Source organism: Callorhinchus milii, unplaced genomic scaffold (assembly GCF_018977255.1).
Source record: "Callorhinchus milii isolate IMCB2004 unplaced genomic scaffold, IMCB_Cmil_1.0 Scaffold4, whole genome shotgun sequence".
NCBI lineage: Eukaryota > Metazoa > Chordata > Chondrichthyes > Chimaeriformes > Callorhinchidae > Callorhinchus > Callorhinchus milii.
The window spans coordinates 1108182-1252360 of NW_024704745.1; the positions used below are offsets into that span (position 1 = coordinate 1108182).

At 45.6% G+C, this 144179-nt stretch overlaps 2 protein-coding genes and 1 long non-coding RNA gene across 5 annotated transcripts; 2 read left to right on the top strand and 1 right to left on the bottom strand.

The window, feature by feature from the left end:
• Positions 1-20829: 20829 nt before the first annotated feature.
• LOC103186754 lies at positions 20830-24444 on the top strand. The gene is made up of 4 exons (XR_488811.1): positions 20830-20951; positions 21984-22018; positions 23256-23394; positions 24382-24444. It is a non-coding gene; the product is annotated as an uncharacterized LOC103186754 (long non-coding RNA).
• Positions 24445-28671: 4227 nt separating this feature from the next.
• LOC103186752 (chloride intracellular channel protein 4) lies at positions 28672-73045 on the bottom strand. Of its 2 annotated transcripts, none has more exons than XM_007905962.2 (6): positions 72638-73045; positions 36426-36535; positions 35866-35991; positions 34277-34383; positions 31733-31914; positions 28672-29068 (listed from the first exon to the last, which is right to left on the bottom strand). In XM_007905962.2, exons 1-6 carry the CDS (start codon positions 72986-72988, stop codon positions 28907-28909), a joined length of 1038 nt encoding a protein of 345 aa, XP_007904153.1. In that variant the 5' UTR covers positions 72989-73045; the 3' UTR covers positions 28672-28906. The 2 variants fall into 2 exon arrangements, with proteins under 2 accessions (XP_007904153.1, XP_007904154.1); XM_007905963.2 differs by lacking the exon at positions 72638-73045 and adding an exon at positions 37874-37936.
• An 11661-nt stretch (positions 73046-84706) lies between these two features.
• LOC103186751 (calcipressin-1) lies at positions 84707-121534 on the top strand. Of its 2 annotated transcripts, none has more exons than XM_042334443.1 (4): positions 84707-85027; positions 119061-119234; positions 120242-120413; positions 121210-121534. In XM_042334443.1, the coding sequence occupies exons 1-4, from the start codon at positions 84752-84754 to the stop codon at positions 121389-121391; spliced, it is 804 nt and encodes a 267-aa protein (XP_042190377.1). In that variant the 5' UTR covers positions 84707-84751; the 3' UTR covers positions 121392-121534. The 2 variants fall into 2 exon arrangements, with proteins under 2 accessions (XP_042190377.1, XP_007904152.1); XM_007905961.2 differs by lacking the exon at positions 84707-85027 and adding an exon at positions 112778-113249.
• The last annotated feature ends 22645 nt before the right edge of the window (positions 121535-144179 follow it).

Below are 144179 nucleotides of genomic sequence, written 5' to 3' on the forward strand. Positions count from 1 at the left end.
ATTGATCACTTTAATAATCATAAACATAATAATAATCCTTGCTCTATCAACTGAGCCAGGCTGACAGCTCGTCCACATCATCCCTGTGAAGCATTCAGAGATGTTTATACTATGGGAAAGGTAATAATCTTGCATTTTTTAGATATAGCGCTTTATTACATTTTCGAGATGTCTCAAAATGCTTTACACAATATATTATAAAGTGAATTGACTGTGTATTTTGTGGGCGAAACGCGGCAGCCAATCGCACACAGCAGCGTCTCACAAACAGCCGTGGATTGAAGTGACCAAATTAAAATGCAAGACCATGAGGTGCATTAATGTTTTACCTCATTACCGCTTTACACACCAACACTAAATTACATTCATACAACGTTGAACGCTGGAGATGTTCTCCGAACCTTTTCAAATCACTTCATTCACTCCTGTAGCTCAGTGGTTAGAGCGCTCACCTCGCAAGCGAGAGGGTTCGAATCCCGGGCAGGGAGAAACGTTGGGTAAGTTTCCTTACTCCACACACACACACTGTTTCTCTAACAGTAACAACAACAACATTACATTTGCACAGTGCCTTTCACATCGGGAGGACGTCCCAAGGCACTGGACAATCAGTGTTTCGGACCCGAGCTGAGGGTCGAGGTGGGGAAGGGGGGAGGGCTGGGGGGGGGAGCGGGGAGATGGAAAGCACGGTCGAAGAGGAGGGTCTTGAGATGGGTCTTGAAGGAGGCGGGGAGGGGACAAGATGGAGGGTCTGCGGGATGGAGTTCCAGAGGGTGGGGGCAGAGAGGCTGAAGGCCCGCCTGTCAATAGTAGGGCAAGCGAGGCGTGGGACGTGAAGCAGGCCAGAGCCCGCTGAGTGGAGGGATGGTAGGGGGGTTAGGAGGTCGCAGAGGTAGGGGGGAGCGAGGCCATGGAGGGCTTTGAAGGTGAGGACCAGGATCCTGAACTGTATTCTCTGCGTGATGGGAAGCCAGTGGAGTTGGGCGAGGATGGGGGTCGTGGAGCCTGGTGCGGGAGAGGACATGGGCTGCAGAGTTCCGGTGTATGATGATGATTATTATTATTATGATGAGGGTTTTGGCGATCTGCGGTGTGAGACAGCGGCGGAGCTGGGCGATGTTGTGAAGGTGGGGGAAGGTAGAGCGGATCATAATAATAGTAACAACATTGGCACGGATGTGGGGTAGAAAGGATAGTTGAGGGCCAAAAAGACACCGAGGTTCCAGACAGGTTTAAGGTGGAGTGTGCATCCAGGATGGTGATGCTGTCAGCGCGATGGGACCAATCAGGAGAGCCTCGGTCTTGTTGGTTTTCAACTGAAGAAAGTTAGCTCTCAGTAGGAATTAAGTAGGAACCCGGTTGTTAGTCGATTGACGGATCGGTTTTCCAGGGGTTATAATTCCTTAAAAAAAATTGGTCACGCAATCCACGACTGTTTGTGGGACGCTGCTGTGTGCAATTGGCTGCCGCGTTTCACCCACAAAATATACAGACAATTCACTTTACAGTATATTCCGTGAAGCGCTTTGAGACGTCTCGAAGATGCGATAAGGCGCTGGGGATCAAAAAAATGCAAGGATTATTACCTTTCCCAAAGGATGAACATCTCTAAACGCTTCACAGAGATGATGTGGATGAGGTGTCAGCCTGGCTCTGTCGGTAGAGCCTTTGGCTTCTTGTCAGAGGTTGTGAGCTCCATCGCTGACACTCCAGTGCAATTCTTGGGGGCCAAAGGCTGCATTGTCAGAGGTGGAGTCCATCAGATGATGCCTTAACCTGAATCTACCTGCTCAAGTGGATGTTAAAGGTCCCGGGGCATCAGTCAAAAAGAAAAGGGAGATTGGCTGCCGCCTCAGCGACAAAGACCACACTGAAATGTGCAGTAAATGTGAAATGCTTTTCCCCCGATATAAAAGACGTAATAATATCATCACTATCTATAAGCACGGAGCCACAGTTAAAAAGATATGTTTTGAGAGAGATTTGAAGGCAGGGAGAGATGGCGAACCATGTCAATGTGATTATCCTAAAGTCATTTTTACTTCTTTTAAAAAAAATCGCTTAAAAGTACACGGTTGCAAGTTTCAAAAGCTCAAACGTTTTAAAGGGTTATGAAATGCAGAGTTTCATTCCATATCTAGTTCACATATGCTCTGCATTCGAAGCTGCCATAATCCAAATCTAATCGAATAACCTACAATTACTCTTCAGCATCACTTGGAGGCTCTTTTGTGGTTTTCACAAACAATCCACATTAAGTTCCTGGTCACTATCCATTGGCGCATCGCTTTTCCGGGAATAATAATACCTTTAAAAAAATAAATGGGTCACTTCAATCCATTCCTGTTTGTGGGACGCTGCTGTGCACAGTTGGCTGCCGCGTTTCACCCACAAAATATACAGACAATTTATTTCATTACAGTATATTCGGTGAAGCGCATTGATACGTCTCGAAAGCTCTACATCAAATGCCAAGATTATTATTATTATTATTATTACATTTGTTTGCTTCTATAGGACTGGAAGAAATGAAGGAACAAGACTTGTGTCTCCATATACTCTCCCTCTCGCAAGTGCTTTCGTTCTGAAGAGGTTGAAAGAATTTCTATGTAATGCCAGAGCAAAATTTCATTTCCTGAGCTATCAAATGAGAGGCGGATGCGAGTTATAAAACATCGCACAGACACATCTGCAAACAATGAAGGCACATCATAATATACATTTGCACGCAGTTGAAACGAGGTTGCTTGGTGCAAGAGCACACAAGACCTCGAAGGATTTAAAAAGGACTAATAAAGGGTGCCGATTCCACGGAACAAATTTCAAATCTGTGGTTTGATATCATACTAATAATTTCAATAATAATTCTTACATTTGATACAATAATAATAATAATCCATTGCGCACAGGAGTGTCCCACAAACAGTCGTGGAATGAGTGACTAATTTTTTTGGGGGGAAGGAATTATTAACCCTAGAAAAGCGATAAATCGACTAATAACTGGGTTCCTACTTACTGCTGGGTAAACAAAGACGCGTGGGGTAAGGAAACTTGCCCAACATTTTGCCCTGCCCGGGAATCAAACCCAGGTCTCTCACTTGCGAGGCGAGTGCTCTAACCACTGAGCTAAAGAACTCCACGTCTTATATAATTCCATAGCCTTGTCACATCTTCGAGACATCTCAAAGTGCTTCACAGAATATAACGCAAAGTGTAATTTGCAGGCAAAATTATGAAGATATGTTGTTTAATTGTCCTTGTTTGACCGAACTTGATGACAGCAAGTCAACCCTGGGTTACAACATGAGATCCGACAGCTAAAATAACTCGTGGCCTCAGCCTTCAAGCCATTGTCGCAAAATGTCACCTCAGGAAGCAGTTTGAAAAACTCTTCAATTCCGTCTTATTTCGGAAGCCTGTTACTATTTTTTACCAATCTCAAAAGGACTTGCGGGGGATTCCTGATTGACAATAACTTGAAGCTATCGCAACAGTGCTGGGTAGCCGCAGTGAGTAAGGCAAACCAGATGCTGGGCTGCATTAAAAGGGCAATATTGAGTCAAAACGGTGGAGTAATCCTGCCACTTTATACATCGCTGGAGCGATCGCACTTGGAATAATACTGTGTGCAGTTCTGGTCATCGCAACATAAAACAGGATATTGCAGTGATTGAGAGGATACAGAGGAGGGCAACCAAAATGATTGAGGGGATGGAGGGACTGGACTACGAGCAGCGATTAGATAAACTGGGCATGTTCACACTAGAGAAGAGAAGGTCGAGGGTGATATGACTGGGGTCTTTAAGATTCTGAAGGGATCTCATAATGTAGACCACGATAAGCTGTTTTATCTTGTACTGAACAGTAGAGAACCAGAGGACACGGCCTGAGACTGATGGGGGGTAAACTCAGAACAAACCTAGGGAAACACTATTTCAGTGAGCAAGCAGTAAACATATGGAACAGGCTCCCGAGGGGGGACGGTGAAAGGAGGAAATGTTGATTCTTTCAAGAACAAATTAGATAGATTTTTGCTAGAAAATAATATCTCAGGATAATACAGAGTATAGTTTGGGAGACATGTCAAGCGACTGCCAGGATGGTGGAACGATATACCTTGGTCTTCTTTCACCAGCAAATTCTTAAGTTCTAACTGCAGAAAAGCAGTTTCCAAATTAAGACCAAGATGGTCTCAAGGCTAAAGAGGAGAGAGATTTCAGGGGTTACTGGACATCACCTTCAAGCCATAAACCACGTCTTGAGTTCTACAAGATTTTTTTTGGCCAGCCAGGTGTCAGACACGTTAGGAAACCCATCACCGTTGCTTCAGAGTCTCCAAACCAAGTTGAGAATTCCATGCCTCCCACCTACACACGGAAATCCCAGAGATAGATTGTTGTAATGGAACATGCTCTCTCTCTTTCTCTCTCTCTCTCTCTCTCTCTCTCTCTCTCTCCCTGGAAAGATGTATCCTGCTTACCTAATTCTAGAAAGTATTAGGCGCAGATTGCAAGAGCCAAGGCTTGTGGAGACCTCAGAATGTGGGTTGGAGGTAACTGCTAGAGGCTAACCAATTAAAGCAAGAAAATGTGCAACTCGAAGGAGGTGAAAGTGCACAGAAAGGACAAGAAAAAAAATCTTATACAAGCTGTGAACAATCCTCTTAATTCCACTTAATTAATTTACTGAAGGAAAATTATGAAACGTTTCTCCCCTAAAAGTTACCGAGTAAAACTCACTGGGTCGATTTGCACTGGGGAGAAATGTGAACTGTTTCCCTCCACCCCATTCTTCCAGCCTCTTCACCTTTATCTTTAAAGAGTGAGCCGGGGGGAGTTAAAAAAAATCTTTGCATATCCATCTTGGAGTCCTGTAGCTCAGTGGTTAGAGCACTCGCCTCGCAAGCGAGAGACCTGGGTTTGGTCAACAAAATATACAGTCAAATCACTTTCCAGTATATCCGTTGAAACATCTCGAAGACTTGATAAGGCTATATCAAATGCCAGGATTATTATTATTTATTATAAACAAATCTCTATGATCGTAGGTTCAGTTAATATCCCCTCCCCTTCAAATTAATCCTCAGGATACAATACTTTGCAACATTTATCTTCTTGAAAGGCATTATATGAATAGAATTTATTGGTTGTTGCAAGCCAATATTCCTGTGAGTAGTCTGGTGCTGTATATAATAATAATAATAATAATAATAATAATAATAATAATAATAATAATAATAATAATAATAATAATAATAATAATAATAATAATAATAATAATAATAATAATTACAATAATTCTTGCATTTATTATAGCACCTTTTCATGTAATTGAGACATCTCAAAGCACTTCACAGAATATACTGTAAAATTAAGTATTTATATTTTATATTTTGTATATTTTGTGGGTGAAACTCGGCAGTCAATTGCGCACAGTGACATCCCACAAACAGTCGTGGAATGAGTGACCAATTTATTATTTTTGTTCCATAGGTTTACTACTCGCTCACTGAATGAAGTAGTGTTTTTGTTGATTTGTTCTGAATTTACCCCCTTCAATCGTAGGCTATCAGAAGGAAATAATAATAATAATCTTTGCATTTGATATAGAACTTTATCGTGTCTTTGAGACATCCCAGAGCGCTTCACAGGATATACTGTAAAGTGAACTGACTGTATTTTGTGGACGAAACATGACAGTCAAAAATCTATTATATATATAAATACAGGATGACCAAAAAGTTGTGATAACTAACCTATTATCTAAATGTATATATATCTATATATCATCATTTCTTTAAGACTTATTAAACATTGTAATGGCATAACAAATTTGCGTCACCCTGTATGTATATATTATATATCTATATTACAATACACATACCATCTGCCATGACATGAATTTTAAACATGTTTGTGCATTCAAAGACGGTTGCTCTTGTGACAGAGTTAAACGAACGAGCCACTTCGTCGACAGACACTAGGCAAACGTCTTCACTTCAAAGAGGAGTGATGCTGGCCCTTTAAACCACATCCCCTATTAAAAATTCTGAAAACAGTCACAGAGAGAGAGAGAGAGAAAAACTTTCAAAGCCCCTTCGCAGCAGCTCTTTGTTTACACACTCTCAAACAATTACTCCCTCCGTAAGCTGTGCCAGACAAACACATCACAGGGATAAAGGAGAATGTGCTTCCTGTTTGACAGAGACAATTTGCTCTGGCTTGAGTTCACCGCAGAAATGAGATCATGATTGACAGGCGAGGGGCAGTGAGCTTCACAAGAATTCAAAAAAAAAGCCATTGCGTGCAATTCGATTTGGAAGACTTTCCATACTAATACAATACAGTACTTTGAAACACCAGATAGATTTCGAGCACGGTTTTGTTGCGGGATCGCTGGGGTTTTTTCCGGGGAGTTTACGAACGAACTGGAACGATATAACCTTTTCGAGGGTTAGCTGGAGCTCCGGAGCGTTTCGGGAATGTTTCCGCGGGAATTTATTTTCACGATGAACGTGATTTCATCGACCGGCATGATGATAACCCTTGCATTTGATACGGCGGCTTATCACGTCATGGAGACGCCTTAAAGCGCTTGACGGAATATACTGTAAAGTGAATTAATTGGCTGCGTCTTTAGTGGACGAAACGCTGCAGCCAATTGCGTGTAGCTTTGTTCCTCAAGCAGTCGTGGATTGAAGACCAAACTTTTTTGGAGGGTTTGGGTGGTTTTATTACCCACGGAAAGCGATCCGCCAATCGACTAAAAAAATGTGTTCCTACTTACTGCTAGGCAAACAGAGGCGTGCATGTGTGCATGCGTGTGTGTGTGTGGAGTAAGGAAACTTGTCCAAGGTTTTGTCCCATACGGGAATCGAACTGGGTCCTCTCACTTGCGAGACAAGACAAGACTCACTAACAAATCCCCCCAAAATTAAAAGACAGTGAATAAGACACAACTGAAACAAAGAAAGCTGATCATTTGCTTTGTGGATGACCTAAAACTATATGGTAAAAATAGTAAAGAGTTAGAACAACTGAAAATAGTACAAATGTTTGGGGATGATGTCAAAATGGAGTTTGGACTAAATAAATGTGGCAAAGCAGCCTTTATTGATGTGAAACTGGAAAAAAAAATGAAAACATTCAACTAAACCAAAATACAACAATAAAAACAAATACATTAAATGAAGTGTATAAATGCTTGGAGTAGATGAAAGTGATGCAATATGTCATAAAGGCATGACATTGAAAGTTGTTTCCAATAATATAAGTACTTTTGGTTCTTAAAACAGAGTTAAATGCCAGAAATAAAATATTTGCCATTCAGGCAATTGCAAAACAGTAATAAGTCTGTGAAGCACTTTGAAACGTCTCGAAGACATGATAAGGAATGATATCAAATGCCAAGGATTATTATTATTAATATTAATGTACAGCTTTGGTATTATCAATTAGATGATCAAAGATCTGAAAAATGTTGATAGAAAAACGCAAAAACTGACCATTCATTGCCAACATGATATAAGATGATACTTCAATAAAAATTCTTGCATTTGATTTAGCGCCTTATCATGTCTTTGAGACATCTCAAAGCGCTTCACAGAATATACTGTAAAGTGAATTGACTGTATGTTTCGTGGGCAAAACACCCATTAAATAAACAAGATGATATTTTTATATAATTATTTTGATGCAACTATAATAGTACAATAACAACCAACAACAATAAAATTAAAATTTGGTTTGCTCCAGGTCCCCCGACCCACCCGCCCCACCATTGGCAGGAGAGCCTTCAGCCACTCTGCCCCCAACCTCTGGATTTCCATCCCCCAGTCACCGCTTCTCCCCTACTTAGCCTCCTTCAAGTCCCACCTCAAGACCCTCCTCTTCGACCATGCCATCGGCCATCCCCCTTCCCCTCCCCTCCCTTCTCCCCCCAGATCCCAGCTCGGGTCTGAAATGCTGTTCTCTGTCCAGCGCCTTAGGACATCCTCCCGACGTGAAAGATGCTATACAGATGTCATCTTGTTGTTGTTGTCGTCGTTGTAAAGCTCCTTTCATGTCGGGATGACTTCCAAAGGCACTGGACAAACAGAGTTTCGAACCCGAGATGGGGGTCAGGATCGGGGAGAGTGGAGGGCAGGGAGGGGAAGGAGAGATCGAAAGCACGGTCGAAGAGTAGGGTCTTGAGATGGGCCTTGAAGGAGGCAAAGGAGGGGGTGAGGTGGAGGGACTGCGGGATGGAGTTCCAGAGGGTGAGGGCAGAGTGGTGGAAGGCCCGCCCGCCAATAGGAACGCCGTGGACTGGAAGAGGTCATTTGGACGAACCTTGAAATTTAAAAAATACAAATCGAATTAAAAACTAATATCATAATCTTGGAACTAATCCGTCTTCACAGCCCTCAATTGAAATCTTCGCCAAAAGGCTCAGACTCTCTTGAAATTGCTGACGTAGTCTGCCTTTGCGGGGGAGTCTGTTCCATATGTTTACCGCTCGCTCTGTACAGAACAATCTTATCTTGCCTTCCCTCTTATGATTGTTTTCTTTGGGGGGAGCGTTTGCTCAGCCGGGTGTCTGATACTCACGGAAACCTATCACCGTTGCTTCAGAGTCTCCAAACCAAGCTGAGAATGCCACACAATCCACCTACACATGGAAATCCCAGAGATAGATTGAGGCGGGGGGGACATGAAGCAGGCCAGAGCCCCCTGAGCGGAGGAAGCGAGCTGGATGGTAGGGGGTTAAGAGGTCGCAGAGGTAGGTGGGGTACAAGACTGTGGAGGGTCTTTTATTTTAATAATAAAACATACTAATTGAAGATTAGGCCTGATTGAAATTGAAGCATCTCACAAATCAGTAATCGTAGGTTTAGCCGAATTTTATCAGAACAATCCCAGTATCAGAATGATCGAATCAAAATCTAGCAAACTGATAGAAAAACAAGAAAAACAGAAAAAGACTTTTTCCATCATTAAATAATAATAATGATCATTATTAGATAATTATAACAATAACAATAAACATTGTTAAATAATAATAATCCGGTCACTCAATCCACGACTGTTTGTGGGACGCTGCTGTGCACAATTGGCTGCTGTGTTTCACCCACAAAATACACAGTCACTACACTTTGTCTGTCAATTCACTTTGTCTGTCCTATCTGTATATATTTGTGAGCCCCAACTTATTGTGATGTTATTTCTCAATGTTACTTTTGTTGGTTGATGTTCATACCAGTTGGGTCTTTTCATCAATATCAAAGTGTTTACAAATGGCCCAGTGAATATATTTGATAATGATAATAATGCTTGCATTTGATATAGCGCCTTATCACATCTTCGAGACGTCACAAAGTGTTTCACAGAATACACTGTAAAGTGAATTGACTACATTTTGTGGGTGAAACAGAGCAGACAATTGCGCACAGCAACGACCCACAAACAGTCATGGATTGAGTGACCAAATTAATATTACTTTTTTNGAAGGGATTATTACCCTACCAAAAAGCATAGAGTAATAATTGACTAAGAACTGGCTCCTACTTACTGCTGGGTAAACAGGGGCGTGTGTGCGGAGTAAGGAAACTTGCCCAACATTTCGCCCTGCCCGGGAATCGAACCCGGGTCCTCTCACTTGTGAGACGAATGCTCTAACCACTGAGCTACAGGACTCCACGACTTAGTGGCTTGGAGGTGGGTATCCAACCAACAGGCTGGGAACAATCATTATCCAAACTCTCCCTCTCTCTCTCTCTCTTTGTCTCTTTCTCTCTCTCTCTCTCTCTCTCTCCCTGTTGCTCTCTGTCTGTTTCTCTCGCTCTTGTCCCCTGAGAAGCGCCAATTTGCCAATCCAGCCAAGGTCAGTACCGTGTAGAGAGGGGGTCAGAACTCATAAAGGGTCAGAATTCCTTCAGTCATTAGAAAGCAGGAACGCCGCGGACTGGAAGAGGTCATTTGGACGAACCTCGAAGTTTAAAAAATACAAATCGAATTAAAAACTAATATAATAATCTTGGAACTAATCCGTCTTCACAGCCCTCAATTGAAATCCTCGCCAAAAGGCTCAGACTCTCTCGAAGTTGCTGACGTAGTCTGCCTTTGCGGGGGAGTCTGTTCCATATGTTTACCGCTCGCTCTGTACACAACAATCATATCTTGCCTTCCCTCTTATGATTGTTTTCTTTGGGGGGAGCGTTTGCTCAGCCGGGTGTCTGATACTCGCGGAAACCTATCACCGTTGCTTCAGAGTCTCCAAACCAAGCTGAGAATGCCACACATCCCACCTACACATGGAAATCCCAGAGATAGATTGTTGTAATGAAACCCACACTCTCCCCCTCTCTCCCTCTCTCTCTCTCTCTCCCTGGAGGGACACATCCTGCTTTACCTAATTCCGGAAAGTATTAGGCGCAGGTTGGCAAGAGCCAAGGCTTAGGGGGAGCCCAGAGTGTGCGTTGGAGGTAACTGCTGGAGTCTAACCAGCTAAAACCACATAGCTTACCATTGATATCTCTGTCTGGCCAAGCTTTCCCGCTCCATGTCCAGTTAGGATCACCCTACCCATCAGGGCTTTGGCTGCAGGGTAAACAGGAGCTGAGTGTGAGGATTCCCTGCCACCAGTGACTGGTCGGCCTTTCCAGGTCCTGCCGATGAACCAGGCCGGGCTGTGCTGCCATCAGCAGTGAGCGCGCTGGAATATTGGGGCCCCTCCTGGCTCAGGAACCAGACTAGAGACCGGCACAGAGGGCTGGCGGGGTTCTGACATTCCATGGAGCCAGAGTGACCCCTATTCTGATAATACCAACGGTGACAAGTACTATCGATGTGGTCATTTCAAGTGCTTACAACATACCCAATAAGGAACATAAGAATTTATTGGGTGAAAGAAGACCAAGGTCCATCCAGTTCGCTTTCCACCATCCTGGCAGCTGCTTGCACATTTTGTGTCCCAAACCACGTATAATAATCCTTGTATTTGATATAGCGCTTGTCACGTCTTCAAGATGTCTCAATGCACTTCACAAAATATACTGTAAAGTGAATATTTTGTTGGTGAAATACAGCAACTAAGTGAAATGGACAGGATTATTATCCCCGGAAAAGCAATCTGCCAATCGACTAACAGACTCACTGCTGGTAAACAGAGTAAGGAAACTTGCCTAACGTTTTGTCCTGCCCGGGAAGCGAACCCAGGTCCTTTCGCTCGCGAGGTGAGTTCTCTAACCACTGAGCTACAGGATTTCACTGTGTCCCAAACTATACACTATCAAATAGTATCTATATATACTGTAGAATTCGAAAAGATCAGGAAATATGTTGATCTACAAATTGAATGCAGAGGTAAGTGGCAGAACAAGAGGTGTGATGCGATTGAGAATGTCATGATTGAAACAAGATCAATTTGTTCCACAATCGGCAGCTGCACTTTCAGTCGCTACAACAACAACAATAACATTACGCTTGTATAGCGCCTTTCACGTCGGAAGGACGTCACAAAGGCGTTGGACAGTCAAGGATTTGGGATCTGAGTTGGGGGTTGGGGTCGGGGTCGGGGCATATGGAGGGCAGGGGGGAAGCTTGGAGATCAAACGCACGGTTGAAGAGGAGGGTCTTGAAGAGGCAAGGGAGAGGGCGAGGCAGAGGGACTGGGGGATGGAGGACCAGAAGGTGGGGGCAGATGGCAGAAGGCTCGCCAGTCAATAGTGGGGAGAGCGAGGCGGGGGGGACGTGAAGCAGGCTGGAACCTGCTGAGTGGAGGGAGCGAGCTGGATGGTAGGGGTTATGGTAGAGTCCCAAAACTCTGGAACACTCTTCCCTCAGTCCCTCCAATATGTCCCCTCCTTCCCCATCTGTCGGCCGTGCCTTCGGTCATTTCCCCCCCACACGCCACCACCCCCCCCACCCACCCTTCACCCCCTGGCTCAGCGTCGTGCTCTGCCACTGTCAGGGACTCTACCCTTCAGCCAAGCAATAGGCTGAAGTCGATAGAATTTTGGGTCCCTGGTTGGATGTCAGGACAGAACAGAATTAGGCTCAGTCTCAGCACTCCCTATTGTCAAGCCTGATACACGAAGAACCTTTTAGCTGAGAAACTGCCTCCTCTTCCCTAGTAGATGGAAAAATAAGTGGAGTCCTGTAGCTTAAGTGGTTAGAGCCCTCGCCTCGCGAGAGAGAGGTTCAATTCCCGGGCAGGACCCTTATTCCAACCCACACACACACGTAAGTAGGAACCCAGTTGTTCGATGATTGGCGGATCGCTTTCCCGTAGGTAAAAATCCCTTCAAAAGAATAATAATAATAATTTGGACAGTCAATCCACGACTGTTTGTGGGGCGCTGCGGTGGCAATTTTGGCTGTCGCGTTTCGCCCACAAAATATCTTTAGACAATTCACTTTACAATTCTATGTTGAAGCGCTTTGAGATAGTCTCGAAGTATCGAAATGAAGGATGATTATTATTACAAAAAAAGGAGTCAAATAATTTAGGAGAGTGAGGGGAGAGAGAGAGGAGAACATTGGAAAATATCCACAGCGTTGCAGGATTCAGCTGTAGTTGTTTAAAACAAAACATTGGAATATGGATCCTCTTAGAACTGTGACAGAACATCCAGAGCTCCGGCAGATGTTGTTACAACAAACGAACACAACAGTGCAGAGCAAATCTCAACACCCCGCTTCCCCTCCTACCACCAAAGCCCCCGCAGGTTCAATCACCAACCGTTCTGTAAGCCTGACTCGCTGCCAGATCGAGATGGTTTCGTGACAATCTTATTCAAGTTTTCTGGACGCTGACGGGTGTTGGTGAGCTGAATTCTAAACAGCCTGGCTCGCTCAGTAGCACACTTCGCCTCTGACTCAGGACGGCGTGGGTTCAAAGCGCCCCACGTCAGCACTTCTAACTCCCATTGTCTGGGCTGGCACGCCAATGTCAGTGTATTGGCTGTGGAGTCCTGTAGCTCAGGGGTTAGAGCGATTGCCTCGCAAGCGAGAGGACCTGGGTTCGATTCCCAGGCGGAACCTTACAACAACAATAACAACAACAACAACAAGATTCCATTTATAGAGCGCCTTTCACGTCGAGAGGACGTCCCGAGGCGCTGGACAGTTGGGTCAGGACCCCGGCATTGGGGGGGAAATGGTCAGGGTGAGGGGAGGGAAGGGAGGGAGCGAGGAGGGGTTAGAGAGTCGAGAGTGGAGCTGAAGGCACAGTCAAAGAGAAAGGTCTTGAGACCGGCCTTGAAGGAGGAAAGGGAGGAAGCGGCAAAGGCACTGGGGGATGGAGTTCCAGAGCCTCGGGGCTGAGAAGCTGAAGGCCCGGCCACCGATGGTAGATGGTCGGAGAGGTAGGAGGGAGCGAGGCCGTGAATGGCCTTGTAGGTGAGGATGAGGATCTTGAATTCGATCCTCTGGGGGATGGGAAGCCAGTGGAGGTGAGCGAGGGTGGGAGTGATGTGGTCTTGGTGTCTGGTGCGGGACAGTACACGAGCTGCAAAGTTCTGAATGACCTGCAGTGTGGAGGGAGGTGGCGGGAAGGCCGCGAGGAGAGAATTCCTGTAGTCCAGCCTTGAGGTGATAAATGCGTGGAGCAGAGTTTCAGCAGCGTGAGGGGTGAGGTAGTGCCGTAGTCTGGCGATATTCCGGAGGTGATGGAAGGCGGTGCCGGTTGTGGCGGACATAAGGAAGAAAGGACAGCTCAGGGTCGAACAGAACCCTGAGGTTCCTGACCGGCTTTGAGAGGTGGAGAGTGCAGCCTTGGATGCTGATGCTGTCAGCGCCTGAGGTGCGGAGGCGCTGACGTGAGCCAATCAGGAGGGCCTCAGTTTTACGCACTTTGAGCTGAAGAAAGATGTCTCTTGTCCAGGACTCGATGTCGGACAGACAGCTGTCAGGACATCGGGGGCCGTGGAGTTGAGGGTAGAGGAGGAAAGGTAGAGTTGGGTGTCATCCGCATACATGTGGAAGTTAACCCCATGTCTGCGGATGATGTCACCACAGGGGGAGCATATAGAGGGTGAAGAGGAGGGGACCGAGGACAGAGCCCTGAGGGACACCGCACGAGACAGTGCGGGGGGTGGAGGAAAAGCCATTTGTGGAAACAAAATGAAGACGGTGGGAGAGGTACGACCTAAACCACTCAAGGACAGGGCCTTGAAGGTTGAGGTGGGAGGACAAGCGGTGGAGGAGGATAGTGTGGTCGACCGTATCGAATGCTGCCGATAGGTCGAGGAGGACGAGGAGGCAGAGGGAGCCCTGGTCACAGATGGTCAGGATGTCATTGGTGACCTTGACCAGGGCAGTTTCTGTGCTATGGGCAGCACGGAAACCCGACTGAACCTTAGGTGAGTTTCCTTACTCCACATACACGCACACACACACACACGCATACACACGCACACGCGCACATTGTTTATCTGGCAGTAAGTAGGAATCTGATTAGTGGATCACTTTCTACGGGTCCTGATTGGCTCCCGTCAGCGCCTCAGGCACTGACAGCATCACCATCCATGGTTGTACCCTCCACCTCACTGAGCCAGTGCAGAACCTTGGGATCTTGTTTGACCCTCAGCTATCCTTTCTACCCCACATCCGTACCATGATCCACTCTGCCTTCCCCCACCTCTGCAGTATCGGCCGGCTCCGCCACTGTCTCACACCGCAGCCCCCGAAACCCTTCATTATATCGAGGCTCGACTATGCAAACTCCATGCTTGTCGTCCTCCCCAACTCCTCCCTCCACGGGCTGCAGAACATCCAGAATTCTGCAGCCCGTGCCCTCTCCCGCACCGGGCTCCATGACCCTATCAGCTCCATCCTCGCCTGACTCCACTGGCTTCCCATCACACAGAGGATACAGTTCAAGATCCTGTTCCTCACCTTCAAAGCTTTCCATGGTCTTGCTCCCCCCCTACCTCTGCCAGCTCCTAACACCCATCCTGCCCGCTTACTCCGCTCAGCGGGCTCTGGCCTACTTACTGTCCCTGCCTTGCCCGTCCCACCATCGATGGATGGGCCTTCCACCACTCTACCCCTACCCTCTGGAACTCCATCTCCCAGTCCCTCCGCCTTGCCTTATCCCTTGCCACATTGAAGACCCATCCCAAGACCCTCTTCTTTGACCGTGCTTTCGATCTCCCCACTTCACCCCCTACCCTCCACCTTCCCCGATCCCGACCTCAAGCTCCGGATCCAAAACTTTTGGGACATCCTCCTGAAAGGCACTATACACATGTAATTTTGCCCCTTCAAAAAAATAAATAATAACAATATTATCACTCATCAGTAAATTTTTGTGTGACATTACTGTGAGCATTTTGCCCACAAAACATACAATCAATTCTCTTTACTGTATATCCTGTGAAGCTCTTTAAGACGTCTTGAAGACATGATAAGGCGCTATATCAAATCCAAGGATTATTATTATTATATTATTATTAAGATTTTTTAATGGAGGCTCCTATCAGCAACCAAAACTCACTTAAAAATACCGAAATAGATCACAACAATAATCCTTGCATTTGATAATGGCGCCTATCGAGATGCCTTAAATTCACGGAATATACTGTAAAGTGTAGAGACCGTACATTTGTGGGCGAAACGCGGCAGCCAATGACGCGCAGCAGCGTCCCACAAACTTTGGTTTGCAGCATTGGTCACAGGGGGTAATGTAATCTGAGTTTATTTCAGAAATTGTTTGAAGAAATACTGGAAAACTGCCCTCCATTTACATGTATAGCAGATAAATCCCACACGTGTAAATTGAGAGCATTTTCCAACTGAGCAACAAATGCAATAAAACTCAGTGTCCATGGGAGGGCAGCAAAGGCACCGCTTGTGTTCCCAGTTCCTGAGCTGCGGGTTCCCAAATAATAATAATAATAATCCTTGCATTTGATACAGCGCCTTATCACGTCTTCGAGACGCCTCATAGCCCCTCACAGGATACACTGCAACGTCAACTGACTGTGTATTTTGTGGGCGAAAGGCCAATTGGGCTTTGTTTCATTCTAAATGCAATCATAAATAAAGAATAACATGGGGAAAGATTCACTTCACATTTCAGAAGCTAAGTTGCTCCGAGTTCAAAATTAGGTTGGATATGGGCGCTGGCAAAAATGAATCATCAAACATATTGATTGCCCCATGTGGGCATTAATCTGTATTTTATGATTTTATTTATTACAATTTAATTTTCACATTGTATATTTTGGAGCCAGAGGAGAGATGAATGATATAACTACACAAGAAGTAATCCCAATATGAGCTTCAACCCTGAAATATTTTGGACACAAATCCCAAATTATTATTATTATAATAATTATTATCCTTGCTTTTGATACAGCGCCTGATCAAATCTTCGAGACGTCTCAAAGCGCTTCACAGGATACACTGCAAAGTTAATTGACTTTTGTGGGAGAAATGTGGCAGCCAATTACACACAGCAGCGTCCCACAAACAGTCGTGGATAGAGTGACCAAATCATAATTTTTTGGGTAAAAAAACCTTTTATAAGTATTATTTTCCCCTTAAAGCATCCGGCCATTGACTAACAACCGGATTCCTACTCACTGCTAGGCAAACTGAGACGTGTGGAGTGCGGAGTAAGGAAACTTGCCCAAAGCTTCGCCCTGCTCCGGAATCGAACCCAGATCCTCTCGCTTGCAAGGCGAGCGCTTCAACCAATACTATACAGGACGAGCCTTGTAAATTGCCACCAGTTGCTCTTTGTAGCCACAGTTGGTTCTTTCAAAAGGGCTTGATGAAACATCAATTGCATTACAAACTGCTCTGTTTCGGAGTGAGGGGAAGTGGGGGAGAGTGGGGGGGGGGGGGGGGAGACAGGAAGCGAGCAGGCTTTGGCTAAATTTAAAAGAGATTTGTGCACGTCATACTTCCAGTGACATTGTCCGTCTGTCACTGTGCCGCTATTGTCTCCACAAGCGGGAATGAGCATCGGTGGTTTGACGAGGCTTCTGAATCACAGCCCCTGATGTCACATTGCCTAGGTGCAAATATTTAATGTCAAGCACAAGCTGTGTCTCCGTCAGCCTGGAATGGGGGTGTTTGAAAAGCTACTAAGCAATACATAATGGGACGTTGCCCTGCGCAAATTGGCTGCCTCCTACAAATGCACACGACACAGTGCTTTACAGTAAAATCCTGCAAAGCCCTCTGAGATAACTGAGCAACGTGATAAGGAGCTGTATCACAGGCAAAGATTATTATTATTATGATGAAAATGGCCTTTCCTGGGTAGGGGGGAAATGTTCCTTTACCCAGCAGTAAGTAGTCGATTGGGAGATCGCTTTTCCGGGAGTCACTCAATCCACGGCTGTTTGTGGGACACTGCTGTGCGCTATTGGCTGCCGCATTTCACCCACAAAATACACAGTCACTGCACTTTCAAGTATATTCTGTGAAGCGCTTTGAAACGTCTCGAATACGTGATAAGGCGCTACACCAAATGAAAGGATTGTTACTACTATTATTATATTCTTTATTTGGCCAAATACTCCAGCGAGCTAACTCCCTCTTGAATCTCTTATAATATAATAATAATCGTTGCATTTGATTGCTGTTGATGCAACCCACTGTTTCATTGAGTCATCCAATTCACATATTCACCTTGTTCTCTGTGTAAAGTAATCTAATCTGAACCTCTTTGCAGTTTAACACTCCCCACTGTTGAAGGTTGTTTGATAATGTTGCAATTATGTTACGTTACGAGATTATTATTATTAGATTGAAACTCATTTGCCTACAAAATATAGTCACTTAATGGTACAGTATATCCCATGAAGTGCTTTCAGAAATCCTCCCGATCGCTCTACCAAATGCAAGGATTATTAATATTATTATTATAAATTAGAATCGCTTAAAACTGGCTTCAAAAGAGACATAATATCGAGGTCTTGGCTGCCTGTCCAGGTATTAACGAAGAAACTTTCTTTCGGAATCCTGGCCAATAATCCTCCAAGTAAACTGGTCATTGACTTGGTGGCTATTTGTGGACGCTGCTCTGCTCCGCTCAGCGGACTCTGGTCTGCTTCATGTCTCCCGCCTCGCTCGCCCCACTATTGGCAGCCGGGCTTCTGCCACTCTGCCCCCACCCACTAGAACTCCATCCCCGAGTCCCTCCGCCTCACCCCTCCCTCGCCTCCTTCAAGACCCATCTCAAGACTCTCCTCTTCGACCGTGCTTTCGATCTCCCTGCTTCTCCCCCACTGTTCTCCACCCTCCTCGATCCCGACCCCCAGTTCGGGTCCGAAACTCTGTCTGTCCAGCGCTTTGGGACGTCCTCCCGCCGTGAAAGGCGCTTTTACAAATATAATATTGTTGTTGTTGTATCAAATGCTCTGGGACCCTACCCCACGGGAAGGGCACTACATAAAAGTTGTTGTTGTTGTAAATCGGGTGAGTTTGTCTTCTCTTTTCGGTCAATGTCACAATGTTCTTACCCAGAGACAAGACTCATCCCAAAGGCAGGGCATGGAAGATCGAAAGTGGAATTGACACGATAAGGTTTCGAAACCCAGCCTGATGGTCTGAATGTTCCTCTCCCCATCTCCCCTCCCGTTCTATATTTGAATTAGCTTTTTGGGGGTCAACCGGGTGTCTGACATACGTGGAAACCCATCACCGTGCTCGATAGTCTCCAAACCAAACCGAGAATTCCACGTACACATGGAAAAATCCCAGAGATAGGTTGTTGGAATGGAATGTGCACTCTCTCTCTCTCTCTCTCTCCCTGGAGGGATTAATCCAGCTTATCTAATTCCAGAAAGTATTAGGCGTAGGTTGGCGAGAGCCAAGGCTTGGGGAAAGCCCAGAGTGTGTGTCGGGGCTAACTGCTGGAGTCTAACCAGCTAAAACCCACCGTTTCGCCCACAAAATACACAGTCACTACATTCTACAGTATGTTCTGTGAAGCGCTTTGAGATGTCTCGAAGACGTGACCAGGCGCTGTATCAAATGCAACGATAATAATTATAATAATAATTTGGAATTTGTGTCCAAAATACTTCAGAGTTCAAGTTCATATTTTATTGAATTGGGATTACTTCTTGTGTAGTTATATCATTCGTCTCTCCTCTGGCTCCAAAATATACAACGTGAAAATTGATTTGTAATAAATAAAATCATAAAATGCAGATTAATGCCCACATGGGGCAATCAATATGTTTGATGATTCATTTTTGCCAGCGCCCATATCCTACCTAATTTTAGGCTTGGAGCAACTTAGCTTCTGAAATGTGAAGTGAATCTTTTATTATTATTATTATTGTCATTATTATTGTTATTATTATTACTATTGCTTAGCCAATTCAGATCTCTCCTACAGACCACCCAGTCCCTTGTCTTCGAGTCCCGTTTAATTCAGATTAGATGCCTTGAGGACCTCCTTTTGAGCTCTCGCTGTTTATTTTTGGTCCCTTCTACGCTTTGCAAGCGTTGACTGAACTGACGTCACTGCAAAAAAATAAAGTTCAAAGCTTCCTTTGTAAATCAAAGATCATCGTTAATATGCAGGCTGTGTGCAGGGTGGAGTGGGGAGATAGACTAGAGCAGATAACTGTAAGGGTTGTGGATGGTAATGATTTTCCCACCCCCTCCAGCCACTGAGACTTTACACCAATGTTTGTCGGATTCCTCTGTTCAAGCAACGATAACGAACGTTTAATGTGTTTGCTCAAGACTAGAAAGGCGATGTGACGTACGCAGGAAGCTGCTTTCCCCCACCACCACCCCCACCTCCGCGCCCCCACCCACCAGCTGCAACCCCTCACTCCCCCCCTTCCCCGTTTTAAAAAAAGGCAGAATTAACACAAAAAGAGAAAGAGAGAAACGGGTCATCAAATGTCAAGGTGCAGATTGGCAAAAAGTCCAAATTGGTTTGAGTTTGTGTGTGTGTGTGCGTGTGCGTGCGTGCGTGTGAGTGTGTGCTTTTTTTAATATATATGTGTGTGCGTGTGTGAATGATGGTGCAAAAAGGTTTAAATACTGGGGAGAGGAGAGGGGGAAGAGACAGGCGCCGAGACTGAGACAGAGAAGCAACGACAAGCCTTGAAGAGAGGCGCTGATTAGTGATTAAGTCAAAGGGGAAGATACCATCCTAAAAAAAATAAAGCCAAGTGTTAGCCGAGATGAGCTGGGGTATTCTAACGAGTTTTCTCATCTTCGCTGCTGTTGCAGCAGTCTGTGGCGCTCAGATTTCTGGGCAAACACAGCTGGGAGAGGGTAAGTGTGTGTGCGCGTGCGTTTGTGTGTGTGTGTGTGTTTGGGGGTGAGGTGTATGAGTGTGTGTGAGTGTGTGTCAGGGCGTGAGGGTTATGTGAGAGTTTGTGTGAGTATGAGGGTGTGTGTGAGTGTGTGAGGATGTGTGAGAGAGTGTGTGAGAGGGTGTATGTGTATATGTTAGAGCGTGTGTGAGAGGGTGTGGGTGTGTATGTGAGGCTGTGTGTGAGGGTGTGAGGGTATGTGTGAGGATGTGTGTGCGCCTATGTTAGAGCGTGTGTGAGAGGGTGTGTATGTGAGGTTGTGTGTGAGAAGGTGTGTGTGTGAGAGGGTGTGAGGAGATAAACCTAGGCTCTTGCTTATTCAAGTGCAACAGGTTTCTATGTGAGCAAAGGTTCTTCCTCACATTATTTATCCCCAAAAACACACTAGTGTGGAGCGACCTAAAGACGGAGAAAAACAACGAGAAAGAAAGGGGTTATTAACCGTGTTTATGTGTGTGTGTGTGTGTTTTAACCCAAAGCAAATGACAAACGACACAAATCAATCCAAATACTGAACGATTCTTTTGGTGACTTTTGCCAGGGGTCTGGGGCGGTTCAGCTGACCAAGTGGATGCAGTCGAACGTGGGAAGATCCTGAAATTCCTGGCCAATTTGGAACAAGCAAGAAAAATCGCTGATGCTGGGATCGGCACTAAAGTAACAAGGGGAAGAGGTAGGTGGTGGACTGGATTTTACTGTGTGCGTACGTGTGTGTGTGTGTTGGGAAGGGAGGTGAGAGGGGAAGAGAGACAGAGAGGAGGGTTTCAGTTCAGGATTAAAGCCACAAGCCTGACTTTAGGTATTATGTTTAATAGTACGTATTAATTATTCATTATTATTAATCATTATTATGAATTGGTTTAATAATCCCTAAAAAAAATTAAGTTGGTCACTTCAATCCACGACTGTTTATGGGACGCTGCTGTGCGCAATTGGTTGACGCATTTCGCCCACAAAATACACAGTCAATTCACATTAATGTATATTCTATGAAGCCCTTTGAAATATCTCAACGATACGATGAGGCTCTACATCAAAGCAAGGATTATTATTATTATTATTCATTTCAATTTTCAATTCGGAATTTTTCACACATGCTTTTGAGTAGACTTGATCTCAGCTCACTCCTTTAATAAATAATAAGGAGAAAACTTCCACTGACTGATTATATATATCTGTGTGAAAACAAAAGATTTGAATAACTCTGCATTTTTTTTGAAACATCAAATGTTAAGCTCAAAAGAAAACCGGAAGAATTGATCAGTCAAAGCAGATAGAATCATAACATCGGAGAATATTACAGCACAGAAGGAGGCCCTTCAGCCCATCGTGTCTGTGTCGGCTCTTTGCAAGCAGTCCCATTCCCCCACTCTTTCCCCACATCCTTGCAATTTTTTCCTCTTCAAGTACCTCTTCAATTCCCGTTTGGCATTGAATCTGTTTCCAGTGTCCTTTTCAGGCAGCTTCATTTCAGACCGTAACAACATTCTGGGTTAAAAATTCTCCTGGTCTCCCCTTTTGCCAATTATCTTAAATCTGTGTCCGCTGGTTACCGACCCACCCGCCCGCCAGAGGAAACAGTTTCTCCCTAATTACACTATTCACAATGTACTGTCAATGCATAACGTAATGGATAATATTTCTCCCTCTGTCTTAATGATCTATGATCAGTGAGGTGAACTGTATGCTTTTAACTGTGTTTCAGACGGGGATAAAATGAGTGAGCGCAGAGGCAGAACGGTAAGATTTATGTTACCGATTTTTATATGCATGAGCAAAGCATTGGTTTGTGTATTGGTTTGAATGCATCAGTTTTAGCCCAGAAACTGAGTTTTTCCCTGTAATGACAGTCCCCAAGTCATCAAGCCCCCAAAAAAATGGTAAATCCGGGCAGATACATCAACATTTTAAACGCAGAATATATAAATTCAAATGTAATGTATAATGTGTCTTCAATGCGTACCCAAAACAACAACATCTTGTGTTTATATAACACCCTTCACATGGGGTAGCATCCCAGAGCGCTTGACAGTGGCGGAGTCTGACCCCGAGCCGGGAGGAGGGGGGGAGGAGTGGTGGGGGGGGCGGTGGCAGGAGGTGAGAGTAAGCACGATTGAAAAGAAAGGTCTTTAGGCGGGATTTGAAGGTGACAAAGGTATGGATGAGGGTTTCGGCTGAGGTACGGGGTGGAAAAAATAAAGAATAGTTTGTCTGATGAGAATGGTCCTCACTTATCACGGACGGCACCAGGTGGCTGTTAAAGGTCCCACTATTCCAAAAGACAAAGGAGTTTATTCCTGTTAACAATTCCCCCCCAAATAAAATTGGTCACTCACGCTATGATCTGTTTTTGGGACACTGCGATGCACAAATTGTCTGTCACATTCAACCATAAAATACCAATATTATTATTATTATTATCACTCCACTTTACAATATTTTCTGTGAAATTCTTTGAGATGTCTCGATGACGTGATAAGGTGCTGGATGAAAAGCAAACATTATTATTATGATTAACATTATTGCTATTATTATTTTTGTTATTATTATTTTGGAGCTACCTGTACTTGTAGCAACCCCAATGGAAATCAATCAATTAATCCAGAACAGACCAGGACTGAACATACAATCTGCTGGTCAATGAGTGCGTCATTGAGTATAATAATAATAATAATCCTTGCATTTGATATAGCGCCTTATCACATCTTTGAGAAGTCTCAAAACGCTTCACAGAATATACTGTAAAGTGAATAGAATATATCTTTTGTGGGCGAAACGCGGCAGCCAATTGCATACAGCAGCGTCCCACAAACAGTCGTGGATTGAGTGACCAAATTATTTATTTTCTATTTATATTTTTAAGCGCTGCTCCATTGAGCCATTGGAGGAGAGCTCGCCCTTTCATTTTTACACCTCGAGTCCTCTTACACTCATTTACCTGCATGCACTATATGTATTGGGTTTGATTGCTGTGCAGGACTTTGCGGAAGGAACTCAAGGTGGATTTCCTCTTGATGAAGATTTTATGAATGATGAAGCGTCACCTGTCAATCCTTTACATGGCAGAGGATCAAGGACACCAACACAACAGGCGGGGAAGAAGTCAAAGAAGCGAGGTATGTTTATTTGGAGTCCTGTGGCTCAGTGGTTAGAGCACTCGCTTTGCAAGTGAGAGATCGGAGTTCAATTCCAGGCAGAGGGCGAAACCTTGGGCAAGTTTCCTTACTCCACACAGAGCCTAATAATAATCCCTCCAAAACCAAAAACAATAATAAATTGGTCATTTTCAATCTTGACTGTTTGTGGGACATTGCTGTGCGCAATTGGCTGCCGCGTTCGCCCACAAATATACAGTCAATTCACTTTACAGTGTGTTCTGTGAAATGCTTTGGGATGTCCTCCCGACTTGAAAAGCGCTATATCAAATGCAAGGATTATTATTATTATAGAGCGCTCACCTCGCAAACGAAAGGACCTGGGTTTGATTCCCAGCAGTGCAAAAAGTTTCCTTACTCCACACGCCTCTGTTTGCCTAGCGTTAAGTAGGAACCCGGTTGTTAGTCGATTGGCAGAACTCTTTTCCAGGGATACTAACCCCTTCAAAAAAAAAATAATAATAACTAGGTCACTTCAATCCACGACTGTTTGTGGGACACTGCTGTGTGCAATTGGCTGCCACGTTTCACCTACAAAATTTACAGTGTATCCTGTGAAGCGCTTTGAGACGTCTCAAAGACGTGGTAAGGCGCTATATCAAATGCAAGGATTATTATTATTTTCCAAAATGTTTATTTTAGCAGCGTTCAAAAGAACAGCAGATTCCCTACACTTCCAAATACAGATCTTTCTCACAACTCAACATTCACGACTCAGCACCTTGGGACGTCCTTCCGACGGGAAAGTCACTTTACAAACGTAATTTTGTATTGTATTGTATTAACAATTGTGCCCAACCAGCTAAAGATTTATGGTTCAGAAATGGTCTCGGGGGATAATAGAGACAAAGAGTGAAAGTGTAGGATCTTATCAGTTCAGCGTTTAACATTTGAAGAAACAATAGTTTAGAACTGAACCGATCTCAAATATTTGTGTTTATATTTCAGCTTGCTTCTGGAAATACTGCATCTAGAGAACACCCCAGATTAACACTGCCCTCTGGACGGACCAGTTTAGGTGACCGAGGAACGTAAACACTTGACAACGAAACCCAAACGTTTCAAGACTTTCAACATTATTCAAATAGAATTAAAACAAATCTATCAGACCACGTTTCTGCCTGGTGTAGAAATTATACGCTAAAAAAAACGGCTAACTGTGTATTTAAATGAAGTCTATCCAAATAAAAGTTGCTCTTTTTTATTAAAAAACAAACAAACAACGAGTTAAAGGATCTGGTTGCCAAAGCACTACATAAGGCAACAAAAAAAAAGTTTTTTTTTATATTTGAATTCCATTTGTAGTTTCCATGGTACAAAATCCTGACATTTACCTTTCAAAGTAAAAAGACTCTCTGGTGAACGTTTCTTCGTGTGTTGTGGAGTTTCGAAGGCGTAGAGATTCCAGATTGCACATTGTACCGAACACAGACCAGTGAAAGTGTGGAAACAATTGATCCATTGAGAATTGCAAGCTTCCCGTAACTATAGATGCCTTTCTGTGTGAGATAAGGTGAAGGGCATATCTTCCTCCATCTGCTGCTGATGACAGCACAGCCCGGCCTGGCTCATCGGCAGGACCCAGAAGAGCCGACTAGTCACTGGGGGCAGGGAATCCTCCCACTCAGCTCCTGTTAACCCTGCAACTCAAGGCCCTAACGGGGAGGGTGGTCCTAGCTGGACAAGCAGCGGGAAAGCTTGGCCAGACAGCGATATCAATCGCCAAGCCACGTGGTTTTAGCTGGTTAGACTCCAGCAGTTACCCCAATGCATATGCTGGGCTCCCCCCAAGCCTTGGCTCTTGCCAACCTGCGCCTAGTACTTTCCGGAATTAGATAAGCAGCATTCATTCCTCCAGGGAGAGAGAGAGAGAGAGTGCGCCTTCCATTCCAACAACCTATCTCTGGGATTTCCACATGTAGGTGGAATGCATAGAATTCTCAGCCAATTGCACACAGCAGTGTCCCACAAATAGGCAGCGATTGAGTGAACAATTTTTTTTTGACGGAATTATTACACCCGGAAAATCAATCCACCAATCGACTAACAACCGGGTTCCTACTTACTGCTGGGTAAACAGAAGTGTGTGTGTGTGGAGTAAGGAAACTTGTCCAAATTTTTGCTCTGCCCGGGAATCGAACCCAAATCTCTCACTTGCTAGGTGAGCGCTCTAACCAATGAGCTACAGGACTGGGTGTGCTCTGAGTTGTCAAAAGTGCCTGGTCCTACCTAGTCCTAATGGGCATTAAAGATCCTATGGCACTATTCAAAAAGAGTACAACAACAACATTTACACAGCGCCTTTCACGTAAGGAGGTCGTTCCAAGGCACTGGACAGTCAGGGATCCGTACTCGAGGTGGTGGTTGGGATCAAGAGGGGTAGGGGGCAGGGGTTAGGGTTAGAAGGGTGACCGAAGGCACGAATGAAGAGGAAGGTATTGAAACGGGTCTTGAAGGAGGCAAGGGAGGGGGCAAGGCGGAGGGACTGTGGGATGGAGTTCCAGAGGGAGGGGGCAGAGAAGCTGAAGGGCTGACCGCCAAGGGTGGGGCAGGCAAGGCGGGGGAAGTCAAACAAGGCGGGTCTCACTGAGCAGAGGGAGCAGACAGGTTGATAAGGGTTACCAGGTCGCAGACGTAGGGGGGAGTGAGGCCATGGAGGGCTTTGAAGGTGAGGACCAGGATCTTGAACTGTATTCTCTGTGTGATGGGAAGCCAGTGGAGGCGAGCGAGGATGGGAGTGATAGGATCGGGAGAGGACACGGGCTACAGAGTTCTGGATGTTCCTGTGGAGGGAGGAGTTGTGGACAATGTCAGTAGGGAGTTTGCATAGTCGAGCCTGAATGTAATGAAGATGTGTACGAGGGTCTCGACGGCCCATGGTGTGAGACAGTGGTGGAGCCGGGCGATGTTGCGGAGGGGGGAAAGGCAGAATGGGTCATGGCACGGATGTGGGGGATGAAGGGCAGTTGAGGGTCAAACAGGAAAATGAGCTTCTGCATTGGCTCCATGAGACGTAGAGGCAAGGTGCTGGATTAATTTCAGAATCCCAATTTAATTGTACAAGTGGAATCCTGTAATGTATTAGAGGTTAGAGCACTCTCACCTCACAAGTGAGAGGACCTGGATTCGATTCCCGGTAAGAAATAAATGTATGGATTATTATCATTGTTTTGTGGTTTGTTAGGAGCATGCAAATCTTAGCCAGGTTGCGATAATACTGTCAACGCGTCTGTGATTGGGAAAATACCTGTTGCCCACTTAATAAGATGCTTGATTATTAAAAATAATATTTGATTATTGAAGGTTGCTCCATGAATCCGATGGTGTGACAGCCCAGGCCTTCAGCCTTTCAAGACTCTCCTCTTCAACAGCGCCTTCAGCCACCCTCCTTCTCCCACCCTGCCTGCCCTCCACTCCTTCTGATCCCAACCCCCTGCTCAGGTCCAAATCGTTGACTGTCCAGGGCCTTGGGACGTCCTCCAGATGTGAAAGGCGCTGTGTAAATGTAATTTGTTGTTGTTGCATCCATGGAGGGAGATGCTATCAGCGCCGGCAAGAGGTGTGGAGGCACTGACGGGAGCCAAGGAGGAGAGTCTTGGTCTTGTCTCGTCCAGGACTTGATGTCCCACTGGCCGTCTGTGACGCAACAGTGGTCCTGGAGTCGGGTTGGGTGTCATCTGCGCCCAATTGTAAGTTGACCCCATATCCGCGGATGATGTCATTAAGAGAGAGTATATAGTTGCTGAAACGGAGGGACAGAGTCCTGAGGAACGCTGCACGAGACGGCACAAGGGCTAGAGGAGAAGTCATCAGTGGAGATAAAGTGGAGACGGTGAGAGAGGTAGGATTTGAACCAGGCAAAGGCAGGTCCATGAAGGTTGAGCTGAGAGGAGAGGCAGTGGAGGAGGATAGAGTAGTCAACAGAGTCGAAGGCACAGAGAGGTCGAGGAGGACAAGGTGGCAGAGAGAGTCCTGGTCGCAGATGGATAGAATGTCGGTAGTGACTTTGACCAGGGCTGTTTCTGTGTTGTGGGCAGTATGGAACCCCGATTGGAGTGGTTCAGAGAGGGAATGGCAGGAGAGGAAAGAACGAACCTGGGACTCGACGACTCATTTCAGGGCCTTGTAGAGGAAAGGGAGGTAGGAGATGGGATGATAGCTGGAGAGTAGGCATGGGTCCAGGCAAGGTTTTTTGAGGATGAGGGTGAAGCATAGCTGTTTTTAGAGGGTGGGAACATTGCCAGTGAATAAGGAGAAGTTGATAATGTCGGTTAAAACAGGCAGGAGATGAGGAGAGGGGTGGGGATGGGTCAAGGGAGCAGGTGGTGGGCTTCATTTTTGTGATGATGGAGGTGAGGGAAGAGGGGCCAACAAGCCCCCAAATGAAACTGGGCACTCACTTCATGGCTGTTTGCAAGACGTTGCTGTGTGCAAATTGACTGCCGTGTCCACCTACAAAATACACAGTCACTACACTTTACAGTAAACCTGATGAAGCTTTTGAGGCATGTGCAAGTGCAAGCGTTATTTATAACAGCAGTTTGATTTCGATTGATAGATCGGAGTAAAATAAATGCTTTAAAATATATAAGATTTAATATATATATTATATACATGCACATCGTTCCTGAGATTCACGTGCTCGGAACATGAAGTAAGAAGATACAATCAAAATCGTTTTATATTGTTAAAAAATGCGGAGAAGAAAAATGAATTAGAATCCTACGTAAAAGTTGAGATCATTGTTAAGATCCAATAGTGAGAATAACGACAAATTACATCTGTAATTTCACCATCCCCCAGAGGATAGAGTTCAAAATCCTCGTCCTCGCTTCCAAGGCCCTTCATGACCTTGTCTCCCTCCTACCTCTGTGACCCGCTAACTCAATATCAACCCGTCCGCTCCCTCTGTTCAGCGGGCTCCAGCCTGCTCCATGTCCCCCGCCCCTCCACCCCAACGGTCGAGCCTTCAGCCTACCTGCCCCCACACTTTGGAACTCCATTCCACATTGCCTCCGCCTCATTCCCTCCTTCAAGGCCCATCTCAAGACCGTCCTCTTCGACCGCGCCTTCGGTCACCCTCCTACCCGCACACCCTCCCCGCCCTCCATCCCTTCCTGATGCCAACCCCCCAGCTCGGGTCCAAATCCCTGACTATCCAGCGCCTTGGGACATCCTCCCAACGTGAAAGGCGGCTGCACAAATGTAATTTGTTGTTGTTGAAAATGTCTAAACGTTACTTTGAAGTCGTTACCGTTACATTCTAAGCTCGAGAGGGGTGGGGGAGAAAACAAAATCAGTCAAAACGATAAAACAATTTTATTCTAAACGCAAGAATGAAAAGAATATTGTCCAAATACCGCAAGAGATTTCGAAAAGTGACGCATCCAACAAAAATAAAGCGCTCTCTCCTTCTTACTCATATCAAGTGTGTATCGTTTCCAGGGTGGGCCTGCTTCACACAGGAATGAACTCATTTCATTCTCTTCGCCACATCCAAATACGCGACCTGAATCTCTCTGTCGGCTGGACATGTGTTGAGAAATTCTTCTCTCTCGTAAGCATTGTTCAGGTACCTCCAGACCCCAGTCATTTCTGCCGGGATCTCAAAATTGCGATATTTCAGCGCTACGAGCTGATGAATGGACAAGAAAAAAGAACGGACGCGTTAATTCGATTGAAACCAGGATGGTAACAGGAATGAGGGAGTTCTGTTATGAGGAGAGGCGCTGGAGAAGCTAGGATTATTCTCTTTGGAGCAGAGAAGGTTAAGGGGGAGATTTAATGGAGGCTTTCAAAATTATGAAGGGATTCGATAGGGTGAACAGGGAAAAACTGTTTCCATTGGCGGGTGGGTGGGTCAGTAACCAGAGGACACAGATCTAAGATAGTTGCCAAAAGAACCAGAGGGGAGATGAGATGAGGAGCTATGCTTTCGCATAGTGAGCTGTTTAGACCTGGAATCCATTGCCTGAAAGGCTGGTGGAAGCCAATTCGATAACAACTTTCCAGAGAGATGTAGATAGATATTTGTGAGGAGGACAAATCTGCAGGGCGATGGGGAGAGAGCAGGGGAGTGGGATTGATGTGGACAGCTCTTTCAAAGAGCCGGTGTGGATAATTCTATGATTCCACAAAGATGTGGGAACAATCACAGACCAAAAAAGGATCATTAAGATCTCACTCTTAGGGCACTTTTTCCAAGGAATTATCACTGGTAAAGACCGAACTCAAAGGGGACACTTTTATCCCACATCCAGAGGCGTTAAAAACAGATTTCTACAGGAATGCTTCAAGTACGCTTTTCATACCTTAGGATGATTAATAACAACAACTTGCATTTATATAGCGCCCTTCATTCATGACGGTGTCTTAGAGGGCTTTAAAATGAAATGAAAGCATGAATCTAATAAGCAATAGTCATACAGTGTCTTTAATTATCAAATAATATTCTGTAAAATTGGCCTAAAATTCTGTTGAATTCTACCTAAACGGAGTCGGCTTGGGTGACGGCTGACAAAATCACTGTGACCTTTAAAATTATTATTTTTATCATTATAACTATTATTGTTATCATAATTATTATTATTATGGAAGGGCAATTTACTGGTGGGGAATTTTGAAACTTTGGCTCGGGAATTCCTAGGGGCAGGTAGGGATTTTCCCCACCACTTTATATGTTAAAAGATGCTCTGCTTTGTTGGGGGACTGATGTGAACTAATGAAGTACTCACCTCAGCCCACCCAGTTTCTAGGGGACATTTACTCACCCACTCCTCCCCCCTGCTCGGGAGTGGTGCTTCACCACTGTCAAGCGCTCTGGGACTCTACCTGGGGTGAGGAGCACTATATAAATGCAAATTGTTGTTGTAGCCCCAACTGATCCTCGTTTGGTACTGAAATTAATGAGGGAAGCCACGGGGGTAACAATTAGCGAAGGAAATGGAAGAGGTGAGAGTGAGATGAATTATTTATCCTTGCATTTGATACAGCGCCTTATCACGTCGTTGAGACGTCTTGAAGCACTTCACAGAATACACTGTAAAGTGAATTGACTGTTTATTTTGTGGGCGAAACGCGGCAGCCAATTCCGCAAAGCAGCGTCCCACAAACAGTCGTGGATTGATTGCCAATTATTATTTATTTATTATTTTTGGGAAGGATTATTCCCCAAAATAAATAAAAGGGTTCCTACTTACTGCTAGGTAAACAGAGACGAGTGCAGTAAGGAAACTTGCCTAAGGTTTTGCCCTCCCCGGGAATCGAACCTGGGTCCTCTTGCCTGTGAGGCAAGTGCTCTAACCACTGGGCAACAGGACTCCTGTCAGATGGAAAAACAGCAGAGGTCTATTTTTGTATGTTGACGACTCACATCAGGGGAAAAAAATGATAAAGTAAGCTATCAAAATGTAAATGCAAGGAATGTATATATTTCGGCCATAAAATACAGTCAATTCAATTTACGGTGTATTCTGCAAAGCGCTTTGAGACATCTCGACACCGTGATGAGTGCTATATCAAATGCAAGAATTATTTATTATTATTATATTATCGAGGATTATCTAAATACTCAAAAGTAGAATGCAAGATATCAGAAAATACTTATATTACACATCATAGAATCATAGAAATATACACCACAGAAGGAGGCCATTCGGCCCATCATGTGAGTGCCGACACATTGAAAAGAGCTTCCAAATCAATCCCATTCCCACGCGCTCTCCCCATAGCCCTGCAAACTTGTCCTCCCCAAATAATTAGCTACATGCTACAGTAACTTTTGGAAATTTCAGGCTCCATCTGATGAATTAAGGGTTAGGGTTGGGTTAGGGTTTGGTCTCTGTTCTCTTGAGTTCAGAAGGTTGAGGGGTGATCTAATTGAGGTTTTCAAAAATAATGAAGAAATTCGATAAGGCAGCCACACAGAAACTATTTTCTCTGGTGTGTGGGGGGAATCCAGAACAAGAGAACGCATCATTTTAAGATTAGCGCTAGGCCATTTAGGAGTGAAATCAGGAGGCAGTTTTTCACCCAAAGGAGATTGGACTTCTGGAACTCTCTCCCCAAAAAGGCTGTGGATTATGGCTGGATTCATATTTTCAAGACAGCGGTGGATAGATATTTGTTAGGTCAGGGTATAAAGGGATATGGGCCAAGGACGGGTTATTGGAGTTGAAGTACAGATCAGCCATGATCTTATAGAATAACAGAAGAGGCTCGAGGGGCTGAATAGCCTTCTCCTGTTTCTATGTCTATGTGGCTATGAATCTATGTACATCAATATTGCAGTCACTCAAACCTTGATAATGTGGAGTTTGGGCAAGAGATTACAATCTGCCAGAGTCAACTCCTCTCCGTCCAGGTATTTTCTCCTGGAAACCACATTGTCCTCTGTGCTATTGGCGTCGATCTCATCGGGTAAAGGGGTGTTGAGGTAGTCGTCCAGCTTCGTTAGGGCTTTCAGCAAGACCTTTTCCAAACCTGTCATCAAAGAACAGTCACTACACCAATTCACAAGCCTGCTTAAAGATAGCTTCTCGGGGATCCCGGTTTGATTCCCGAGCCAGGGCGAAACCTTAGGCAAGTTTCCTTACTCTACACACACACCTCTGTTTATCCAGTAGTAAGTAAGGAGCAACCCGGTTGTTACTAGATTGGGGGATCACTTTTCTGTGGCTAATAATCTCTTCAAATAAATAAATAAATAAATAAATTGGTTGCTCAATCCACGACTGTTTGTGGGCGCTGCTGTGCTCAATTGGCTGCCATGTTTCGCCCACAAAATATACATATAGTCAATTTTTTACAGTATATTCTGTGAAGCGCTTTGAGATGTCTCGAAGACATGATAAGGTGTTATATCAAATGCAAGGATTATTATTATTATTATAAGCAAGTATAGCCACCAGGTGGCAATGTGCCGATCTGTCATATAATTCTCACCGTCTCCTGGACCAGACTTGTTTCAGTGCAACGTGTCCCAAGGCAGAAACACAATCTCAACTCGAACACCTCACTCACACAGACCAACACCAACAAATTATACTTGTATATGGCCTTTCATGTTGGGAGGACAACCCAAGGCACTGGACAGTCAGGAAAATAATAATAATAATAATAATGATGATGATAATAATTTGGTCACTTCAATCCACGTCTGTTTGCTGGGACGCTGCTGTGCGCAATTGGCTGCCGCGTTTCGCCCACAAAATATACAGACAATTCACTTTACAGTATATCCTGTGAAGCGCTTTGAGACGATTCGAAGACGTGATAAGGCGCGATACCAAATGCAAGGATTATTATTATTACTCATAGAGTTTTTTGAGGACATTTCCAGTAAACTAGATAAGGGTGAATCAGTGGATGTGGTCTAGTTGGACTTCCAGAAAGCATTCGATAAGGTGCCGCAGAAAAGGTTAGTCCAAAAGATAGGGGCCCATGGAATTGGGGGGAGCATATTAACGTGGATTGGGGAATGGTTAACGGGTAGGAAACAAAGAGTAGCGATAAACGGGTCCTTTTCAGATTGGTGGGATGTGACTAGTGGAGTGCCACAAGGATCAGTCCCTGGGCCTCAGCTATTTACCACCTACATCAATAATCTAGATGAGGACATCGAAGTTAATATATCTAAATTCACGGATGACACAACACTAGGAGGAAGTGTTAACACAGAGGATGTGATATAAAAAAATGCAGCGCAACATAGATAGGTTAGGTGATTGGGCAGGTAGGTGGCAGATGAAGTATGATGTAGGGAAGTGCGAAGTCATCCACCTCGGTAGCAAAAATAGTAGAGAGGGTTATTTTGTAGAAGAGGAGAGATTGGAATGTGTTAGCGTCCAGAGGGACTTGGGTGTCCTTGTACACCAATCACAGAAAGTTAGTCTGCAGGTGCAGCAGCAATTAGGAAGGCAAACGGTATGTTAGCATTCATTATGAAAGGATTAGAGTATAAGAGTAGGGAAGTCTTGCTGCAACTCTATAGGGCTCTGGTGAGACCACACCTAGAATACTGTGTGCAGTTTTGATCTCCTTATTTAAGGAAGGATGTACTTGCCTTGGAGGGGGATAGTACCAGGGATGAAGGGGATGAGTTACGAGGAATGGCTGACCAATTTGAGTTTATATTCTCTGGAATATAGAAGAATTAGAGAGGATCTTATAGAAACCTATAAGATCATCGAAGGGCATGACAGAGTAGATAGTGGGAGATTGTTTCCCCTGGTTGGAGAAACTAAAACCAGGGGTCACAACCTTAAAATCAGAGGCAGCCCTTTCGCACTGAGTTGAGGAAGAACTTCTTCACTCAAAGGGTGGTGAATGTATGGAACTCACTACCCCAAAGGGCTGTGGACGCTCAGTCCTTGAACATATTCAAGACTGAGATAGATATATTTCTTATTACAAAAGGGATTAAGGGATATGGGGATAAGGAAGGGTCAGGTTATTAGCTGGAGTTAGATTAGATGATCAGCCATGATTGAATGGCGGGGCAGGCTCGAAGGGTCGAATGGCCTACTCCTGCTCCTACACGTTATGTTATGTTATGTTATGTTATGTTATGTTATGTTATGTTATCTTATGTTATCTTATGTTATGTTATGTTATGTTATGTTATGTTATGTTATGGGTGGGGATTAAGAGGGTTGGAGGGCAGGGAAGGTAGGGGATAGGAAGGTGACAGGAGGCACGATCGAAGAGGAGCGTCTTGAAGGAGGTGAGGGAAGGGGCGCGAGGCAAAGGGATTAGCGTTCCAAAGAGTGGGAGCTGAAGGCCACACTGCCATCCACACAAATTATTAATAACCAGCAGAGCCCAGTGTAGCAGATGTACTTACTTTCATTTGTATCTTTCCTCGTGTTCTTAATGTAGGCTGAGAACTTGGCAAACACGTCATTTCCGGCAGAATTGGACTCTGGATATTTGGCAGCAAGCTTTGGGTACCTAGAAAATTCCACAGATTATTACACAATTCCTACAGAACAGCCCGTTACAACAACAACAACTTGCATTTATATAGCGCCCTTCACACGGGCCAGTGTCTCAGAGTGCTTAACAGTAGTGGACCCTGACCCCAAGCCAGGGGGGATTGGAGGTGACCGTAAGCACTGTCAAAGAGGAAGGTCTTCAGTTGGGAACTAAACGAGAGGAAGGGGGAGGAGAGGCAGAGGAATGGCAGGGAGAGAGTTCCAAAGCTTCGGGGCATAGAGGCTGAAAGCGCGGCCACCAATGGGGGAGCGGAGAGCGCGAGGGACAAGCAGGAGGCCAGAGCCAGATGAGCGGAGGCAGCGGGTAGTGGAGTGGGGAGAAAGCAGCTCAGTGAGGTAGGGAGGTGCTAAGGCATGAAGGGATTTGTAGATGAGTGAGAGGATCTTGAAATCGATCCATTCTGTGATAGGGAGCCAGTGGAGCCTGGCTGGTGTGATGGGGGGCACGGAGTTTATACCTTTAGGTAACAATCTTATTGAAGACTCATTGCACCAGAGTTGTGCAACAGGATGGTCAATAAGTATTGATTTGACTTTGATATAAACAATAATAATAACAATAATAATCCTTGCATTTGACATAGAACCTTACCACTTCTTCGCAACGTCTCAAAGCGCTTCACAGAATATACTGTAAAGTGAATTGACTGCATTATCTGTGGGCGAAACGCGGCAGTGAATTGCGCAAATTAGTGTCCCACAAACTAGTGACTTAATTATTATTATTATTTTATATTTTTGGAAGGCATTATTACCCCCGGAAAAGTGATCTGCTAATTGACTAACAACCGAGTTCCTACTTACTGCTGGGTAAACAGAGGCGTGTGGAGTAAGGAAACTTGCCCAACATTTCGCCCTGCCCGGGAATCGAACCCAGGTCCTCTCGTTTGTCCATAACTCTGACCTGACAAAAAATCTCTCCACCTCAGTCTTGAAAATTTGAGTGGATCCAGCAACCTCTTTTGGGTGGAGACAAAATATGATACAATATATTTAATATTTAAATATAAAACAAAATATAATACAATATAAAATAATATATTCAAAAAATAGACTCAAAGATATTGGTCTGGTGGTATAACCGTGCCCTTGTTGGCAACATGGCGATAAATCCTGGCTCAGTGGTAGCGCTCACACTCGCCTCTGAGTCAGAAGGTTGTGGGTTCAAGTCCCCATGTCGGAACTTGGATCACATAGCCTAAGCTGACATCCCAATGGAAAGCTGGGGAGTGAGGTCTGCATTGTCAGAGGTGCCGTCGTTTTGTTGAGATGTTAAACCGAGGTCCCGTCTGCCTGTTCGGTGGATATTAAAATCCCGTGGCACCATTCGAAAGGAGAATGGTACAGATGGAGACGGGCAATGAGGCGGGGGTGGAAAAAAACCTCCGCTGAAACCACGAATGCTAATTCATTTCCCACAGATTAGACCAGAACGGACCGGGGTGGTACCAGTTTCTCCTCCAGATACTCCTCAATCTTGTTGACGTCTGTTTTGACCTCTCCATTGAAGGTTAAAAACGGTGGATTGGTGCCTGGAGCCAGGCTCTGCAAGTCTGCAGGCTTTCTGTAGGGACACAATGAACACACGATTAATTAATAACAACAATAATAATATTCCTCACATTTGATACAACGCCTTATCATGTCTTCAAGACGCCTGAAAGAGCTTCGCAGAATATACCGATTGTGTATTTTGTGGGTGAAACGTGGCAGCCAATTGCATACAGCAGTGTCCCACAAACAGTCGTGGATTGAGTGACCAAATTATTATTATTGTTTATTATTTTTATTTTTTTGAAGGGGTTATAACCTGATCGACTAACAACCAGGTGTTTTGCACTTTCATTTTGGATGTCCTCCCGACACGAAAGATGCTCTACGTTGTATTTTCAAGTTAAAACTAAGTTGTGCTTTAAAAATTACAATGGAGGGAATACAATTGGAATACAATGGATGCTAAAGGCCCGATAGTAACACGGCGTATTAATAGAGCTTTACCTTTTCAGGTCCACTGTGGTAACATTAAATATCACACCTTTGAGCCAGAGGATCATGAAGAGTCGCTGGGAAAATGGACAATTTCCAATACTTTCTCCATCACCACCAGCCTAGAAAAAATAATGTCGAAACAACAATAACAAATGACATTTGCACGGCGCTTTTCACATCAGGAGGACGTCCCAAGGCGCTGGACAGTCAGAGATCTGCACCCGAGCTGGTGGTTGGGATCAGGAGGGGTGGAGGGCGGGGAGGGAAAGGGGTAGGAGGGTCTTGAGACGGGTCTTGAAGGAGATGAGGGAGGGGGCGAGGCCGAAGGACTGTGGGATGGAGTCCCAGAGGGTGGGGGCAGAGTGGCTAAAGGCAGAATACAGAATACAGAGGAGGTTCACCATTATCAACCAGTGTAGATTCTATGAATACACTTTACAGCAAATTTTTCGAAGGGCTTTTAAGACATCATCCCAACAGTTTCTTTGGCCAGCCGAACGTCAGATACATGCGGAAATCCATCACCAGGCTTAAGAGTATCTGTACCGGGAAAAATCAAATTGCAATACGAGCTTTGAGTGAATCAAGTTCATAAGCTCATTGCGGATCCTGTAGCTCAGTAGTTAGAGCGCTCTCCAAATAAATCAAGCAAGAGGACCTGGGTTCGATTCCCGTGCAGGGAGAAACATTGCGTAAATTTTCTTACTGCACACACACGCCTCTGTTTACCTGGCAGTAATTAGGAACCTGGTTGTTTGTCGATTGGCGGATCGTTTTTCCGGGGTAATAATTCCTTAAAAAATAATAATAATTTGGTAACTCAATCCGCAACTGTTTTTGCGACGCTGCTGGGTGCAATTGGCTGCCATGTTTTGCCCATAAAATACAGTCAATTCACTTTGCAGTATATCTGTGAAGCTCTTTGAGACGTCTCAAAGACTTGATAAGGCACTATATCGAATGCAAGGATTATTGTTATTATAAATGGAACAAACCAGGTTGAAAACAAACGAAGAGAGGGCTGGGGGGAACAGACTAACAGGAGAAACTTTCAATGAACTCAAGTATAAATGACATAAATCTTTCGAGAACATCATAAGATTTGAATAAGACACAAAATAGGAGCATTTAAAAAATTAGCTGTTATCCTTCTGTGTCGTGTCACTTGTCCACTTATTTTAGAAACTGAAGTGCGCAGAAACCACGAAAGCTAAAGAATAATTCCTTTATTCAAGAGCAGTGAATAATGCAGCTAAAATGATGCACAATGAAAGCAATTCTTTGTTCCCGTTTAACAAAGCTCGGCATTTAATGTACCCGAAGCGATATTGGCTCCATCGGTCTGTGCCTCATACCAGCTAAAAACCAAACCCGATAAAAACAACCCGATAAAATAATGAAACAATTTTGGTTGGAAAAATGTACATTTTCGCCCGCTTCTAAAAAAAATAACTTACCTTGACAAATAGCTCAATCTCTGGATAAACATTCGTGCTTTCAGCTGAGCTGTTGGTAGACATAATGGTGGTACAATAGGCACAAGCCAATTCCCAAGTGTCTCAGTTATGTAGGTGTAAGCAGTAAAACTCAAGCTCAATTGTGTCCGCTCTGCTCTCCCTTGTGCACTTTTACCCTGATTCCTCCACGGACTTGCTCGCTTTTTGTAAAGATAAAGATACTCAGAACTGAACTGCTTCTTACAACGTCCTGTGTTTTCATTGTAGCCCTGAGAGCTACAGTGGAAGATTGTAAGACGTGCCTTCAGTAATTGGCTAGAATGCACATAGCTACCCGCCAGTGACATTGTGGGCTGCTCAGAGTCAGTGCAGATTCATAGCCTCATGCCAGATGCAAATGGCATGATGGAGGGGAGGGTGGGGAAACAATAATAATAATAATCCTTGTATTTGATACAGCGCCTTATCACATCTTCGAGACGTCTCAAAGCGCTTCACAGGATATACTGTGAAATGAAAATAAAACGCAAAATGCTGCAGACGCTGGAAATCTGAAACAACAACAGAAGTCGCTGGGAACAACTCAGCAAGTCAGGGCAGCAGCCATGGAGAAAGGAAAGCGAGTCAAAGTTTCGGGTCCACGACCCTTGAGTTCTACGAAATTTGCACTCGTGTTTTCTTACAATGTTCCCATTATTCCTCTCCTGAATACAGCACCAGGAAGCTCCTGCTACTAATTTCCCCAACTCTTCGTGTGAGAATCCTGGACAGTGACTGTTAGCAAGCTATTTGACCTGTGGGGCAACAACACAGCCAAGTGTCCTGTAGCTCAGTGGTTAGAGCACTTGTCTCGCAAGCGAGAGGACCTGGGTTCGATTCCCGGGCAAGGCGAAACCTTGGGCAAGTTTCCTTATTCCTCACACGCCTCTGTTTACCTAACAGTCAGCAGCAACCCAGTTGTTAGTCGATTGGTGGATCGCTTTTCTGCAGGTAACAATCCCTTCAAATAAATAAATCAATTGGACACTCAATCCACGACTGTTTGTGGGGACTCTGTTGTGCACAATTGGCTGCCGCGTTTGGCCCACAAAATACACAGTTAATCCACTTTACAGTATATCCTGTGAAGCGCTTTGAGACGTCTCGAAGACGTGATCAAATGCAAGGATTATTATTATATATCAGTATAATTTTGTCCTCCCCAGTCACTCATAAAATTGCACTTCTCAGCAGTGATCAGCAGATCAGAAATTATGAGTTGATTTTTCGCACTCCTCGCTCCAGCCCCTCTCACCCCTACTCCGCCTGACATCAGCAAACTCAACACAGATCACATCTGGGACCTTCCAGATATTCCAGGGCTGGAGAGCTGGTCGGGGGGAGTGTGGGTGGGGAAAGAGAAGAGACATGTTAGTTGGGTATTTGGGTTCAAACCAAGCAATTTTTACATCTCACCCTGGCAACCATTTCACACGTGTGGTCAGGGAAACCTCAGGAGTTATGGCAACTTTAGCTGCAGCTCTGAAGCTGTCCTCACAGGGCAGTTAAAATGTTCAACAGAATTCCTTACAGCAAACTATCACACTTGGATTCCTATCGAATTTCTCTCTGCGCAAATGTATGTTGTTTACTGACACAGTTACGGTGCTTCTTTGTAAATCAAGGTTACAGAGTGGCAAACCAACACATAAAGTACATTTCAGGATGGTGTGCGGGGCGGGGGGGGAGAAAGAGGAAGAACAACAATAATAACCCTTGCATTTAATACAGCGCCTTATCACGTCAAAGCCCTTCACAGAATATAACGTAAAGTGAATTGACTGTATATTTTATGGATGAAACGCAGCAGCCAATTGCACACAGCAGCGTCCCCACAAACAGTCGTGGATTGAACTGACCAATTTACTATTATTATTTTATTTGAAGGGATTATTACCCCTGGAAATGCAATCCATGAATCAACTAACAACCGGGTTTCTGCTTACTGTTGGGTAAACAGAGGCTCGTGTGTGTGTCTGTGTGTGGAGTAAGGAAACTTGCCTAACGTTCTGACCTGCTCGGGAATCGAACCCAGGTTCTCTTGCTTGCGAGGCGGGTGGTCTAATCACTGAGCTACACAACAATGATGTAGATTAATAGATTCCTTGGATTTAAGATGCTTCGGCAGCAGAATTATTGTCCATTGAGTGTTAAAATTACGTTAAGAAATTTACATCTAATTTATATATGTTTTTAAAAAATGGTTAAGGATTGGTCACTCAATCCACGACTGTTTGTGGGACGGCTGCTGAGCATTATTGGCTGCCGCGTTTGGCCCACAAAATATACAGTCACTCCACTTTGCAGTATATTCTGTGAAACACTTTGAGACGTCCCTAAGCACGATGTCAAATGCAAGGATTATTATTATCCTGTGAACCGCTTTGATCAAAGATTGATATTGATCAGAGACTGATATCAATTATTATCAATTATTATTATTGATTATCGATCAGGGACTACAATTTGGCTGAGTGGGTGGGCGGGGGGTGTATTATGTGAGTGGGGGGGGTGTGAGGGGGGAGTTTATACCCTTTCTCTGTCACAATGGTTTTTTTTAAGCTTGGCTGTGATCACAATGAGGGGAGAGAGACAGCCAGAGAGAGTGATACAGAGGGAGACGCAGACAGAGAAAGAGACACAGATGAGAAAGAGACAGACACAGACAGAGAGAAAGACCCACACACAGACAAACAGACAGACAGACAGACAGACAGACAGACAGACGAAAGAGAAGAGAGAGAGGTAGCGAGACCCAGCAAACACAAACATTCTCTCTCATCCTCTCACACATTCACACTCTCCATTGAGAGCTCAGGTCAGTATGTGTTCGTGTGTCTCTCCCCATCTCTCTCTTTCTCGCTCCATCACACTCTCTCTCTATCTGTCTCTTCTTTCCCTCTCAGTCTCTCGCTCAGTCTCTCTCTTGTTCCACCTCTCTCTCAGCTTTTTGTCTCGCTCAGTCTCACTCTCAATCTCTCTCTCTCTCAGTCTCTCTCGCTCACTCAGTCTCAATCTCTCTCAGTCTCAGTCTCCCTCTCCGACTGTGTCTCACTCTCTCATTCCCGCTCTCTCATTCTATCTCCCCTCACTCTCTTAATCTCTCACTCTCAGTCTCTCTCTCTCTCTCTCTCTCTGTCTCTCAGTTATCAGGAGAGGCTGGAGAAGCTCGGATTATTTTCCTTGGAGCAGAGGAGACTTAATAGAAGCTTTCAAAATTATGTGGGGATTCGATATGGTGAACAAGGAAAAATTATTTCCACTGGCGGGTGGGTCGGTAACCCGAGGACTCCGCTTTAAAATAGTTGTTAAGGGAAACAGAGGAGAGCTGAGGAAAAATATTTTCACACAGCGAGTTGTTTGGATCTGGAATCCATTGCCTGAAAGGCTGGTGGAAGCCGATTCGATCACAATGTTTAACAGAGAAGTAGATAATTATTTGGGGAGGACAAGTTTGCAGGGCTATGGGGAGAGAGCGGTGGAGTGGGATTGAATTGGGTAGTTCTCTTCAAAGAGCCGGCATAAACATGATGGGCCGAATGACCTCCTTCTGTGCTGTAAGATTCTATGATTCTCTCTCAGTCCCTCTCTCTCTCTCTCTCTCTCTCTATCTCATCTCTCTCTTTCTGTCTAAATCTCACTCTCAGTCTCGCTCTCTCTTTCTCTCTCTCAGTCCACACTCAATGGGAAAAAAGAAACAAAAGATGGAGAGCTGTGAGCAGACAAGACACAACGAGATTCCTCCCTCCATCTGTGTCCTTGTGCCCCAGGTCACAGCCGTGAGTCACACACACACACATTCACATACAGACACACACATACAGACACAAACATTCATTCAGACACACAAACACACAGACAATACACACAGACACAAACACACATTGTCCTGTAGCTCAGTGGTTAGAACGCTCAATCTCAATCGAGAGGCAAGCGAGAGGACCTGAGTTCGATTCCCGGACAGGACAGGGAGAAACCTCACGCAAGCTTCCTTACTCCAAACAAACACACACACACACCTCTGTTTACCGAGCAGTAAGTAGGAACCCGTTTGTTAGTCAGTCAATTGGCAGATCGCTTTCCGCAGATAATAATCCCACCAAAATAATAACGTGGTCACTCAATCCACGCCTGTTTGTGGGACGTTGTTGTGCTCAATTGGCTGCCATGTTTCGACCACAAAACACACAGTCACAACACTTTACTGTGAAGCGCTTTGAGACAGCTCGCTGGCGTGATAAGGCACTATATCAAATGTGAGTATTATTATTCATATAAACACAAACAGACACACACACACACTCACAGACACACACAGATACTCAAAGACACACAGAAACACTACTTAGTGATAATAATCCTTTTATTTGACATAGTGCCTTATCACATCATTGAGACAGACACAGACAGCACAAACACACACACAGACACACAAACTTTCACACAGACAGACACACATAGACACATAGATACTCACACACTCAGTGTCTCCAACTATTGCTTGCTATTGATCTTTTGATACATCCCAACATCTGGTTTGCTTTACTCACTGCCACAGAGCATTGTTGGGAGAGCTTCAGTTTATTGTCAATCAGGGCCCCCAGGTCCTTTTCATTTTCTTACATATTATTTTCCTTCTGTTCAGATAATAATCCCTTCCAGGATTTTTTGCCCTCATGTGAAGTACTTTACATTTCTCCACATTGAATTTCGTCTGCCACCGATCTACCCAATTCCCAAGTATGTTCAAACCTATCTTGTTCAGCCTCACAATCTACCACCTTCGTTAGCTTGGTGTCACCTGCAAAATTAGCCACTGTGTTCCACTCTAGTTCCAGATCATTCGTAAAAATATTGAACGAAAGAAGTCCCAAAACAGACCCTTGTGGAACTCCACTGTAATATTTTCCGAGTCTGATGAAATTCCCTCTACCACGACTCTCTGGGTTCTTCTGGTCAACCAATTGGGTATCCATTGTAATATACCTACACTGATTCCCGCTTTCAAGAGGAACTGTATCAAAGGCCTTACTGGATATACAACATCCACAGCCTTACCCTTATCAAGCTCTCTTGTTACAGCGTCAAAGAAAACCAGTAAATTAGATTAGCAAGACCTTCCCTTCATAAACCCATATTGGCTACCATTTATGATTTTATTTCACACACAGACAGACACAAACAGAAACACACACACACACACACATATACACAGACACACATACATATACACGCAGACACACACTAACCCTCTCTCTCTCTCTCCGCAGGAGACTCTACCAATGGAACCAGGCAGGCTGACAGTGGCGGAGGGAGGAGAGGAGAGAGACATGGTGACGAGCCCAGCGGAGACGGAGGGCTCGTATTCTCTGCCAGCCCCCCTCTCCCTCTCCCTCCCCCTGCCCCGCTCGCCCGGGCTGGGAGAAAACACGAAAGGGGTCTTAGGTCACTGTGGGGTTGAGGAAGGGGCTAATTTCAGTGAATTCCATCTGTACTGCTTCCGAGACTATCACGTCCGTTACGAACAGCACAGACCCCCAGGAGGGAAGGAGCCGGACACACAGACAGGGGCAGGGACATACATGGCCCCCCATCCCCCTGGCAAGACCCACTGTCTCAACCCCCAGTGTCCCAACGTATTGTGTCTACCGCCACCTCGCTCACATACACACATACACACAGCCGAAGAGAGAGAAAGAGAGCGCGCGTAAGTCTGTGTGAGAGTGTGTGTGTCTGTGTGAGTGCGCGTGCATACATGTCTGTGTTCTGTGTGTGTACTTGTGTGTGTGTGTATGTCTCCGTGTGGGTGTGTGTATCTGTGTGTGCGTGTGTCTGTGTCTCTTTGTGTCTGTGTCTCAACGATGTGATGAGGTGCTATATAAATGCAAGTTGTTGGTGTTGTGTGTGCGTGTTAGAATGCGAGTTCTGTTGCTCAGTGGTTAGAGCACTCTCCGCGTAAGCGAGAGGACTTGGGTTCAATTCCCAGGACCTCAGGCAAGTTTCTTTAGCCCACACGCACACTAGTGCTAGTTTAACTAGCAGTAAGTAGTCGATTGGTGAATTGCTTTCCGGAGGTAATAATCCATCCAAAAAAAATAATAATTATAATGCAGTCACTCTATCCATGATTGTTTGCAGGATGTCGCTGTGCGACTGGCTGCTGTGTTTTGCTCACAAAAAGCACAGTCACTACATTTTACAGTGGATATCTTGCGAAGCACTTTGAGACTTCTCGAAGACGCTGCATCAAATGCAAGGATTATTAGTATTATTATTAATTATTGTTATTGTCGTTTAGCCCCAGTGCAGAGCGAGCGGAGAAAGAGAGTGTCTTTCGAAGGAGCGCTGGGCGACACAAAGGCGAGAGGGAGAAAGAGGGAAGGTTTTACAGGAGTCCTGGGCGAGAGAGAGCTGAGAGCGAGGAGAGGGAGAGAGGAGAGAGAGAGAGAGGGGAGAGAGAGAGGGAGGACATGTGTCGCAATAGTCCTGGGAGAGAACAAGGGAGAGAGATAATGGAGAGAACGAGAGAGAGTGCAAACATCAGTCTTGGAAGAGACAGAGAGAGAGGGGGAAGGTTTCACAGGAGTCCAGGGAGCAAGAGAGCAGAGAAAGAGAGGGGGGAAAGAGAGAGTGTGTACAGATACCCAGGGAGAGAGAGAGAGGAGAGAGAGAGTGCGTACATGAGCCTTGGAACAGAAAGAGGGGGGAGAGAGAGAGCAGAGAGAGAGAGAGAGGCTGCACACGCATGTCTTGGAATAGAGCAAGGGGGGAAAGAGAAGGGGGAGAGAGAGAGTGTGCACAGGAAGCCAGGGAGAGAGAGGGGGGAGAGAGAGGGCGCCGAGAGAGAGAATGCGTACAGGAGCCCAGGGAGAGAGAGGATGGAGAGAGAAAGTGCGTACAGGAGCCCAGGGAGAGAGAGGACGGAGAGAGAGAATGCGTACAGGATCCCAGGGAGAGAGAGGACGGAGAGAGAAAGTGCGTACAGGAGTCCAGGGAGAGAGAGGACGGAGAGAGAGAGTGCGTACAGGAGCCCAGGGAGAGAGAGGACGGAGAGAGAGAGTGCGTACAGGAGCCCAGGGAGAGAGAGGACGGAGAGAGAGAGTGCATCCATGAGCCCAGGGGGAGAGAGAGGAGAGAGGGAGAGAGAGAGCGCGTACGTGAATCTTGGAAGAGAAAGAGCAGAGAGAGTGAATGTGCACAGGAAGACAGGGAGAGAGAGGGGGGAGAGAGAGGAAACAGTGGGGAGCGGAGGGGGAGGGGTAAACTCCCACATTGTCCCTCACCCCGGCCCCCTGGATACGCTGGACGACCCTCACGATTCCATCGACGCTTTGTTCGAAGCCGCGGAGACGCTGTGGGAGGAGGGTCTGAGCTCCATGGGCTACGGAGAGGAGGAACGAGAGAGAGGAGAGAGAGAGGAGAGAGGGAGAGAGCGAGAGACGGAGCTTTGCCTCAACGAGTTATCAGCAGCTTTGGCCGATTCTCCCCCGAATCCCTCATCCTCGGCCCCTTCTCCTCTGCCCCTCTACCCCGCCTCCCCTCGCATCCCCTATTTGGACTTGTGTATGTCCCCCTCCTCATCTTCATGCTCACCCTTGACCCATCCCAGGAGAGGTGGAGGGCAACATAAGGCAGGCGGGAGCGGATGGAAGACAGATACCTCTCTCCCTCACACCTCCAGCGAATGCTCTCCCAACTCCGCACCACCGCACTACTTCCGTTTCGCTCGCCCCAACACAGAGGCCGCCGGCAAAAAAGGGGTTTAAGGAGACTCATGGGGAGAGCGAGAGAGAGAGAGAGAGAGAGAGAGAAAGAGTGAGCGTGAGAGGAAAACTGAGAGAGAGAGAAACTCTCAATCTAACCTCCTGGTCTCCAGCCATCTCCCCCTCTCACGCCTCAATCCATTCCCCTGATCCTCCCGAGTCTCTATCCATCTTTAAAGTATTTATTTAATCGCCTTGTGTTGAAATAAATTATGATAAAACACACAAAAAGGTCTTTACAGTTACTTTTTTTTCAGGGTGTTTGGAAGAGGGGCACATAATACACTTGCCAGAGAGACGCCTCACAAGACATCACCGCTTACATTCACACAGCACCTTTCACCCACCAGAGATAGCCCCTACTAATCACAGACATGTACTAATCAGAGACTGATATCAAGCAATAACTGAAATTGATCAGACTAATTATTGACCGAAGACTGATATTGTGGAGTCCTGCAGAGCAGTGGTTAGAGCGCTCGCCTCACAAGCGAGAGGACCTGGGTTCGATTCCCGGGCGGGACAGGGTGAAAGCTTAGGCAAGTTTCCTTACTGTCCATACGCGTATGCACACATGCTTCTGTTTAACTAGCGTTAAGTAGGAACCCACTTGTTAGTCAATTGGAGGATCCGGGGGGTAATTATCCCTCCTAAATAATAATTATAATAATAATGTGGTCACTCAATCTATAACTGTCTGTGGGATGTCGCTGTGCGCAATTGGCTTCTGCGTTTCACCCACAAAACACAGTCACTACACTTTACAGTGTATCCCGTGAAGAGCATTGAGACCTCTCGAAGATGTGATAAGGCACTATATAAAATACAAGAATTATTATTACTGATCAGAGATAGATTATTGATTAGATTGGGGACTACAACTCCCGGGACGCACTTGGCTCCTGGGGGGGGGGGGGGGAACTGAGCATGCTCAGTGAGGAGGGTGGGGTTTAAACCTTCTCCCCATCACAGTGGGGATTGTTTATATGACTGTATCACAATCAGAGAGAGACAGAGTGGGAGAGAGCAGCAATGAAGACAACAGCAAAAGAGATCCTAAGTCTCTGTCCATCTCCCGCTCACATCTCAATCCATCCCCTGACTCTCTTTCTCACACACACAGGTCAGACAGGACACACCACATGGACTATGTAAATATCTCGAAAGCCACCCATGGATTGTGGACAACCCAGACAAGGCGCAGCCCCAGAGGTAGGCAGGTCCTAGGTTTGATGCTAAAGATATTGATTGATGAGTCAGGGGATGGATTGAGGATGTGAGAGGGAGGTGGATAGAGACTTAGGGGAGTCGGGATAGATTGAGGATGTGAGAGGGAGGTGGATAGAGACTTAGGGGAGTTGGGATAGATTGAGGATGTGAGAGGGAGGTGGATAGAGACTTAGGGGAGTCGGGATAGATTGAGGATGTGAGAGGGAGGTGGATAGAGACTTAGGGGAATCGGGATAGATTGAGGATGTGAGAGGGAGGTGGATAGAGACTTCGGGAGTTGGGATGGATTGAGATGCAAGAGAGAGAGATGGATAGAGACTTGGGGGAGTCGGGATGAATTCAAGTATGAGAGGAGATGGATAGAGATTTGGGAGAGTCAGGGGATGGATTGACTGTTGCTATTTCTGACTGCTCTCTCACTTGAAGGTTCAGGGAGGGACCAGGGGAGATGGGGAGATCCCAGCACTTCTCTCCTCCGCCACTGAATTCTCCTCATCCATTTGGCACCAGGTGTCTTATCGACAGTCTCCCATCTCCACCCCCTCTCCCCCACCTTTGCCCTCTGAGCAGGACACACAGTATCTTGCCGTCGAAGCCTTGTGGGATGACGAGATGTCCGATTGTCTCCAAGAGTCCGTCGCGAAAACGTTAATCACAGACGAGGGTTTGGAGACAGACGCCTGCAAGCCAGAGAGATATTCCTACATAGACGATTGTACCACTTTCCTGGAGCACGCACATCCCGATTCCCAGAGCCCCGAATGGCCTCCCTGCCCCTCAGCGACTGAGCGAGATCTGCCTTGTGTCCCTCGGCCCCCTGAAACCAAGACGTCTTCTTCCAATGCCTCCCAAGAGCTTGGAGGGACTTCCAACATTTCACAGAAGGTTGGAGGAACTTTCATCACGTCACAAAATTCCGCAGAAACTTCCATCATCTCACAAAATTCTAGAGAAACTCCAAACAACTCACATGAACCTAAAGAACCTCCCAGTGTCTCACAAGAGTCTAGAGGACCTTTCATTATCTCACAGAAGCTTGGAGAAATTTCTAACATGTTACAGAAGATTGGAGGAACTTCTGATGACTCAGAAGAGTCTATAAAATCTCCAAACATCACCTATGAACCCAAAGGAACTCCCAATGTCTCACAAGAGCCTAGAAGAACTTCCAAAGTTTTACTGGAGCATGAAGAATCTCTCAACATCTCAGAGGAAGCTGCAGGAACCACCAACATCTCTTGTCCTCAGGACTCCGCAACCTCCTCTGAGAAGCCCTTGGACTTGGACCCATTATCTGACTTCCTGGTTTCAGACAATCCCTTCACTTCCTTGTTGGCCATTATCTCCCGCTTGTTAGAGGCTGCGGAATTGTCTCCTGAGCCCTCGGAATTGGTCCCTGATGTCCCCACACGCTGGTCCCTCTCGGGGTTGGGCTGGGATTTGGGGGGTGGACCTCAGAGAGAGACAGAAGGAGCTTTCCTCAACCTGGATCTCTCCACATCCAGATCCCATCTTCTCTCAGGCTCGGAGGCAAGGGAGGAGGAAGAGGAAGTGACAGAGGAAGAGAAGGAGGTGAAGGAAGAAGAGGAGGGTCAAATCCTTGATCCTTTCTCCTCGGTCAAGGATCTGAGCTCACGGCTTCTCCACGTGGGCCTGATAGCCAGGAGAGCGAGCGAGAGCTCCCAGCCATGTCCACAGGTAACACATCAAGAGTCAACACATGATGAGAGTAGTCAACAGTCATTCCATCCCCTGACTCAGCCAAGTCTCTATCCCTCTCCCTCTCATATTTCAATCCATCCCCTGACTCCCCCCAATTTCTATTCATCTCTCTCTTGCACCTCAATCCATCCCCTGTCTCCCCCAAGTCTCTATCCATCTCCCTCTTGCACTTCAACATCCCAAGACCCATGTCCACACCCATCACACTGGGAGCCTTGTCCACAGTCACCAACGCCAGAACACATCACCCCCATCACCGAGAACACAGAGCTTCTCTCCTCAGCCGTGACCATCACTAGCATTCTCAACACTTCCCCAACCTCCCCGACACCCACAAACCCCACAGGGAGGTCCTGTGCTCCAGAGTTGGGGGTGAGAGAGGAGATGGTGAGGTCCAAAGAGCAAAGGACTTTCTCTTTTGCTGCCCAGAGGGGTCCTGTTGTTCGTGTTGTGCCTGATGAGCATGAGGATTATAAGAGCCTCCCGGCCCCCAGCTCAGGAGATGTGGAGAGCTCTCTTCAATGCTCATCTCTAACCACAGACACCTCAAGTGACGTCCATCATCCGTGTGACCACATCTCCAACGTAGAGATGGTCTCCAAGATCTTAAACATCTGCCTGGCATCTCTGGGGAATCAGGAACCCGCTAGAGGGGCCTCGGCTGACCAGGGGGAGGTCTCCTCATCAGGATGTCCCAGTGAGGACCTAGAGAACCCCTTCACGACCGCGATGGACCTGATCTCGGAGATCCTGGCCAGAGAAGAAAGCCTCTTTCTCACGCTGGAACTCCCAATATCTCACAGAAGCCTTGTGGAACCCTCGACGTCTCACAGGAGAAGCCTGGAGCCACCAACATCTAACGCAAACCTTGAGGACTTCCCAATATCTCAGAAGAGCTTGGAGGAGCTCCCAACATCTCACACAAACTTTGAAGAACCCTCAATATCTCACATGAGTGGCCTGGAGGAACCGCTAACATCTCAAGTAAACCTCCAGGACCTCAAAGAGAGAGATCTCCTACCCTGTCCTACGGGATGCCCTGAGACTTCACAGCCCAGCTTGGAGGAAGTTGCAGGAACTTCCACCGCCTTGTTCAGAGATCATGGCTTCCCCCGGTCAGATGGTAATTTCCCCCAAGTGATGTGGGGGTCTGCAGTCAATGCCACCAAAGGCCCTCCCTCATCAGGCATCTCGCAAGCCACTGGGGCGGATGTGAGTGGCATGAAGGAAGCTCAAGTAAATGCTAAAGTTTCAAGGCAGATCCCTGTCAGGCAGGCCTGGGATGTCTCACAGGATCTGAGAGGAACTTCCAACAACTCACAAGAGACTGGGAGAACTCACAAATTGTTTGAAGAGCCCGGAGTTACTCCCAACCCCTCACAGAAGCCTGGAGAAGCTCCCAACTTCTCACGCAAACCTCAAGGATCTCTCAGTGTCTCACAGAAGCCTAGAGGAACATCAAACAGCTTACAAGAGCTTGGAAGAACTTCCAATGTCTCAGAGAAGGTTGTAGCAAGTCCCAACTTCTCACTGGAACCTCACAGATTTCCTAATGTCTCACAAGAGCATGGAGGAACTCTTGACATTTCACAGACGTCTGGGGGAACCCATAATATTTCAGAGGAGTTTGATGGAAATCTCAATGTCTCCCAGGAGCTTAAAAAACTTTCCAACATTTCAGAAAAGCCTAGAAGTACTCTAGACATGTCACAGGAGCATGGAGGACCTACCAAAATCTCACAAGAGCCTGGAGGAACTCCCAATGTCTCGGAAAAGCGTGTAGACAGTCCCAAAATCTTTCAGGAACCCCAAGAGTGTCCTAATGTCTCTCAAGAGCCAGGAGGAACTCCCAACATCTCAGAGAAGTCTGTGGAAACTCCCAACATACCACATGAAGCCCAAGGAAATCTCAGTTTCTCCCATTTTCGTCATGGGACTGCCAGCATCTCTGAGGCGTCCATCCAAACTCCCAGCCTGTCAGACAGATCTCAGGAATCATTTACCATTCAGCTGGAGCTTCAGGAGACTTCCGGAGTCTCAGAGAAGCTCAAGGGAGTCACGCTCAGCAACTCTCAGGCCAGCAACAATGTGGACTCTAATCCGTCAGTCTCTAATCAGACATCCATCCAAGACTCCAGCCTGAATTCACTGCCCAGCGCAGTGGACATCTGGCTTGTGGACCCCAGTGTGCCCAAGAAATGCAGACGATCTTTCTCTTGCTTCCAGCTGGGCAGAGAGAGGAAGATCGTCCTGAAGATGGCTAAGAAGAGCCAGTTAATTGCCTGGTCCATGCAGAAGAGCTCAGAGCCTGCTGGATCCTCGTTGGAATGGATGGGAGAAGAAGAGAGAGAGGAGGAGAAGGAGGAGGAGGAACCATGGCAGGAGAGGGAGAATCCTGGTTTGTCATTGGATCTCTTCGATAATCAGATAATCAGCCTGAGCAGCCTCATGATGGAGGCTCGGAGGGTCCTGAGGCAAGAGAGCGCAGGTAGTTCTATCATTTCCACACAAGGCTCCTTCGGCAGTCTCAGCATGTCCCACTCCGACCCCAACGTATCTCTGTCCAACCGTACCTCTGATCTAATCAGCATTTACAGTACGGTGTCCAAGTCTTGGCTGTGGACAAGGTGGATCACTCGAACTCATCCTCTTCCTCCTTTCCCTCCGCTCAACCTCGTTTCCTCACTGGCCAACTCCCTCTTCGCCAACTTTGACTCCAACAGCCAGCAGAGTATTCTGACCTCCCACTACCAGGAATGGCTGTCTTCTGACAGGCCCTCTATCACCTCTGGGGTCCTGAGGGCTGGTGGGAGGAGGGATTCGATAGCCCAGCCTGGCTCAGATGTGGGAGTGGGGTCAGGGGTGGAGGTCACTCCAGGAGCGGCCAGGACACAGGGAGACACAGTCCCTACACTTAGAGGAGACACTATTGTCTCTCACACACAGTCTAGAGAGCGCATGATTCCCAATGTGTCTCCCAATTCACACAGGGACCTTCTCATGCCCAGAGTAGAACCTAGTCTCTCTCCCAACTCACACAGAGAGACAGTCACTTCTGGAGTGGATCTCAGTCTCTCTCCTATGACACTCCCATTGAATCCCAGTGTCTCTTTTGCACCACACAGTGAGAGGGTCTCTGCTGGATTACATCCCAGCTCCTCTCGCCACTCACCCCAAGTCTCCATCCCTCCCAGAATGTCTTCCTCTCTCCACACTTCTCCTTCTCCAGCCTCCTTCAGCCCCTCCTTTACCTATTTCCAGCCCTCGAAGAAACCCAGTCAAAACCAGGCCAGCCAGACCCACTCCATCATAGTCCTGTACTCCAGCAGTTGCAAATCCCAATCGCTTATCGACCTCCAGCCCAACAGAATGGCCCATCTGCCCCAGACTTATCTGGGAAACAGTGAGACAGAGTCTCGAAGACAAGGGGCAGCCTCAATCGCAGAGTCTCAGGGCAAGCTCAACAAGACCCCTCACCAGTCTCGTGGGTCTCCAAACCCCGTTCGAATCGGGTCTGAGCTTGAAGCTGGGGGTGGGGCTGAGGTTGGAGCTGAGGTTGAGGATAAGTTTAGGAGGAGGGTAGAAGAAGAGAATGAGACAGAGACCAAGAGGGGGAGGGAGAACAAGGGGAAGAGGGGGAATGAGAGGAAGAGAGAGGGGGTGGAAGAGAGTGAGAGCGAGAAGGGGAGGAACTCTGAAAGACCACCACTGTTTCACGGCAAAGCGTACAAGTACGAGATGATGCATCGTTTCCTGAGCTCTAAGAGGGTGATCGAGGGACAGGACAAGAGTGAGGAGAGGACCTCAGACGAACAAAACCACACCTTGGGCCTCCTTGACCTCGTAGATTCCCAAGACTCCCTGCCCTCTGGCTCGCGCAGCTACAATATCAGCGGGCGATCGACGCAAGTCAATTTGAATTCCTTGAGCGATCAGAGCTCCCTGACTAGCTACCTCCAATGGCTGCCCACCTCCTCCCCCAGGATGCTTCACACGCCCACCGTCTTCGTGGAGGCGCCGGGAATCAGCCGAGCCAACTCCGTCTCTCGCCAACAATTGTTCGGCGTATCGAGCCTGCAGGAAGGCGGCACGTTCCTGCACATGTCTGAAGGTATACAATAATATAAATAATCCTGACGTCTCAAAGCGCTTCACAGAATATACTGTAAAGTGAATTGACTGTATATTTTGTAAACACTGTAAACACAGCAGCCAATTTCACACAGTGTCCCACAAACAGTCGTGGATTGAGTGACCAATTTATTATTTATTTAATGCAAAATAGAATCATATAATCATGCAAGAAGGATGCCATTCGGCCCATCGTGCCCATGCCGGCTTTTTGAAAGAGCTGTCCAAATTATTCCCACTCGCCCGCGCTCTCCCCATAGCCCTGCAAACTTGTCCTCCTCAAACATCTACCTACTTCTCTCTTGAAGGTTGTTATCGAATCGGCTTCCACCACCCTTTCAGGCAGCGCATTCCAGATCCGAACAATTGGCTGTGTAAAAAAAAGTCTCCTCACCTCCCTTCTGTTTCTTTTAGCCACTATTTTAAATCTGTATCCTCTGATTACTGACCCATCCACCAGTGGAAACCGTTCACCCTATTGAATCCCCTCATTTTTAACACCTCGGTTAAATCTCCCCTTAACCATCTCTGCTGCAAGGAAGAACAATCCCAGCTTCTCCAGCCTCTCCTGATAGCTGAAGTCCCTCAATCCTGGTACCATCCTGGTAAATCTCCTTTGCACCCTCTCTGATGCCTTGACATTCTTCCTAAAATGTGGTGCCCAGAACTGAACACAGTCTCTAGCTGAGGTCTAACCGGTGTTTTATAAAGCTTCGTCATGACTTCCTGACTTTTGTATTCGATGCCCCTATTTATAAAGCCTAGTGTCCCGTATGCTTTTTTAACAGCCATGTCTAAGGTACAGCTCCCTTGGCCCAGAGAGGAGAATGGCGGAGAGAATGCTTATGCTGGTCTGGGCTCCGTTATGATGATTGACGAGCGCTTGAACTTGAACGCAACGACAGCTGACCCCTCACCCTGCGGTCAAGCATCTCCGAGTCCACGCTCACCTGATTTGGACACAGATGAGACAATTCCAACTCAAGGAACTTTCAATGTCTCACCAATATCTCCTGTTGTGGACAACGATGTCTCAATTTCCATTGGAGGAGGAAGTTTCACCGGTCCAGGCAACGGCAGGAGAGACAGCGTACAGGACTTGTCACCGACCATCTCCAAGACGACATTGATTGGCCAGGTATCTAGTGGACTAGGCACCACCAGGAAGGAAAGAAATGTCTCGATTGCAACTGAAGGAACTTTGAACATGTCAACAATTGACGGAATATCTCCTAGTCTGAGCTCCACCAGAAATGTCTCAACTCCAACTCGACAAGCTTCCAATGTGTCGCCAATTGACAGAATATCTCCTATTCCAAGCTCCACCAAGGTAGAAAGAGATGTCTCAACTCCGATTCAAGGAACTTTGTACAGATCACCCAGTGATGGAGAATTCCCAAGTCTGGGCTCCAACGGGAATTGCCCAATTCCAGCTGAGACCCCACCCCGCATCCTCACCTCTCCCTCCTGCATGGAGATGTCTCCAGGAGGGTCTGACGGAGTCTCACAAGTCAGAGAAGGGATAACCCCTCCCCTCATAGCCTCTCATCCCGAGTCCAGGGAATGCTCTCTGCCGCTCCCCCCCACTGGAATCCAGGCATCAGGGCTTGGTTCCAAAGACCTGGTCGACGGTGGCGAAGGATGGTGTCAGGAGAACCTGGAATTTCCCGACGTCAGGTCAACCTGCGTCTATCACTCCCCTCCTTCCTCCCCGCCCTGTGGGCACCATTCAGCCATGTCCCAGTCTATCCTCCTCCATCTCCTCGAGGACAACGAGGACAACTCCCCAGGCCCTTCTAGAATGTTCTCCCGCTGGGCTCCGCCTTGCCGCTGCCTGCCCATCGAGATCAAGGAGTCCAAAACTGAGAAAGGCACACTGGAGTCAACATGCGTCTATCATAGCCCTCCGCAACCTCTCTGGGCTCACCCACACCAAACCCGGTCCATCAATGACTGTATTCACCAAATGCCCTCGGACAAACTTTCCCAGTTTGAAGTCGTGGGGATTCAGGGAGTATCAAAGCCTGGGGCTTCGCTTAGGGGGAGGGAGGGAGAGAGGGAGAGAGTGGGGGAGAGGGAGAGGGTGAGCAAGAGAGAAGGGGAGAATGAAAGGGAGGAGAAGGCTGAGAGGGAGGAGGAGAATGAGAGGGAGAAGGGGAGCAAGAGGTGGAACAAGAGGGAGGTGAGGGGGAATGAGAGGGAAAGGGGGAGGGAGAGTCTGAGGGAGAATGAGAGGGAGAAGGGTAACGAGATGGAGAGGGGGAGTGAGAACGAGATAGATTCCTTCTCCTCCCTTGCCTTCCTCAACCCTCTTAGCTCTCCGCAAACCACCTCTCTAGACACTGACATCCTGGGTCACACAGAGGAGGTTTCCGCCTGGAGCTATTTTTCGTCTTCTCCACGGACGCTGGGCAAATCGAGGGGTAGGGTTCCCCCATCGTCAAACACCAACAACAGCGACAACACACGCTCTCGCTCTGCCTCAAGAGAGTCTGCTTGCTCACAATTCACCATTAATCCTCCTCAACAGACCTCGCTAGATATAGATATCCTCAGCTGGCCGGGAGACACCGACCTTGACGCAGACACAGATTTGCCCCCCGGGGCAGAGGTGGGAATTCTTTGCCCCCTTTGGTTGAATGTTCAACGCCTGAACCAGACCCCCGTTGGCGAGATCGCTGGCATTCGTGCAGAAAGTCCCAACTCTGAAAAGGATCGAATGGCCGTTTCCTTTGATGACCTGGAGGACTGGGAGACTTTCTGCTCTGTGTCTCTCGTCGCTGCTCGTGAGCTCCTGCAACGGAGGCGGAGAGAAGATAGGAGGCTCTCCTCCAAATAGGGTTGGCTTGGGATGAGAGGAGAAGAGGGGAGAGAGAAGGGGACAGAGGATAGGAAGGACAGGAGGAGAGGGGAGGAGAGGAGAGAGGGGGAGAGGAGAGAAGCTAGGAGGCTCTCCTCCAAATAGGGTTGGCTTGGGATGAGAGGAGAGGAGGAGAGAGAGGCTAGGAGGGTATAGGAGGAGAGGGGAGGAGAGGAGAGAGGAGGAAAGGGGAGATGCTAGGAGGCTCTCCTCTAAATAGAGGCTCAGGAAGAGAGGAGAGAAGAGAGAATAGGAGGGTATAGGAGGAGAGGGGAGGAGAGAAGAGATGAGGAAAGGGGAGATGCTAGGAGGCTCTCCTCTAAATAGAGGCTCAGGAAGAGAGGAGAGGAGGGGAGAGAGAGGAGGGGAGAGAGGATAGGAGGGTAAAGGAGGAGAGGGGAGGAGAGGAGAGGGGAGGAGAGGAGAGGGGAGGAGAGGAGAGGGGAGGGAGGAGAGGAGAGGGGAGGAGAGGAGAGGGGAGGAGAGGAGAGGGGAGGAGAGAGGAGGAAAGGGGAGATGTTAGGATGCTCTCCTCTAAATAGAGGCTCAGGAGGAGAGGAGAGAGGAGGGGAGAGAGAATAGGAGGCGATAGGAAGAGAGGGGAGGAGAGGTGAGAAGAGGAGAGGGAAAGAGGAAAGGAGAGAAGCTCTCCAAATAGGGTTGCTCAGGAAGAAAGAATAGGAGGAGAGGGAGAGAGGAGAGGAGATGACAGAGGAGAGGAGATAAGCTAGGAGGCTCTCCTCCAATTAGGATTGACTCAGGAAGGGAGGAGTGAGAGGAAAGAAGGGAAGGGAGAGAAGAAAAGCTAGGAGGCTCTCCTCTAAGTAGAGTTGGTTTGAGAAGAAAGGAGAGAGGAGGAGAGAGGAGGGGGGAGAGTGAGAGAGGAGATGAGAGAGGAGGGAAGAGAGAGAGGAGGGGGGAGAGAGGAGAGGAGAAAGGAGAGAAGCTAGGAGGCTCTCATCCAAGTAGGGTTGACTTGGGAAGAGAGGAGGAGGGGAAAGGGGTGGCGATGGGAGGAGGAGAGGAGAGGAGAGAGGAAGAGAGTGGAGGAGGAGAGGGAGGAGGTGAGGGGAAGAGGGAGGAGAGGAGAATGAGAGGAGAGAGGAAGAGAAGGAGAGGGGAGATGAGTAGATGAGAGGACAGGTGAGGAGAGAAGCTAGGAGCCTCTCTTACAAGTAAGGTTGACTCAGGAAGAAAGAAGAGGAGAGAGAGGATGAAAGGGGAGGAGAGAAGAGAGGAGGAGAGGAGATAGGAGGAGAAGAGAGGTGGTGAGGAGAGGAGCAAAGAGGAGGGGAGAGAGAGGAGAGAAGGGGAGAGGAGACAAGGAGGAGCGGGGAGGAGAGAGGAGAGGATAGGAGGAAAGCACGGAGGAGAGAGAGGAGAGAAGCCAGGAGGCTCTCCACCAAGCAGGGTTGACTCACGAAGAGAGACGAGAGAGGAGAGGGAAGAGGTGGAAAGGAGAGATAGAGGAGAGAGGTGGAAAGGGGAGAGAAGAGACGTGGAAAGGACAGGGGAGAGGAGAGAGGTGGAAAAGGGAGAGAAGAGAGGTGGAAAGGAGAGGGGAGAGGAGAGAGAGGAGAGAGGGGAGAGGATAGAGGTGGAAAAGAGAGAGAGGAGAGAGGAGAGAGGATAGAGGTGGAAATGAGAGATAAGGGGAGAGGATAGAAGTGGAAAAGAGAGAGGGGAGAGGATAGAGGTAGAAAAGAGAGAGGAGAGACAGGAGAGGTGGAAAGGAAAGAGGAGAAAGAGAAGAAGCAGAGGGGAGAGGAGAGGCGAGAGGTGGAAAAGAGAAAGAGGAGAGGAGAGAAGCTAGGAGGCACTCCTTCAAGTAGGGTTAACTCAGGAAGGGAGGAGAGGAGGAGACGAGAGAGAGAGGATAGGAGAGAGGAGACGAGAGGAGTCCGGGGGGTACTCAATGGTGTCCACCGCCACCAACCCACCCCTTCTCCTTCAGCCCCAGCTAAGCTCGATAAGATCAACTCACTCAGCACAGAGCAGGATACAAATTCCAGTCAACAAATGCTCAACAACCCAGTGGTTATTTTGCAATTTCAAGAACATTTCAAACACATTAAGCATTTGACTCAAGATTTTGTTAAAGCGGGGGGGGCGGGGGGGGGAACTAGAACTGAAAATGTAGCCGTCCATTATTCAGTTCATCCAATCCAAGTCTTAAAGGGTGCTTTACCAACAAACATAGAATGGATCCAAATATTTTAATAATAATAATCCTTGCATTTGATATAGAGCCTTATCACATCTCAAAGCACTTCACAGAATATACTGTAAAGTATATTTTTTGTGGGCAAAACGCGGCAGCCAATTGCGCACAGCGGCGTGCCACAAACAGTCGTGGATTCAGTGACCAAATTATTATTATTCTTTTAATTTTTTGCTTATTTTCTTGAGGGATTATTATCAGGCATGTGTGTGGAGTAAGGAAACTTGCCCAAGATTTCGCCCTGGCCGGGAATAGAAACCAGATCTCTTGCTTGCGAGGCGAGTGCTCTAACCACTGAGCTACAGGACTTCCCTTACTGGAAAATGTGATATAAGGGGTGAGGGGATATGTGTGGGGGTGGGGATGGGGGGTGACTGGATGCTGATGATAAACCTTGATTTGATACAGCGCCTTATCACGTCGTCAATCTGTCTCAAAGTGCTTCACAGAATTGTAGTGTCAAGTGTAGTAGGTGTATATTTACAGGCGAATGCGGTAGTCCATTTGCACCGCAGACAACAAACAGCCACAAAGCAAACAGTTGTTCATCACACCAGTCCTCACCAGGCTCCACTGGCTCCGTATTATCAAACGGATCGATTTCAAGATCCTCTCACTCGTTTTCAAATCCCTTCACACCCTGGCACCTCCCTCCCTCTCCTACTTGCTCACGCCCCCTCCAACCCACAACCCGTTGGGTCCACCCGATCGTCTCCGGCCTCCTGCATGTCCCTCGTGCCTTCCGTTCCATCATTGGTGGCCGGGCTTTCAGCCGCAAGGCCCCAAAACTCTGGACCACTCTTTCTCTATCCCTCCAAGGCTGAAGACCTTCTCTTCGAACCGTGCCCAGGGTGACCTCCCCCTCCCCCCGGCTTGGTGTCATGCTCTGCCACTGTTAAGTGCTCTGGGGCGCTATATAGATGCAAGTTGTTGTTGTTAGATGTTGGCCAGGACACCAAGAAAAATACCATACATATGTATAAATGTATATAAATATATATATAAAACTGAACCTAAACCAACAGAACATAAGAGAACATAAAGGGATATGGGGGGAAGGCTAGGAATGGGGAATGAGATAGATGGAAGCCCATTTGGACTATAATAATAATCCTTGCATTTGATATAGCGCCTTATGGCGTCATCGAGACGTCTCAAAGTCCATTGCAGGATATATTGTAAAGTGACTGAATATTTTAAGGGTGAAACATGCCAGCTAATCGCGCCCAGCAGTGACCCACAAGCATTAATTATTAAACCGTTGCAACTTTAATGTATAACTGCATGCTTTTCATAAATGTAAAATGCTTTTGTCCGAACATTAAGATGATGTAGTATTCAGTGCATCCCTCCGCTGTTAAAATGCAATAATGCGATAATTCTTAGATTCAACCCAAATACAGAACGGGGCCCTACCCACACAGCAACACAGAGCGTCCTATTATTTGCATTTTCGGTCCTCACAAGAGCATGCTAATGACTTCAACAAACAAACTCTTTTCTCTTTGTTTACCTCGCATTCAGCAGCTAAGCAAGTCTGCTGCCAACATAACTAGTTCTGAATAAAGCGATTCTGGCAGACATATTGTGCATCAAGTCGCTCTTTCATCAGAATTATTAAACTACTCCACTCCAGCATGTTGTGTAGACAATGCAATCCTTCAGTCCAGGATAATGAGTCTGCTGAAACCATGTCAGCGACTCAATATAATAATAATAATAATAATCCTTGCATTTGATATAGCGCTTTTCACGTCGGGAGGACGTCCCAAAGCGCTTCACAGAACACACTGTAAAGTGAATTGACTGTATATTTGTGGGCGAACGCGGCAGCCAATTGCGCATAGCAATGTCCCACAAACAGTCGTAGATTGAAAATGACCAATTTATTATTGTTTTTGGTTTTGGAGGGATTATTATTAGGCTCTGTGTGGAGTAAGGAAACTTGCCCAAGGTTTCACCCTCTGCCTGGAATTGAACCCAGGTCTCTCGCTTACAAAGCGAATGCTCTAACCACTGAGCTACAGGACTCCGCATCTACACCTTTAAAAATGTAATGGTTTAGAATAATGCTAATTTCACGTCTTGGTTATATATTTGCCAATAATATCTCAATAGTTTCAAAGAGAACCTGATTGCTCAATATTTAATAATACTAATATAATAATAATAATCCTTGCATTTGATATAGCACCTTGCACGTCTTCTAGACATCTCAAAGCGCTTCACAGAATTTACTGCAGAGTGAATTGACTGTATATTTGTCTACGAAATGCGGCAGCCAATTGTGCACAGCAGCGTCCCACAAACAGTTGTGAATTGAGTCACCAAATTATTATTTTTTTTCTTGAGGGATTATTATCAGGCATGTAAGGAAACTTGCCCAAGTTTTTGCCCTGTCAGCAATCAAACCCAATCCCTTGCAAGGCGAGTGCTCTAACCACTGAACTATAGAAAACAACAATAATACTAATAATATTAATAATAAATAGTGCTATCTCTGGATTGGAATTCTGTAGCATAGAGCTTAGAGCACGACAAAATAATGTGGTCACTTAATCCACGACTGTTTGTGGGACACTGCTGTGCGCAATTGGCTGCCGCATTTTGCCAATTATTATTTTTTTGAAGGAACAACAACAAAATTTCATGTGTATAGTGCCTTTCACGTTGGGAGGACGTCCCAAGGCACTGGACAGAGTTACGGATCCGAGCTGGGGGTCGGGGTTGGGGAGGGTGGAGGGCAGGGGGGGAAGCAGCGACATCGAAAGCACGGTCGAAGAGGAGGGTCTTGAGATGGGTCTTGAAGGTGGCGAGCGAGGGTGTGGGATGGAGTTCCAAAGGGTGGGGGCATAGTGGCGGTAGGTCTGTCTGCCAATGGTGGGGCGAGCGAGGCAGGGGACATGAAGCATGTCGGAGCCCGCTGAGTGGAGGGAGCGAACAGGGTAGTAGGGGGTTAGGAGGTCGGAGAGGTAGGGGGAGCAAGACCGTGGAGGGGTTTGAAGGTGAGTACCAGGATCTTGAACTGTATCCTCTGTGTGATGGGAAGCCAGTGAAGTCGGGCGAGGATGAGGGAGACGGGGTCACTGAGATTGGTGCGGGAGAGTCCTGGATGATCTGCAGCCTGTGGAGGGAGGAGTTGGGGGGGCCGACAAGCAGAGAGTTTCCATAGTCAAGCCTCAATGCAATGAAGGCATGTATAAGGGTTTTGGTGGCCTGCAGGGTGAGACAGTGTCGGAGTCAGGTCATGGTGCAGATGTGGGGTAGAAAGGATAGTTGAGGGTAAAACAAGACCCCAAGGTTCTAGACTGGCTTAGCAAGGCGGAGTGTGACGCTGTCGGTGCGTGAGGTGAGGGGACGCTGATGGGGACCAATCAGAAAACCCTTGATCTTGTTGGCGTTCAATTGAAGAAACTTATCTCTCATCCAGGACTTGATGTTAGCACAGCAGTGATCCTGGAATCAAGGGTGGAGGCAGGGAGATAGAGTTGGGTGTCATCAGCATACATGTGGAAGTTGACCCCATGTCTAAAGAATTATTACCCCCAGAAAAAGCAATCCACTAATTGCTTAACAACCTACTTACTGCTGGGTAAACAGAGGCATGTGTGTGGAATAAGGAAACTTGCCCAACATTTTGCCCTGCCCGGGAATCGAACCCGGGTCCTCTTGCTTGCGAGATGAGTGCTCTAACCACTGAGCTGCAGGACTCCACTGTACTAACTAAGTGAATCTCCATGTAAAAATTCTGACACTTCTAAAAACCTCCCCTGCCCTTTAGCATTTGGAGTGAAAGAGCAACTGAACGCCATGTGGGCGGATTGACAGAGAACTTCAGTCACATATAAAAAGAATAGATATCTCGGTGCCAATCCTATGATGAGGCATTTACGCTTGCAGTCTGGAAGACATGACACAATAATTTCCTATTTATCTATCACTGCCATGACAACGGGAATCTGGTGCCTGCACAGTTCCAATGTGTATCTTTCCATCGCATGGGTCATGGATGGAGATGCAGCCCAACAGGTTACCATGGTAGGACGACAAGAGTGGCAGACAATGATTCCATCAAAACCTTATTAAAGAGGGATGACAAATTGACCGACGCCACTGCAAACCTTCTCTCCATTTGTAATGATTCTCTTTTAAAACATTTTCTGCGCGTCACAGAAAGAATCGCTGCTTGAGCGAGGCATCACGACCTTAAAATCAGAGCTAGGCCATTTAGGAGTGAAATCAGGAGGCAGTTTTTCACCAAAAGGGTAGTGGGAATCTGGAACTCTCTCCCACACAAAAGGTTTGTGGACTGAGGTGGATAGATATTTGTGAGGTCAGGGTATTAAGGGATACGGGGCAAAAGACGGGTAATTGGAGTTGAGGCACAGATCAGCCATGATCTGATAGAATGGCGTAACAGGCTGGAGGGGCTGAATGGCCTACTCCTGTTTCTATGTGTCTATGTGACGGTGCCTATGGAAGAACACATCCTTGTCTTGAGGGTCCAGGCATCTGCATCAGAAGGTATGCGTTCAAGCTCCATGGTGGGGACTTTAAGCTGACAGTGCCAAGGGAACGCTGCACTATCAGAGGTGCCGTCCTTCAGGTGAGGTATTAAACCGAAGTCCTTCTGCTGTTCAGTTGGATGTTTAGAAGGTTCTGAGACACTATTTGAAAAGAGATGGTAGTTTGCCCTATGTCCTGGCCAACAACCAACCCTCCCAGATAAATCGGTCATTATTTTAGGGAGCACTAATCCCTTCAAATAAATAAATAAATACATACACACACGGGCACACACACGCACACATACAAATAAACACATAAATACATAAACAAATAAATAAATAAATACATATATAAACAAATAAGTAAATGAATAAGTAAATAAATAAATGATTTGGTCACTTCAATCAAGTTTGTGGGACGCTGCTGTGTACAATTGGCTGCAGGGTTTCGCCCACAAAACATATACAGTCGATTCACTTTATAGTATAACCTGTGAAGCACTTCACGGCCACGGGACATTGTTTTGCTCAAATTGGCCTTTGTGTTTGCCTACAAATACAATGTTACAGCAATTACCCACGAAGCACTGTGAAATAATTGCTATGGCTTATCACTCATTGGAGAAAAGAGGACTGAGTACAACTCTCTAAAAGACGAGATTGATTTAATAGTGACTTAAGCAGGTTAGTTAACAAGGTGGATGGGTGGGTGAGTGAGTGAGTAAGTGAGTGAGCAAAATCAACAAGGCTCAAAAGACAAGAGAAGAAACATCAACCTCTTTTCTCTCTCTCTCTCTCTCCCTCTCCCCCCACCAAGGTTGCAAACGCAGATGCACAGAATAAGCTCCCAGCTAAAGCAGCTAATGTCATGTTATACCCTTTAAAAATAAATGGGATTGAAGGATATGAGGGAGACAGTATTATCAGGGAGTCCTGTAGCTCAGTAGTTAGAGCACTCGCCTCGCAAGCGAGAGGACCTGGGTTCAATTCCCGGCAGGGCGAAACCCTGGGCAAGTTTCCTTATACCACACAGTGTTTACCTAGCAGTAATTGAGAACCTAGTTGTAAGTTGATTGACCGATTGCTTTTCCTTCAAAAAATGTTTTAAAAATTGGTCACTCAATCCACAACTGTTTGGGGGACGCTCCTGTGCGCAATTGGCTACCGCGTTTCGTCCACAAAAACATACAGAGTTGAAGAGTGTTGGTCGTGACAGTTTTTGTCAGCAAACACAGCAGTTCTATTGTGAACAGCTGGGTGGAGGTAAATAGTGGGAAAGTTGCTAACTTTAAGCTGCTAACCAAATGAATAGAAAGACAGAAATAGTTGCACATTAACTCCAGTCTCCGACAGGTACAGATTTACGCTCATTCAACAGTGTGCTGAACTGAAGCCTGGGAAAAGTCAAATTTAACGGGCGACGAGTGATCGATTAATAAGCAAATATCTCAAAGAAAGCTGGATTTTCTAAATTACTGGCATCTTCAATCTGGCTCTCTATGTGTCCCCTGAAGGTGCAATAATCTGAAAAAAATGTACAATTGGGGCAGGGAGAATTTTTTTTAATTACATTTATTTAGGGAAATCAGATCGGTTTCTGATTTGTACACAACAGACAATTGAGAAGTAGTCACAAACAACAAACCCTCTCTCTCTTTCTGTGACCAGGGCTCCTTCTCCCTCCTCGTTCTCCTGGATCTCTTCACCCCGTTCGACGCAGTCGATCACCCCATCCTCCTCCACCACCTCTCCTCCCTCAACCACCTCACTTTATCTCCTCAAGCGATTTCTTCTCCCAACCCCGCCTCCGCCCAGTCATCCGTGGTGTACCCCAGGGCTCCATTATTAGCCCCCTCCGCTTCCTCATCTACATGCTTCCTCTTGGCGATGTCTTCCGCAGACATAGAGTAAACTTCCACATGTATGCAGATGACGCACAAAGGTTTTGCTCGGGCTTTGCATACCCTGAAGGGCATAGAATTACTCTTAGCTTTTAAAACACCCGCGAAACAGTTCTCTATCACCACAATTCTATTCGTGCAACCCTGTGAATCCTTGCCCTCTAGTGGGCTGCATCTGAACGCAATATCTCTGTAACGGTCCACTGTACTGAGGTTTAGTTTACAAGAGAGATTCAGAAGAAGAAGCCCTTTCAGCCTATTTGATCTCATCTTTCCAGAATATCCAGCCCATATTCTTCTCATTACAGCATTGAGCTATCATCATGGAGTCCTGGAGCTCAGCGCTTAGAACTCTAGCTTCGCAAGCGAGAGGACCCGGGTTCGATTCCATACACTTACTCTGTTTACCTAGCAGTAAGTAGGAACCCGGTTATTAGTCGATCAGCAGATCGCTTCTCTGGGAGCAATAATCCCTTCAAAAAGAAATAATAAATTGGACACTCAATCCACTGTTTGTGGGACACTGCTGTGTGCAATTGGCTGCCATGTTTCACCCACGAAATAAGTCAATTCACTTTATAGTATATCCTATGAAGAGCTTCGAGACGTCTTGAAGACGTGATAAGGTATCAAATGCAAGAATTATTATTTTTTAAAACTGTCTAGTCAACATCCCCAGAGTTGACTGATTAGAATTTGGGGTCAGCAATTGCGAGGTCACGCACGTGTGTGCAGAGGAGGATGCCCACAATAATAATAATAATAATAGCAATGAGCTGTCTCCCACTGGACAAAAGTTATGAAACAAGAGAGTGTTCTTTGAATCCAGCTGAGCAGTCAATGTGAAGTAACTGGTGTCCTGGGAAGGATCCAAAGGGCATCTGATTACAAATCAAAACCAGTTTATTTTAAACTGTTAAGAAGGCTATATTTGGAATTTTGTGAGTTGAGACGTCTCGATGACCTGATAAGGCGCTGTATCAAATCATAGAATTGTAGAATTACACAGCACAGAAGGAGGCCCATCGTGCCTGTACCAGCTCTTTGAAAAGAGCTGTCCATCTCAATCCCACTCCCCCGCTCTCTCCCCATAGCCCTGCAAACTTGTCCTCCCCAAATAGTTATCTACTTCTCTCTTAAAAGCTGTTATTGAATCGGCTTCCACCGCCCTTTAAGGCAATGGATTCCAGATCCCAACATTCACTGTGTGAAAAATATCTTTCCTCACCTCCCCTTTGTTTCTTTTAACAACTATTTTAAAGCGGTGTCCTCGGGTTACCGACCCACCCGCCAGTGGAATAGTTTCTCCTTGATCAACCTATTGAATCCCCTCATAATTTTGAAAGATTCTGTTAAGTCTCCTCTTCTGTGCTTCTCTGCTCCAAGGAGAATAATCCGAGCTTCTCCGGCCTCTCCTGATAACTGAAGTCATTCCTGGAACCATCCTGGTCAATCTCCTTTGCATCCTCTCCAATGCCTTGACATCCTTCCTAAAGTGTGGTACCCAGAACTGAACTCTAGCTGAGGCCTAATCAGTGTTTTATAAAGGTTCATCATAACTTCTTGACTTTTGTATTCTATGACCCTATTTATAGAGACTAGTTCCCGTATGACTTTTTAAAAGCTTTATCTACCTATCCTTCCACCTTCAAAGATTTACTTTAAGTACTTTAAAGGTCTCACTGTTCCTTCACCCCCTTTAAGATTGTACCATCAGCTTATATTGCCTCTCCTTATCCTTCCTCCCAAAATGCATCATTTCTCATTTTTCCAACTAAGCTTCATCTGCCACGTGTCTGCCCATTACCAGTCTGTCTATGTCCTCTTGCAGTCTGCTACTATCCTCCTCACTGTTTACTACGTTTCCTAGCTTAATATCATAAGAACATAAGAATTAGGAGCAGGAGTACCCCATTCAGCCCCTCGAGCCTGTGCCCCACCATTCGATAAGATCATGGCTGATCTTCAGACCTAACTCTAATTACCTGCCCTATCCCCATAACCCCTAATCCCTCTGTTTTTTTAAAAATCTATCATCTGCAAACTTAGCAATTGTACTCCCTATACCCAAGTCCAGGTCATTTATATAGATCAAAAAGAGCAGTGGTCCCGATGTACATCAAGTTACAAAGAATATGTGAATTTAATACCCACAATACAAGTCCTGTAGCTCAGTGGTTAGAGCGCTCGCCTCGCAAGCGAGAGGACCTGAGTTTGATTCCCAGTCAGGGTGGAACATTGGGCAAGTTTCCTTACTCCACACATCTCTGTTTACTTAGCAGTAAGTAGGAACCTGCTTGTCAGTTGTTTTTCCAGGGGTAATAATTCCTTCCAAATAAAACAATTTGAAATAATTTGGTCACGCAATCCACGGCTGTTTGTGGGACACCGCTGTGCGCGATTGGCTGCCGCGTTTCGCTCACAAAAAATATACTTTACACTATATTCTGTAAAGCGCTTTGAGATGTGTTAAGGCTCTATATCAAATGCAAGGATTATTATTGTTATTATTTTTATTATTATTACTAGATGCATTCCCCAATCCACCAATTGGCAAATAAAACTTTTCCACGTCTTTGGATCGTTTGCTAAACCTGAAATCACTTTTTCCAGTTGGAGTTAAGTCAATTCGTCTCGTTACTGGTAATTAACCAGCCTCTCCTTCTGAGTGTTTTCTCTGCCCCGCGGGAATATTGGCCGCAAGAAGCAGCGTGGAAGCAAACTCTAAAATGGTTTACTTTAATCCCTCGCAACTCGGACTCGCTGGCCTTTAAGAAGATTATACACTCCAGGCCACATGTCAGTAGGTTCGCTGAAACCAGGATTAGCAGCAACCGAAGGATATTTGCTTCAGAATTCAGACTCTCTGTCTAACACAGCAAGTACTCCCTAATGCTGAATATTTTTCATTGATTGCAGGTCTGGAACGAACCCCCCACCCCCCCATCCCACACACAAACACCCCACCCCACCGCTTCTTGCCCTTAGCCATCGTCAAAACCCTCAATTTTCAACCGTGACCTTGGTCACCTCTCTCTTGATCCTCAAACCTCCAAATCTGTGCTGGGTATGGAAGAGACACTTTTTTTCACGACTATCACATCTTTAAATTATATTTAAAGCACTGCAGGGTGTTTATGGCTGACAGTGTTCATCCTTAAAAAAGGACAATAATAATAAATTGGTCATTTCAATTCACAACTGTTCGTGGGACGCTGCTGTGCGCAATTTGATGCCGCGTTTTGCCCACAAAATATCCGGTCAATTCACTTTACAGTATATTCTGTGAAGCGCTTTGAGATATCTCGAAGATGTGATAAGGGGCTATATGCATACTCTGATTCTCTGCGGAGTCCTGGAGCGTAGTGATTAGGGCACTCGCCTCGCAAGTGAGAGGATCTGGGCTCGATTCCCAGGCAGGGCAAAACCTTAGGCAAGTTTCCATACTCCACACACACTCCTCTGTTTGTCGGACAGTAAATAGGAACCCGCTTGATAGTTGATTGGAGGATTGCTTTCCGAGGTGTAATAATATAAGCGGGGGTCTCCTAGGAGCTGAACTGGCTCCAAGGTGACATGTTTGGCAATGGGATATCGGAATGGAGCCAGCCCTCCGCACCGGTCTCTAGTCTGGTTCCTGAGCCAGTTGGGTCCGCAGTATTCCAGGGCACTCACTGCTGATGGCAGCACAGCCCGGCCCGGCTCATCGGCAGGACCTGGAAGGGCCGACCAGTCACTGGGGGCAGGGAATCCTCCCACTTGGCTCCTGTTAACTCTAAGAAGTGGAGTCCTGTAGCTCAGTGGTTAGAGCACTCGCTTTGCAAGCGAGAGACCTGAGTTCAATTCCAGGCAGACGGCGAAACCTTAGGCAAGTTTCCTTACTCCACACAGAGCTTAATAATAATCCCTCCAAAAAACAAAACAATAATAAATTGGTCATTTTCAATCTACGACTGTTTGTGGGACATTGCTGTGCGCAATTGGCTGCCGTGTTCGCCCACAAATATACAGCCAATTCACTTTACAGTGTGTTCTGTGAAGCGCTTGGGGACGTCCTCCCGACGTGAAAATCCTACCGATATCAAATGCAAGGATTATAGGATTATTATTAAGAAGCCAAAGCCCTGATGGGTAGGGCGGTCCTAGCTGGACATGGGAAAGCTTGGCCAGACAGCAGTTTGTTAACAAATTTTATGAAATGCCACAATTAAAGTTATTGATACTGAGGCAGACCTTTCGCTACATGTTTTGGGAAACGATTGTTTCAAAGTCGCTACTCAGTAAAAAAAAACTGGCATTACAAATATATAAACACAGCACCGTACACAGCATTGTGAATGAATTTTATCCAAAATAGTCTACCCTAAATTCTATACTAACTGGTAACTTTCTACCTCCAAAAGTAATGCAATTAATACACAAGGAATGGGCAAGATAAGCACATTTACTTTCAAAAGTCCGGGGGCAATAAACCCTTCAAAAAAAAATAATGCGGTCACTCAATCCACACTGGCTGTGTGCAATTGGCTGCCGTGTTTCGCGCATGAAATACACAGTCACTCCACTTTGCAGTATATTCTGTGAAGCCCTTTGGGATGTCTCAAAGGCGCTATATCGAATGCAAGTATTATTATTATTGTTATTATTATTATTATTGTGTCTGAAACACCTTCCTAAGGAAAGGCAGGAAGTTGTTTTGCTGGTTAAAGGGATTGTGTTAAGAAAATATTAAACACACTACGGTCCAAAGCGTAATCCAAGTTTAATTACTTGGTAAAACATTTTTGAGTCAGTTAACATGCAGAAACGCATCGCCATGCTAAACCAGACAAGAGTTTATCACCTGTGTGTGAAAATTTCCCACTTACATAGAAAACATAGGAACAGGAGTTGACCATTGAGTCCCTCGAGCCTGTTCTGCCTTTCTATCAGATCCTGGCTTATCTGTACCTCAACTCCAATTAACCGGCCTTTGCCCCATATCCCTTGATAACCAATGTCTATTCACCTCAGTCTTGAAAATGTGAATGGATGCAGCCATAATCCACAGCCTTTTTGAGAACATTTAAGAGAATTCCAGATTCCCACTACCCTTTGCATTAAAAAATGCTTCCTGACTTCACTCCAAAATGCATAGCTCTTACTTTAAGATTGTTCGCCCTTGTTCTGGATTCCTCCATCAGAGGAAATAGTTTCTCTGTCTCTCCATTCATTTACCTGGAATGAAGCCTACTCTTGTATATACACACACACATACACATACACACACACATGTTCACACACAGGTATATATATATATACACGGTACATACAAGCACACATACATCCACACAAACACACACACACACATACATCCACGTATACACACACATACACCAGCACACTCTCATGGGGTGAATTAGGAACTGTAAGGCAGACAAGTTCAAAAGGAGCAATGATCCTACAGTATCAATAAAAGAAACGCAAAGATAGGTCGATGATTATAACGATCAAAATTGTGCCACCAAAAGGATTAACTTTTCTGAGAGAGATAAAAAATCCTACCGATGCAATATAGTCCGTACGGATCAAATTGTAATCTTCTTAATGTTCTCTGTTTTTCTCTACTGTTGCATTTGCTTTGGTTCTAAAATCACAAAACGTAAATCTCTGGCTAGTCGATGGATCGGTCTCCGATCAAAGGTTAATGAACTGAAGATCACGATGTATCTAATAAAGGGATACTTTGATATGACTAAGACTTCAGCAGGATGAAATACCGTTTGATTTGGTTTGATAACATGTTTTAAATGCAAAAGCAATTTTGTTGCTGTTGCTAAATACTTTGGCAATTTATACAGTAGTCCTGTAGTACAACAGTGAGAGCGCTCGCCTCGCAAGCAAGGGAACCTGGATTTGATTCCCGGACAGGGCAAAGCATTAGGTAAGTTTCCACAAACACCTCTGTTTGCCTAGCAGTAATCAGGAACCCGCTTGTTAGTCGAATAGCGAATCGCTTTTGTGGGGGTAATAATCCATTAAAAAAAATATCGCCCACAAATACACAGTCATAATAATCCCTCCAAAACCAAAAACAATAATAAATTGGTCATTTTCAATCTACGACTGTTTGTGGGACATTGCTGTGCGCAATTGGCTGCCGCGTTCGCCCACAAATATACAGTCAATTCACTTTACAGTGTGTTCTGTGAAGCTCTTTGGGACGTCCTCCCGACGTGAAAAGCGCTATATCAAGTGCGAGGATTATTATTATTATTACGATACTCTGCTGTTAAAATGAAACATTCTGCATTACATTGTTATTACGATAACAATGCAAACATTCTGCATTGTTATCGTAATAACATACACATGAATAAAAGAAAGAGCAGAATCCCAAAGAGAGTGTAATAGAGACAGAACAATCAAAGCGATCAGATTATATAACAAAGCACAAGAGTGAAACCCAAACACGATACAAAGACAGAACCCAGAGATCACATTACAGGCTGTTAAGAAACTCTCACTTACGACAAGACTGTGCACCTTATTGTGTCACTGAAATCCACATGCTGTACAGGCAGTAGAGGAAGGAACTACAATAACAAATGACTTTTACACAGCGCCTTCCACGTCAGGAGGACGTCCCAAGGCGCTGGACAGCCAAGGATTTGCACCCGAGCTGGTGGGGGGCGGGGGGTTGGGGTCAAAAGAGGGTGGAGGGTGAGAGTAGGAGGGTGACCAAAGGCACGGTCGAAGAGGAAGGTCTTGTGACGGGTTTTGAAGGAGGCAAGGGAGTGGGGTTGGGGGGGGGGGTGTTGGGGGGGGCGAGACGGAGGGATCGTGGGATGGAGTTCCAGAAGGTGGGCGGCAGAGTGGCTGAAGGCCAATGGTGGGGCCGGCGAGTGGGAGGGAGCGTGCGGCAGACCGGAGCCTGCTGCGCGGAGGGAGTGGACAGATTAGTAGGGAGGGGGGTCACAGAGGTACAGTGTACAATTCGCATAACTTTTTGAGTCACCGCTGGCCGTGACTGGTGACTGCAAAGATTTTGGTTTTGGTTAGTTCTTGTGTTTTCAGTTTGTCATTATCACAGGTGCACGTTTCTGTCACATCAGTAAGAGAGAAATGCACAGTCACTACACTTCACAGTAAAATCCTTTGCTTCGATACACACTGACAATGTGTTAAGATGCTGTATCAGAGGCAAAGATCATTATTACTGTATCGATTAAAGTACTCGCCTCACAAGTGAGAGGACCTGTGCTGGGCAAAACCTCAAGCAAGTTTCCTTACACCACATGCTTTTGTTTACCAGCAGTAATCAGGAACCCGTTTTTTTTAATCAATTGGTGGATTGCTTTTCCGGGGGTAATAATTCCTTCAAAAAAAATAATTTTAAGAAATAATAATCACTCAAATCTGCGACTGTTTGTGGGATGCTGCGGTGCGTCCTTGGCTACTGCTAACAAAATATACAGTCAATTTGCTTTACAGTGTATCCAGTGAAGCACTTTGAGCTGTCTCGAAGACGTGATAAAGCGCTGCATCAAATGGAAGTAGGAATGTTATTGATTATGATTATAAAATTCATAGCCCAGATGAAAATCACACACGACCAGAACTGACCAGAATCAAACGCAGCTGGAATATGAAACGTGTCCGCTTCAGAGATGGAGGGGAGTGGAAGCAAGATGGGAGAGAGAACGAGATAGATAGAGAAGAGAGAGAAAGAGGCACCTTGAGAGGAGAAAATAATAATTTTTTTAAAAAAATTCAAATGCTTGTTAACTTGGCTTCTAAATCCTACCATTAACCTATCTAACCAGTGGAACAGGTTTAAGCGCCACTGACCCAACTCACTAATGCTTAGTAACACAGCAGACATCTCAGATAATAATCCTTGCATTTGATATAGCGCCTTATCACATCATTGATACACCTCAAAGCGCTTCACAGAATATACTGTAAAGTAAACTGACTGCATATTTTGTGGGTGAAACGCAGCAGACAATTGCGCACAACAGCGTCTCACAAACAGCCGTGGATTGAGTGACCAAATTATTATTTTGGTGAGATTATTATCCCCGGAAAGCAATCCGCTAATCAACTAACAACCGGGTTCCTACTTATTGTAGTGTGGAGTAAGGAAACTTGCCTAACCTTTCGCCCTGCCAAGGAATCGAACCCGGGTCCTCTCGCTTGATAGGCGAACGCTCTAACCACTGAGCTACAGTACAGAACTGCACGCTATAACGAGTTAAGTATTTGATCCCTTTTTTTTGTTCAAATGGGGGTGGGGGGGAGAAGGGGAGGGAAAGAGGGACAAAATATCTTCTTAAAAAAGAGTTGCTAAAGTCTTTATCAGCCCCCCCCTCCCTCCTCCCCCACCCCACCGCCCCCTAAACCTTACCTTGACGTATAAGGAGACATCGTGCTCTTGCTGTCTTGTTTTACTTTGCTGCCCGCTATTCAGTCCATTCTCTGTCACATCTCCGTTTGCTCTGTTGCTTTTCCCCTCCTCCCTCTCCCTCGCCTCCTCTTTCTTCTCTTCCTCCCCCTTTCCCACCTCTCGGTCCGGCCCGGAGTTCCCGTTATCCCACCTTTGGCCGCTTTTCCCCGTCTCTCTCAGGCTCCCTGGGTCTCCACCGCTCGCTTCTCTTTCTCCTTCGCCTGTCTCCAAGCCCGAGCCCAAGCCCCAGACCTCCCCCCGCTTCAAACCCCCGGGCTCTCCCTCCCCAAAGCGCACCTGCCTGCCGGCCATTACTGCCTCTTCTCTGAAATGTGTCTTTTCTTTTCTTTTGTTCCCCCCTTCCTCTTCCTTCCTTTCCACACTCTCCCCCTTCTCGGTCAGTCTCTCTCCCTCTCCCCCCCTCTTTCCGCCCCGAGTTGAAGGGAACTACTGTATTTCAATCACTGCTCTCCCTCCCACTGACCTAGAGTGACTCCTCCACAAGTAAGTAAATCAGGCAGGATTAGTGGCTCCCAGGCACACTGCACATGCCTTTCAAATCTTCCCTCATCCTCAAGGTTTAATGAAGCGATGAAGCACACACAGAGAGAGAGAGAGAATAAGCTGAAAGAGAGAGAGAGAGCGTGAGAGAATAAAATGATAGCCAATAGATAAGTAAGTTTGGCGAAGCCACTGTTAAGTGCTCTGAGATATCTTAAGGCTCTCAGGAATATCTTCTTTCAACGACAACAAGAACTACAACTTGCACTTATATAGCGCCCTCCATGTAGGGCAGCGTCTCAGAGCGCATAACAGTGATGGAGCCTGACTCTGAGCTGGGGGGAGGGGGCACGGTCGAAAAGGAAGGTTTTCAGGCAGGACTTGAAAGAGGGGAGAGAGGGGGTAAGGGGGAGGGATAGAGGAAGAGTGTTCCAGAGTTTCAGGGCGTAGTGGCTGAAAGCACGACCTCCGATGGTGGGGCGGAGGGTGCGAGGGATGAGCAGGAGGCCGGTGCCAGTTGAGCGGAGGTGCCGGGTGGTGGATTGGGGAGTGAGGAGGTCGGAAGTGCCAGAGAGTGAATGGATTTGAACACGAGTGTGAGGATCTTGAAGTCGATCTGTTTGGTGATGGGAAGCCAGTGGAGCCTGGGTCAGAACTGGTGAGATGTGGGTGCGGAGTTTAATCCGGGTCAGTATGCTACAAACAACTGTTGAAGTGAGAAATCAGTTTTATCTGAGAGGAGTTGGTGGGGGAGGCAAGATTGTCGACTAGGACACTGGGAGAAACTCCCATCTCTTTTTGGATAGCACCATGGAATCTAACATCCTCACGAACAGGCAGACAAGGCCCCGGTTTAACAACAAGACAACAACAACAACAAGATTCCATTTATAGAGCGCCTTTCACGTCGGGAGGACGTCCCAAGGCGCTGGACAGTTGGGTCAGGACCCGCGCAAGGGGGAAATGGTCAGGGTGAGGGGAGGGAAGGGAGAGAGCGAGGAGGGGGTAGAGAGTCGAGAGGGGAGCTGAAGGCTCGGTCAAAGAAAAAGGTCTTGAGACCGGCCTTGAATGAGGAAAGGGAGGAGGCGGCGAAGGCACTGGGGGATGGAGTTCCAGAGCCTCGGGGCTGAGAGGCTGAAGGCCACCGATGGTAGGGCGGTTGGGGCGGGGGATGTGGAGCAGACCGGAGCCGGAGGAACGGAGGGTACGGACAGATAGATAGGGGGATAGTAAGTCGGAGAGGTAGGAGGAAGCGAGGCCGTGAATGGCCTTGTAGGTGAGGATGAGGATCTTAACGTCTCTTATAAAGGACGGCACCTCCGACAATGCAGCTCTGCGCTGGCGTGTCAGCCCAGAGTATAATAATCTTAATAATAATAATCCTTGCATTTGACGCAGCTCCTTATCACGTCTTCGAGATGTCTCAAAGCGCTTCGCAGGATACACTGTAAAGTGAATTGCTGTATGTTCTGTGGGCGAAACGTGGCAGCCAGTTGCCCACAAAATACGCTCTGTGTGTTAGTTTAATATTCGCAACCCAGAGCACTCCAATCCATTAACCATAACCACAACAATTTATCCCGTTCCCGGAGGCCTTTTCCAAAATTGGCTCTTAATTTTTAAAGCGATATCGTACAGTCTAGATACAGTGTGGTTTTATCAGCCAGGTGTTACCACCGGAAAAGCCACTCGACGAACAACCGGGTTCCTATTTACTGCTGGGTAAACAGAGGCACGTGTGTGCGGAGTAAGGAAACTTGCCCAACATTTCACCCTGCCCAGGAATCAAAGCCAGGGCCTGTAGTTTGCGAGGCGAGTGCTCTAACCACTGAGATACAGGCCTCCATTGTTGTCTTGAGTTAAGATAATGAATTGAGTGCAGACTGTCTTTGTGCATGTGGTGTGTGCCATCAATCAAAGATTCAGAGAGGTCACACTTGATTAATATTAATGTTGAGGAACGACTTAGATGTGCAGTTTTTGCTGTGCGTGCATCTCTATATTTTCACTGAAATTAGTCAACAGAGGAATTTTGATTCCTGTATGCGTGCAGAAAGATAACGTGGACAGCTGTTCCCCCCGATAAAATCAGTATAATGCAGCATGAAAGCAGAAAAAAATGAAACGTGAAGTTAATGCAAATGCTGACAGTAAAACACCCATGTATATCAAATTCAGGTGCCAACCTGGCTTGGTTGGTTGTACCCTTGCTTCTGTGTCAGAAGGTTGTGGATTCAAGCACCCACATCGGGGCTTTAAACTCATAGTCCCTTTAATAATTTAATAATCCCACCAAATAAGTAAATAATAATAATCTGGTCATGCAATCTACGACTGTTTGTGGGACGCTGCTGTGCAATTGACTGCCGCACTTCGCCCACAAAATATACAGTCAATTCACTTTAGAGTATATTCCGTGAAGCGCTTTGAGTCGTCTCGAAGACGTGATAAGGAGCTGCGTCAAATGCAAGGATTATTATTATTAAGATTATAATAATATAACTGCTGGAGTCTAACCATAGCTTGCCATTGATATTGCTGTCTGGCAAGCTTTCCCGCTGCTTGTCCAGCTTGTCCTAACCAGTTTGACCCATTAGGGCTTTGGCTTGCAGGGTTAACAGGAGCCAAATTGGAAGAATCCCTGCCTCCAATGATCAAAGAATACCTGAATTCAAATCCCAGGCAAGCCATTTAATGAACTCAGAGGATGAATTGGGTCAACAGCTGTTACTGTGTCCAAGTCTGAAGGTTACAATATATTCCCGCGGGCAAGACAGATTACTGTGGCTATCATAACGCAGGAATAATGGCACTTGTCAAATTTAGCCTCCCAAACTAGCTATGTTTGCCTCCTGATACAACTACAATCCCAATTGAGGAATCCAATCAGTCAAACTGTTTACTGACCTTTTCCACGTACTCCAGGGAGTTTTCTGTTGCCCTCTGCTGGTGACCAAGTACTGACTCACTAAAGTCAGAGCCTCTGCACAAGCGCAAGATTCTCCCCTGGGTCTCTCTGTGTCCACTTACCAGCCACCCCCCAACCCATGGTGCATGTTGGGGATAAGTGGAGTCCTGTAGCTCAGTGGTTAGAGCACTCGCCTCGCAAGCGAGAGGACCCGGGTTCGATTCCCAGCCAGGGCGAAACGTTGGGCAAGTTTCCTTACTCCTCACACACGCCTCTGTTCACCTAGCAGTAATTAGGAACCCGGTTGTTAGTCGATTGGTGGAACGCCTTTCCGGGGATAATAATCCCTTCCAAAAAAAAAACAATAATATTAATTTGGTCACTCAATCCACTGTTTGTGGGACGCTGCTGTGCGCAATTGGCTGCCGCATTTTGACCACAAAATTTGCAGTCAGTTCACTTTACAGTGTATCTTGTGAAGCGCTTTGAGACGTCTCAAAGACGTGATAAGGCGCTATATCAAATGCAAGGATTATTATTATATTCCCACTAACAGGAAGAAGCACAGGTTCAAACAGATTCTGTCACATTGAGCTCCCAGTAATCACAGCATAATTCCTTTAATCTTTCTCATCTTTAATATTTTTTTGGTCAGCCGGGTGTCTGACACGTGCGGAAACCCATCACCGTGCTTAAGAATATCCAGACCAAACTAAGAATTCCATGCATCCCACGTGGAAATTCCAGAGATTGATTGATGGAATGGAATGCGCCCTCTCTCTCTCTCTCGCTCCCTGGAGTGACTCATGCTGCTTACCTAATTCTGGAAAGTATTAGGCGCAGGTTGGCAAGAGCCAAGACTTGGATGGACCCCAGAGTGTGCATTGGGGGTAACTGCTGGAGTCTAACCAGCTAAAACCTCTTAGCTTGCCATTGATGTCGCTCTCTGGAAAGCTTTCCTGGTTGCTTGTCCAGCTAAGACCACCCTACACGTTAGGACCTTGGTTTGCAGGTTAACACATCCACCTGAAACAGGGAGATGTGATCTCAGTTTAATGATAATAATCCTTTCTTTTGATATAGGGCCTTATCACTTCTTCGAGACATCTCAAAGGGCTTCACTGAACCCTTATATGTACACCCACGATATGGTTCACTCTCCCTCGCAGTGCACTAAATGACCTCTGTGTTCAATCCTCACTAATGAATGCAATTCCCTACAACTAGAAAGGAACAGAAGGTTATGCTGATAGGGTTAGTCAAGGAAGGGCAGAAGGAGGTTCATGTGGAGCATAAATGCCGGCATAGACTAGTTGGGCCGAGCAGCCTGTTTCTGTGCTGCATATTCTATGTAATTCTATGTAATTCTGTGAATCGAACGCAGGTGTCTGGCTTGCGAGGTGAGCACTCTTAACAACTGAGCTATGGGAATCCGCAGTTTAACATTTCAATCAAAAGTTAACGCCTCTGGCAACACAGCAGGACGTAGGAGTGCACCAGCTCAGAGGCTCACGTCCCAATTTGCATTGGAGTGTCAACCCAAATTATGAGCTCAAAGTCCAGATGTGGCATTTGAACCTTCTGACTCAGAGCGAGAGTGCTGCAGGTTGAGCCAGGCGGACACAAAAATACTGTAAACGCTGGGTGGACATGGAAACGACAACACTCTCTGCACTTTGCTAATCCTGCGGTAGCAACACATTGGTTCACGGGCGCGCTGCGACCAATGGGTTGGTCTAATTCTCCCCCAAGTAAAAGGTAAAGCTGCAATTCGTGAGCTCAAACATGCTGCAACCCATGTCTACTACAACCGTTCCACTTTCATGCTTTTCTCACAAAGGATGCACAAACCACAGAAGGTCAGGTCTCTCAGTCCTCTTAAAAGGCCTCCGTGTTAGGCGCACATATTTCCCCCCACTCCCCACCCCCCCCACCACACCACCCCGTTAAATTCTTGCTGCTTCACTGCAACATCAATCAAACGTATATCAGCAACCATTCTCCGCAACTCTCGCTTTCGCCGGTCATTTTAGGTCAAAGGCTTGCAATTTTAATCAGCAAACATTTTGTGAGCGCAAGCAAAGGAGCTTGATGGAAAACTAAGTGTGCTACAGCCTGTAATGCCAACTGTAATTCTACATTATATAATAATAATAATAATCCCTGCATTTGATACAGCGACTTACCATGTCTTCGAGACATCTCAAAGCGTTTCATAGAATACACCGTAACGTGAATTAACTGTGTGCTTTGTGGTCGAAACATGGCAGACAATTGCGCACAGCAACATCTCACAGACAGTCGTGGATTGAGTGACCCATTTTTTCATAGTGCAAGAGAAACAGAGGCAGTAAGGAAACTTGCCTAAGGTTTCTCTCGCCCGGGCAATCGAACCTAAATCCTTTCGCTTGCTGTAACCAGAGGCTCCACATACTGTGATACAATGCAATGCAAACATGAGCATAATACTGAATCAGGTGTATGGTTAAAGTATTTACAATGCTTTATTTAAAACAATACACATTATTTCCGAGTATAAAAAAGGCCTTGCCCAAGTTTCCAGATATGTTTCCTCCACACAATTAAAATTCATATGCTGATAAGGTTAGTTGAGGAAGGACATAAAAACCTGCTTCTGTTTCTCCATCAAATTCTTTTTCACCTGCTATTTCTTTCTCACTATCTATTAAATCAGTAATTATCAGGAAATTAGTCATTACTGATGCCACTTACCTGGGACGTTCTCCCGACGTGAAAGGCGCTCTATAAATGGAATCTTGTTGTTGTTGTTGTTGTTGTACGCACCACAAGATAAGTGGTATCGAATAAAGGATCATTCTAATTTAAGAATATGTAATAATTCTCCCATTTGATGTGACATTGAAGATGTCTCAAAGCCATCTGTGGAAAAGCCAAAGCCGTGTGAAAACGACGATGTCACAAGATATATGGTAAATGGAGTGACTGTTTGCACGCAGCAGTGTCCCACGAACAGTGCCCCAGCGATGAGGTGAATGACCAGTTTTATCCAGAGGACTGTTGGACAGGAAAACCCTTCTCTTTTTGAATAGTGCCACAGTGTCGCCAACATCCACCTGAACAACAACAACAAAGAACAACAACAAAATTACACGTGAACAGCGTCTTTCATGTCGGGAGGATGTCCCAAGGTGCTGGACAGAGAGTTTCAGACCTGAGCTGAGGTTCGGGGTGGGAGAGGGGGGAGGGTGGGGGAGGGATGCAAGGAGATCGGAGGGAGGGAGGGGGCGAGGCGGAGGGCCTGCAGGATGGAGTTCCAGAGGGTAGGGGCAGAGTGGCTGAAGGCCTGCCCACCAATAGTGGGGCGGGCAAGGCAGGGGACGTGAAGCAGGCCAGAGCCCACTGAGCGGAGGGAGGAAGGTAGGGGGTTAGGAGGTCACAGAGGTAGTTGGGGAGCAAGATCGTGAAGGACTTTGAAGGTGAGGACTAGGATCTTGAACTGTATCCTCTGTGTGATGCAAACTCCATCCTGCAGGCCCTCCGCCTCGCCCCCTCCCTCCTCCGATGGGAAAGATGGCACCTCTATCGATGCAGTGATTCTTCCGCACTGTATTGGGGTGACAACCTGATTCTAAACTATGAGCTCAAAGTCCCTGATCTGGGGCTTCCAGCCAAAACTTTCTGACTCAGAGGCAAGAGTGCTACCAACTGAGACAGACATTTTTAGGTTACACACTGTGCAAATTGGTGGGTTGGGGTGGAGTGGTGGGGGAATCATATTGATGTGATAGTGAGTGATCCAAGGCTGGGCTGGACAGATGGAGCTTCACTCTGCTCCATGGTGACGCTGCATTTAAATACCTGAGGATATTCCTCTGTCATGAACTTGTAAAGTAAAGCCCTGTAGCTCAGTGGTTAGAGAGCTCGCCTTGCAAGCGAGAGGACCTGGGTTCGATTCCCGGGCAGGGCGAAACCTTGGGCAAGTTTCCTTACTCCACACACCCACACGCCTCTGTTTACCTAGGAGTAAATAGGAACCGGTTGTAAGTCGATCGGCTGATCGCTTTTCTGGGAGTAATGATCCCTTCAAAATAAATAAATACGTTTGGTCATCTAATCCACGACTGTTTGCGGGACGCTGCTGTGCGCAATCAATTGGCTGCCGTGTTTTGCCCACAAAATATAGCGTGGGTCCACTTTATAGTATATTCTGCGAAGCACTTTGAGACGTCTCAATGACTTGATAAGGAGTTATATCGAACGCAAGAAATTGCGAGGATTAATAACTGATTCCCTTCACCACGTGGGGCACAGAATTCGCTCAAAAATGCAAAAATGCAAAAAGAGAATGCAACAGGAAATGTGATTACGATTTTGATTTCACAAGTCTGATATAACTCAAATCATAACCAGGGTTCCTCATTTCTATCTCATCTCTTTACACTTCCTCTCTTAGAAGTGTACTCACTGATCCAGGGGAAAGGAGAGGGGGGTGAGAGTATTTTCTCCCACAAAGCAATAGAGTGGGATGGATCCTCAAAAGGGTGGGTGTTCTGTGACAAGCACAGACTTGGGGGGAGAGGAGGGGGGTTTGTGGATTATAATAATCTTTGCATTTGATACATGATACAAATTTCTGATAGTTTTTGATACGTACATGAAAACAGTGGAAAGTAAACACGAATGTCAGCAACATTAACACGCAAAGTCTGAATCTACCTCCCAGATGTAGCCAACGCACTGAATCAAATTGCTCCTTTTTATTCACAACAAACCACAACACATCACACACAGGTCTAAAGTAGACTGCAATGTGAATCGACTGTATATTTTCTGGGCGAAACGCGGCAGCCAATTGCGTACAGCAGCGTCCCACAAGCAGTCGTGGATTGAGTGACGCAACTTTGATTGTAATTTTATTTTTGATCCGCCAATCAACTAACAACCAGGTTCCTACTTACTGCTGGATCAACAGAGGGGTGTGTGTGGACTAAGGAAACTTGCCTAAGACTTCGCCCTGCCCGAGAATTGAAGCTGGGTCCTCTCGCTTGCGAGGCGAGCGCTCTCACCAATCAATACACCACGGGATTAATTTAATTAACCATAAACAACAATAACGCTCAAATTGATATATAAACACCTTTCACGTCTCAAAGCACTTCACAGAGACAATGGTGGAGTCCTGTAGCTCAGTTGGTTAGAGCACTCGCCTCGCAAGCGAGAGGACCCAGCTTCAATTCTCGGGCAGGGAGAAGTCTGGGTTCGTTCGATTCCGGGGCAGAGCAAGTTTCCTTACTCCAGGCGTCTCTGCTTACCCGGCAGTAAGCAGGAACACGGTTGTTAGTCGAATGGCGGATTGCTTTTCCAGGAGTAATAATCCCTTCAAACACAAAAGCAATAATAGTAATAATAATAATAAATCGGTCGCTTCGATCCATGACTGTTCGCGGATTGTTGCCGTGAGCTGTGTTGCGCTTCACCAAACAACCCCCACCACCACCTCCACCCCACAACAACAACAATTACTTTTTTTTATAACGCCTTTCATGTCAGGAGGACATTCCAAAAGGTGCCGGAAACAAACGGATAGAGGGACAGTCACCACACGTTACTCTGTAACCCGCAAAATGCTTTGAGACGTCTCGCCCGACATGACAGTATCGAATGCGAGGATTGTTATTAGTAGTATTATTATTAATATTATTACTATTATTATTATTGCAAGCGAGAGACCTGAGTTCAATCCCAGGCAGGTCAGGGCGAAACCTTGGGCAGGTTTCTTTATACCACACAGAGCCTAATAATAATCCCTCCAAAACAAAACAACAATAAATTGGTCATTTTCAATCCACGACTGTTTGTGGGACATTGCTGTGTGCAATTGGCTGCCGCGTTCGCCCACAAATATACGGTCAATTCACTTTACAGTATATTCTCCCCCATCTCCCCCACTCTCGCCCGACTCCTACCAACCCGCCCGTTCCCTCCACTCAGCCGCTCTGGTCTGCTCCACATCCCCCGACCCACCCGCCCCACCATTGGTGGGAGAGCCTTCAGCCATTCTGCCCCCAACCTCTGGAATTCCATCCCTCAGTCACTCCACCTCACCCCCCTCCTTAGCCTCCTTCAAGTCCCACCTCAAGACCCTCATCTTCGACTATGCATTGGCCACCCCCCTTCTCCTCCCCTCCCTTCTCCCCCCCAACCCCCCACCCCCCCGACTCCAGCTCGGGTCTGAAATGCTGTGCACTGTCCAGCGATTGAGATGTCCTCCCGACGTGAAAGGCGCTACACAAATGCAATCTTGTTGTTGTTGTTGTATCCCGTGAAGAGCTTTGAGGCGTCTCGAAGACATGACAAGGCGCTGTATCAAATACAAGGATTATTATCATTATTATTATTATTGATTACCCAGTTGTGGGGGAGAGGGGAGAGATGTGGGGGTGGGGGAGATGGAGGGAGGATGGCGTGGGGGGGAAATGGAGGGGGGAGATGGGGGTGGGGGGGAATGGAGGGGGTGGGGGGGTGGGGGGGCAGATGGAGGGGAGATGGGGGTGGGGGAGATGGGGGTGGGGGGAGATGGGTGTGGAGGAGATGGGGTGGGGGGGAGATGGAGGGGGGTGTTGGGTGGGGGGGCAGATGAAGGGAGGTGGTGGGTGGGGGGCAGATGGAGGGGCGAGATGGGGGTGGGGGGGAGATACGTGGGAGGGTGGGGGAGATGGGGTGGGGGGAGATGGAGGGGAGATGGGGGTGGGGGGGAGATAGGTGGGGGCTGGGGGGAGATGGGGTGGGGGGCAGATGGGGGGGGAGATGGGGTGGGGGGAGATAGGTGGGGCGTGGGGGAGATGAGGTGGGGGGGGAGATGAGGGGGGATAGGGGTGGGGGGAGAGCTTTGGGGGAGATGGGGAGATAGGTGGGGGGGGGGGAGATGGGGGGGGGGGAAATGGGGGGGGGAGATGGGGGGGATGGGGTGGGGGGAGATGGGGTGGGGGGGAGATGGAGGGGGATGGGGGGGGGGGGATGGGTGGGGGGGAGCTGGGGGGAGATGGGTGGGGGGGAGCTGGGGGGAGATGGAGGGGGATGGGGTGGGGGAGATGGAGGGGGGGGGGTGGGGGGAGATGGAGGGATGGGGGGGGGGAGATGGAGGGGGATGGGGGTGGGGGGGGAGATGGGGGGGGGAGATGGGGGGGGAGATGGAGGGGGATGGGGTGGGGGGGAGATGGGGTGGGGGGGAGCTGGGGGGAGATGGGGTGGGGGGGGGGGGGGATGGGGGGATGGGGGTGGGGGGAGATGGAGGGGGGGGGAGCTGGGGGGGATGGGGGGGATGGGGTGGGGGGAGATGGAGGGGGGATGGGGGAAAGGAAATGGCAGTAATGTATCTGATCAGCTGTGTTTGATGTTGAAGCTCGTAACTTGTTGAGTGTTGGGCTACAAAGTAGCAGCGGTGAGAGGTAGAGGAGGGGATGTGATGTGAGGAATGTGATGTGAGGGGAGAGATGTGAGGGATGGGAGGGATGTGGGGGTGTGAGGGAGGGGAGGGATGTGAGGGGAGGGATGGGAGGGATGTGAGGGGAGGGGAGGTGAGGGGGGAGGGAGGGATGGGGGGATGTGAGGGAGGGGGGTGTGAGGGGAGGGAGGGGAGGGATGTGGGGTGTGAGGGAGGGGAGGGATGTGGGGAGGGAGGGGATGTGGGGGAGGGAGGTGAGGTGATGTGGGGGGGATGTGGGGAGGGAGGGAGGGGATGTGGGGGGATGTGATGGGGGGGGGATGTGGGGGGAGGGAGGGAGGGATGTGGGAGGGGATGTGAGGGGATGTGATGGGGGGATGTGGGGGAGGGAGGGAGGGGGGATGTGAGGGGATGTGATGTGGAGGCAGAGCTGAGCTGATCAGATCAGATCACAGCTTTGCATATTTTACACAGGAACTGGAGGTTTGAGACACATTGCACTGCAAAGCGCCGCAGTTTCCTCCACCATTAAGCCGGGAGGGGGAGGGGAGAGGAGGGGAGGGGGGGAGGGGAGGGGGGGAGGGGAGGGGGGAGGGGGGGGGGGGAGAGGAGGGGAGGGGGGGAGGATGTGAGCCGAGCAATTATTTTTGCTGCTGCTGTTGCTGTTATAGCAGATCACACACACACACACACACACAAGCCTTCACCTCTGAAGGATTTGCAACTGGTTTCTTTGTGTGTGTGTGTGTGTGAAGGACACAGACAGTAATTGTGTGTGTGTGTGTGTAAAGGACACAGACAGTAATTGTGTGTGTGTGAGTGTGTGTAAAGGACACAGACAGTAATTGTGTGTGTGTGTGTGTAAAGGGCACAGACAGTAATTGTGTGTGTGTGTGTGTAAAGGGCACAGACAGTAATTGTGTGTGTGTGTGTGTGTGTGTAAAGGACACAGACAGTAATTGTGTGTGTGTGTGTGTGTGTAAAGGACACAGACAGTAATTGTGTGTGTGTGTGTGTGTGTGTGTAAAGGACACAGACAGTAATTGTGTGTGTGTGTGTGTAAAGGGCACAGACAGTAATTGTGTGTGTGTGTGTGTGTGTAAAGGACACAGACAGTAATTGTGTGTGTGTGTGTGTGTGTGTAAAGGACACAGACAGTAATTGTGTGTGTGTGTGTGTGTGTAAAGGACACAGACAGTAATTGTGTGTGTGTGAGTGTGTGTAAAGGACACAGACAGTAATGACTGTCCCTCACAGCAGTGCTGCTGAGGGGGATCTGACTGCTGCCCACATGGAGGGGGATAGTCGGCTGTTTCAGGCTGTGGCCGCCGCTGCCGCTGTCGGAGTGAACGGGGACGTGGAGACCCCCATGGATTCCGAGCCCCCCCCCGAGCCCCGGGGGGTGGGAGGCTGCCCACACAGCCCACACAGCCCGAGCCCCCGCCCGGCAGCCCCGCCCTCCGCCACCATCGCCTGCAATGTGGACGAGCAGGTGTTCCTGGAAGGCCTGTGGCGAGTAAGCGCTTCCCTCTGTGTGTGTGTGTGTGTGTGTGGCCTGTGGGGGGGTATCGGGGTGTGTGTGTGTGTGTGTGGCCTGTGGGGGGGTATCGGGGTGTGTGTGTGTGTGTGTGGCCTGTGGGGGGTATCGGGGGGGTGTGTGTGTGTGTGGCCTGTGGGGGGGTATCGGGGTGTGTGTGTGGTGTATTTATGTGGGGGTATGTATTTATATACTGTATATGCAATTATATATGTGTGAGTGGTGTGTATTGGTCGGTGTGTGTGTGTATTGGTCAGTGTGTGTGTGTATTGGTCGGTGTGTGTGTGTATTGGTCGGTGTGTGTGTATATTGGTCAGTGTGTGTGTGTATTTGTCAGTGTGTGTGTGTATTGGTCAGTGTGTGTGTGTATTGGTCAGTGTGTGTGTGTATTGGTCAGTGTGTGTGTGTATTGGTCAGTGTGTTTGTTATCTGTGAATATCCGTCAGTGTGTGTGATATATTTATCTGTGTGTGTGGTGTGTATTTGTTAGTGTGTATTTGTTAGTGTGTATTTGTTAGTGTGTGTTTGGTGTATAGTTGTCAGTGCATGTATGGTGTATATTTGACTGTGCGTGGTGTATATTTGTTTGTGTGTGTGTGTGTATATTTGTCTGTGTGTGGTGTATATTTGTTTGTGTGTGTGTGTATATTTGTCTGTGTGTGGTGTATACCCGTCAGTGTGTGTGTATGGTCATAGAATCATAGAATTATACAATGCAGAAGGAGGCCATTCGGCCCATTGTGTCCCAATCTCACTCTCCGCTCTCTCCTCTCCCCCGCTCTGCCCTGCAAACAACACCTTGATATACTTCCTATAGTGTGGTGCCCAGAACTGAGCACAGTCTGTAGCTGAGGCCTAACCAGTGTTTATAAAGGTTCATCATAACTTCCCTTTTCTTGTATTCTATGCCCTTATTTGTAAAGCCCAGTATCCTGTATGCATTTTTTAAATAGCTTTATCTCCCTGTCCTGCCACCTTCAAAGATTTACTTATATGACCCCCAGGTCTCTCTGTCCCTTCACCCCCTTTAAGATTGTACCATCAGCTTATATTGCCTCTCCTCATTCTTCCTCTCAAAATGCATCACTTCACATTTCTCCACATTAAACTTCATCTGCCCCGTGTCTGCCCGTGTTACCAGTCTGTCTATGGCCATTTGCAGTCTGTGACTATCCTCCTCACTGTTTACTACATTTCCAGCTTAGTATCATCTGCAAACTTGGAAATTGTACTCCCTGCACCCAAGTCCAGGTCATTTATATAGATTAAAAACAGCAGTGGTCCCAATCCTGACCCCTGGGGGGGAGACACCACTACACACTTCCCTCCAGTCAGAAAAACAACCGTTCACCACCACTCTCTGCTTTCTGTCTCCCAGACAGTTCTATATCCGCTGCCTTTAATACCGTGGACTTCTGTTTTGCTTATAAGTCTCTTATGTGGCACTTTATCAAACGCCTTTTGAAAATCCATATAAACGACATCAACTGCTCCACCTTCATCCACCCTCTCCGTTACTTCATCAAAAAACTCTTATCAGGTTTGTTAGACATGATTTGCCTTTAACAAACCCGTGTTGGTTGTCCTTTATTAACCCATCTTTTTCTAAATGATTATTTTGTCCCGGATTATAGTCTCTGGAAGTTTCCTCACTACTGACGTTAGGCTGTAGTTCCCGGGTTTATCCTTCTGCCTTTGTAAAGGGAAGTAACATTTGCAATCCTCCAGTCCTGTGGCACCACCCCAGTGTCCAAGGAGGATTGAAAAATTGTAGTCCGAGCCTCCGTTATTTCCACCCTTACTTCTCTCAGTAACCCAGGAAGCATCCTGTCCTGACCGGGTGACTTGTCTACCTTGAGCACCGACAACCTTTTTAGTACCTCCTTTCTGTTTATTCTTATCCAATTTCTCTACACTCTCCTCTGATACTTGGCATCCTCTTCTTTTGTGAAGACAAATGTAAAGTACTCATTCAGTACGTCAGCCGTGCCCTCTGCCTCCACAATAAGATTTCCTCTTTGGGCCCTAATTGGACCCACCCTTCCTTTGACTAACCTTTTATTCTTTATAAGCTTATAAAATAGCTTTGGGGTTCCTCTCATGTTACCCGCTAATCTTTTCTCATACAATCTCTTTGCCCCTCTTATTTCCTTTTTCAATTCTCCTCTGTACTTTCCATATTCTATTTGATTATCTTCTCTATTTTGGACCTGACATTTATTATAACTCCTTTTTCTGTTTTATTTTAATCCCAATTTCCTTATTCTTCCAGGGAGGTTTGGGTCCCCCTTTGTGGGAATGTATTTGTTCTGTCCCCAAACTATCTCCTCCTTGAAGGCTTCCCATTGCTCATTAGCTGTTTTACCTGCCAATTTTTCTTTCGGGTCCACCTTGGTTAGGTCCCTTTTTAACTCACTGAAACTAGCCCTCTTCCAGTTGAGCACCTTCACCTTTGATTACTCCTTGTCCCTTTCCATAAGTACTCTAAACCTAATGATGTTGTGATTATGGTCCAGATGCTCTCCTACTGAAACCTACTCCACTTGCCCCACTTCATTCCCCAGAACCAGATCCAGCACTGCTTCCTTCCTCGGACTGATCCAGAAAGTTATCCTGCACTCACTTCAGGAACCCTTTCCCCTCCTTGCCCTTTACACTGTTATTTTGCCGGTCTCTGTTAGGACAACTGAGGTCCCCCATTATCATTACTCGGTTTTGCACGTTTCTGAAATCTGCTGCAGATTTGCTCGTCTATCTCCTTCCAACTATTTGGTGGTCTATAGTTTACCCCTAACAGAGTAACAGCTCATTTTCTGCTCCTTAACTCTAACCAAAGAGATTCTGTTTTGGACCCTCCAGCACATCGTCCTTTTCCAGGGCAGTAACTGTGTCTTTAATCAATATTGCCATCCACCCTCACCTCCTTTATTTCCTTCCCTATCCCTTCTGAATACGTGTAGCCAGGAATTCCTGGCCTTGTTTGAGCCAGGTCTCCGATATTGCCACTACATCATAACCGTATGTGGCAACTTGAACCACAGCTCACCAATATTATTTATCACACTCTGTGCATGTGGTGTATGTGTATTTATGTGTGTGTGTGGTGTATATTTATATGTGTGTGTGGTGTATATTTATGTGTGTGTGTGGTGTATATTTATGTGTGTGTGTGGTGTATATTTATGTGTGTGTGGTGTATATTTATGTGTGTGTGGTGTATATTTATGTGTGTGTGGTGTATATTTATGTGTGTGTGGTGTATATTTATGTGTGTGTGGTGTATATTTATGTGTGTGTGGTGTATATTTATGTGTGTGTGTGGTGTATATTTATGTGTGTGTGTGGTGTATATTTATGTGTGTGTGTGGTGTATATTTATGCGTGTGTGTGGTGTATATTTATGCGTGTGTGTGGTGTATATTTATGCGTGTGTGTGGTGTATATTTATGCGTGTGTGTGGTGTATATTTATGCGTGTGTGTGGTGTATATTTATGCGTGTGTGTGGTGTATATTTATGCGTGTGTGTGGTGTATATTTATGCGTGTGTGTGGTGTATATTTATGCGTGTGTGTGGTGTATATTTATGCGTGTGTGTGGTGTATATTTATGCGTGTGTGTGGTGTATATTTATGCGTGTGTGTGGTGTACATTTATGCGTGTGTGTGGTGTACATTTATGCGTGTGTGTGGTGTACATTTATGCGTGTGTGTGGTGTACATTTATGCGTGTGTGTGGTGTATATTTATGCGCGTGTGTGTGTGGTGTATATTTATGCGTGTGTGTGTGGTGTATATTTATGCGTGTGTGTGGTGTATATTTATGCGTGTGTGTGTTTATTTTATGTGTGGTGTATTTTTGTGTGTGTATATTTATGGTGTGTGTGTGGTGTATATTTATGTGTGGTGTATATGTTGTGTGTATATTTATGCGTGTGTGTGTGTGGTGTATATTTATGCGTGTGTGTGTGTGGTGTATATTTATGCGTGTGTGTGTGTGGTGTATATTTATGTGTGTGTGTGGTGTATATTTTATGTGTGGTGTATATTTTATGTGTGGTGTATATTTTATGTGTGGTGTATATTTTTAATGCGTGTGTGTGGTGTATATTTATGTGTATGTGGTATATATTTATATGTGTGGTAAACACCACTGTTTTACCTAGAAGTAAGAAGGAACCCGGTTGTTAGTCGATTGACGGGTCCCTTTTCCGGGCGTAATAATTTATTTTCCGAATGGCCTCCTTCTGCTTCATACATGTTTATGGTTCTATGTTTCTTACCAACATGTGTTCCAGATCACAAGTTGTTGCTGTTGTTGTAGTTCAGAAATTCCATATAAGCTCGACAAAGATTTTAAACTGTGGAAGGATGACTGTCTGCATCATTACCTTCAGCTAACCAGCCAGCTTCCTCTCCTTCACACCATTTATTGATGAATGCAATGTGTACCTTTTTTTAAAATTAAATGTTTTGGTGTCCTGTAGTGCAGTAGTTACAGCACTCACCTCGCAAGCGAGAGACTTGGGTTCCATTCCCGGTCAGGGCGAAATGTTGGGCAAGTTTCCTTACTCCACATGCCTCTGTTTACCCAGCAGTAAGTAGGAACCCGGTTGTCAGTCAATTGGCGGAACCCTTTTCCGGGGGTAATAATTACTTTTTTAAAAAATGTGGTCACTCAATCCACAACTGTTTGTGGGACGCTGATGTGCGCAATTGGCTGCTGCGTTTCGCCCACAAAATATACAGTCAATTCACTTTACAGTATATTCTGTGAAGCGCTTTGAGACGTCTCGAAGATGTGATAAGGCACTATATCAAATGCGAGGATTATTATTATTATAGTGTGAGAGTGAACTTTCAAAAGCACGGCAGCCCCTTTTCAATGAGCCAGATAGTTTTGAAGGAATGATTGGCTTGTACTGTGACTCCTTTTTAAGATCATAGAACATAAGCTATGTACTATATCCAGAGATATTTCCTAACAGAAATCTATCTAGTTTGTTCTTATCATATAATGATAATAATAAGATTCCTTAAACTTCATATAGTGCCTTATCATGTCGTTGAGACATCTCAAAGCCATTCACAGTACAAGTGGATTAACTGTATATTTTGTGGGCGAAATGCATCAGTGAATTGCCCACTTCCTGGTGGGTAGAGTTGCTTGAGATGAAAGTTGACTTGGTAACCAAATAAGTGACCCTGTTCCTTTTTGCTTGTGGCTTGTGGAGTTGGAGACAGCAAGGGTGAGCGTCCTCATTTAATTATCCGTGCTTTGAGCATTTTCTCACAAAAGATGACACTCGCGGAAACCCATCACCATGGCTTAAGAGAATCCAAACCAAGCTGAGAGTTCCACGCTTCCCACCTACACATGGAAATCCCAGAGAGATTGTTGGAATGGATCGCGCTCTCTCTCTCTCTCTCTCTCCCTCTCCCCCTGGGGGGGATGCGTCCTGCTTACCTAATTCCAGAGAATATTAGGTGTAGGTTGGCAAGAGCTAAGGCTTGAGCATTCTCCAGTTGTTTGTTTATACAGTGACAGTATTTTTTTGTTGGAGAGAGTGTGCATTCCATCAATCTGTCTCTGGGATTTCCATGTGTAGGTGGGATGCGTGGAATTCTTAGCTTGGTTTGGCGACTCTTAAGCAACAGTGATTCCGCATGTGTCAGACACACGGCTGATCATGGTGAGTTTCCGTGTGTCAGACACGCGGCTGATCACGGTGATGAGTTTCCGTGTGTCAGACACGCGGCTGATCACGGTGATGAGTTTCCGTGTGTCAGACACGCGGTTGATCACGGTGATGGGTTTCTGTGTGTGTCAGACACCTGGCTGATCCAAAAATGTGAATAAATTCCTTTGCAACACTGGCCACACCATGTGGTGATTTCGGGATTAGTTACTGGAGTGGATTCTGGACTGGAATCCTGTAGCTCAGTGTTTGGAGCGCTCACCTCGCAAGAGAGTGAAACTGGGTTTGATTCCCAGGGCAAAACGTTGGGCAAGTTTCCTTACTCCACACACCTCTGTTTACTTAGCAGTAAGTTGGAACCCAGTTATTAGTCGATTGGCATCTCAAGGCGCTTCACAGAATATACTGTAAAGTCTAGTGACTGTGTGTTTTGGGGACAAAGCGTGGCAGCCAATTCCACACATCAAGATAATATTCCAACTGGAGAAAGGATGTACTGAACAGTAGAATAGATCAAATCCAGCTTCCACTGTGTGGGGGGGAAGCTAGGGATATTTACTCTCCCCTATCCCTCTACCTTGTCCCCTCCTTCCTCTCTTTTAGATCACGGCTGAAAACTCTCCTCTTCGACCATGCTTCCGGTTACCTCCTCTCTCTCCCCATCCCCCCACCCCATCCGCCCCCCCCGCCCAGGCTCAGCGTTGTGTCCTGCCACTGTTAAGCGCTCCGAGACGCTGCCACTCTCTTGCCTAGGGCTGACCCTCTCGCCTCCTGGCTGCCACCAACGTCTACATAACGTCAGTAAATTTGTCTACAAATCCCTTCAGGCCGTGGCACTTCCCTACCTCCCTGACCTGCTTTCTCCCCACTCCACTGCCCACTGCCTCCGCTCACCTGGCTCTGGCCTCCTGCTTGTCTCTCGTACCCTCCGCTCTTTCAGCCGCTATGCCCCGAACCTCTGAAAGGTCTCTCCCCCCCGGAATCTCTCCACTTCGCCTCTTCCGTCTTCTCCTTTAGATCACGACTGAAGACCTTCCTCTTATTATTGTTATTAGACAGTGACAACATTGTATCAGGGCGAAACGTTGGGCAAGTTTACTTATTCTACACGCCTCTGTTCACCGAGCAGTAAGTAGGAATTCGATTGTTAGTCGATTCGCGGATTGCTTTTCTGGGGGTAATAATCGCTTTTTTTAAAAAAATAATTTTTTATAATAATTTGGTCAGTCAATCCACAACTGTTTGTGGGACGCTGCTGTGCGCAATTGACTGCCACGTTTCAGTCACAAAATATACAGTCAATTCACTTTACAATGAGCCTGTGAAGCGCTTTGAGACGTCTCAAAGATGTGATAAGCCGCTGGATCAAATGCAAGGATCATTATTATTATTATTATGTGAGTTGCTTTACAGTCGAGTTGAGGCAGACGAGCAAATTGATCTTGTTCTGCAGCAGTAGACGACTATAGTGGAGAGTTTTTGCAGCAAGGATGCTTGAGCAGTTGCTGTGGTCAACGTCTTGATGTTCTGGGGGTTAAACCACCACCGGTCTGTGATTGAGTGGTGCAGTGGCACATGTTTGAGCAGCAGAACCTTCATCAGCTCAAACCAATCTAACTCGTCTCTCGCTCGATTTAATTCAATGGAAATGCCCATTGAGCCTGTTCTCGGGAGGCCATCTCACCACAGGTTATTTATTCGCCCAAAAATTACACAGTCATTTCTCTTTCAGTTAAGTGTCACGGGATTTGTTTTTGTTGCAAGCGGAAAATGTCCATGCAGCCTGTTCTGCACGGCTTCTCATCTCAGTCAGAAGGCCGTGGGTTCCAGTGCCTGTCCAGTGACAAGCTCCAGTGTCAGTCTTGGAACTCATATAGTCTAAGCTGACACTCCAGTGCAATGTGGAACCATCCTTCAGATGAGACGCTGAACAGGACATTTTCTGGGGGATTGTTGGCCAGGACACCAGGAGAGACAAACTCCCTTCTCTTTTTGAGCTGCGTCACAGTTCTTTACTGTCCACCTGAACAGACAAACAGCCCCTCGGTTTAACATTGCATCCGCTGCATAGCATTTCATTTGAGTGTCTGATTAGACTGGATACAGAGTCCCCCGATGTGGGACTCGAACATGAAAAACCTTCTGACTCACAGGTTCCACCAACTGAGCTGGTCTGACCCTTAACTCAGCAGTAATCTAAAAGCACCAACCCATTTGCTGGCAGTCGGGCCATGTAATGGAAGAATTAATTACACATGATATAATAGTGTCTTGTCATCTCAAAGCACTTCACAAGATTTTACTGCGCAGTGAGTGTAGTGGCTGAATGTTTGTAGGCAAACCCAAATTTTTGCACAGCCATGTCTCACAAAAAGCCATGAACATGTGTGAAATATTTAGAATATAGAGTAACCATGAGCTTGTTTCCCTAGAGGAAGCTGTTCACATAAAAAATCTGTTCAAATGTTCGAACTTGTTGCCTCAAGCAATTTAGATGAACGCAGTTTACCTTGAATTTATTCTAAATTTGTCTGTCTTGTTATACAGTGTGCATAGGTCAAATGTAGCATTTTTTTTCCAGATGTGGAACATTTTTGTTTCTTGTTTCCCGGGCAGGGCGAAAACCTGAGGCAAGTTTCCTTACTCCACGCGCCTCTGTTTACCTAGCAGTAGGTAGGAACCAGGTTGCTAGTCAATTGGCGGATCGCTTTCCCAGGGGTAATAACCCCTTCAAAAATATTTTTTAAAAACTAATAATAATATTTTGGTCACTCAATCCACGACTGTTTGTGGAGCATTGCTTTGCGCGATTGGCTGTTGCGTTTGGCCCAGAAAATATACAGTATTCGCTTTACAGTGTATCCTGTGAAGCGCTTTGAGGCGTCTCAACGACGTGATACAGCTCTATATCAATTGCATGGATTATTATCATATCATTATCATTTCAAATTTGTTCCACGTTTTGCCAAAAGTATTATTGTTGCACTGTTTCCTGTCACTAGGGGGTGGTACACATAATAGCACCCAATTGACCAGCTTTACCACAAATCCTAGTTCTAGCGAGATGATGAAAATGGTCGGACAAAAGAAAATGCAAAGATATCCACATTTTGGCCACCATAGTCTTAGAATGCCTGGAGTGGGCTATTGTGGAACCTCTGCCCGAGGCCTTTTCTCCAGTGTCATAACCATTTATTTTAACAGCTCAAAAACTGGTCGCTCTAGAGGATCTATAGCTTCTGGCTTTACCAATAGGTGTAAAATTCTGTGTTCTCTCTCTCTCCCTTTTGCGCCCCCATCTCTCTCTCTCTCTCTCTCTCTCTCTCTCCTCTCTCTCTCCTCTCTTTCCATATCCTATTTCTTCATCAGCTGGCTGCCTTTGACATATTCGGAAACCCATCACCATCAGTTAAGAGTATCCAAACCAGACTGAGAGTTCGACAGTTGTGTGGCATATCCATGTGGAAATTCACCCGTGTCTGGCATAGAATGTGCCCTCACTCCCTGCCAACAATTAATTCTTCTGAATTAAACCAATATAATAATTCTTGCCTTTGATCTATATCACTTGGTTGAGACGTCTCAAAGCGCTTCATAGCTTCATAGCTCAAAGCACTTCCCAACTGTAAAGTGAATTGACTGTATATTTTGTGAGTGAAATGTGGCAGAGAATTGCGCACAAGAGCGTCCCCACAAATAGTCGTGGATTGAATGACAAATTCTTCTTATTTTTTTGAAGGGATTATTACTCCCGAAAAGCGATCTGCCAATCGATTAACAACCGGATTCCTACTTACTGCTCGGTAAACAGAGGCGTGTGGAGTAAGGAAACTTACCTAAGGTTTCACCCTACCGGGAATCAAATCCGGGTCCTCTCATTTGCAAGGCAGGTGCTCTAACCAATATGCTACAGGATTCCACGAATTCAGGAGAGTATTGGGTGTAAACTGTACGCTTGTATTGGAAACCCTCCCAACCATCAGCTCCAATTATACCTTCATCAACAGCTTACTCTGTATTTAGACCTTTATCTTTGATTAATGTCTTTAAATGCACATTAGTATGATTCCTGGAGCATCGATTTCCTCCTCCCCGTCCACATAAAGTCTTCAAGACCTTTAGCGTATTGGTTAGAACACTTACCTCAGAAGTGAGAGACATGGGTTTGATTCCCGGGCAGGGCGAAACCTTGGGCAAGTTTCCTTACTCCACACAGAGCCTAATAATAATCCCTCCAAAAAACAAAAACAATAATAAATTGGTCATTTTCAATCTACGACTGTGCGCAATTGGCTGCCACGTTCGCCCACAAATATACAGTCAATTCACTTTACAGTGTGTTCTGTGAAGCGCTTTGGGACGTCCTCCTGACGTGAAAAGCGCTATATCAAATGCAAGGATTATTATTATTATTAACCTTAAGCAAGTTTCCTTACTCCACACACCTCTGTTTACCTTACAGTGTCTAGGAACCCAGTTGTTGGTCGATTGGCGGATCCCTTTTCCGCGGGTAATAAGTTTAACAGCCCCTCCAACCTTGGCAGTGTTTCCCCATCATTGGAGCTACCCATCACCTTTAGCAAAGTCCACTTGCACTTCTCACTGTTAGCGCTTTAGACCAACAACAAATTATGGGTGTATAGTTCCTTTCACCTCAGGAGGAAGGTTGGTGGACTGTCAGTGATTTGGACCCAAGCTGGCATCAGGAGGGGTGGAGAGCAGGGAGGGTAAGGGTAGGAGATTGACCGAAGGCGCATTCGAAGAGGAGGGTCTTGAGATGGGCCTTGAAGGAGGTGAGGGAGGGAGTGAGGCGAAGGGACTGTCGTATGGAGTTCCAAAGGGTGGGGGCGGAGAGGCTGAAGGCCCGACCGCCGATGGTGGGGCAGGGCCGGGCGGGGGACGTGAAGCAGGACGGAGCCCGCTGAGCGGAGGAAGCGGACAGGTCGACCTGGAGTTCGCAGTTAACACTTTACAGTATTGACTGCACATCACAGCATTCTGTTGAAACTGCCCATCAACACCAATGTTTACAGCACTCGGTGGAAATATTTTTGATTGAAGCCTTGCCAATGAATTGTTTGGTGCACGTCTGTAGGTTTTGTTCAGTGAGTGAGAGGGTTTGCTTTCACCCTCAAAGAAACCTTGTGAGATTTAGCCCACCTTTCAAAATAATTTCTTTTTTTTTTACTTCCCCAGCCCGCCCCCCCGCCCCTCCCTTCAAATGAAATGATGTAAGTATTAAGCAACAGCGCTAAATCTTTGATGTATTTTTAAAAGGTGTTGGAAGAGGGTTCGGAACAGGGAGTACAGGCTAAGCAAATTCCCGTTTGATGAGGTTGTGATTTTTTTTCTCTCCCCCGTTGTTCCAGTAATTAACTAACGGAAACGTGGATGAAAATAATGGATGTGATTTGGAAGAAGGAGGGGAGGTTGGCATCATTTAAATAGGTGCGCACAGTACTTACTGCAAAGGGTTGTTCATAATTTCCATTTGCTGCCTAGGACTAATGGAAAACTAAGCCCGTACCTGAAGATTATGTTCTGTCTGGCTGTTCAGGTGAAACTCAAATCAGCTGTCACCTTCGCCTACAAACATACAAAAGCTACACTTTTCAAAAATACCCTTTGTGAAGCACTCTGAGACTTTTTTGACCCAAGCTGCTGTGTCAAACGTATGGATTATTTATTGTTTTCATTGTTAGCCATTGTCCTAATTCTAACCCGTTCCATTTCATAAATCACCTCGGGATTTTTCCTTCACGAACATGGTGCCATACAAGCACCAGATTATTATTTATTAACATTCAAACCATGCCGCCAAGGGTTCTCTGGCCGCACAAGGTTCTCAAGCGCTGTGATTGCTTAATCGCAGCCCACACTCCAGCTATCAACACAATATTTTCTATCACCCATATCAGTGTAAATATCGCCCACACAGTTACACCACTTTACAGTATTCGTTTTGTCCAGCCGGGTGTCTGACGCAGGGGGGAAACCGATCACCGTTGCTTTAAGAGTTTCTAAACCAAGCTGAGAATTCGATGAATCCCACTTACACATGGAAATCCCAGAGATAGATTCTTGGAATGGAATGAGTATTCGCTTGCTCTCTTCCTGGAAGGACACATCCTGTTTACCTAATTCCGGAAAGTATTAGGCATAGGTTGCCAAGGAGACCCTGCCTAATATAATAATCCTTATCCTTGTACGACTATACTGTAAAGTGAATTGACTGTATATTTTGTGGGCGAAACGCAGCAGCCAATTGCGCACAGCAGCGTCCCCACAAACAGCCGTGGATTGAGTGACCAAATTATTTTCGGAAGGGATTATTATCCCCCAAAAAAGCAATCCACCAATCGACTTAACAATTGGGTTCCTACGTACTGCTGGGTAAACAGAGGCATGTGTGTGTATGTGTGTGTGGAGTGAGGAAACTTGCTCAACGTTTCGCCCTGCCCGGGGAATCAAACCCGGGTCCTCTCGCTTGCGAGGCGAGTGCTGTAACCACCGAGCTACAGGTCTCCACAAACACAAGCTCCTGACTCAGAGATGAGAGAGAAACTTACTGAGCAAGGCTGACACCTTATGTGTGAAATGATTAAAATTATGCATCAATACGACCACAAAGGTCAGCCTGGGATATTGCTGCTAAATAGTTCATGTTTGAAGCCGCTGATTTGTGCAGTCACAGCTGCCAGACGCTCTCCAGCAGCTCTGTTAAGCGTTAATTCTTGTGTGTGCAAGCTTACAGAACGAGCAGGGTGGGGGAGGAAATACAGAAGGTGGACATTGATGCTGTCTCCAGATAGAAAAGGCAACCTATAAACGTATCAAAATTCACAATCTAATCGTAACCACTTCACCAGCTGCCCCAATTTAATCTCATTTCAATTTAATTTGACTTAATTGGAGTTGAGTTGCAGATCAGGCGTGAGCTAATCGGATGGAATGGCGCAACGGGCTCGAGGGGCTGAATGGCCTACTCCTGTTCCTGTACTTTTTACCCCACCACCACCACCACCTTCTGTTTTCTTTTTCCCCTCCACCCACCATGGAACATTACGGCGGTGATCATTCGGATACCGTTTAAAAATAAATCTGTACTAATCTCCTAGTCTGCCCTGAATTCCATCATCCTGTTTACATAACAACCTGCACCTTTCACTTGGGACCAACGTGTCATAGCGTTTCAACTGACGCGATAACCATTTCTTGAGCAGAAGGACTGGCTACGAGACGGAAAGCCCTGGACAGTTATAATAATCCTTGCAGCGCCTTATCACATCTTTAAGTCGCCTCAAAGCGCTTCACAGGATACACTGTGAAGTGAATTGACTGGATGTTTTGCGGGCGAAACGCGGCAGCCAATTGCGCACAGCAGCGTCCCCACAAACAGTCGTGGATTGAGTGACCGAATTGTTTTATTTATTGATGTATTTGTTGATTTTTGAAGGTATTACCCCCAGAACATTAGTTGTGTGAACATTTAAGTGGTGTACTGATGTAGTGGAGTCCTGTAGCGTATTGGTTAGAGCACTCGCCTCGCAAAGCAAGAGGACCCGGGTTCGATTCCCGGGGCAGGGTGAAACGTTGGGTAAGTGTCCCAACTCCGCACACACGCCGCTGTTTACCCAGCAGTAAGTAGGAACCTGGTTGTTACTCGATTGGTGAATCGCTTTTTCGGAGGTAATAATTCCTTCAGAAAAATAATAACAATATTTGGTCACACAATCCACGACTGTGTGTGGGAGGCGTGAGGGTGGGGGGTGGGACACTGCTGTACGCAATTGGCCTCTGCGTGTTGCTTCACAGTTTCTTTACAGTTTCTTCTGTGAAGCGCTTTGAGACGTCTCGAAGACGTGATGATAAGGCGCTACATCAATTGCAAGGATTGTTACTGGTGACATGAAGAGAGCCGGCAGCTTGCTCGTGCTTTCAAGCCAGGGCTTGAAAGTGGACAGGTTGCTAACAGCTGCTTTTGCACTTCCTGCAATAAACCTACATACTGTACAGCCAAAATACCATGTTGTGAATGTCATTTCCTATGTGACTGTGGTTTATATTGTTTCAACCAGATTTTTTTTAGCACTAAAATCTTGTAGGACTTGTACAGATATAACAACAACAATATTCTATGATAGTCCTTGTATTTGACGTAGCACCTTTCACGTCGTTGCGACCTCTCAAAGCGCTTCACAGAATATACGAGAAAGTGAATTAACTGTATATTTTGCGGGCGAAACGCGAGAACCAATTGCGCACAGCAGCGTTCCACAAACAGTCGTGGATTGAAGCGACCAATTTTTTTTTAAGGGATTGTTACCCTTGGAAAAGCGATCCACTAATCGTCTAACAACCGGACTCCTACTTAGTGCTGGGTAAACAGAGTGTGTGTGGAAACTTGCCCAACGTTTTACGCTGCCCGGGAATCGAACCCAGGTCCTCTCGGCTTGTGAGGCGAGCACTCTAACGAATACCCTACAGGACCTCATCTGTATCCATCTATATCAAATGCAAGGATTATTAGTAGTATTACTAATTATGATTTACAATCCAGAAGATCAGTGTACAGCAAAGTGAACAGATTGTCATTTGCTTAACGTGCTGCCAGGTTGTTTGGAAGCTCGCTGTATATCTGCTACAAGGCAAGTTATTTGTCCTGCGAGAGAAAGCTTATCCTTGGTTTCACAAGTCGGGTAAAAATGGTTCAAACTTTCCACTGCCTGTTGTACCAGCTGTTGGAGCTGTCAGTCAAAGCCTTTAGCAAAGTGCTGTCTTCAGTAGATAATGGTCTTTCCATAGACTAGTCCCAGTAGTTATTAGCGAAGTGCTGTAGCTAGATCGGTCACTTGGCCTCTATCCAAACATAGCCCCGTGTAGGGTTGCTTTCGTGACCGGACTCCGGTTTCTGAGGTGCCTATAAAACGTACTGATTCCTAATCGAAAAAGTATCTTGGCCTCGAGGTCCTTTGTTAACTTTCCAAAAATACTTTCGAAGAGAGATGGAGAGGTGGGGGTGGTGGGTTTGGTTGGGTGGGGGAATTCGGGGGAGGTGGGAAGAGAGACGGAAATTTTGTGTAGAATCTCTTTATTCGTAGCTTTTATTTCGGTTCATTTTACTGTCCAAAAAAGAATAACCTTTGAAGGTGGGGTGTTGGTGTAAAGAGTGGTGGGGGTGGGAGGTGTGGGGGTTATATTAATATATAACCAAATTTTTTTTGGAAACTTATTTTTTACTTGCTGTCCCTTACAGTAGATTGAGAAAGAGGAAGTGTTTCTAACGCCCTCTATCACCTTGTACTGTCATGACTGCCATGACTTGTTTTCACAGGCATATATGGCAACACAAGGCCCCATAAACCACTATGAGGTGATGATTGACTGATTAAGTCTGAAGTCCTGACACTGGGAGAATTTCTCTTTTATTTGCAAATAATGTCATGGAATCTTTTGGCGTCTTGTAGCGTATCAGTTAGAGCGCTCGCCTCGCAAGCGAGAGGACCCGGGCAGGGAAATCTTAGGCAAGTTTCCTTACTCCACTCACACGCCTCTGTTTACCTAGCAGTAAGTAGGAATCCAGTTGTTGGTCGATTGGCTTTACGAGGGTAATAATCCCTTCAAATTAATAACTTGGTCACTCAATCCACGACTGTTTGTGGGACGCCGCTGTCATAATTGGCTGCCGCGTTTCACCCACAAAATATATAGTCAATTCACTTTACAGTGTATCCCGTGAAGCGCTTTGAGGTGTCTCGAAGACGTAATAAGGCTCTATATCAAGCGCGAGGATTATCATTATTATTTAAGGTCACATCTGCCTGTTCAAGGGGAAGTTAAAGGTCTCATGGCACTATTCGAAAAGAGAAGGGAGCTTCTCCCCCTGTTCTGGCCAACAATTCCCCAGATAAAATTGGTCTTTCGCTTTATGGTTGTTTGTGGAAATACAAACATGCAGTCACGTTTGTCTGTGAAATACAGTTAATACTATGAAACTATTTGAGATGTCCTTTCAACATAAGAGGTGTGATACCTAAGGCAAATATTATTTAATTATTATTGTCATAGACATTAATAACACCAGACATTTTTGGGGAGGGTCTGACACGTGCGGGAGAACCTTCACCATGCTTACGAGTATCCAAACCATATAAAATTCCACGCCTCCCACCTACACATGGAAATCCCAGAGATAGATTATTAGAATGGAACGTGCTCTCTCTCTCCCCCTCTCTCTTTCTCCCTCTCTCTCCCTGGAGGGATGCATCCTGCTTACCTAATTCCGGAAAGTATTAGGCGCAGGTTGGCAAGAGTCAAGGCTTGGTGGCCCCACAGGGTGCGTTGGGATAACTGCTGGAGTCTCACCAGCTAAAACTGTTAGCTTACCATTGATATCGCTGTTTGGCAAGCTTTCCGACTGCTTGTCCAGCTAGGACCACCCTAGCCGGTGGGCAAGGGGAATGGGTAGTGGCAGAATGAGTTAGATGGGCTTAATAATAATACTAATAATCCTTGCATTTGATATAGCGCCTTATCACATCTTCAAGACGTCTCAAAGTGCTTCAAAGAATATACTCTAAAGTGAATTGACTGTGTATTTTGTGGGTGAAATCTGGCCGCCAAATGAGTACAGCAGCGTCCACAAACAGTCGTGGATTAAGTGACCAAATTATTATTGTAGATTGGTTCCAAAACAGTCCCATAAAATAAAAGATCTTTTCACCTCACCAGTGCACTGGAGTAACAAAATTTCACAGACAATCCTCAGAGAGAGCCGAGCTAGGATTGTAGGAGTGTAATCTCATCAGATACACAAAGGAAACAGGGCAGGAACAGAATTTACAGCGGCTCCAGCAGCTGTGTAGACAATGGGGTTGAAACGCTTCCAGTTATGGTGACATCTTTTACTCAAAGACGGTCAGAGGTACAAGTGTGTATGTGTGTAGTTTCCAGCTCCAAGGACATTGGGACACCCACCCCTGCTAAAACAACACAACAAACTGTGTTCTGCATGCCATTGCTTGTACAGAGCAGGTAGGGGCTTACGTGATCAAGGGAGCAGATTCTGAGGCAGTCTGACAGACAGATGGGTGATGAGTGCCCCTTGTGAGCCAATTCAATCTAAAATAAGAAGTCAGGTTATCTCAGTGTCTGGGTTTGCGAATTTTCCATTCAATGCGATGCTCCATTCATGTCTGTAGCACAGTGGTTAGCACTCTCTCCTTGCAAGCGAGAGGACCTGGGTTAAATTCCCAGGCCGGGCAAAATCTTAGACAAGTTTCCTTACTCCACACGCCTCTGTTTACCCAGCAGTGAGTAGGAACCCAGTTGTTAGTCGATTCGTGATTCGCTTTCGGGAGAAATAATCCCTCCAAATTTTTTTTTAAAAATGTGGTCACTCAATACTGGGCGCTGCTGTGTTTCGCCCACAAAATACACAGTCAATCCATTTTACAATAAATTACTTGAAGCACTTTGAGACGTCTCAATGATAAGGCACTATATCAAATGAAAGGATTATTATTATGTTCCTGTTTGCGCAGTTAGCAGATCTCGTCGGCTGTAGCAATGGAAGTTGTTAACTTCGCAGTAGAGTCTCCAGGCAAAGGAAAGAAAGGCTCCTTAGCATTTCTGGGTCAAAAGGTTGAAGGTTCAAGTTCTCAAGTCAGGACTAGAGCTCAATGTCTAGACTAACTGTCTATTTCATACCAGGAAAGACCTCCGCAGTTGGAGATGTCCTTGGCTGAAGTATTGAACTGAGCTGCTGTTGGTCTATTCTCAGAGGGACTTTAAAGATTCCCTGACATTATTTGGGGGTAAAATAATATTAATAACAATCCTTGCATTCAATATAGCGCCTTATTATGTCATTGAGACATCTCAAAGTGCTTCACTTAATAAACTGTAAAGTGAATTGACTATATATTTTGTGGGCGAAATGCGACGGCCAATTATGACAACAGTGTCCCACAAACACTCGTGGATTGAGTGACCAAGTTATACAATTGAATGGATCATTACTCCTTGCGAGGCAAGCGCTCTGATCACTGAGCTACAGGACTCCACAATGATTTAATGTCTCATCAAATGCTGACACCTCCAACAATTCAGCCCCCTTCCCCAGCAGTGTATCGGAGTATCAGCCAATGATATGGTTCAAAATCTCGACGTGTGTGTGTATGTGTTGTTGGGGGGTTGGGGAAGAGGGAGTCGCTCATCAACAACAAATCAACTTATGACAAGCGATGGTTCTTAATACATAAGCCTAAAAAGTCACTGCTATGTTTGAAAATTAACACAGATTTGTAAAGCAGTCTTGGGACTGATATTTGGAACCATGCTCACAATAAGTACTTTAATCGAGTGGAATATACTCTGTGGTTACATGTATTTTGTTAATTCCACTTTGGCCCTTTTTTGTACGATAGCTCATAAATGTACGGTGTGGATTTTTTTCCCTGAGGTTTTATTGTGTGTGACGGGTGCTATAAATAGTCTACGGCTTTGGACTAACAGCAGTGACCTTACGAGTCACAAGGACTCATTGAGGAATTTTTGTGGGTCCTGGTCTAGCTGTGTTCCTGAAATAACCTCGTCTTGGGGGGGAAAAAAAGACAATGCTGCCTTATTGGAGGAAAGCGTCATTAGGAGCGGAATACGTTACATTTACTCTGCTCGGTGCATGCAGGATGTGTTTAATGGAATCTGTCACAAGATTTTTCTTGCTTAAGGAACATTAGTAATGAGGAAAACAATAAAACCCTTTTATTTTGGGAGTCACTTTTGGCACGCTACTCCCACGACCAGTCTAGTGTAGACAGATCATGTGCATGTGTGTGTGTATATGTCATTTGTCCGCCAGGAAATGAAGGATACGGCCCATAGTGTAATCTGCAATATTCCATTACAGCCAATTGCGCACGGCAGTGTCCCACAAACAGTCGATTGAGTGACCCCTATTGTATTGGGGGGTGGGGGGTGGGGAGGTTTTATTACCCCCGGAAATAGATCCGCCAATCGACTAACACCCGACTTACTGCTAGGTAAACAGCAGTGGTGTGGTGTGGAGTAAGAAAACTTGCCTAAGGTTTCGTCCTGCTTGTGAATCGAACCCAGATCCTCTCGCTTGTGAGGCGAGCGCTCTAACCACTATACTACGGGAAGGTGCTTCTGATTATCTACCATAGCTTCATAAATACTACAAACCGTGCCCTCCCGCCCCCCCCATAGGGGCAACAGATGTCTGGGCATCTGACTGTTACTCTCCCCCACACCCCATCCCCAGGAGAAACCTGTGACCCAGAGCTTCCAGCGCCTTGGGACATCCTCCTGATGTGAAAGGCGCCCGTGTAAATGTCATTTGTTGTGGTTGTCCTTGTTGAGCAATGGTTAGCACAGCAACCTACGTGTGATACTTTCAGGAATTAGTAAAACGAGGGTTCGCGCCTGAGTGTGAAGAATCCTCTTCCATACAGACAGAGGAAGTGAACCTTTAATGTACGCTGACCTGTCGTGTTCTACAGATCAGGTTTCCATCTCCTTCCAAAGCATTCCGTACAGTTCCTTAAGCACCAGCATCTAAACTCCTCCTAATAGTTTCCAATCCCTGTTGAGTGGGTTTCTCCAGCCTCTTTTTTTTAGAGGAATTATTAATCCAAATATTATAAAATGTCTTAATGAGAGCCTTGTATTCCACAGATCTCACATTTGCGTGTTTGGGTGGAGAGAAACGGGGACAGGGATATTTTTTCTCTCCCCATTCCCTACTGCGACTCGCCTGCTTTGTACTCGTGTTTTCTAGTCTGTGAACTTAGTCCGAGCTAAGTCACCTACTTAGTCTTATCCCGCCTGTGCTTTTTGCAGTGTTTTTAAAACCTATAAGAATAGGAATAATCCTTGCGTTTGGTACAGCGCCTTATCCGGTCGTCTCAAAGCGCTTCACAGAATATGCTGTAAAGTGGATGTACATTTTGTGGGCCAAATGCATCAAAACATAAAAATGCATTAAAACATGGGTCATGTTCTATTTTCCCTGCATTTCTCTTCGCCTCGCGTTCCCCTCACCCCCTACCCACACCTCCTCCCTATGTTCTTTTTTCAAGGTAGAATGCTCAGAATCATACACAAAATTCCAAATATAGCCTTCTTAACAAGTAGTACAGGTTTAAAATAAACTGGTTTTGATTTGCAATCAGATGACCTTCGGATCCTTCCCAGGACACCAGTTACCTCACATTGACTGCTCAGCTGGACTCAAAGAACACTCTCTTGTTTCATAACTTTTATCCAGTGGGAGACAGCTCATTGCTATTATTATTATTATTGTGGGCATCCTCTTCTGCACACGTGCGTGACCTCGCAATTGCCGCCCCCAAATTCCAATCGGTCAACTCTGGGGATGGCGACTGGACAGTTTTCGAGTAATAATAATCCTTGCATTTGATATTGGGCCTTATCACGTCATTGAGTTGTCTCAAAGAGCTTCACAAAGTAAAGTGGGCGAAACACGACTGCCAATTGCACACAGCAGTGTCCCACAAACAATCGTGGATTGAGTGACCAAATTATTATTTGGGGGGGGATGGGAGGGATTATTACCCCCAGAAAGCGATCGGCCAATCGACTAACAACCAGGTTTTTACTTACTGCTAGGTGAACGGAGTCGTGTTTGTGGAGTAAGGAAACTTGCCCAAAGTTTTGCCCTGCCCGGGAATCGAACCCGGGACCTCTCGCATGCTCTAACCAATACGCTGCAGGACTCCACAAGCTTTGGTGGGGGGGAGGTGGAGGTTTGGGGGGAAGGAAGAAACTTTACACTTTTTAAGCATGCGTTATTTTCTGTGCCCGCCCAAAGGACTTTAATTTTTCCCCTCATTACCTTTGCTTTTCAAAGACACCCACCCGCCTGTTACCCATTTTATTTACTTTTGGTTTAATCTTTAAAAGTCTTCCCAATACATAACGTTTGAAATTCATTCTAAAAGTCATCCTAAGGTACTGTAGAATCCTGAGCCGAACAAGTCAACTGAAATAATTCCACTCGTTTTATGAAATGTGATTTATTCCTCACCTATTCTTATTCCTGCTTCTCTTTAAGCTTTGAGCTATCAGATAGGTGATATCAGAGATCAAAATCCTATGGTCATGATATTTTCCTCCCTTTAAAGTTGGTTTTCTTGGTAATCCACAGTAAGGCATTTTATTGAACCCAGAAAACTTCCGAAGAGATTGTTCTAACCAATACGCTACAGTATCCAGTTTAGTAAACAATATTTACTATACGTGACAATTTTCACATCAAGTTCCTTGACATCATAATATAAATAATCCTTGCATTTTATAGATAATCCTTGACTCACATCTTCGAGACATCTCAAAGCGATTCACAGAATATACTGTAAAGTGAATTGACTGTATATCTTGTGGGTGAGACATGGCAGTCAATTACGCACAGCAGCGTCCCACAAACAGTCATGGATTGAAGAGACCAAGTTTTTTTTTAAATTTCTTGAGGGATTTTCTTTCCATTGGGTATGCCAGGCTGAAGCCCATACCAGCATACGCTTTCTGTCCCTATAGAGAGCCAAGTTGTGACATCTTTGATGAGACGAAATAACTCGTGTGAGTTTAGTTGTCAAAACCAAGTGTTGTATTGGTTATAATAATAGTCCTTGCATTTGATGTAGCATCTTATCACTCTTTAGCGTCTCAAAAGCGTCTCAAAACGCTTCTGTAAAGTGAATCAAATATATGTTTTGGGGGGGGGAAACGTGACAGCCAATTGCCCACAGCGGTGTCCCACAAACGGTCATGGATTGATGTATTTATGTATTTTTATTTAATTATTTTGAAGAGATTATTACCCCTGGAAAAGCGATCCACCAATAACTAACAAGTAGGCATTTGGAGTAAAGAAACTTGCCTGAGGTTTTGCCCTCGAACCCAGGTCTCACCCTTGCGAGACGAGTGATCTAACCAATACACTACAGGGACTGCTTCAATTGTTTGTGCAATGTGTGGCGATCAATATATTGCTAGGTTAACCTGCAAAGTGTTTTGTTCTGATGTAAAAATATGCCACTATTTCCAACCTGGATTCAGCAATGAAACCACATAAAAAATGCTTTCGCTGTATGTTTTAATCTACAACTAAACCTGAAAACAGAGGTTCAATTTTCACAGAAAATGATTAATTTTCAGATTTGTTTTTAAATGCGCCTGGTTCAGTTGGTAGGCACTTTTGCTTTCAAGTCGTAAGATTGTGGGTTCGTGGGAACTCACTCGCTCACAAAACATACAGCGCTAGACTTTATAGACTTTACAATATATTCTGTGAAGCACTTTGAGACTTCTCGAAGACATGATAAGGCGCTGTGTCAAATGCAAGGATTATTATTATTATATCGTCTAAGATGACTCTCCAATGCAGTGTTGGGGCTGAGCTGATTTGCTGGAGGGCTGTGCTTTGGATGAGATCTTAAACCTATCTGCTCTTTCAAGTGGTTGTTCAAGATACCATAGCGCTAGTCAAAAAGAGGAAGGAGATTCTCTCGGTATCCTGGCCAACAATGAATCCTAGCCCCAAATGAAATTAGTCACCCACTTCGGGACTGTTTATTGTACCAAGGATTATTAATATTATTGCTGCGTGGAAAATTATTATTGCTGTGTGCACTGCACTTCGCCCATAAAACATAGTCTTTACAGTAAATCCTTTGTGAAACACTTTGTGAAAGGCGCTATATGAAATGCAAGGATTATTTTTTAATTCAAACTTTTTATGGCCATGGGATGGGATGCCTCTGAGCATTTTCTGTTCTGTCCCCCACCCAGAGGGTTAACATGTCTCATTCTTTGTCTTGCAAAAGTAACCAGGTGGAGTCCAATATTGACTGACTTCTTTGCAAGTTCCCCCGTGGTCCTCTCTGCCCACTGGCAAAACCACTCAAGCTCCGAATCATTTGAATTTGTGCAGATCTGGAATCCTGGACATGTCTAACTCAGTGGTTAGAGCGAACTATAAGATCATAAGACTTAGGAGCAGGAGTAGGCCATTCGACCCTCGAGCCTGCCCCGCTATTTAATAAGATCATGGCTGATCTTCTAACCTAATTCCATTTACCAGCCCTATCCCCATATCCCTTAATCCCTCTATCTTTTAGAAATCTATCAACCTCAATCTTGAATATGTTCAATGACTGAGCATTCACAGCCTCTGGGGTAGAGAACTCCACAGATTCATTACCCTCTGAGTGAAGAAATGTTTCCTCAACTGAGTTTGAAAAGGCTGACCCTTAATCTTGAGACTATGACCCCTAGTTTTAGATTCTCCAACCAGGGGAAACAGTCTCTCCCTCTCTCTACCCTGTCAAGTCCCTTAAGAATCTATAGGTTTCTATAAGATCACCTCTAATTATTCTATATTCTAGAGAATATAGGCCTAGTTTATTCGACCTCTCCTCATGGGTCAACACCCCTCATCCCAGGAACCAACCTAGTGAATCTACTCTGCAGCCTCTCTAAGGCGAGTATGTCCTTTCTTAAATGAGACCAAAACTGCACACAATATTCTAGGTGCGGTCTCACCAAGGCTTTATACAACTACAGCAAGACTTCTCTACTCTTGAACTCTAACCCTTTTGCAACGAACGCCAACCTGGCATTAGCCTTCCTAGTTGCTTGCTGTACCTGAATACTAACTTTTTGTGACTGGTGTACAGGACACCCAAACCTCTGAACACTAACACTTCCCAGTCTCTCCCACCCTCTAGAAAATAATCTGCTTTTCTATTTTTACTACCTAGGTGAATAACTTCACATTTCCCCACGTTATCTACTCCATCTGCCACCTTCTTGCCCACTCACCTCGCCTGTCTATTACCCTTTGTATTCTTCATGTGTCATCCTCACTACTCTCCCACCTATCTTTGCATCGCAAGAGAGAGGACCTGGGTTTGATTCCCGAACGGGGCAAAACCTTAGGCAAGTTTCCTTACTCCACACGCCTCTGTTTACCGGTAAATTGGAACCTGATTGTTCGCTGATTGGCGAACCAGTTTTCTAATGGTAATAATCCCTTCAAAATGTTTTTCTTTAGTAAAAAAAGTAATTTGGTCACACAATCCACAACTGTTTGTGGGGACGCTGCTGTGCGCAATTGGCTGCTGTATTTCACCCACAAAATATACAGTTAATTCCCTCTGCAGTAAGCGCTTTGAGACTTCTCGAAGATAAGGCGCTATATCAAATGCAAGGATTATTATTATCTGTGAACTTAATCTGCACTGCCGCAATCAAACCTTTCTCACGCCCACACACCTCTTCAATTTAAAGAAAATGATTGCCGTCGCTCAGTGGTTAGAGAGCGCTCGCCTCTCCAGGGTTTGATTCTGGGTTTGATTCCTGGGCAGGGCGAAATGTTGGGAAAGTTTCCTTGCTCCACACGCCTCTGTGTTTACCCGGCAGTAAGTAGGAACCTGGTTGTTAAGTCTATTGGCGGATCGCTTTTCTGGGGTTAGTAATTCTTTCCAATGATTGATTTTAATTTTTTTCTAAGAAAACTATGATCAAAAATTATTCGATTCCGAACACAAATCTTCAGAAAAACTGTTGCACAAATAATAATAATAATAATAATAATAATATCATCAGGACTTGGAAGAGAGGATCAGTCACTGGGGACAGGGAGGTCATCCCACTCAGCTTCCGTTAAACCTGCAGGACAAACGGAGGGTGGGGTGGTCCTAGCTGGACAAGCGGTGGCAAAGCTTTGTGTAACTCGAATTCCTGGCATCCTTCAAGGTTATTTTTTTTTAGGATTGGAATAAAATCACAAAAGAAACAAAATGCAGAGGTGACTCTTTTCCCTTGGAATTCAGCGAGCAATCTTTTTCTGTTTACACAATGTGTGTGTGTTTTTTTATGAAGCAATCTGCCAGGAAATGACTCGACATGCATTTTTGTTGAGCGATAAGATATCCGATTTAGTGTCGTGAGGATCGTGATTCATGACAACTAATTGTATTCTGTGGGGCCAATGGGAAAATGATCATTGTAAATACTTACAGCACAATGAATAATGAACCCTTTCCAAGAGCTCTAGGGTGCTATCCTGTACAAGGGGGCTATATAATAATAATAATTCTTTCATTTGATATAGTGCCTCATCACGTCTTCTAGACGTCTCAGAGCGCTCCAGAGAATATACTGTAAAATGAATAGGCTGTTCAGATTTTGTGTGGAGTAAGGAAGCTTATGCAAAGTTTCTCCCTGCCCGGGAATCGAACCCAGGGCCTCTCGCTTGCGAGGCGAGCGCTCTAACCACTGAGCTACAGAATGCTGCAAAGGTCCACTTGAACCTGCCACCCAATTAAGCAACAAATCTATGGAACGATCACCATATTCTCAGAGCAGTGGAGATGGGCTGACACTGCCTGTGTCCTTCATCCCAGAACTGAGCTCAGTAAAAAAACATGTCTGTTGCAGGTGAGAATTGGTCTGTCTCCACGAGGGACATTGTATGAGTAGAAGCTTCTCTTGCACAGAATTATTTTTTATGTTGTGATACCCATGTTTGGTGTAAGGTCCCTGGTGCGTTCTGACTCTTGACTCTTTTTATCATGTGTGAACTGTACAATGGGAGGTTTCATCCCGAGAGGAACCTGGACCTGTTGACTCAAATGGTAGACAGAAGCTAACTGCAGCTTGTAACAGTTCTGAGAGCAAACCTAAATGTTCTGTACCTTGCCTCTGATTTCATAATAATACTAAGTAATCATTGCATTTGATATAGCACCTTATAACGGCTTTGAGACGTCTCAAAGCGCTTCACAAAGCGTTTCTCTTTGCTGCACCAGTGTGAATTATTCCTCTGAACCTTATTATTTACTGTTTAGACTGTATAGACTTGTGCTCTATACTCTATACTCAACTGGACATTTCTTTTGGAATGGAGTGCGCACTTTCTCTCTCTCTCTCTCTAGAGAGCTCTTTGCTCATCTAATTCCGGCAAGTATTGGCACAAGTTGGCAAGAGCCAAGGGTTGGGGACCCCAGAGTGTGTGTTGGGGTAACTGCTGGGGCATAACCAGCTAAAATCACATAGTTTGCCATTGTGGAGTCCTGTAGCTCAGTGATTAGAGCACTCGCCTTGCAAGCGAGAGACTTGGGTTTGATTCCCAGCAGGACTAAACCTTAGGCAAGTTTTGTTACTCCACACGTCTCTGTTTACCTCGCAGTAAGCAGAAGCCTGGTTGTTTGTCGATTGGCAGATTGCTTTTCTGGGGATAATAATCCTTTCAATAAATAAATAATAATAATAAATTAGTCACTTAAAATCCACGACTGTATGTGGGACGCTGCTGTGTGAAATTGGCTGCTGCGTTACACCCACAAAGTATACAGACAATTCACATTACAGTCTACTTTAGACCTGTGTGTGATGTGGTGTGGTTTGTTTTAAACAAAAAGGAATAACTTGATTCAATGCGATGGCTACATACTCTATATCTGGGAGGTAGATTTAGACTTTGCACTTTGATGTTGCTGACATTCGCATTTACAATGTAGAACTTTGCACTGTTTTCATGCACTTATCAAAGCTATCAGAAGTTACTTGCAGCTGAGGGTTGAAATTAAAGTACAAAGGTTCTTAAGCTGAAAAGTGTTGTTTAGAAGCCCGGTTCTGCACACTTTAACTTTACTTCATGTAAATCTCAGTGAAAATGGATATTATGTGGAGTCCTGTAGCATATTGGTTTGAGCACTCGCCTTGCAAAAGGGAGGACCCAGGTTCGTTCCCTGGGCAGGGTGAAACCTTAGGCAAGTTTCCTTACTCCACCTGCCTCTGTTTACCCAGAAGTAAGTAGGAACACGGTTGTTAGTTGATTGGAGGATCGCTTTTCCGGTGGCAGTAATAAACTACGATAAATAAACTGTTTGTGGGATGCTGCTGTGCGCATTTAGCTGCCGCGTTTTGCCCACAAAACATGCAGTTACTACACTTTACAGTGTATCCTGTGAAGCATTTTGAGATTTCTCGAAGATGTGATAAGGTGCTATATCAAACGTAAGGATTATTATTATAGCTGGCACCCGCGCACACACTCACATAAAGCAAAATCAGCTAAATATAATGGTGAGCTGCTCTTTTCCAGCCTCTACTGTGCAGAAACACTTGGCAGGATTAAATTAACAAGGCGAAATTTTAAAAAAGTGTTTATTAATAATAATAATAATAATCCTTGCATTGGAAATAGCGCCTGATCACACCATTGAGACGTTTCAAAGCACTTCACAAAATATATCGTAAAGTGGACTGACTGTGTATTCTGTGGGCAAAAAGCGGCAGCCAATTGTGTACAGCAGTGTCCCACAAACAGTCGTGCATTGCGTGACCAAATTTTTTTTACCTGCAAGGGATTATTACCCCAGAAAATGATCCGCCAATTGACTAACAACCTGGTTCCTACTGACTGCTGGGTCAGAGGCGCGCACGCGTGTGTGTGTGTCTGTGTGTGGAGCAAGGAAACTTGCCTATCATTTTGCCCTGGCCGGAAATCAAACCCAGTCTCTCGCTTGCGAGGCGAGCGCTCCAACCTCTACCCTACCGCGGACTCCACAATCATCATTATTCCTCGCAAATTAATCCTTGCGTTTGATAGAAACGAACGTTTCAAATCGATTGCTTTGCCGCAATTTCATTCTCCTTTTATCTGATTTGAATTTCGTTTACTTTGGGGGAAAAACAAGGAGGAAAAATACTTTGTTTTATTTATTGATTCATTGTTTTTTTTTTAAAAAATCCCTCGCCAGTCTGGTTCCTGTTTCTAAATTGTTCCTGTGCATGTGTATATGTGTGTGTGTGTATGTGTGTGACAAAAAAAATATTTCCATCTCAAGAAAAGCCATTCAAGTCAAGTACATGCAACGTGGGCGTAGAATGGAATTACTGGCAATGGAAACTATGTGTGGAACCAATGATAACCACAGCTGCCAGGCAACTTCAGCCGTTTTTTTTTCCATCTTCCAATAGCAGAGCCAAGCTGATTTGTTAGCTGGCTATCTTGGCTGAGTGCTGATGTCATTACTTTCCATCTGATGGAAGTTCGTCCTGTTCCCAACTGAGTTTTTTTTTCGTTCAAAGAAATATGCTGTCTCACACAGGAAGGTGCGTTAGTTAGTAAGCTAGTCAGCCAGTACACTCACTCAATCATTCTCTGGAGAGAGGAGTGGGTTGGTCTCTCCATAAAATTGTATGGTATAAAAGCGGACTGTAAAATCAGAAGAGTTATTCGGTTAGCCTCCGAGATAGAAAGAGAGAGAGAGAGAGAAAGACACAGTGTGTTCACTACAAATCCAGAGTTGCAGGGCATTTTATTTTACACACAGAGACAGACACGCACCACAAGTGGTAGAGCGATGCATCTACAAACCGTAAAGTGCGATATTATTTCTCTGATTGCCTGCTTGCCGTACACGGAAATTTTCACCGATGTTCACATTCGGGTAAGGAAGTTTTTTTGAAAAAATGTCCTGACTCAGGAATGTGGTTTGGTTCGTTTTCTGTTTGTTGTATTGAAGAAAGAGTGTTCTTTTTTTTTAGCTTTAAAAACATTTTAGCTTTACTGTGCCACTGTTGATCCTGATTCATACCTTTTACTATATATTAGATTTATTAACAAACCAGGTCTTGTCTGTTGTTGTAAAGAAGCTCTGTTGTTGTAAAGAAGTGGCTGCTCTTTGACTTGTGACTTCCTGGTTACAGAGACTTTGGTTTGACAACAAATAATAATAATTATTTAATCCTTGCATTTCATATAGCGCCCTATCACGTCGTTGAGACGTCTCAAAGCGCTTCACAGATTACAACACGATACAGGATTAAAACTCTCTTGCGAGGATTTTTTTTTTGCTCAGTTTATGATTGATTCGTTGCCAAATTAAGGGAAATAAAGAGGCGAGTAAGGGAGTGTAGGGGGGAGAGAGAGAGAGGATTGAGAATGGGGTGAGTTTATTTAAGGAAATGCTCAACTTGCAGCAACTTGTAATGATAAACTGCATCTAATTGGTAGTCAATTTTCTTTTTTTCTCTCCTACTGAGCCTCGGGGAAACCAGGTTGTGTATGCTGTAATATGTATATATGTTTTTTTAAAAAAACATACTTAATTGGGGCTGTCTGAGGGTGGTGGTAAACTGAATAATAATAACCTTGCATTTGATATAGCGCCTTATGGCTTCCGAGAGACACGTCAAAGCATTTCACAGAATACACTGTAAAGTGGATTGATTATATGTTTTGTGGGCGAAACGCGGCAGCCAATTGCGGGTAGCGGTGTCCCACAAACAGTCGTGGATTGAGTGATCAAATTATTATTTTTTGAAGGGATTATTAGCCCCAGAAAGCGATCCACCAATCGACTAACAACCGGGTTCCTACTTACTGCTGGGTAAACAGAGGCGTATGTGCGGAGTAAGGAAACTTGGCCAACGTTTCGACCTGCCCAGGAATCGAACCCAGGTCCTCTCGCTTGCAAGGCAAGCGCTCTAACCACTAAGCTACAGGACTCCATCCACCGAATAAAAGGGGAAGGAATAATCCCAGTTCCATGTAGTCATGTTGACCCCTAGTTACTGACATTTTTTAGATGCAAAAAGCAAAGATCACTTCTATTCTGGTTTTCGGAGGTAACGCAGACAGGAAAGTTTTGCAACCACTTTAATTAAGATGGCAACTGATGAGTGTCAAGTTGGAAACTGAGGAACTTTGCCCCAGTGAAGAATGTAAAGCGTGTGAGTGGATTATGTTTTGATATCCTGTGAGTCACCATGGAAATTTGCCAGTATTTGTGAAGCTGCTGTCATACAAAGGTGGAATGTTACAGAGCAGTTCATCAACTGTCTCGGTCTTGTTATTCCTCCACATTAACCATTTCATCTAATCCCACTCTCTCCTACTCAGTAACAACCACAAAATTACATTTGTGTAGCGCCTTTTATGTCAGGAGGACGTCCCAAGGTACTGGACAGTGAGGGATTTGGACCCAAACGGGGCTGGGATCAGGGGGATGGAAGGCAGGAAGGGTGGATGACAGGGTGCGTAGGAGGTTGGCCAAAGGGGAGGGTCTTGAGACGTGCCTTGAAGGAGGTAAGGGAGAGAGCGAAGTGAATGAACTGTGGAATGAAGTTCCAAAGGGTCGATCTTAAAACAACAACAACTTCTGTACAAGAGCCCTGTAGCTCAGTGTTTAGAGCACTCGCCTCGCAAGTGAGAGACCCTGGGTTCAATTCCCAGCAGGGCAAAACCTTGGGCAAATTTGCTTACCCCACACGCCTGATAATAACCCCTCAAGAAAAAAAACAATAATAAATTGGTCACTTCAACCCACGACCGTTTGTGGGACGCTGCTGTGAGCAATTGGCTGCCACGATTGGCCCACAAAATATACAGTCAATTCACTTTACAGTCTATCCTGTGAAGCCCTTTGAGACGTCTCGAAGACATGATAAGGGGCTGTATCAAATGGAAGTATTATTATTATAACTTGCATTTATATATCGCCCTTCACACGGGGTAGTGTCTCAGGGCACTTAAATATGGTGCCAAGCCAGGTGGGAGAGAGGAAGTGACTGGAATGGAGTAGAAGAGGCAGAGGGATTGATGGAGAGAGCTTCAAGGTGTAGCGGTTGAAGGCACGGCCACCAATGGTGGAGCGAAGGGCTCAAGAGATAATCCAGATGCCAGAGCCACCTGAACAGAATGGAGTGGAGTGGCTGGTGGACTGGGGAGAAAGCAGGTTGGAGAGGTAGGGAGGTGCCAGAGCGTGAAGGGATTTGTAGACGAACGAGTGAGAGGATCTTGAAATACTTGCTCTCGTTTACCATTTAAAAATATTCCTCCTCTTCAAGCCATCCATCGAATTTCACGAACGCAAATAAATAATACTAATTCTTGCAATCGATACAAGTGCCTTAACAAGAAACAGCTCAAAGTGCATCGCAAGGTTTTGACTGTTAAATGTCGTTACTGTGTATTTAACAGCAAATACGGCAGCTAATTTGCACGAAGCAATGACCCACAAACACAGCCATGGATTGAGTGACTTTTTACCTGAGGGATTGTTGGCCAGGAATAACGGTAGAAATTGCCCTTCTCTTTTAAAGTCGTGGCATGAGACCTTTAACATCCACCCATACTGTCAGATAGATGGTTTAACATCTTACCTGAAGAATGGCTGGGTAGCAATGCCGGTATTTAATTATTTGATTTGATTCTGATTGTGTGTAGCGCATTTTAAGATTAAGACTTAAAACGATTACAATGTCACAAGAAGGCCAGATGATTTTCACCCACAAAATGTATAGTCAATTCACTTTACACTATATCCTGTGAAGCGCTTTGAGGCGTCTCAAAGACGTGATAAGGCGCTATATATCAAATGCAAGGATTATTATTATTATGATGAAGAGCCCATTGATCTCACCTTCCAGAATACCCACCCTACCTCTCCTTATACCACCAAGTTCTTTCTTAAATATGTCCAGCATTGTAGCTGTATTCCCACCTTTCCTAGTAACAACATTCCACCCTGTTAATTACCTTCTGTCTTAAAGTTCATTTATAATGATATGAATAATCCTTGGATTTGACCTATCATAGAATCATAGAATTATACAGCACAGAAGGAGGCCATTCGGCCCATTGTGTCTGTGCCGGCTCTTTGAAAAGAGCTATCCAACTCAACCCCACTATCCGCTTTCTCCCCATAGCCCTGCAAACTTATCGCTTAGAGACGTCTCAAAGCGCTTCACAGAAAGTGAAGTGTAAAGTGAATTAACTGTATATTTTGTGGGCAAAACCCGGCAGCCAATTGTACACAGCAGCGTCCCACAAACAGTCACCGATTCAGTGACTAAATTATTATTTTTTTTTGAACGGATTATTACCCCCGGAAAAGCTATCCACCAATCGACCAACAATCGTTTCTACTTACTGCTGGGTAAACAGAGGCAGGTTTCGTCCTGCCCGGGAATCAAACCTGGGTCCTTTCGCTTGCGAGGCGAGTGATCTAACCTCTGAGCTACAGGACGCCAAATAACCCGAGGCTGAACAATAAAGGGCAACAGGGCGAGGGAATTGGAGAGCAGCCAAGACCTGTAGAACTTTACCCGAGTGGAAGGAAAACAAATCAAAAGCCTTCAGGGTAGGAAAAAACACATCATAAGCCATGGTCAAATGGAAATTACCGAGACACCTAAACCTACTAGAAACAATTGCTGCTCACTCATAGCAGAGCATTATGTCACACTGCGAAGGACACAAGTTACGTAAATTTTGAAGTGCTGAGGTTGTGAAACGGCTTCAAATTCAACTCAAAAACGATCTATTTCAATATGACATTTTCCACTTAAAAAGGCTTGCTTTTTTTGGGGTGTGGGGAGGAGAGGGGGAGGTCAGGTCAGCCTGACATGCGCTCCCATCACCGTTGCTTAAGAGTCTCCAACCAAGCTGAGAATTCCAGGTATCCCACCTACATGTGGAAATCCCAGAGATAAATTGTTGGAATGGTTTGTGCGCTCTTTCTCTCTCTCTCTCTCTCTCTCTCTCTCTCTCTCCCTGGAGGACACATTTTGCTTTCCTAATTCCGGAAAGTGTTAGGCGCAGATAGGTAAGAGCCAAGTGCTTGGGGGGGAGCCCAGAGTTGTGTTGGGGTAACTGCTGGAGTCTAACCAGGATTATATCTATGTGTAATTCAGCAATGAAACTAAGAAGATCCGAGTGCAAACATTTTTCTGTTGGTCAACTCCAAATGTCAAATCTACCCACAAACCAGCGTGAAAAATAACAGAAGGAGCCATTTAGCTCAGTGGTTAGAGCACTGACCTTGCAAGTGAGAGGACCCAGGTTCGATTCCCGGGTAGGGGCGAAACCTTAGGCAAGAATCCTAATTCCGCACACACGCCTCTGTTTAACTAGCAGCGAGTAGGAACCCGGTTGTTAGTCGATTGGTGGATCGCTTTCCCAGGGATAATAATCCCTTCAAAAAAATGTTTTTTTAATTAAATAGATAAATAATTTGGATAATAATAAAGGAGGGGAGATATTATTTTGAAAAAAACTGGACCGAGGAGAGGGGTAGAGTGAAGGGAGAGAGAGAAACTGAGTAGGTCGCTGGTATACCAAAGGCCACATGGGAATTTTTATTCAACAAAATCTCATTAGTGCATAAGTCTGCTTTTAATTTTTGTGGCATTAAACCAATAACTCAGTATTAAGTAAGTAGTAAAACCAGTTTAGAATTTAATTTTTTTTTAATACTCTCTTAAGCCAAGGTTGGAAATTTCAACCAATGAAATTTCTACCAGCCTACGGTGAGTTTTTTCAGGGTTTCTTTTCTGGACTCTCTCTCCCTTGCTCTTTCCATTCCCCACCTCCTCTCTCTCCCTCTCCCTGCCCTCCCCACATCAACCCCCACGGCAAGTTTCCTTACGCCACACGCCTCTGTTTACCCAGCAGTACGTAGAAACCCGGTTGTTAGTCGATTGGCAGATCGCTTTTCCGGGGGGTAATAATTACTTCAAAGAAAATATTAATAATAATTTGGTCACTCAATCCACGACTGTTTGTGGGACACTGCTGTGCGCAGCAGTCGTGGATTAAGTGAACAAGTTATTAGTAGTGGGAAGGGATTTTAGGGAAAGGATCATTATCTCCAAGAAAGCGGTCCACCAATCGATGCAACAACTGGGTTCCCACATACTACAAGGTAAACAAAGGTTACCAAAGTGGAGTAAGGTTAACGTTTAAAAAGGAATTGTACAAAAACCTCAAGATTTCCAAAGCTAGACAGAAAAAATAAAGTGGAGTTTGCTTAACAGTTCTGCATGTTGAACGTAGGATTGACTGAACTTTACGAATGTTCCACATTTCCATGCAATTTTTCAAATCCTTGGGATCAAATGGTTGGGCAGGCTAAGACCAGGTAGAATTTTGGGACACAAGCGCCCATGCATAAAATCTCTCTGCCCCCGTTTTAATCCTCCTGCCCCCATGACTTGAAAATGAACTTGCCCGTCAGCCTGGCGCAGTGGTAACACTATTGGATGCCACATTGCGCACACAAACAATTTACAACATATTCTGCGAAGGGCTTTGAGACGTCTCGACGACGCGATAAGGCGCTGGATCGAGTACCAGGATTAATATTATTATTAATAAGCTGGTTGAGGACTTTTAACAAGGAGTTTCTCGGGCTGAAATTATCCAGGGGTTATGTTTTCGAATTCAATCCTGACTGTAACTCTCCCCCTCCCTACAGGCCGATTTCGAGTCGATCTTCCGAGCTTACGACCCAGACGCAACCTTTCAGTTTTTTAAGAGTTTTAAGCGAGTGAGAATCAACTTCAACAACCCCATCGCGGCGACTGAAGCCAGAATCAACCTTCACGGGACTGAGTTCAATGGAAAGAAAATGAAGCTCTACTTTGCACAGGTAAAGTAAATTGTTTCGCCCCACACAATACACAGTCAATTCACTTTACTGTCTATTCTGTGAAGCAGTTTGAGACGATTCAAAGGCGTGATGAGGCGCTGCATCAAATGCAAGGATTATTATGATTATTATCACTCACCCACCCACCAAGTTTTGCCTCTTGCCAACCTGCATTCAATACTTTGGGGATTAAGTGATCAGGGTGCAACCCTCTGGAGAGAGAGCGTTTCCAGAGGAATGGGAAGGGCTTGTGGAGCAAACCACTAAGGGTTCTGGAGAACCTCCACAGCCTTTGCTCCTCTCTTCCTCCGTGACCTCCTAACCCCTTACCAACCTGTCCGCGCCCCTCCACTCAACGGGCTCCGGCCTGCTTCACGTCCCCCGCCTTGTCCGCCCCACCACTGGCGTGCGGGCCTTCAGGCTCTCTTCCCCCACCCTCTGGAACTCCAACCCACAGTCCCTCCGCCTCATCCCCTCCCTTGCCTCCTTCAAGACCCTACTCTTCGACCGTGCCTTCGGTCATCCTCCTACCCCTACCCTCCCTGCCCTCCACCTCCTCCTGATCCCAACCATCAGCTCGGTTCATGTATTGCAACTTCTTATCAGACTTTGTAACCCCTGTAGCTCAGCGGTTAGAGCCCTCTTCGCAAGCGAGAGGACCCAGGTTCAATTCCTGGGCAGCGGCGAAACCTTAAAGTTTCCTTACTCCATACACCTTGTTTACCCAGCAGTAACTAGGAACCCGACTGTTAGTCGATTGGCTTTCTGGGGGTAACAATCGTTTCAAAAAATAATAATAATAAATTGGTCACTTCAGTCCACAACTGTTGTGGGACGCTGCTGTGCGCAATTGGCTGCAGCCTTTCGCTCACAAAATATACAGTCAGTTCACTTTACAGTGTATTCTATTAAGCGCTTTGAGACGTTTCGAAGGCGTGATTCGGCACTATATCAACTGCAAGGAATATTATTATTATTAATATTATAATATTGACTCTGTATTTCAGGTCCAGAACAAATCGTTCAGCAAAGGTGGGCCACACCTGTTGCCCCCTCACCCAGAAAAACAGTTCCTTATCTCTCCTCCAGCATCTCCTCCTGTGGGCTGGAAACAAGCCGAAGATGCCACACCTGTTATAAACTATGACCTACTCTATGCCATCTCTAAACTGGGTCCAGGTAATGCACATTCACAGCACAATCATCAGAAGCGCAATATGGGTTTAATTATAATAATGGTAATAATAATTGGCTGCGCATTTCAACCATAAAATATACAGTCAGTTCCCTTTACAGTATATTCTGTGAAGCGCTATGAGACGTCTCAAAGACGTGATGAGACATTATATCAAATGCAAGGATTATTGTTATTATTCACTGTACAGCACAGGAATTATGTATTCTTGTAGGCGAATGCAGCAGCCAAATTGCCCACAGCAATGTCCCATAAACAGCCACAAGATAAATGATCAATTTTATCTGGGGGTTTATTGGGCAAGAAACTGGGAGGTGGGAAAAAATCATGGACAGTGCACTGGGATTCTAATAATAATAATAATAATAATCCTTGCATTTGATATAGCACCTCATCTTTGAGACATCTCAAAGCGCTTCACAGAATATACTGTAAAGTGAAGTGACTGTATATTTTGTGGGTGAAATGCGGCAGCCAATTGCGCACAGCAGCGTCCCCACAAAATCATGGATTGATATATGCATGCAGACACACACACATATGCATGCAATAAACACGTGTGTATGCAATACACTCGCACACACACACGTACAATACACTCAGATATGCAGTACGCATATGCAATACACACACACGCACATGAGTAAACACTCATTGTGGTGGCGGAGCCTAAGGCGAAGGTGAATTCCTGTACCGAGAAGAAATTATTTTGGTTTTTTTGCTATAAATATAATACTAAAAAAAAGTTTTATTTAAAAATAAAACGAAATGTCTGGACAGGAGAGAAATACGAGCTTCACGCTGGTACGGAGACGACGCCTAGCGTGGTGGTGCACGTGTGTGAGAGCGATCCAGAGCTGGAGCAGGAGCAGGAGTTGGAGCAGGAGGAGGAGAGAAACAGACCCAAACCCAAGATCGTTCAGACCAGACGTCCGGATTTCACCGCTGGCTACTCAAAGTGAAAGTCGGGGGTGACCGCGCTGGCAAGTTTTCTGCAGAAACGAGAAACCTCGGCTGGTATAGCGAGGAGGGTACCACTGAACTGTGCACGTCAGTATAAATAGCGAGCCAGGGCTGAAGTCCCAATAGTTACTGTAATCTGTACTGATTTAGACAGGAAGAGTACACATGGTGCAGGGTGGGGGGTGGGGGTGGGGGGGTGGGCGGGTAGAAACCTGCCCTGTATACATTTTTGTTTGTTTGTTTTTTTGCTTCCTTCCCTCTCTGTTTTAACCTCAAACGATCAATTCGCTTTGCAGTACATTCTGCCGAGCGCTTTGAGACGTCTCGACGACGTGGCAAAGGCGCTGTATCACATGCAAGGTTTATTCTAAGTCTGCTGGCGAGCGGTGAGGGCCCGCAGGCAGGCCAGGCTGATCGAGCCACCACAGGGCTGGACCGTGAAGGAAACTGTCAGCGAACTTGGCTTGGCTTGACTTGGCTTGACGGGCAGTTGAAAACCACTTGAAAAGTCATTTTCATTTGTCTCGCCCGTTCCGGTGTCGTTCTTCAGGATAAAAGCTCGTTGTTCCTCGTTTTATTTTTCCCTCTCTCGCATTTGATGATCAATAAGAGGGTTCGTCTTTTTAGTTTTATTCTCACCTCGGTTTGGAGGAACTTAAGGTTAATCGCCCGGTGCTTCATCACATGGCCCTGCTCTGCTCTCCAACACAGTTCTATTCGGAGATGCCAAAAATGTGTAGGGAACTGGGTTTTTTTTTTGCAGATCTACCGGTGGGTGGAGAAATCGAACTCTGTATCTCTGAAGGTTTTTCTTTCCCCGAGTTTTTTGTTCTTAATTCTTTTGAATTCCGTGCACGTCGATCGAACCAGACACTTTTTTTTGCGCGTGCGTGTTTGTGTGCGCGTGTGTGTGCGTATTTTCACCTCTTTTGAGTCGATGGATGCAGCTGTGTTACTGTTAAAGCATTTCTTGGTTTTTAAATATTCTGAAACTCCATCGCACAGTGAGTGTAATTTACGTACTGTACCTTCGATAAGAATTGCCACCCTCACCATCTTTTTTGCAACCTGTGACCTCAGAGTGGGGTGGGTGGTGGTTGTTGAGGCTAAATGCAGACCAGGGTTCCTTAGATTGTGGTGATTGAACCCATGAGAAGCCATGTGAGCCCTCACGGTGACTCAAACATGACCAAGGCTTTCAGCTGTATTTAAAAGAAATCACCTTGAACATCTGGTCTGGATGGCCCATTGGATATCCAAGCCAATTGTGTGAGGTGGCTTGTATTACCCCACTCCCCCCACCCCCCCCCCCACCTCCCTCCCCCGCTTTCACTGACTGATTTAACTTGTGGTATAAAGGGTGCTATGCTGCATCGCTGGCTGATGACTTGGCCCACAAAATACAATTCAATTCACTTCGCTTCACAGCACTGGGAAGCGCTTGGAGACGACTCGAAGACTGGATAAGGCGCTGTATCAAATGCAAGGATTATTATTAATATTATTATTAATGGAATGGTCATTCCAGCTCAGAATGGAAAAAGAGAAACTCTTACAGAAACGGGATGCAAATACAATTATTTTTATTTAACTCTGAACCTAGTTACATTTTTCTTCCTTCCCCCCCCACACAAACACACACACACAACCTCAGACACATATCCTCTCTCTCTCTATATATATATAATACACATATCCCAAAACCAACCAACCTCGTACTTCACCATGTAAGTGAACGTTGGGAATTAGAAGGCCATGGAAGATTTGACGTCTCGAGTTTTCGCACACATCAGAGGGGAAGGGGACAAAAAAATGAATTTGAACCATGCTCTCAGACAGGCAAGCTGATTTATTTTGCGTGTGTGGGGGGGGGGGGGCAGAACAATCGATTCAAACAGCGGAGACAATTTGGATTGACACTATATCAAAATCCATCAGTATCGTTGCATTTTAGTGTTTAGTTCAAGCATGCAAAATATTGGTCGCTTGAGCTGCATATCCGCGATGCAATTGTTGCTGCCTTGAATGCTACCAACTTGATGAGTCTGATCAGAGTGCTTTACTCCTTATGTGTGTGTGTGTGTACAATCTGGTAGTTTCTTCAAGCTGTGTTCCTAGACTGAAATGTGCTCGCAGTAAAATGTTAAATTATTATTGACCGACTTGTCTGCTGTACATATCATTCATTGTACAGAACGGAACCCGAAATGGGCAGATGTGGGAACGTTTACAAAATAAATAAATGCATTTGCTTTAAAGATTCTATTTGTTTTTTTTAAGATCTTCCGTGCCACTGCCCTTTCCATACTTGACAAACTTTGCTGGGCTTCCTGTACCGTATTCGGTTAGATTTGTGGAGGCCTGTCGCATACTGGTTAGACCGCTCGCCTGTAAGCAAGAGGACCCCGGTTTGATACCCGGACAGGGCAAAATGTTGGGCAGGTTTCCTTACCCCACACGCACACCTGTTTACCCAGCAGTAAGCAGGAACCCGGTTGTTATTTCATTGGAGGATCGCTTTTCCAGGGGTTATAATCACTTCAAAAATAAATAATAATTTGATCACGACTGTTTGTGGGACGCTGCTGTGTGCAATTGGCTGCCGCGTTTCCCCATCAAAATATACAGTCAACTCACTTTACAGAAGACGTGATAATGAGCTATATCAAATACAAGGAAGGATTACTATTATTTAACTGTTAGTCACTGTGGATGGTTTTTATCTGATAGTCTGATTTTCCTTCTGAGGGAGAGGAGTAACTGACATGCATCGTTGAAAGCACAAGCCTTTGCTCTGATCTGCCTTTTCGATTCATTTTGGAATAATAATAATCCTTGCATTTGTTATAGCGCCTTATCACATCTTCAAGTTGTCTCAAAGTGCTTCACAGAATATACTGGAGAGTTGAATTGACTGTTTAAAAATATACAGTCATTTCACTCTCCAGTATATTCTTGTGGGCGAAGCGTGGCAGCCAATTGCGCACAGCAGCGTCCCCCAAACAGTCATGGAATGAAGTGACCAATCTATATTTATGAAGGAATTATTACCCTCCGGAAAAGCGATCCGCCAATCGACTAACAACCGGGTTCCTACTTACTACTAGGTAAACAGGTGTGTGTGGAGTAAAGGAAACTTGCCCAAGGTTTCACCCTGCCCGGGAATCGAACCCAGGTTTCTCGCTTGCGACGCGAGTGCTCTAACCACTGAGCTACAGGACTGTAGTAAACGTACGGAACAGTCCCCCGGGCACATGGTGGAAGCAGAACGTGTCGATTCTTTCACGAACAAACAAATTAACAAATTACATAGAGACGTCTCAAAACGCTTCACAAGATAATACTGTAAAGTGAATTGACTGTATATTTTGTGGGTGAAACACACCAGCCATTTGAGCGCAGTAGTGTCTCACAAATAGTTACACTACACTACATAGAGTTCTGTTAGGAAATAATATCTCGGTTTATAGTTCGGGATATGATGTGTTAAGCGAGTGCCAGGATGGTGGAGGGCAAACTAGATGGACCTTGGTCTTCTTTCCCCCGAGCAAATTCTTACCTCCTTATGATTTTAAAACAACCTGTTCAAGGTGACACCTGGATCTTTGTGCCTTTTTTTTCTCGTCGCTAAATCCGATTCTGCTTAAGTTTAAGGATCTTATGGAAAATGTGTCTGCTGTCTTTTATTCCCCCCCACTACCCCCCTCCCCCCCGCGATTTAAAAAAATTCCAGGATGATTAGAAACATGAATGAAAGGCATTGTGCAAAACAAAACGTAATGGAAACTTCACTTACTGAATGCACCAAAGTCATCTCATCAAGGTGTTCCTTTCAACATGATTAATTATATTTTGGTTGGTCCTTCGTTCAACATCCAATACTTGGTGAACTGTTGTGAATAGATATAAATAAGGGCATCTTAATGATGGCCCAGCAGGTTAAATAGGTCAGTCAAAGCTACACTACAATATTGGGCTGAATTACACATTAAATAATCATGCCAAAACCAACCGCCGTGCTTAAGGGCACGCAAACCAGACAGTGTTCCACATACGTGGTTAGTGCGCTCGCTTCACCAGCGAGATTCCCTGGGTTCAATTCTCGAGCAGGGCAAAACCTTAGGCAAGTTTCTTTACTCCACACACCTCTGTTAGCTGTAGGTAGGAACCCGGTTTTTTCGTCGATTGGGGAATATCCCCTCAAAAAAAAATTTAGCACTCAGTCCAAGACTTTTTGTGGGACACTGCTGTGAGCAATTGGCTACTGTGTTCCACCCACAAAATGCATAGTCAATCCGCTTCATAATATATTCTGTGAAGCCTCAATGACGTGATAAGGCTCTATATCAAATGCAAGGATTATTATTGTTATGTGCACCACTTGCACATTGAAATTTTCCTGTTTCTGGAACAGAATAATTGCACTCTCTAACCGGAATGACGCACCCTGCTTATTTAAATCCGGGTGGTGTTAGGTGCAGATTGGCAGGAGCCAAGGCTTGGGGACCCTACAGGGTGAGTTGGAGTTTGACCAGCTGAAACTGCATAGCTTGCCATTCATATCGTTGTCGAACGGGAATCGAACCCGGGTCCTCTCGATTGCGAGGTGAGTGCTCTAACCACTGAGCTACAGAACTACAGAAATATCAATTGTATTGTAAGTTAGAGTGATCTTTGCTCTGCTCCTGATCCATTTCTAGCTGTAAGTAGGAATCTGGTTGTTAGTTGATTGGCGGATCGCTTTTCCGGGGCTAATAATTAGTTCAAAAAATTAGTAATAATAAATTGGTCACTTTAATCCACGACTGTTTGTGGGACGCTGCTGTGCGCAATTGGCTGCCGGGTTTTGCCCACAAAATATCCAGTCAATTCACTTTACAGTATATTCTGTGAAGCGCTTTGAGACGTCTCTAAGACACATTAAGGCACTATATCAAATGCAAGGATTATTTATTATTATTTTCAATGAACATCATTTATTTACTATTATATATTATATAATAGATTATATTGTTATATATTATATATAGGGGAGACCTTATTGAAACATATAAGATTCTTAAAGGGCTGATAAAGTAGACACAGAAGGACTGTTTCCCCTGGTATGAGATTCTATAACCAGGGGTCACAGTCTTAAAATTAAGGGTCAGCCTTTTAGAACGGAGTTGAGGAAACATTTCTTCACTCAGAGGATAGTGAATTTATGGAATTCACTACCCCAGAAGGCTGTAGATGCTCAGTCCTTGAAGATCTTCAAGGCTGAGACTGATAGATTTTTAGAAAACAGGGATTAGGGGATATGGGGATAGGGCAGGTAATCAGAGTTAGGTCTGAAGATCAGCCCTGATCTTATCGAATGGTGGGGCACAGGCTCAAGGGGCCGAATGGCCTACTACCGCTCCTAATTCTTATGTTCTTATATTATTTCTACACTATTATTAACAAACTAAAAGTCTACACAGAGACTCTTCACTTCCTTCATTGTTTAAATCAGACAAACCCCTAAGATTTTCCCTCCCATGTTAAAGCCTAGTTCTTTTAGTCCAGCGCTTTGGGACGTCCTCCATACACGGAAGGAGCTGTACAATGTAATTTGTTGTTGTTGTCCCTGTTTATCCAGGAACCTGGCTGGCCAGTTCACTTGAAAAAAACACCTTCAATCAAGTCTGCATTCACAGCACTGGGTGGCAGCCTATTTCATGAAATAACAACTATACATCATACGAACAACTCTTGCTTCTGTCTTTGAAATTTTTTCATGTCATTGCGTTTTCTGAGGGAGGAATGGGCTGAACGACCCATTTTTATGTTCCATCCAGTGGCAGACTGGCTCGCCGAAAAAACAATTAATAATATTTATAATAATAATAATCCTTGCCTTTGATGTAGCGCCTTAACACATCTTCGAGGCATCTCAAAGCGCTTCACAGAATATACTGTAATTAATTATATATTTTTACGGGCAAAACGCGGTAGCCAATAGCCCACAGAATTATCCCACAAACGGTTGTGGGTTGAGTGATCAAATTATTTAAAAAAATAAAATTTTAAAGGGATTATTACCCCTGGAAAAGCCAATCGACTAACAACCAGATTCCGACTTACTGCTCGGTAAACAGAGGCATGTGGAGTAAGGAAACTTGCCTAATGTTTCGTCCTGCCCAGGAATCGAACCCAGGTCCTCTCAATTGCAAGGCGAGCGCTCTAACCATTGAGCTACAGGAAAGCCATTAGGTGGAAGACGAAGTCATCATTATTGCTCCTTTGCAATGCTCAAAGGAAAAAAAAACTGTGGTCCCTAATAAACAAATATAACTAACATACGGATACAGTGATCTTTGGATAAACATTAAAACCAGATCCCGTCTGCCTGTTCAGGATGTAAATGATCCCTTGGCACAATTCGATAATAGAAGGGACTTCCTCCCGGGGTCCTGCCTAATAATCCCCCAGATAAAGATGTCTTGGTCATTCACAACATGGCTATTTTTGACTACTTTGCTGTGTGCAAATTGGTTGCTGCGTTTACCTACTAAATACCACAGTCTCTACACTTTGTAGAAAAACTCTGTGGAGCACTTTGAGATACTTTGAAGTGATGAATTGGTATATCAACTGCGACTATAATTAATGAATGCAGGAATAATAGCAATCCTTGCATTTGATATAGCGCCTTATAACATTTTCGAAACCTCTCAAAGTGCTTCACAGAATATACTGTAGAGTGAATTGACTGTATTTTGTGGGAGAATGGCAGTGTGTGTAGTAATAATAATCCCTGCATTTGACACAGCGCCTTTCACATCTTCTTGACGTCTCAAAGCGCTTCACAGAATATACTGTAAAGTGAATTGACTGTATATTTTTGGGTGAAACGCGGCAGCCAATTGCGCACAGCAGAGTCCCACAAACAGTCAATGATTGAAGTGACCAATTTACTATTGTGTTTTTGTTGAGGGATTATTATCAGGAGTGTGGAGTAAGGAAACTTGCCCAGGTTTTCCCTGCAAATCGATCCCTTGCAATGCGAGACTCTGGCTTGCAAGGCGAGTGCTTGCAAGTATTCCGAAACAGCAAAAGTGCTGCTTTAGTCCATGATAACCTTGACATGTTTGTTTTATGATGGAATCAGCAGTGTCAGATAAGTAATGAGCGAATGCTGAAATCACTGTGTCGGGTAGCCTGTCGAACTGATCTTGGAGCTGATAGCAGTGAGGTTGATATGAATCTGATGACAGGAAGGTGGCTGAGTTCAAGTCAATGTAGCGTTCGACACGTGACCACACAGAGGACACATTCGCACTGAGACGGGGTGCAAATTATGTATTAATCATATTTTCTGTGGAGTTCAGTAGCTCAGTGGTTAGAGCACTCGCTTCGTAAGAGAGTTCGATTCCCGGCAGGGCAAAATGGAATAATAATTCCGTTAAAAAAGAATAAAGAGAATAAATTGGTCACTTCAATCCACGACTGTTGTGGGGCACTGCTGTGCACCATTGACTGCCATGTTTGGCCCACAAAATATACAGTCAATTCACTTTACAGTATATCCTGTGAAGCACTCAAAGACGTGATAAGACACTGTATCAAATGCAAGGATTATTATTTATTATTATTTTTAATGAATGTCATTTAATAACTTTTTTTTGCAGATGACCGATCAATTTATTGTACAGAATCTAGGGACTGTTTCATTGGAACAACGATCGATTCCTTACTTTCTAAACTCTTGGGAAAAAAATCATACGTTCAACAAGTTCAACAAGAGAATTTAAGATGATGGTCCATTTCAAGATCCTCACACTCGTCTTCAAATCCCTTCATGCCCTGGCACCTCCCTCCCTCTCCAACACGCTTACCACCCAACCCACAACCTGCTGCCTCCGCTTGACTGGCTCCAGCCTCCTGCTTATCCCTCATGCCCTCCACTCCACCATCGATGACTGCACTTTCAGCTTATATGCCCCGAAATTCTGGAACACTCTCCCTCTATCTCTCCACCTTACTTGTTCCTTCCCCAGCTGGTGCCTGAAGACCTTCCTCTTCGACCGTGTCCACATCACCTCCCCCACTCTCCCCCCCCCACCCCCCCCCCCACCCCCGGTTCGGTCCCTGTCAAGCACTCTGGGACGCTACCCTGTGTGAGGGGGCGCTGTGTAAATCCAAGTTGTTGTTGTTGATCTTATCCTTCCAGAATACAGTGGAACCCGATTGTAAGGCGGTAAATGGGAGCCCGTAAAGTTTACAAACAGCTACTCGTGTGCTCACTGACGTTGTGATGTGAAAGCTGAAACACGACTGGCCACATGTCGGCAGGTCACTAGTTCCCTTGCCACACTCCGAACCAACGGACAACTTCCGGGCCGTCAGGTCAGCACCAAAGCCACTTCCTGCACCCTGCCCATCGTACACTGCCCGTTTGCACTTGATGTTTCATCAAAGGATGAAAAGACTCCCAACGGTTGAATGAACAACAGATTGGAATCAATGGAGTCCTGTAGCTCAGTGGGTAGAGCACTCGCCTCGGAGGTGAGATGACCCGGGCAGGGCAAAACCGCAAGCAAGTTTCCTTACTCCATCACGCCTATGTTTACCCAGCAGTAACTAGGAACCCGGTTGTTAGTTGATTGGCAGATCACCTTTCCGGATGTAATAATCCCTTCAGAAAAATAAACCCCCCAAAAATAATTTGGTCACTTCGACCCACGGCATGTTTGTGGGACGCTGCTGTGTGCAATTGGCTGCCGCGTTTCGCCCACAAAATATACAGTCAATTCACTTTACAGTGTATCGTGTGAAGTGTTTTGAGACATCTCAAAGACGTGATAAAGCGCTATATCAAATGCAAGGATTATTATTATTAAGGAGTGGAAAACATAGGCAAGAAAAGAGTGGCAAAAGATTGCATATAACAACAACAACTTGAATTTACACAGCGCCCCCTCACTCACACAGGGTAGCTTCCCAGAGCACTTGACAGCGGCAGAGCATGACCCAGAGCTAGGGGAGAGGGGGGAGGTGACCGTAGACACGGTCGAAGAGGAAGGTCTTCAAGCACGATCTAAAGATGGGGAAGGAAGGGAGGAGGCGGAGGGATAGAGAGAGGGGGTTCCAGTGTTTCAAGGAGTAGCAGCTGAAAGTGTGGCCACCGATAGTGAAACAGAGGGCACGAGGGACATGCAGGAGGCTGGAGCCAGTTGAGCGGAGGTAGCGGGTAGTGGGTTGGGGAGTAAGCAGGTCGGAGACGGAGGGAGCTGCCAAATATTAAGACTAAGCAAGCATCCGGGCAGACTGATGGAGTTGGAGCTCGAAGGCGGGCGACTGAACATCAGCTGAATAAGATAATAATAATAATCACTGCATTTGATACGGCGCCTTATCACATCTTCGAGACGTCTCAAAGCGTTTCACAGAATATTCTGTAAAGTGAGTTGACTGTGTATTTTGTGGGCGAAACGCGGCAGCCAATTGCGCACAGCAACGTCCCACAAACAGCCGTGGCTTGAGTGAACAAACTATTTTTGTTTTTGAAGGAATCATTACACCCGCAAAAGTGATCCGCCAATTGACTAACAACCAGGTTCTAGTTCCTGCTAGGTAAACAGAGGCGTGTGTGTGGGGTAAGTAAACTTGCCCAAGGTTTCGCCCTGCCCAGTGGAAACTGACCCCTTTACCTGCAGATGACGTTACCAAGGAAAGCATATAGATAAGATCAACAAAGCAAAGAAGGTAGCCTGATTACCAGCCTGACTACCACTGGCAACTTTCTCAAGGTTATAGAATCCAGCAATATAATAATAATTAATAATAATAATAATCCGTGCATTTTGATATAGAGCCTACCCGCATCATCGAGGAGACTCAAAGCGCTTTACAGAATATACTGTAAAGTGAATTTAGTGTATATTTAGAGGGCGAAACCTGCAGCCAATTGTGCACAGCAACGTCTTCCACAAACAGTCATGGATTGAAGCGACCAAATTATTATTGTTCTTTTTAAAGGGATTGTTGCCTCCAGATATGTGCCCATACCATGGAAACGAAGTAAATAATTTGTTAGCTTAACAAGGTGTTACATAAGGTAATACCAGTAACATGAAATATTTCAACAATACAGCGTGTAATTAAGTAGATCAGCCCAAAGCCAAAGCAAACACTTTGCTGATCAAAAACTGTGAGGTTCAATGAAATGCTCTTCAATTTTGCCCTGTCGACCCACATATCAGCCAGTCCGCTCCCTCCTCTCAGCCTGCTTCACATCCCCCGCCTCGCCCGCTCCACCATCGACGATCGGGCCTACAGCCTCTCTGCCCCCACCCTTTGTAACTCCATCCTACAGTCCCTCCGCCTTGGCGCCCGGCCTTGCCTCCTTCGAGGCCCACCTCTTTGACCGAGCCTTCAGTCACCTTCCTACCCCTACCCTCCTCTCCCTCCTGATCCCAACCCCCAGCTCGGGCACAGATCCCTGACTGTCCAGCGGCTTGGGACGTCCTCCTGACGTGAAAGGGTCTGTATAAATGGTCTGTTGTTGGTGGGTTGTGTTATTGATCCTGATCCAATGGAGATTTTCTCTGTCGTGTCGTGAGACAAAAGGGGAGAAATGTGGATGAATGCAGCTCTTGCATTTCCACTGGGTCATAAAAAGCGCCTGGGGCCGTATTTACCAACAGGGTGTACATTGTCTTACCACAAATGCACTGGAGGGCAAAGCGTGGGATCTAACTGTCGCCTTCATTAATCCACAAGATACACACAGGGACTGCGCAGGGGAAAGTTCCCAAGAACGGTCACGGAAATGGAGATGGAACCATTCGAAAGCGTGGGCGTTCACCGTGCTATCTGATGATCTGAGCTGTCAGCACCCTCAAGTTATCATTCTATTATGGGATCAGTTTAAATCCAAATTAATTCCCCATCAACTTTCGAAATGCACGGCTCCTTGGCGGGGTTTCGGATTCAGTTTGTGCTCAGTTTGACGCTGTGGGTCTGAAATCAACCAGATTCCTACCTTCACAAACCAACCAACCCGAGATTAACAAAAAAACAGCCTATTTTGAATTACAGGAGGTTGAACCAGAAAGAGGACAACAACAACACCAACAAATTACATCGTGAGGACGTCCCAAGGCACTGGACGGTCAGGGATTTGGACCCGTGGCTCACAATGAAGACACAGCTTGATGCAGTCATGGGAAGATATTAGAGTTGGTTTTCTGGAAGGATGAGATCAAATAATAATAATAATCATAATCCTTGCATTTGATATAGCGCTACTTCACGTCTTCGAGACGTCTCAAAGCGCTTCACAGGATACACTGTAAAGTGAATTGACTGTATTTGTGGGTGAAACGCGGCAGCCCATTGCGCACAGCAGCGTCCCACTTACAGCCATGGAATGAAGTGACCAATTTTATTATTGTCTTTTTTTTCTTTCTTGATTTTTTTCTTGATGGATCAGGTGTGTGTGTGGAGTTAGGAAACTTGCCTAAGGGTTCGCCCTGGCTGGGAATCGAACCCAGGGTTGCCGGACTCCACATAATAATAATCATAATAGTCCTTAATGAATTGACTGTATATTTTGTGGGTGAAAAATGGGTCAAGGAGGCTTGTTCATTCAAACCTCTTTTGTGATTTTCCGTACATTACTTAAGGTCCATTTCCTCCAACGCCAGGTGTGCTCCATTGATGTCTGGGATGAGGAAAACTTATTATATTCGCTTGTTGGATGGTGAGGTCCAAATTGACACCATTAAAACCAATGCTTCATGTCATAAACACAAGCTTTTCAGCTCATGTAATGAATCAAAGCAAAGAAAGAGCTCTCATCAAACTATCACTAAGAGCTGTAAGATACATCTGCCATTTTTCTAAACCAGAAGTTTCTAACTTTTGGGTGTGGATTCGGCTCCTGTTATGCAAAAAATAATAACCATTCCTGCATCTGATTTGGTGTCTTTCATGTCGGGAGGCTGACTCGAAGTGTTTAACAGGAAATAAGGTAGATTTACTGTAGACTAAATGATATGGAGCTTTGGTTTTAATGGTCTTTCCTCTTATCGCTGTCTCTCTGCACTGAATACCTGCTCACAATGGGTGATTTCAACCTCCACCTAAACTCCCCTTGCACCACCTCCTCAGATTTCCCTGCCCTCCTCTCCTCCCTAAACCTCACCCGCCACATCAACTCGCCGATCCACAACCGTGGCCATTTCCTTGACCTCGTCATCACTCACAGCCTTGACATTTCCGACCTATCTATCACAGGCAAGACCATCTCGGACCACTTCCCCATCTCCCTATCCTCCTGCGTCCCCCTCTCCTCTTCCAAGCCCTCCGCAAATTTTCTCTGCCCCTGGAAAAAGCTTCCCTCTGAGTCCCTCACAAATGCCTTCTCCTCCTCTGGCCCTCCACCCTCAGCAACCAAGCTGATGAATGACCATCACTCCACAAGCTTCAATTCCTTGGCTCCCCTAAATCCAGGGCTCTTTCCAAACCCACCCGCTCCCCTGGTAGAACAGTCACCTCCACTCACTCAAAGCACAAACTCAGATGCTCGAGCGCAGGTGCCAGAAATCCGGCCTCACTATTCACTGTGGCTCGAGCACCTCCAGACCCACCGCCTCTCCCTATCACAGGCCAAAACTGACTTTCACTCCAAAATCATCCTGGAGGCCAAAAACAAGCCAAAGATCCTGTCTTCCACCGTCCTCACATCAAACGCCAAGTGCAAAGAGGTCCTAGACATCTTCGCCTCAAAGATTGAAAACATCCGCTTAGCTGCATTGTCCTCCCCCCCCCACCCCCTCCCACCATGTCCCCTTCCATCCCACCCAGACCATCCACTCTGCCTTCTCCCGCCACCACGGCTCCTGCCACTCCCCCTCCTTACACTCCTTTGCCCCCATTTCTCCCTCCTCCCTCTCAACCACAACCACCCAGATGAAATTCACCACTTGATACCTCAACCCCCTCCCTACCCAACTGCTCGTCACTCAACTCCCCCTTCTCTCTCTCCAGCCGGCCGTCACAGTCAACCAGCCTCTCTCTTCTCAGGCTCTGATCCACTCCCTCTGAAAACCGTTGTCATCACCCCCCTCCTCAAAAATCTACCCTCGATCCCTCTAATCTCTCACACTACCATCCCATCTCCAACCTCCCTTCCTTGCCAAAGTCCTGGAACCCATTGCTGCTGGTCAACTTTGGCCACACCTCTCCCTTTACTCCTCCTCAAGCCCCTGCAATCTGGTTTTCGAGCTGACTGCCCACAGCACAGAGACAGCGCCTGTCACAAATCCACGTCCTCTATCTGTGAACAGGGCTCCTGCCTCCTCGTCCTCCTGGATCTCTCTGCCGTGTTCGACACAGTCGACCACACCATCACCTCTCCTCCCTTAGTGCTCGCATGTTTCGAGTCCTACTTAACCAACCGCCTTCATTTCATCTCGGCAAATGGGTTCTCCTCCCATCCCAACCCGGTGACCTCCAAGGTACCCCCACGGCTCCATCCTTGACCATCTTCTTTTCCTTATCTATGCGCTTTGGGTAATGTCATCCACAGACACGGGGTAAAAGTCCACATATAAGCAGATGACACACAAATCTACTTTGTCTCCTCCAGCACCAACTCCAAGTCTGTCAATGTTCTATCAGCTTGTCTGGCAGACATCAGGGTCTGGATGAGTGTGAATTTCCTGCAGCTGAATGTGGGTAAGACGGAAGCCATGGCTTCCATCAATGCCTTCACTCCTGGATCTAAATTCCTTAACCTCCCTGGGCTCTCCCTCACACTCACCAAACCAGTGCGCAACCAGTTCGGTCCTCAGCTGTCCTTCCTCCCCCACATCCGGTCTCTGACTAGGACCGCCTTCCTCCACCTCCGCCACATCGACCGCCTCCGACCATACCTCACCTCAAATGCAGCTGAAACCCTCGTGCGCGTATTTGTCACCTCCCGCTTGGATTACTCCAACACAATCCTCGCCGTTCTCCCCAGCTCCACTATTCACAGATCATTCAGACTCTGTTGCCCACATACTGACCCGGAACAAACTCCGTACCCACATCTCACCAGTTCTGGTCCACTGTCGCCCCATCAACGAACAGATCGACTTCAAGATCCCTTCACGCTCTGGCACCTCCCGACCTCTCCGACCTCCTCACTCCCCAATCCACCACCCAGTACCTCCACTGGGCTGGCACCGGCTCCTGCTCGCTCGACCACCCCTTGCATGCTCCGCCCGACCATCGGAGGTCACGTTTTCAGCCACTACGCCCCGAAACTCTGGAACACTCTCCCTCAATCCCTCCGCCTTACCCCCTCTCTCCCTTTTTTCAAGTCCCACCTGAAAAACCTTCCTCTTCGACCGTGCTTACGGCCCCCTCCACCAGCTCGGAGTCAGGCTCCGCCACTGTTAAGTGCTCTGAGATGCTACCCTGCTTGGAAGGCGCTATATAATTGCAAGTGGTTTTTGTCATTGTAAAATGACTGTCTATTTTTATAGACGGAAGCCAATTTGCTCAGAAAAATGTCCCATAAACACCAATATCATATATGACCAATTATGCTGTCTAGGGCATCGGGAGAAACTCCCTACTCTTTTGAAGTAGTACCGTGGGATCTTTAATGCCCACCCGAACAGGCAGCCGGGAACACAATTTAATTTCTGATCTGAAGGATGGCGGCTAAACAACACAGCGCTGCATTGGACCTTATTTTCCATTGTTTGTTTTCCATGCACTGAGCTGGAACAGAGCTGATCATATCTTATTATTATTTTGTTTGGGTCAACTGGGTGTCTGACACGTGTGGAAACCCATTACCGTTGGGTTTCCAAACCAAGTTGAGAATTCCACACATCCCACCTACACACGGAAATTCCAGAGGTAGATTATCGGAATGGAATGCGCTCTCTAACTCTCTCTCTTCCTGGAGGGACGCACTCTGCTTACTTAATTCCGGAAAGTATTAGGCGCAGGTTGGCAAGAGCCAAGGCTTGGGGGGACTCCAGCGTTCCGTTGGGGTAACTGCTGGAGTCTAACCAGTTAAAAACGCATAGTTTGCCATTGATATCACTGTCTGGCAAGATTTTCCGCTGCTTGTCCAGCTAGCACCACCCTCCCCGTTAGGGTTCAGGCTGCAGGATTAACGGGAGCTGAGCGGGAGGATTTCCTGCCCCCAGTGACTGGTCGGCCCTTCCAGGTCCTGTTGACGAGCCAGGCCGGGCTGTGCTGTGCCGTCATTAGCAGCGAGTGCCCTGGAATACTGAGGACCCAACCTGGCTCAGGAACCAGACTAGAGACCGCCACAGAGGGCTGGCTCGATTCTGACATTCTGTGGCCAGGCATGTCACCTTGAAGCCAGTTCACAATGTGTTAAGACGCTACATTTAAATGCAAGGATCACTATGATTATCATAATGGGGAAACATCTCAAAGTGCTTCTGAATCAAGTGTAGGTGATGGACATTTAATGAACGAAAACTCCCAATTCTTTTTCAATAATATCTTAAAGGGATCCTAAAGAGGAACAAAGCCTTTTATAAGTTTTAAATAATAATAATAATAATCCTTGCATTTAATATAACGCCTTATCGCGTCTTTGAGCTGTCTCAAATGTTAAATGCAAGTGATTAATCACCCCCCCATTCCCACATGATTTGTAAGAATAGCATATTAGGCTTTGTGAATAGCTCTCCCTATCACTTGCAGATCAGGTCAACATTCCTACGCAACAAACCATCTTTCGAGTCATCTGGAACCAGAGTAACCCGTTTACCCGGCTGGGTTCTGTTTGAGCCAAGTTTTACTGACATTAAAATACAATGCGGTTTTGGCACATCTTGTCCAAGCTGAATTGAATTTGGCTTAAGGTAAGCTGAAACCCATGAGATGCCACTTGTTCTCTGCAGGACTCCTCCAGGTATGTTGTTTCTTTTTTTTCTACCAGTGATTTGCTATGCTTCCAGTTCTTTTTGTGTTAAACACAAACACAGTCAGACACACAGTTAGACACACACATTTAGACACAGACACAGTGAGACACAGACACACAGTTAGAAACAGACACAGACTCACACACATAGACAGTGAGACACAGACACACAGTTAGACATACAGACACACTGTTGGACACTACCTCTCTCTACACATTTAACTTAATGATTCCATCCACCAAGTGAGTTAACAAAGCAAGTCAAGTGGATCAATAACTTGAAAGGAGGTGGAGGAGAGTTTATCTGATCCAAATTATCGGTATTGCAATAATATTATGATTTTTTAAATAATGTTTTATATGTGTGTACATATAATCCGTGCACACATATTCAATGCAGAGTTAAAACATGCATAAAATATTTCTATTGTCATTTAAAATTAAGATTGGAGATATTTTACACTGCTGAAAACGCTGAAAGGTTGTTCAAATCATACTGTGTTGCTATCTAGTTTATTAAGACTTTTAAATGCTGTGGTTTAATTTTTTTTGGGTTGGGGCAAAGGTAGGGTTAAAAAATAATAAGAAAAGAAAGTCGCAAAAATGATAATGAATAGAACTTAAAACGGATGGCGATGTGTTTTATTAATTAACAACAACAAAATGACAGTTGTATAGTTAAGTAATTAATTTATTTATCTACTGACAAGTTATTTTCATTATTATTATTTGTGTATTTGTGACGTCTCGAAGACGTGATAAGGCGCTATATCAAATGCAAGGATTATTATTATTATTTGTTTTCCCAGCGATTTTTCAGGATTTCCCTTGCAAAAATCTGAGGCGACCCATTATCATCCATCATCATCCATCCATCCATCATCATCCATCATGTTGATCAATGAGACCCAGTTGAGCTCCATGCTAGAGAACTTTGTGAAAGACTATTTCGCCAAGCAATCTCCTCCAACTGTGAACAGCAGCACAGAGGGCACAGTGGGCACAGTGAGAGATGAGAGAGAAGGTATCTACTATATCCTACTAGTGCTGGGTTTGCTTGGTTTGGTCATATTCTTTCTCCTGGTCAGTAACTTCAACGGGCAGAAACACATCAATGAACCTCACTACAAATACTACGATGAGAACCCGAAAAAGAAGCCCAACTTCCTCAAGTTTGCCAGAGAGACTCCCAGTTTGGTGTTGGAGAATCGCTGTGTTTTGGCCATGCCGGATAAGAGGGGCGACGTGGTGGTCAAGGGTGAGAAGTCTGTAAAAGTGGTGGACAAAGCCTGAGAGACAGAGAGAGAGAGAGAGAGAGAGAGACAGACAGAGAGAGAAATTTTGTATATGTGTATCTGTGTGTGTGCAGGATTTTCACTGAAATCAAAGGGGGGGCATTTTTATTCCACCTCCAGAAGGGTTCAACATTGATTTCTACAGATGAAGCAATAACACTTTATGTATTTAGGATGATTAAAGTAATATGAATCAGTCATGATCACACAGTGGCTTTAATTATCAAGTAATTTTCTGTAAAATTTGCTTAAAATTCAGTAAAAGCTGCCTAAACGGTGGCCCTTATTGTTATTGTTATATTATTATTATGGAAGGGCAATTTACTGATGGGGAATTGTGAAATTATTGCTGGGGAATCCCTAGGGGCTAGCGAGGATTTTCTTCAGCACTTCAGATGTTAAAAAATGTCCTATGTGGTGTATGTGGAGTTGGAGGGCTGTCCTCAATACTTTTAGAATTTTAATCTGTTTATAAACCTCTCTAATTGGGGAATTCAAAGTGCTTTGAGTGGTCTCTTTCTTCCGCCCCCCCCCCATCAGAACTGTGTTTATATGTTACCGAAACCAAGATTTAATTGCTGTCAGCTAACTTGTGATCTCACACAAAATACAGCCAATCCACTTTACAATATATCCCTGCGAAACACTTTGAGACTTCTCAAAGACATGATGAGGCACTATATCATATCAAATGCAACAAAACAACCAGAAAATTACATTTGTATAGCGCCTTAATGCAAGGATTATTATTATATTATTATGATTATCGATTTTCTCTTAAGTTGCGAGATGGGGCTGTGTGTGTAAAAAAAAATCTTTCTTAACCAACCCCAAAGGGCAATTAAATGATTAATAGCAACAGAGCCATTAGATGTGTTAAAAATGTGATCAAGGTGTGAATCGTCTCAGTTGGATAGAGATATAACACCCCTCCCCATTAAGATCTGAAATTAGACATCAGTTCTTCTAAGTAAAACACTGAGTAGGCCTCAGCTAGAGACTGTGTTCAGTTCTGGGCACCACACTTTAGGAAGAATGTCAAGGCATTGGAGAGGGTGTAAAGGAGATTGACCAGGATGATACCAGAAATGAGAGACTTCAGTTATTAGGAGAGGCTGGAGAAGCTGGGATTACTCATAAACAGGGACAAAGTACAGTCAAGGGTGAAAATGCTTGACTGGAAAAGGGCTAATTTTGATGGGCTAAAAAGGGACCTAGAGTTGGTGGACTGGCAAGTAATACGAACAGGTAAAATAACTCATGAGCAATGGGAGATCTTCAAAGATATGATAGCTCAAGGTCTAAATAGATATATTCCCACAAAAGGGAAATGTGCGACAACCAAGCCAGCCTGGATGGCCAGGGATATTCTGTCTAGGATGAAAACGAAGAAGACGGCGTACAACAATTGGAAGACGCAAGATACTGAGGAGAGCAAAGCGCATTATAGAGAATGCAGGAGTGATCATAAAAGAGTGATAAGACAGGCTAGAAGATCGCATGAGAAGAGGTTAGCGGGTAACATAAAGGGGAATCCTAAAATATTTTACAAGCACATAAAGGAAAAAAGGTTGGTTAAAGGTAGGGTGGGGCCAATCAAGGGTAATGACGGCAATCATTGTGGAGGCAGAGGCTGTGGCTGATGTACTGAACGAGTACTTTGCATCTGTCTTCACAACGGAAATGGATGCCCCAAATGCCGCAGTATTGGATGAGAGGGCAGAGGAAATAAATCAGATTACTATAGACAGAGAGGAAGTTCTGAAAAGATTGACTGGGCTCAAAATTGATAAGTCACCAGGACCAGATGGGTTTCACCCAAGGTTGCTGTGGGAGATACGGGTTCAAATAGCGGAGGCTTTGGCCATTATATTTCAATCTTCATTGGACACAGGAGTCGTGCCAAGAGACTGGAGAGTGGCTAATGTTACCCCACTCTACGAAAAGGGGCAGAAAGACAAACCCGGAAATTACAGGCCAGTCCGCCTACCTTCAGTAATAGGAAAACTACTGGAGACCATAATCCGGGACAGAATAAATCTCTACTTAGAGGAACACAAGGTAATTAGAGACAGCCAACATGGATTGTTAAAGGCAAATCTTGCCTAACATATCTAACAGAATTTTTTGAAGAGGTGAGTGCGAGGGTTGATGAGGGAAATGCGGTGGATGTTATTTACATGGATTTCAAAGTACAGTACACAGTACACAGTACCGCATAAGAGATTAATAAAATTTAGAGGCCCACGGTATTAAGGGGACAGTAGCCATTTGGATTAAGAACTGGCTGAGTGACAGAAAGCAGAGGGTGGTGGTTAATGGGTGTTTCTCGAAATGGAAGGAGGTGTGCAGCGGTGTCCCCAGGGATCGGTATTGGGACCACTGCTCTTTCTAATATATATTAATGAACTGGACTTGAGCATAGAGAGCACTATTTCCAAGTTTGCAGATGATACAAAGTTAGGTAGGGTAGTAAGGTAGGGTAGGTAGGGTCCTCCTCACTATAACCAACTGCAAGCAGACATACACAGAATGGTGGAATAGGCTTAAATGTGACAGATGGATTTCAATGTGGATAAGTGTGCGGTGATACACTTAGGTAGGAAAAATGATAGGAGGCAATATAGACTTGGTAGCTCAATCTTAAGGGGGTGAACGTACAGAGAGATCTGGGTGTTCAAGTAACCGAATCGTTAAAGGTGGTGGGGCAGGTAGATAAGGCAGTAAAACGGCATTTGGTGTACTGAGCTTTATTAGTAGGGGCATAGAGTATAAGAGTAGGGATGTTATGGTTAATCTATACAAAACACTGGTTAGGTCTCAGCTGGAGTACTCCGTCCAGTTCTGGGCACCTTACCTCAGGAAGGATATTAAGGCACTGGAAAGGGTGCAGAGGAGATTCACAAGAATGATACCAGGAATGGGGAACCTTAGCTATGAGGACAGGCGGGAGAAGTTAGGACTTTTCCCATTAGAGCAGAGAAGGTTACGCGGGGACCTGATGGAGGTCTTCAAGATCATGAAGGGTTTCGACAGGAAAAGCTGTTTCCGCTGGTAGGTGTGGTCACAGTCTTAAGATATCTACCAAAATAAGCAGAGGGGAGGTTAGAAGACATTTTTTCACTCAGCGAGTTGTTCGAATTTGGAATGATCCGCCCGAAAGGGCAGTGAAGTCTGATTCGATAACAGCTTTTAAGAGAGAACTGGATAGGTATCTGGAGAAGACGGGTTTGCAGGGTTATGGGGATTGGGGTTAGTGAAAGTGACTTACTCTGTCAAAGAGCCGCACAGACTCGATGGGCCAAATGGCCTCCTTTTGCGCCGTAACATTCTATGAATCTATGAATGTATTCTCCTTGGGACAGAGAAGGTTAAGAGGAGACTTAATAGAAGCTTTCAAAATTATGAGGGGATTCAATAGGGTGAACAAGCAGAAACTATTTCCACTGGTGGGTGGGTAACCCGAGGACCCCAATTTAAAATAGTTCTTAAAAGAAACAGAGGGGAAAATGAGGAGAATTTTTTTTATACAGCGAGTTGCTCGGATCTGGAATCCATTGCCTGAAAGGGTGACAGCACAGAAGGAGGCCATTCGGCACATCATGCCTGTGCTGGCTCTTTAGAAGAGCTACCCAATCAGTACCTCTCCCCCCGTTCTTTCCACATTTTCTTGCAAATTCTTCCTCTTTAAGTGCCTGTCCAATTCCCTTTTGAAAGTTGTTATTGAATCTGTTTCCACCTCCCTTTCAGGCAGCGCATTCCAGACCTTTCACTGTGTCAAACAAATTCTCCTCACCTTCCCTCCGGCTCCTTTGCCAATTATCTTTAATCAATGAACTTTGGTCAATTTTAAAGAAATCATAATGAAATACAGTTGTTAACTTAAGTGCTCTGAGACGCTAATATAAGGCGCTAAACTTCTCTCTTAAAAGTTATTATCGAATCAGCTTCCACTGCCCTTTCAGGCAATGCATTCCAGATCCCAACAACTCGCTGTGTGAAAAATTTCCCCTCACCTCCCGTCTGTTTCTTTCAACAACTATTTTAAATCTCTTGTCCTCAGGTGACCGACCCACCCGCCAGTGGAAACAGTTTCTCCTGTATATAGTATGCAAAAGTGGTAGTCAATCTGCAGAGATCAATGTCCCATAAACAACTGTGAAACAAATTTTAAAAAGTTGATTTTATTTGGGGGATTGTCAGACATTGGGAGAGAGAGAGAGAAACTCGCTTCTCTTTTCGAATATTGCCGCGGGATTCTTAACATCCACCTGAACAGGCAGACGGGACCTCAGTTTAACGTCTCATCTGAAGGACGCCAACTCCGAGAATGCTTTGCTCCCCCCAGTAATGCACTGAAGTGTCAGTCTAGACTACATAACAATAATCGTTGGTTTTTATACAGCGCCTTAACACATCTTCGAGCCGTCTCAAAGCGCTTCACTGAATATACTGTAAAGTGAATTGACTGTATATTTTGTGGGCAAAACGCAGCAGTCAATTGCACACAGCAACGTCCCACAAACAGTTGTGGATTGAGTGGCCAAATTATTTTTTCGAAGAGATTATTCCTCCCAGAAAAGCGATCCGCCAATCGACTAACAACCGGGTTCCTACTTACTGCTTCATAAACAGAAGCGTGTGGGGTAAGGAAACTTGCCTAAAGTTTCATTCTGCCGGGGAATCGAACCCAGTTCCTCTCGCTTACGAGGCAAGCACTCTGACCACCAGACTACAGGATTCCACATGAGTTTGAAAGTTTTACATGAGTTTAAAGCCCCGACTTGGAACTTGAACTCACAACCTTGTGACTTGGAGGCGAGAGTGGTATAACAAGCGGGCCAGGCTGACTAAATTAAAATCAAAGGAGACTGGAAAGAATGGAGACTGGAATCTCCGAGACAATTGTTCCCCATGTGAAAAGGAAACACAGATACAGTTGTGATACAGTGTCACGTTGCAGGGAGTGCCTTAAGTGTGCGACATCTGATCTGGCTTCAACTGTAAGAACGCTGGAAGGCAGAGCAAACAACAATCACTTCAAAGTATCAATAGAAAATGGTAATGTCAGCACAGAAGACAACTGAGCCCAATGCGACCCTCCCATGGAAGCTCCAGTCCTATTTCTTTACCCCACACCTTTCACTTTCAAGTATCTATTCCCATTCTCTGCTTTTGAAAGAAGCGCAAATTTGTCTTCCTTTCTGCTGCAGGACCCCAAAGATAATAATGATAATAATTTGGGCACTCAATCCATGATGTGCCCAATTGCGTTTCGCCCACAAAGTACACGGTCGCTTCACTTTACGATATATTCCGTGAAGCGCTGTGAGCTGACTCAAAGACGTGATAACAACAACAAGATTATATTTATAGAGCGCCTTTCACGTCGGGAGGACGTCCCAAGGCTCTGCACCATATCAAATGCAAGGGTTATTATTCAGATTATTAGAGTGATTCGCAAGAAGCAAAAAGCTTTCTTTATTTTTTAAGCGGAAACCTGCCAAATGTCAGTACACTTTATAGTCACTACACTTTACAGTGTATCCTGTGAAACGCTT

Coding starts and splice junctions, on each gene's coding strand:
- LOC103186752 (XM_007905962.2), bottom strand. CDS start 72,988: ATGGCCGGCAGGCAGGTGCGCTTTGGGGAGGGAGAGCCCGGGGGTTTG. Junction 36,536..72,637: donor ATGTCTCCTTATACGTCAAG/GTAAGGTTTAGG, acceptor TATTTTTTCTAG/GCTGGTGGTGATGGAGAAAG. Junction 34,384..35,865: donor GAGAAACTGGTACCACCCCG/GTCCGTTCTGGT, acceptor GGAATTTTCTAG/GTACCCAAAGCTTGCTGCCA.
- LOC103186751 (XM_042334443.1), top strand. CDS start 84,752: ATGACTGTCCCTCACAGCAGTGCTGCTGAGGGGGATCTGACTGCTGCC. Junction 119,235..120,241: donor TGAAGCTCTACTTTGCACAG/GTAAAGTAAATT, acceptor TCTGTATTTCAG/GTCCAGAACAAATCGTTCAG. Junction 120,414..121,209: donor CATCTCTAAACTGGGTCCAG/GTAATGCACATT, acceptor ATGTCTGGACAG/GAGAGAAATACGAGCTTCAC.